Here is a 144,179-nt window from a genome sequence, read left to right on the forward strand (position 1 = left end):
TTATACAGCTGAGCAGTTGAGGGTTAAGGGTCTTGATTAAGGGCCCAGCAGAGGCAGCTTGGTGGAGCTGGGATTTGAACTCGTGACCTTCTGATCAGTAGTCCAATGTCTCAACCACTGAGCTACCACTGCGCTGTGGGTGAAGACCAGGAAATTGAACCCAGGAACCCTAGACCAGAAATTTACGCCTGGGGAAATTAAGGCTGGGAATCTAAAATCAGGAACTCATGCCCAGGAACCTAAGACTGAAAACCTAATCACAGATATGTAAGCCTGGGGCCCTAAGGTTATGTGTAGAAGTTCCTGGGCTTAACACCCAAGTTTGTACCTGAGATTGATTGAAGCTCATCTTTACAGCCTATTAAGATATTACTCAAGTTTTAGGTCACGTTTTTATTCATTTGTGAAACTTCAAATAGAAACTGACCAAGTTCAACCAAACCATGTTACTTGTTCCACACATGGTTCATTTTGCACCCAAGTTCATCTGGTCAACCCTTTTTTTCTATTTAAAAAGATAAATAAATAAATAAATAAATAAAAATAAAAAAATTAAATAAAATAAAAAATAATAAAAACCCTCCTTTTTATTAGAAGCCTTTGTTGAATAATTTTACACGGTCAAATTCAAATTGATAAACCACCACCTCACTCCATATACCGAGCAATTTCTCATTTCTAAACCTCTCTTTATTAAACAGTCACCTTACAGCTCTCTATGACAAAGATTTAGGGGCCGTTTACACAAAGTTTACTACTAAAGTTTAAAACTTTTCCGCTTTTAGTTTTCACGCGGTTTGGTTGTTCGTTTACACGACGACGTCGTTTTGGGGTCTGAAAGCCCAAAATTTTGAAAATGGGGTTTCAAAGTGCACGTTTTTGAAAACGATGCCGTTATCGTCTCTGTGTAAACATACGAAAACGAGAATCTGTGAAAACGATGACGTCATGCACATGCGTATCACGTGTTCAGTGTATAGGCATGTGCGCGAGTACTTCAAAACAATGCACAGGGCAGTCATAAGTACGGGACTGTGTTTGTGCTGCTTGAGATTTTGAGTTTATTGACACTTCTCCAGTGAAGTGTAGATTTACGACAGCATCACTACTACGACCAGCGGAGACGCGTTTATTACATACTCCACATTATTGTGCTTTTTATCCAGAAACACTCCAGATCCCCCGTTTACTCGTATTTATAGGGCCAACTACCACCAACTACTGGCCTCTCATGAGTAATACAGTGTTTTTAGTCGTTTCGTGGATCTGTGTGAACTGGGATCGTTTTGACAATGTTGTCATCTGTACGGGAAACTTTTCAAAAATGCAAAGGAAAATCTTTTCCGTTTTTAGTACATCATTGTAATGTAAACATTCCCTTAGCCTGCCACTCATAACGCCATGACCTTTGCTTTAGCCCCATGACATTTTTAGAACAGTCAAAATTAATCTGTCACTCTGGAACACCACATGACCTTCAATTAACTCATCACACAGTAAATATATATATATTGATCTTCAGTCATTCTCTAGTCAGAAATGTCGCTCTGTATGGCCTTACGCTGACCTGTCTGGTTTTTCCAGCATTGACCTCTCACAGGGCAAAGAAAGGTCATGAGACAATTCACTACAGCTGTTAAAATGTGACACAGCGGGACCACACAGGGGGTCCTATCCCTGGAGAAATCAGAAAACTGAATACTGTCAAGTATTCAGAGTTTGTGACAAGATTGAGATGCAACGCTTCATCTCAGTAAATATTGAGCTCAAGTCATAATTAAGTTTGTATCCAAGCCACAGACCAAAGTTACTGGGAAAGCATGTGACTGACAGTCCTTAACATCATTTCTTTGTTAAAAAAAAAAACAAAGCAAACCAATGTAATTCATCCAAAATCCATTTTCCACCCAACAACCACAAACCTTTTAAAGACGGGGGAGAAACACACATTCCAGTCGGTTTAGGAGGCAAACCTTTACACGCTGATACGGAACCAATATAACAATGAAAAAAGGATGCACTTAGACATCACCATACACAAGAACTCTAGACCTATTCACCAAGTTATCTGTTTTCCAAGTTAGAATCATGGAAAAAGTGACATTGTTTGGTTTGGTGGAAAACTAAACCAAGTGAGTCACCCTGGTGTGACTGCTCGATTCAAATGGACTAAACACGTTCACTACATGGGCACCCTGAGAGTTTAAGTGCTGCTTTATACTTCTGCCAACACGTCAAGGAGTCGTGGCATGAAGCTTCTTCTACGTCTTTCTTTAAAACCATTAATTTATTGTTGCAATATTGGATTCCTTTACACGTCTCAACTGAAATAAGTTGCTCAGGTCAATGTAACAAAAATAACGCCACCTCCAAGTCCCGAGTACTTCGCTCTAGAACGGCAGAACCAGGTTGTGTACTTTATTTGTGGAAAGGGACTGTCAATGAATGAACAGAAGCAAGAGAAAGATTCAGACTTTGGTGCAAACACTGAACAGCTCATTCTTTTTACCGCTCAAACACTGACGTCTGCTTATATATTATATAAATAAAAAAAATTGTAAAAGATGGAAGCCTGATTTCCTAAGGAAATGAAATACAGAGTCTTGCTGTTGCTGCCAAGTGAAGAAACATCCGAAGTTCATCTGCTTTCACTCTAAGTGACACACAGAAACCTGTTCCAATAGCTCGAGAGAAGGTTTTGACCTAAAGAAGTGTTAATAACGACTGCCTGCCCCCTAGGACTTACCTATAAATCAAGCAGCATTAAGATGAAAACACACACATACACAAGCGGGAGAGAGAAAGCAATGTGCGAGTATGGAATGTAATGTCTCTCACAGAGTCTCAAGAGAAAATCTGATCCAAAAAGAAATCGGTCTGATAGTGAGAGAGTCTATTTATATTTAAGGTCTGAAGTTGCAAGTGTCAGCAGTAGAATGACTCATAGCCATATATAAAAATTTCATAGGCAACTTTGTAATGAGAAAACAAAAAGCTGAATATTCAGGATGTGTGTAAGATGAGGGAAATTTCAGGGAATTTTTGTCCATTATCCCATGGGATATAAAAATCAATATCTGTAACCAGTCATTAAGTAAGAATGGAGAATAATCAGTGACCAAGAAGGTTTTTTTGATTTTTTTTTTTATAACAGCACGTTCTAAAGTCTTTTATTCCTTTTATACCACAGCAATTTGCCAACAACTATTTATTTATTAAAGAATGAAACATCATAATGTTTCGATACATTTATAGCTACATTTAATGTTGTGGAATGTCCATGAAACAAACTAGTTCTCATTTAGTTATAGCAGCTATAAACGGTTGTTCCTTCATCTGCCTCTCCTTTTTTCTCTCTCTTGAAGAGACAAACACAGCTTGTCATGTTACCAAGAAACCACAAGGTGCAAACTCCTCTGTCGTGAAGTTACAGCTTTGGCTCCGACACTGGAGACTCCTTCCATAAACATCTTACAGAAAACTTCACCACATCAAATATTTCACGTTTTTTTAATGCATTCATGTGCAGCCTCGCTGTACATGTCTCTGCAAATGAGCTGTTGCTAGAGAAACGATAACGTATTAGGACGGGCACATTAATATAAACGTGTGATTTGTAGCTGCGCTACTGTCAGAGCTGCTGTTCTAGAGAATTAATCAACACCTCCTGACTAAGCAGAATCCAAAATTGAACAGCGTGGTGGTGAAAATAAAAGTGCAATAAAACAAACTAACAAAAGAAATTAATTAAAACCAAAATTTTGCCATGTAAATATGAGATTTTATAAATGCCACATCTGTATTATTCAAATCCTATTCAAACCAATGCCCAGAATAATTAAAACAGCAGCCAATGCCCTTAATCTCTTGAGAAACTTGAGAAAGATGCACCACACGTGATAATGTATCTGCTCTTTTATAAGAGTCTGGGGAAGTCAATCACATATGCAAACTGTTTCATAACAGTATGATTTTAAGTCATACCTCAACCTTTATTTAAGGAAAATCAATTGCATTTTCAGTGAAGGTGTATTACACAACTTGATTAACACCAACGTGCATAAAAACAGGAGGATGGTTGGTTTCCCGAGTGTATATAAAACGTTGACCCTATCGCCAGGATATTGTGATTCTGAAGGTACCACAATCATCTGTGGCTGGAAATCCAAGAGAGCTCTCTGTATGGGCAGGCTGGTAGATCACTCTCTTCTGTTAGTCAGAGTGACACTGACCAATCGTGGGCGTCGGTGAGCTCATGTATGTGAAGGGGGTGGATAAAGCTTTCCTCAGAGTGTGTTACGCTGCCCTGTGACTCATGAGCGGCAGTTTGAGAAGATGTGGTGTTTCAATATGTAAGAGGAAGCACATGCTAACCCACACCTTTCCTGGTCGGTAGCTATTATTTGATAAGGGAGAGCTAGTTGATGGGAATAAGCAAACTGATTGAACTGGGAGAAAATGAGATTAAAAAGAAAAGAAAAAAAAGGGGAAAAAAGCATGGATGGAAACCAACCTAATATCTCCTTGTTTATGGCATTTGGCAGACGCTCTTATCCAGAGCGACTTACAGAAGTGCTTTGAAGTCTCCATCAATAAATACATCTGAATACTGGTTCACTAGGTCACGGACTAAGAATACCATCAATCTAAAAACTTGGTTGGGGAGGTAATACAGTAAGAAAAGACAACACTTTTTTAAAATGAATGTGCTAATTTAAGTGTTTCAAGAAGAGGACAGTCTTTCGACATCATTTGTACACTGCCAGTGACTCAGCTGTTCAGACATCTAGGGGAAGTTCACTCCACCACTTAGGTGCCAGAACAGAGAAGAGTCTTGATGCAGGTCTTCCGTGTAACCTGAGAGGTGGTAATCTCGGTAGTCTTAAAGCTAGTCGCTTGTTTGATGAACCGCCTTAAGCCAAATAATTTAAATAAATGCACGCGACCGGATAAATCACAACAGAGGAAATGCTTCAGAAGCCACGATCGGGCATCATGTTAAAACACCAACGGCATTTAGACCTCGACACCAATGGCGTCAATGGGGATTCCTCCACCTCCAACAAGTCTAGTCCTTCTTGTTACTAATTTGTATGCTTGAAATACTCTTAAAATATACTTCAAACATGAAGGAAGCTATTGAAGAAACACAGGGATTGTGTGGATTAATTCGACAATCGAATATCAGTTCATCTGCGAGTTACAATGTTAATTCCATATAAATACAGCAAACATTCGACCACTCGTTCTGAAGATTTCGCACCAACGAGACATGGCAGAGGCTTAAAAACTGTAAGTCACTGAATTGCGGGATAATTTTTCATATGTTTATCGGCTCTGATGCAGAATTTGTCCTGGTCGCTGAAATATTTTGCTGGGCCTGCCAGTTGACAAACCCTGATTTATTGGAAATGAAGCACAAGAGTACATATAAGTACTTTATATCCAAAATTTCATATCCAAGCAGTACATGAAACTTTTATATGTGCAAGGATTATGACATGATGAGCCAAAACTGTGTGACCCCGGGAAACTTTGACAGGCCTGCAAAATCACCAGACATCAATTCCATACAAAACGTACAGAAAGCAGAATCAAACTTCAGCTGAATTACACCAAATCAGTGTTAAAATGGGCTAAATCTAACCAGATTTAAGACACTGGTGAAACCATCACCCGACAGGATAGCTGCTGGGATTGAAGTGAAGAAATGACACCTGGGAGTAAATTTTATCCAGAGAGCTTAAATAATACTGTGAGGCTAAACAAATTAGATTAAGAAGTATAGACAGATCCATCTAGCTAGCCTGCCAGCCAGAAAGACAGATAATTGGTCCCACAAGGGAAATCGCATTACATCAGCCAAAGAAATGTACTAAAAATGTCATGAATAAAAGAATATAGTTACTGACGCAAACCTGCCAAACCTGAAGAGGAATAATGTGTCGTGCATAAAGAGGGAATGTTTTTCAGTGGCCCAAATTTTGGTGCATCCCTAATAAATACATTTAACTGATGTTAACTGTATACTTGTCATATCTGAATTAAAATCTATAAAATGTTTGATGTAGCTAACATTAATGAACACAGAACATTTCACTTGGGAAAATCTAGCCGATACTAGAGCACCAGCCACAAGATCGTTAATGTGAATTTGGGGGGGGGTTCCAAGGGTTCAGGTAATACCGGAGAGTTCAAAACACCTACGCAACCGTCAATCGTTCCATATTCATATGCCGATTGGTTTTTAATCGGGGGATTTTTAAGTGATAACTCGTAGCAGCGTACTCCGACGATAAAATGCAAACGTTCCTATGCGAAATGTGTCAAAGTTGGCAGGTCTGCTGTGTTAACAGACCGTTCTAAGACAGGGGCTACCAATATGGGTTAAAACAACCACATGTTTTTAAATTCTGCACAAAGTGCTGGTTTCTCTTTTAAGCGGGTAATGAAGTAAAATCTAAAATTTACCATCCGATAGGACTTCATAAGCTTCAGAGATCTCCTTAAATCTCCTCTCAGCCTCTTCTTTGTTGTCTGGATTTTTATCTGGATGCCATTTTAAGGCCAATTTTCTGTACCTGTAAGAGAGAGAGCAAGAGAGAGCGATAGAGAGAGAGAGAAAAAGGTACCCACCCACACACAGTATTAGCTATATTACTTGTAGGTCTTCTTTAATTAAGATCCCAGAGAAAATTGTTTAACAATTTGCAGGCACAATGCATTTGAAAGCTAGCTTTAAACGCAAAAACAAACAAACAAAAAAAATACACAATTCATCTTAGAAAACTCCTCGGCTTTAACCAGCCGTCAGGTGTCAAGGTGGGCTCGGTACCGCTGTCGCTCTGTGTGTATGTACAGAAACAGCAGAATCAGCAACGCTAATCCAACGACACAGCAAAGCATACACTCCATAATAGTGGGGGGATTTACTTATAGACCCAAAAGAAAACACCAAAAAACAAAAGAAGCGAGTTGACCACTCTGGGACGGATGAGGCCGTTTTTGAAATCCACAAAAGTTCTCTACAACACAGCACTTTCCACAGTTCTGACTGCATATGGCTAATGCAGTAGAATGAAGCATCAGTTCAGTAAAAAGTTGTTTTAACTCAGACACAACGTGCTTGACGTGGGAACAGACGATAAGCTCACCATCCAAGTGGATAAAACTGTGACAGTGTTCTTAAGCGACTCTGCGAAAACAGAAATGTGACAAAATCATCCGAAACATCAACATTTACCTCAGATATGTTGGTAAATCGCTAATATAACACTAATAGAAGTTGTTAAAGGCAATGTAAAGACACTACGATAATGAAAATGACACGAAACGGTCAAGAACAACATTTACCTCAGATACATTGGTAAATCGCTAATATAACACTAATAGAAAGTGTTAAAGGCAACGTAAAGACACTACGATAATGAAAATGACACGAAACGGTCAAGAACATCAACATTTACCTCAGATACGTTGGTAAATCGCTAATATAACACTCTTGTATGACTAAATTTAGACTGTAATGATACTTAGCATCAACCTCTAGCAAAGTTCAACAAACAAACAACGGTGCCAGAAGAATTTCACCTTCACAAGTTGTAATCGAATCGTGTTGTACACATGGTAAACACACAATTTTCTTTCTATTTTTCATCGTGCTGAATATGAGCTCTAATGGAGAAGCTTCACAGAGAAAAAGCCTAATTCTAGACTATCCTATAGTGTGGGTTTATAATTGCTCCTGATTCCTCTCTCGCTAACTATGGAAACGAAGCAGTGTGTTAGAATGGAAAACGGTTTGTAACGGACGTGTAGTGTTCTGTGGTCAAGTGGAAACGTTCCTCTCGACTATCCAGAGTTATAATTAGTCCACCGGATCCGCTCTAACGTCCACAGTGTGTAAAAATATTGGATGGGGGGACCAAAACAGTACTCACGCTTTCTTTATGTCATCCGGAGAGGCGTCTTTGCATATGCCTAAAGTCTGGTAGTACTCCATCACGGAGCTCCTGCTCGAGGTTTAACTCGGAGTAGATCTAGACAAGAGTGTGAACATGGGGAGGAGGGGGAGAGAGAGACAGAGAGAAGTGCAAATCATGTCTTTTGAAGTAAGATAAAACATTCACAATATATCACTATCATAACCTCTATTAAACTGTTCAATATGTAATGAATAAAATGCACTGTGTACTTATAAGTGAGTGTCTGGAGTGTTTTATTCCTCTTTATACCACAGCAATTAAAGAATAGCGTTTTTATCCACTTATAGTTACATGGATATTGTGGAACGTCTGCAAAACAAGTTAGTTCCTGTTATCATTTACAAAACAGTTGTTTGCTCACCGGCCTCCTATTTTCTTTCTCTTGAAACTGATAAGATGAAAAATAAACAGCAGCTTCTCATGTTACTGAAAAACCACAAAATGTAAACCCCTCTGTCCTGGAGATAGATAGATAGCTAGATAGATAGATGGATAGATAAACTTAAAGTCCACGTGAAAGTACCTTGGAACATGAAAGCATAATTCAATGTGTCAAAATAATTTCCACACGTATATCTTCCAAATGTGAATGTTGTCATTGTTTTGGAGCGCACTAGCTTATAGATAATCTTAACTCCAACATATTCATACTAAAAAAGCCACAACACGTCCATTTTGATTTCATAGGGAGCTTTACCTCTGACTGTTACAAAGCACCGACACTGGAGACTCCTTCCATAAATGTCTCCTTAAAGAAAAGTTTGCCGTATCAACTGTTACACACGATTGGTTTAATTTGTTTACGAGTAGTGTCTGCTGTACAAGTCCCTGTTACTATAGAATAAGAGAATCTGGTTTTGGGCTAAATTTTAGATTACTGGACATGAGTACCATAAGACCTTAATTCCTCATCAAGCGCTCGAACATGGTTTCTTCAGATTCAAACTGACTTATACCCTGGAGCTGGAGCACTGACGGCTTTCCACCCGAGTAGAATATTTATTAGACCAGCTAAATGTGTAGATAAAATATTAATCTTTTGACTTCAGTTCGGTGTGGAGAAAAAGCTTGATGCCACTTCCCTTGTCCTAGTTAGAGGATGTAATGTTTTTAGTCTAAAATTAGACGGGTTTTTCTCCCAACGGCGGCTCCTCTCGTCCTATTTTAAAACACTGATTGTATTTCTGGCCTCCCCTGACTACGGAATTGATTGCCTTACAAAGTTCAAGGTCGACTGTCGAGTGCTAGGATTATTCGATTCTACATTTCCTGCTCGTTATGTTGTTTAAAGTTAAAAGGCAGCCGTCTATAGGTCAGTAGGTTAGACCCATCAGAAGCGTCCAAACACCAAATGGGTCAGAAATCAAAACGGGGCAAGAATCATTAAACAGTGAATTTGACACACCAACAACTTATAGAGCATTTGCCGGACAAGGCCCTGTGAATGAGCTGTTTCTATAGAAACGATAACACGTTAGGACGAGCGCATTAAACCTAAATAAACCTATTCTGATCGAACAGATTATTAAAATTCAACAGCACTTTGATAATATCCATTATCCTGAAGTAATTATTTGTAAATCGGTAACGCTTCCTTTTTTAACTTGGTACTAACTTAAAATGATGGGTGGGTTTTGTTGTTTGAATCTACTAGATGAGTGTTTTATCTTAACAAGCAAGGAACAAAACAGAAAAGCTGGTATCCAAAAATACTTACCTGTGGCAGTACTTTGGGTTTAAGCTCAAAATTGTAAAAATATAATAAAATAAAATAAAATAAATAAATAAATAAATAAATAACAGCATACAGGCTATAATCATATTGCTAAGTGCTACTTCAAGCTCTCCTTAACGTACAAGGGTTAGACCTTTAAAGAGAGAGCGAGAGCAGCAGAGTGGAAAAAGGCAATTCAACACTGAAAGGGAAATCTGAAACAAGGACATGCCGAGAGATCCAGAGAGAGAGATAGAACGATTGTTGTTTACATACTGTATGAGCTCAGGCTGGAGACAAACCCGTTTCTTATGACCTAGACTTGACCAACTGAGACACTTTCTATTTGCTTTTACAGTCCCCCGAAACTACTGGAACGGCAAGGCCAAATCATTTGTTTTTGTTTAGAGTTTACAATTTCAGCTTTGAATTTGAATTAATTCCTGGTATTTGTATGTTGATGTGATAAACAACACGGCACATTTTGCATCAGAATTTTACAGGAACATTTTTGTCTGCCAATTTACTGAGAAACGCATCCAAATTAATTGGGAGGAACTTCATCTTGCAGAAAGACAATGACCTAAAACACACTGCCAACTCAACAAGGGACTTTATCGGGGGAGAAAAGTGGAAGGTTTTAGACTGGCCAAGTCAATCCCCAGACCTTAACCCAGTTGAGCAGCATTTCACCTCCTGATGAGGAGACTAAAGGTACAGGGTCAGTATTCTGTTAATAAATCTCGTTCATTTTTAAATACTGGAAAAAATTGAAATAGTGCAGATACAGAGACGCTGGCAGTCAGTCTGCTTTCTGCATTTTACTAGCAATAAAAGGACACAGATGTACTCCAAAACAGACAATTACACAGATAACGATAAGGTTTTGAAGACCCTTCGTCGGTGTAGATGTGGGTTAACGATGTGGCGTATGTAATAAACGCGTCTCCACTGGTCGTAGTAGTGATGCAGTAAATCTACACTTTGCTAGAGAAGCACAAACACAGTCCTGGAGTTTTTAACGTCTCATGTGTTTTGAAGTACTCGCGCACATGCCTATAGACTGAACATGTAACACGCGTACGCGTGACGTCATCGTTTTCACAGATTCTCGTTTTTGTACGTTTACAGAAACGCAAACGGCATCGTTTTCAAAAACTTGAAACCGGTTTTCAAAAGTTTGCATTTTCAGGCCCCAGAACGCCGTCGTCGTGTAAACGAACAGCCAAACCACATTAAAAACTTTTCGGTTTTAAGTTGAAAAACTTTGTCTTGTAAACGGCCCCTAAAGGGAGAAACCTCCCTGAAACAAACAATAACTGAAAGAAGCTGCATTAAAAGCCTGAAAAAGCATCACAAAAGAAGAAACCAACAGTTTGGAGATATCAGTGAGTCTCAGGATTGATGCAGTTACTGAAAGCGAGGGATATGCAACCAAATATTAAGTGTTATTTACTTTCATTTACTTCGACTTCTGTTCCTATACTTTTGCTCACCTGATGATTGGGTTGTCTGATAGACGCTTTTGTATCTTTTATCTTGGTTAACACGTCTAGACGTAAACACCAGGAAATAAAAGCTGAAATCATAAACTCTCGTCTCATCTCCGTCTTTTCATCTCAAACCCGAATGTCTTGAAACAAAACGAACTGACCTCGTCGTTCCAATAGTTTCGGAGGGGAAACTACAGGACAGGACATTTCAAAACGCTACTAAACGCCACTAATTATTTTTAGCCAATAAAAGTTTGCAGATTTTAAACAAAGGATTTAAAGTTACGGATTTCAGCTTCACGTTCAGGCTTTTTTTTAATTCCTAGTTACCCAGCTCACAAGAAGCCAACAACCAGAAAGAGAACCAAAAATAAAAACAAAACCCTACTTTATTTTTCTTTTGCAAACCGGGTGTTTTTAATAACCGGGGACACAGTGTTGATGTAGCTGTAGCGCACACGTCTGCATCCCAACGCACTACGCACCTCGACTGAGGCGAGATCCGGCTGTGGATTTATAAGAGTACATTGATCCTATCAGAGTCAGGAAAATGCAGGCTTGTGGAAAACACTAATGAAATCAGTGCAAGGCCGTCACATACGTCTCCTGCTAGCAGAACACTGCAGTCACCTTGTGCGAGACAGATTTAAATAATTTGTTTTAGGAGTGGCGTGAGGAGAGAACGCCGAACTCGGCCCAAACGCTGACCAACACCTTACTGACTTTTTGTCAAGGGCACGAGCACTACGTGCTACACGGTCATATCCGTGCAGGCTTGGTTCCCTTGGTCCTCATTAATGCTCTTGATTAATTAGCTAACTCGCTTCCCAGACTTTTTAATCTTGATATTTATGTTTGGAGCATATTGGAGCTTTTTATTTGCCTGGTGGGATTGTTAATACATTTATGATTTGTTTACTCCTGGTACAAGAACCACAGTCACAGGTTCTGCTTTCACAGTTTACTCACTTGACTTCTCATAAAGTTCACAGTAAACCATCTATTATGTAGACAAACTAAACAAAGCTATAAAAGACATGAAGGTGCCGAGTTACAAACTGCACTATCTTGTTTGACTGCTATTTATATCCATCGTGCCCTTTCCAGCTGGGATACAATCACAGTGTCGCAAAGCACCTCAACCTCCTTTATCCATCCGAGCCACCAGCTGACCTACACTACTCTCTGTCTCAGGTTCTGTCCCTTTCTCCACTCGAACACTGAGTACTTAAAGTAGTATATTACGCTGCTTCATCGCAAAACCTCATACTGTTACAAATGCAAACAAGCATATCCTTTACCCGAGTCTCTAGAACTCTACAGCTATGATCACTTACAGCAGTGTTTCTCAGCTCCAGTCATGAGGACCCACTGCCTCAAACGGTTTCAGGATTTTCCTACACACAATACACCTGATCCAGCTCACACTCAGGCCTTTCATCAAGTGGATCAGGTGTGTTAGGACTGTCAGAACCAGAGCACTGTCCTAGCAAAGACAAAAAACGCATTCAGTGTTGACAGTGTTTCAGTTACACACACACGCTTCATCTCTCCATGTCGCATCCACTGCACCTCCTCCATGCCGCCTTCCCACAGCATGTAGTATCCAGAAATCCAGTTTGGAGGGGGGGGCATTCCCTCCACATTTCGTGTTGAACTTCTTTGAGTTTTCGCAGACTAAATCAAAAGCAGGGGAAAATCAATATCACACAGGGCAAGAGTGCAGTTTCAATCAGCAACCTGCCACTGAGTCGGAGCAGATGCAGCTGGATTAATCCCATTCAGCATGTCCAGCTCTCGTCTTCCCATCTGTGCCGGGCCCGAAACACTTCAGTCCATCTGACCGCGCTGTAGCTTTATGAACGTGAATACCAGATGAAGCCCAGAACAGTGATTTGGCCAAGACTCACAGTTTATTGTGAACTTGTTTCGAGCTAGCTCCACAAAAGGAGATCAGACACAATAACAACCAGTTCACAGAAGCCCCATGTTTGATTCTAACTAGTTACTGTCAAGCGATTCTTCCCTGCCGGCTTGTAAAGACTAACATGTTCTGGATAGCATTTAATTAGACGCAAATTGGACGAGAACAAGGTGAATCGTCGGGGCAGTGGTGGCTCAACTGTTAAAGCTCTGGCAGGGGCGACGCTAGACCCTTTATACGGGTGCACGAGCCCCAGAAAAAATTTTGCGGTGCCCCAGTAAAATCTCCCTGATAAATCGTTATCTGGTGAGGTACATTACAGTAGATACATCTGAAAATAGGCTTTACTATTAATTGATCGTTATCATTCACATCATTTTAATTATTTAAAACGCAAAGGCTGATTGTGAAAATAACGCCAGCTGAAGTGAAAAGATCCTGTACATCCTCTTCAATCATACACCCCGCCCCCCTCGCTGTGCTCCTCCTCCCTTCACTTTTCCCTGTGGAAACCACAAGAGATCCTCGACTTGAGATCAGACGACAATTCATAATAATACGACATTGTAGCTGAGGAGAGGACACTACCAGGCCAACGCTCATCACTGTGTTAATGAGTAGTACTGTATGTGAATTTGTATTTAGTTTAATTAGATCATCTCATTTTCCAGATCTAATTTACTTGGCACAGATTTGATCGATAAGGTTACTGTAGTTTGTTAGCTGTTAAAAGAAAGCGTGCTTATCTCTTCTAATTCGGCTTTCTGCCACAAACGATATGATTCAGTCCTCATCTGTGAAAAATTTAAGTGATTTGTTCATTTAGGGGTCTACTTAGTTAGTTTACTCGATAAAAATGCTAAATCAAAACACACCGGCCTGTAATTCTGACGTGATGCTGAAGACTCTGGTTAGATGTTTCAGGTGTGTGTGATTAGGGATGGAGATAAACTCTGCAGGACAGTGGAGCGACCCTCAGAACCGGAACTGTCCATCCTTGGGTTAGAAGCTAATTTCATAGTTTCACTGACGTTACTCTTCCAGTATATTGTCTGGTATTTGTGTAAACGAAACATAATGAATTTGGTTTTGGGGCTCTGAGGGACTGGGATTGGAGAGGGTGGATTTTAAACGTAATGAAAATGTTTATATATTTGTTGTTTTATTAACAGGTTATTTCAGAAGTCACTTCTGTATTATTGTGATGGGATTTCATGAATCTTTGTATTTCAAGAAATGTCCCCAGACCCTCCTAAACATTTTTAGGTACTTCTGGAAAATTCTCAGAGGGCCTGTGCCCCAGTAGTGTCCAAAATCTAGAAACACCCCTGTGCTCTGGGTTACTTGTTAGAAGGTCAGGGTTCAAGCCCCAGCTCTGCCAAGCTGCCCCTGTTGGACCCTTGAGCAAGGCCCTTAACCCTCTTTACTCCAGGGGGCGCTGTATCATGGCTGACTCTGTGCTCTGACCCCAACTTCCGAACAACCTGGGATATGCGAAGAAAACAATTTCACTGCGCCGTATTGTATATGTGACCAATAAAGCCTTCTTCATGTTTCACGGGATTATTTGTTCTAAATAACAAGTGTTGGTCGTATGTGGAAAGCAGAACTAAATGCACAAGCTACAAGTACATTTTCGATATAAACACAGGTACGCAGGTAAGAACACCTCCAGGGACATTACTGCTACCACGGCAACACTTCCACTTTATTACAACACAAGGTTTTCCAGTAACAGGAGAACACTGGAATGTTGGGAATGCTGGATAGTTCCCAGTTAGGAAAGGTACCAGGTACCACGGTATGGATTATTCCACAACAGATGACCAAAACGGTCCATTTAAAAAACTATATAATGGTAATAAACAAATAAATAAAAAGAGGGACATGGCTGTGAGCTTTGTGAAAAGGTTTCTAGAAGGTTCTTCTGGCTTTAGAGATGCTCGTTAGAATATCAGGATCATAACAGACTCTCTGGAAGTCTTTTTTTTCCACTCAGACAACTTCATTTCTCTGTTACAGACTCTTTTCTAAATGATTAGTGTGAGGAAGTTTCTGGAAAAGAAAAGAAAAAAAAAAAGCCACCTGGGTATCACCTGGATGAACAGGGAACTTAATTCTCTTCACAGCAGGTACCAGCTCCACAGCTCATTTAAACATATGTAACTCCTACATGTATGTAGAAACCCATTTCTACAGGCCTACTGAACCACCAACATCCAAAGTCAACACATGTATATAAACAAATAAATAAGTAAATAAAGACATGCATGTTTATTTGAATTACAGACCTGCTGCTCAGCGCGTGCGGCTCTCCTGTCTCTGACCTCCTTCTGTTTATTCCCGCAGTAATGATGATAAAGTCGCTTTATTTATTTTTTTATGTCAGTTCTCCGTGTGATAATGCGCACCACTTGTGCTCGTAGCTCGCCTGGTATAGATTAGAAATAAACGGAGGAAAACCCCGAGAACTCCAGACTTTAATAAAACCACAAACGAGAGTTTATTCCAGAGACTTCTGTCGCCACTGCGCTGCCAAACGCGCAGAACAGCTTCTGCGCATGCGCAGCAAAGATAACGCGCGTCTACACCCCGCGCATGCGCGCTGCTGTGCAACGTTCGCGTCTCTACTCAGGGTTGCCATGTTCGCAATTTTTCCCCGACGTTTGTTCTATCGGACAAGGTTTCCTGTAGTGTATATTATGAATGCACTGTTTCTAACGCGTTATTAGCTGCGTTTACATGGACAACAATAATCCACTCTTAATCCGATTAAGACCATACTCTAATTAAGAAACTACCATGTAAACAGCAATTTGTACTTACCTTAATCTAATTAAGGTCATAATCGAAGTAAGCAATAATCTAATTAAGACAGGTGGAGTACTCCTGTTTTAGTCGCATTATGGACGTGTAGTAGTGACATGTAAACACCTTAATCACATTATGAACGTCGTGTGAGAGTTTTCACCGCATTTTGCGACAGGACACGATCACACACGGCAGTTTTACGTTTTACGGCGAACAAGATTGTTCGGCTGTGTCCCAAATCGCATACTTTCCTACTATAGGCCTGTAGTGGGGAAAAAAACGTGTATCTCGGCTACTATATAGATGGTAACTACACGATTTGGGACACACCCACCGCTTCAAGCAGTTGTCTATTAGCACGTATAGCATTTCAAATAATTAACTGCACTTAAAGCGTTTGTAAAAAAATTAAATAAAAACACCCAAAACTGTATACGGTTCCATAACGAAGACGAACTGTATGTTGATACGTGAAATTCTGGAGGGACGTAATGACGCGGGCTGTTAATCTAATTATGTTCTAAAACATGTAAAACAAGAACATAATGGGGTGCAAATGGAGGAATGGTTACACACGCAGGTTTGCACGGGGCACATTGATATATGAAAACAGAGAAAATACCTCATAACCTACAGCATTTTTGTTACTATTATGGTCTGTGCTGGGAATCATCTCAGTGCAGTAAGTTCATTCTAATACACACTAACATCAAACATTTTTATTAATAATAAAACCAGCACTATTTACTTATTTGTGTCAAAAATAACGACATAATGATGCAGAAATAATCACTTCTCATTAGCCTTGTACACACACATACACACAAAACACACGCACACACACACATACTCTCACACGCGCACACACACACACACACACACACACACACGCACACACACACACACACACACAGGGAAGTGACAGTTTCAGAGGCCTGAGAGCAGATACGAGTCAGCAGTTGTGGTTTAGCTTCTTCTTTTTTTTTTAATACAGTGTTGTGTGTTCAGCAGTAAAGAAGGGGACTGACTTGTAGTAACTTTAATTTTGATGGACAAACATAACCCCACTGTCACTTACTGAGGTGTTTTAAAGTCAACAGTTGACCAAGCTGAAAACATTTGCATGTTGCATGGATCCATGTTGATGCCAAATCCTGAGCCTACCACCTGCATCATGCAGCAAAAATCATGATAGGTGAGCCTGTGCCTACTCTAGCCTCAGATTCCTTTTCTTGACTAAGAAGAGTGATCTTCAGCTGTTGTGGTCCATCCGCCTCATGGTTCAACATTTTGTGCATTCTGAGATGCGTTTCTGCTCAAAGAGTGGCTATTTGAGACACGTTTCCTTCGACTATAGATCATAACTCATCATTTCCAACCTCTGACCAGGAAAAACCATAGAAAACATCCCCTCAACTCGAAATTCCTACTTGAGAACTCGGGGTGGTCTTCCCAAATAATAAAGTGTTATCTTTAAAGCAGAAACTGGATCCTGCAGTAGTATTACGCTGCAACTGTACTGTACTGTAAGTCTGTTATACCCGCTGTTATATTTCAGTGCTTTAAATAGTCATGAGGCCTCACATATTTCCAGTAGATCTGTATGAACACTAGGTTGTTATACCACAGAGCTAGTGTCATCATTATAACAACAATCTTCTATTACTATGTGGATAGAACACATTTCAGTTCATTCGAGAATATCTGGGATTATAACGGGTCTGGTTCTTACCTTACTGATGAAGGGGAATTGTCGCTGGCGAGTAAGGGTCCTTTCACACTGAGCACAATTAAGCGACATGAATGTTTGACCCAATGATGCTCTTAAATAGAAACAGTAGATCCCGATGGAGCTGTTCACACCAGGTGTGATCATTCGCGGTGCGACAAAGCGACACTTTTTTTTGTCCAGTGTGTCTATTTTTTTCCCCTGCAACGAAATGGACCGTCCAATTAGATTTGAGCTTAGATCACGTGTCCGGAGACACTGCTGTTGCACAAACGGGCGAGATTGGTGAGATGATATCACAGAAAGTGTTTTGAAAACCAGTGTAAACACTGATGGAGAGTATTCCGGAAGAGAGAATAGAATGGATATTGAGTTCTTGTTATCATTTGCTAAGTTTCCATCTATTTTTTGCACATTTCTGTAATCGACAAAGTGAAAGAGAGTAAAAAAGTTTGCGATATTTGCTGTTTCCTGTCTGTTTCCATCCAACTGGCCTTTTACCGATAAAATGGTGCATGCATCAGTTACTTCTGCATTAAAAAGTGTCGTTTGCTCAGTGCGGGTTCTCTCTCTTTCTCTTTCTTTCACACACACACACACACACACACACACACACACTCACAACACCTGGAGAGAAACAAACCGTCGTCACATGTCATAGTATAAGGTATATTTCTTACTGAAATACTTCATATTCGTTTGAATGAAAACAAATATTTATTTTTATAATGTTACAGTTGGACATTTTGTAGCAGAAAACAATACTCAGTATGTCATTTGTTATTTATCTTTATATTCTTGTTGAAAGATGTCAGCAGTAAACATAACAGGATAGTAAAAACTGAACTGTCACTTCATTTATCAAAGTTCTTCCACCACGAAATAAAGTGGGCTGGTCTTGGGCATTAAACTCTGGTTTTGTTATTGCATTATATTTCACATTATTTCATTCAGACTAAAACAGCTTGATGACGCTGTTCAAAAAACACAAAACAAACTTTCTGCCACCCTTTCTGGGTAGAATCCACATACAATAAGAAAAGTTAGTTTCTGTGCTTCTTAACAGTTTGTGTTGTGGTGCTATGCGCCAACATTTATGTGATTCTTCTTCTAAGTGGTCAAAGACGATAGGCCGATCAGCTGAATAGTGGGTTGCGCCACCTAGTGTGCAGGTGTAAAATGCATTCTTGGTCCTCGCCACCTATTGAGCAGGTGTGAATTAGTTGAAGGCGATCAATCGTTTCGTGTTCGGTGTGAAAGCACCATTCGTCTGCGGTTCACTTCGCTTTATCGCGTCGCGCTCAGTGTGAAAGGATCTTAAAGCTACAAATGCCTTTCTCAACATCAGCTGCCTCCGTAAAAATCTTCTAATACGACTAGCACGATTAAGTTAAAATCACTGTGCTGCATAAGCGATAAACCTATTAGGCATGCAAGATGTCCGTGTGTCACCGTGCCCCAAACGACTCCAAATAAGCCACGAAGTAAGAATTACAGTGATAGACTCCATCCTGCTGTGCGAAAGTGCTTATCTTACTGTTTTCTTTTTTTTTAAAAAAGGTGCATCGTAATGATGTAAGTGTGTTTCTAAATTTAAATCTCTTCTCTTTGTCTAGTTTAGCCTGTTTGCTCATCGCTTGACCATTGCCTGTTTTTGACCTTGACCCGGCCTTATGTTATTGGATTTGTCTGCCTGCATCTCAATAAAGAAAATACACTTAAACTGTGACTGCATCCAACTCAACCTCCATCACATGACACCAAATAAATCTTGAAAGGTGAAAAGAGAATAGAAGTTACTTATGAAGTTACACATGTCCATCCTCTCTCTCTCTCTCTCTCTCTCTCTCTCTCTCTCTCTCTCTCTCTCTCTCTCTCTCTCCCTCACTCTCTCTCTCTCTCTCTCTCTCTCTCTCTCTCTCACTCGCTCTCTCTCTCTCTCTCTCTCTCTCTCTCTCTCTCTCTCTCACTCTTTCCTGTGCACAGAAAGGATTAAAAGAAAAATATTAAATTTGCAATAAATAGACTCACTTAAAAAATGCCTTATAACCTACATTTCCATTTTTGTTATTATTATGGTCTGTGCAGGGAAACATCTCAGTACAGCAAGTTCACTCTAATACACACTAATACCAAACTGATGCACAGCACAAAAATATAATCACTAATCATTATCTTCCTATCTGTGTTAAAAAATAACGTCAGAAACAAACACTTCTCATTAGTCCTGTACTCACACAGAGCAGTGACCGTGCACTTATTCTAAGTTGCCCAAATACAATTAATTTAATATTCATGTGGCTCATTTGCATATTTTGGTGCATTAAAAAATGTATTAATGCACTTGCAACTGCATACATATACAAGTAAAATAAAAAGAAAATTCCTATTTCAGGAAAAATTATAGAAATGTTTTTTCCCATTTTAAAGCATTATTTTAAGCAGTGAGATCAGACACGACACTCTGAAATACTAATTTTGTCGAAAGTGCATTAATACATTTAGTTTAATAAGCATGTGGCTCTTTAACCTTATTTTTTCTTTTACTCATATACTTACACCTTTGGTTGGTTTTTGGTTATATGAACACTTGGTATCTGGTACTGCACATAACAAAGAATTAACATGAAAGTACTGTAGAGTTAGCTGGCATTAATATTTATTTATTTGGTTTTACAACATGCTGTCCTGGATCATTGCTGCCGTCGTCCGGCCTGTTGTTCTGCACGCGCTAACACACTCTTTATAGTTTGTTTACATTTGCATGAACATTTTTATTGTTCATGTTTACGGCTTTTGACAAACCCAGGGGAACTGTTTTCAATTTGGCTGATAAAAGAACACACTTTGAATGGAATTAGGAGGTTTGTAGGGAAGGTGGTGGATGAGCAGAGCTTTCCTGTCAGGGTAGCTGACTGTAGTAACATCAATCTGACACAAGAGAAACAGCATAAGAAGGGGAGAAACCTGATGAATTTACAGTATTTGATGAATGTACGCTGGTGTTCTTAGACATCAGCTAATCCTGATATTCACTTATAAGGGTTTGCCATGATTAAACCATGAATCAACCAATGTGAGAATATTTTAGGGTGTTTTACAGCTTGGGGGAAAAGCGAGTGGGGTCTCTGGAGGCTGAGTCCAACTGTATAAGTAGTGGATAAGTAGTGGATAAGTGGATACTAGATAAATAGTACCAAATGGGTAAGTAGATATAACCAGTTCAGAGTGTTAGCTAGTATATAAATGTCTTTACTTTTCTCTGTTCTCCTTTATGGCCAGAGTGGATAAATGGGGAAATGGCTTTGCTGCCAGGAATCACACAGAGGATTTGAAACTTCTAAGTGTCAAACTTGTAAGGATTTTACATTTCTAAGAATACGCTTCTTCCCCATTGGACTTCCTGTATGTTTGTTCATTAGGCTTACTGCACTATTATTCCAGGGGGCGCTCCTAGCTATGGCCCAGTCTATATCTGCATGATTTTCCTAATAAAATGTCCTGTGAGTTTATGTCTTAAGTAATGTTGACGTCTATAGTAATTATAAACGATTCACACAGGATTAGTGATCTCTGTCTACACAATGTACACATGGTTATAACATTAAAGATTCCATGAGTAATACACTCCCCTCATTTTACTTCATACTGATTGTTTTGACCTGTATTATAAACGCTTATTGTAGGGCTTGTGGCTGCACACACATTAATCATTAGTAGGTCACATGACCATAGCATGTATATAGGCTATACCTGTTCTAGGAACTCAGTAATCAGCGCTTCATGAGCATAGATTTTAATGGGGCAGCGTGACATTAATAATGATATAACCTCTCAACCTTTTTTGTTTGAGGCTTTCATACATGACTTTACACTATTATCTAGTGATTTTTTAGAGTAACCGCATAATAGATAATTGAGAGTCAGAAACATAAAGTCATCCAGCCTACAGTCTAGCAGCTCATTTAGAACAGCTTTTCACACACCACTGTTAATCTCCGTATGGGGTAATATCATTAACCAGGGTTTACATGCTTCCATTAACCTTCTCATGATTTTCTCATCACCTCATATTCACTTGGATGTCCTTCAGTCACATACCACTAGAGGGCAAAAAAAAAATATAATAAAATCTAGTATTACTGTGGAAAGAGGAAGGATACAGAGTCTGCATGCACTGAAATAGAAGGTAAAGATCACAGATACACCCATTCTCGTTCTTTCTTTCTTTCCGAGTAGTGCGATCTGACAGCGAGAAAACACAGGAAGTGCTGAGACATTAACACACACCACTGCTCTGTCAGTCAGTCAGTCGTTAGAGAGACAGGATGGAGTTCAGTCCACTCGCTGTGATGCTCTGTGAGTAAATGTTCTCTTTGTCTCTTCATTAGAGTGAGTGGTGGGGTATAAAGTTGTTCATCTGCAGTCTGAATGTCCTGAGTGATGAGTTTGTTGTGTGATTAGTACATGTGCAGAATGTTACAGTGTGCGGTCTGTTGGTTTTATGTCCCAGCGCTAAGTTTTTCACACTTCAATAAAGTGAAAGAAAAGAAGAAAAACACTTTAATGAGCAGAATAGTGACCTTTAAGTTATTGTAGTTTTTGTTTATTTATTATTAAGAGAGCTCAGAATGTATTTCTTACAGATGGTAGTTTAGATTTCCTGAATAAGATTTAATCTTGTGGGTTCGGTGTCTAAAATGTGCTGTTTTCATTAATACACTGAATATTTTCCATATTTACATCATGTTCTGTTTCTGTTCCCTTTTTAGTGCTGATTTCACTTATACCAGTGGCCCATGCTCAAGGTGATTTATATATAGTTTATCCTTTATACTGTGTGTATAATTTATTTGTTTTGGGGCTGAGAAGTTTGTGCACAATTGATTGTCACAGTCAAATGTGTTGATTTATGTACATTCTATTTGAAAAGCAACACAATATATCGAGTACTTACATGATGCTCTGTCTGTTTTGTTTTTTTCTTGAAAACAGTTTGTGCCCCCCTTCTGATCTCTCTTTATAGTTTATATAGTTCTAGAACAAGTTTAATGACAGCAGCACATGGTAACAACTGACATAAATAATGCTAAATAAAATGTCCCATGATGCCCCTGATTTCTTAATAGTAAGTAGGTTACACATATCAGTATCAACAAGTAATAAAAAACATGTACTCATACTCTGTCTAAATAAATGATATGTACACGTGGGATTAGTTTATGTAAGGTTTATTAACAACAGAATGTTTTATAGGGAGGCCTAAAGCTGTGGTGTCCATAGCGCCTGATACACATGTGTTCACTGGAGAGACAGTTACTCTCAGATGTGACATACAGGGAGGAGGAGACACTCAGTGGACATACAGCTGGGATAAGAATAACAGACTCACAGACATCACAGTGCAGGAGTTCAAAATCCGGTCTGTTCTATACGGTCACCATGGTGACTACACCTGCAGAGGACAGAGCAGTGACTCTCAGAGCTCAGAGATCAGTGATGCTGTTACACTGACTGTATCAGGTGAGTCTGTGGGTGTTTTTTATTTCTTATTTAATATATTAACATTATTTTTTAGGGTTTGGAATTTGATCTGTCAGTAACTGAGACGCTGTTTGTTTAATGTTGACTTTCACTTCCCTGTCTAGTACACACAGATCTCTTTCACAGGAATCATCATCATGTCTTGTGCAGGTCTTTATATTAAGTTTGCAGTATAATTGTGGTGAGTCAGTCTGATTAATAATACACAGCGAACATTAAGGAAGAAGGCAGTAAATCTCACCTTGTGTTGCCTCTGCCATTATCTGATTTACTATCTGATCATTTGAAGCATTGGATTTATAAGGTTTTATCTGAGAATTCTGTAATTTTGAGAGATTTTGATGATCAGCATCGTCCACATCAGTCTGTGTCTCATCACCTGAGGTAGAAGTCACTCACAGCATTTAAATACCAGCCTCATGATCTTCTCTTCACTTGACACTAACACCGCTGGGGAAATAATCCCTGATTCACTTCTGTTCTCTTCACTATGGTTCTAGTTATTAATGTCTTTGTATTGAGACATTTAAATATTTTATAACTTTATCTGCTGTCGTCTGTACAAAATGTGTAAGCTCTCCTCTCTGTTTTATGTTCTGAAGACATGCTCCTGATATCTTTTAAGAAAATGCATTTATGTTCAGATGGTGCTGCAGGATTTGTGCAGGATCCATAAAATAACAATCTAAAATCAGTAAATACAGTGTTTTACACTTCAATCTAATCATGCATTTTGTTACATAGAAAATATACTGAATACCAGCCGTGTAAGAAAAAGTACGAAAACATCTTGTATCAAATGTTAAATCTAAATGTTTGTTTTAGACACAAAGCATATGTTAAAGCACAGTGAATCTACTGCTTATGTTGTAAAGAGAAAAGCAGTTCTGACTCCTTCATCATTTCATACCAACAGAAAAACCCACACCGACTGTGAGAGTGAATCCTCAGAGCTCCGTCTACACTGGAGACACCATCACTCTGACCTGTGAGCTGCAGTCGACTGGATGGGAGATTCAATGGTACAAAAATAATCAGTCGTTACATCCTTTGAGCACTGAAGAAACAGACACACTCAAAGTGACAGACGATAATGATGGAGAAACAGTGTACCAGTGTCGAGCACGCAGGAGAAACTACAAGGGAGGGTACCACTCCTACTACTGCACAGAGTTCAGTGATCCTGTCAATATTACAGTGAGAGGTATGTCATGATTTTTTCCCTTTTCACCACAGGTTTGTTAGAAGGGATGAGAAAAAAAATTGCTTAATTATTGTAATTCCTTGTTATTCTAGAATGTTCAAATGATCTTTAAATATAAATGGTTTAAAAGTATTTGTCATTTGTGGCTGGTGAGATCCAATGCGAAAAAACAAAGAAAAATAAAGAGGTAAAGCTATAATTTTAAGATTTCCATCATGGGAAAGTCTTCAGGACCGAGGAGTTTATGATCTGCAGTTTTCCTGTAACATGACAAGCTGCATTTTTACATCACTCAGTATTTTTCTATAACAGTGTGAGACTGAGTGTTTTATTACTTACTTAAACTTTGTTAAAAGAAGGAAAAATACACAGAATACAGTACGTCTGAAACCAGAAACTCCAATGTGTGAGAAATGTAAGAAATTATCTTCACTTCCTTACAGTCTAAACACAACATACTATATTAAATAGAATAATAAGTAGTGACAAATACTATACATGGAAATATCTTGTAAATCATTATAACATGGTTACATGTCTGTAACTAAACACCTGAACTACACAAACTGTTGTAAAGTCTTAAGATTTAAGCACAAATTTACAGTAATTAAAAATAAAATAGTACACAAATCCTGCCCCATGCTGTGATCTTAATTACCATTGGGTTGAACAAACACCAGACACAAAGTTGTATGATTACTCACAGGTAACGCGGCTCAATATACATACACATATACATCCATATACATATACATATACATATCATTCAGCCACCGGATAATGTTGCGATCACTGAACGCCCTCTCCGCCTCCAACTCACCACAATGCATGCACCACCAGCTCCGCCCTAAAACTATATATATATATATATTAGTCTTGAGATGTTCACCTCATTACACCGTGAGCAGAGCCTCAACGTACCTGAACGGAAATGAAAACAGAAATGCCAGGGAGTGAGGAACTCCGAATCACAAAGACACATATGCGCTTGCCAAAATAAAGGTTCTTAAATAACAGGGTAGCTCCCACCTCATTGGTTTGCCGAAGCCATCCCCCGAGCAGGGCCAATGGGATAGTTAAATCACTTATACTGCCACACTCTCATGAAAAAAAAAACATCATGTGCAATTCATAAAAATCTTCTTACTGTGTATTAAATAAATGTAGATAAAATGTGTTGTATTTCCTGTGTAACAGAGAGACCAGGGGCAGTACTGAGTGTATCTCCACAGAGCTGGCTGACTGAAGGAGACTCAGTGACACTAAGCTGTGAGATTACAGACTCCTCTACAGACTGGACATTCAGCTGGTACACAACTGTTCCCTACAGAGACGGCTTAACTCAAATAAAACATAATCATGGCTATATCATGTATGTGGAGCTCCTCTCAGACAGCAGCAGAGGATCTGGAGGCAAATACACTCTCAGTCCTGCTGCTCTTAATCACACAGGAGTTTATATGTGCAGAGGAGAGAGAGGAGAACCAGCCTTTCACACACAGTACAGCAATCCACAGACACTATGGATCACTGGTGAGGAAAAATAACAGTGGGTTTAGGTTAAATAGTAAAGGTGTGGATGTGTGAATGTAAGAAGAGATTCATGCAACATTCATTTATTAATATGTATAAGGAAGTTAAAGCATGCTGAGTGCTGGTAGAATTTTCCCCTTTGTGACATTGGTGAAAAAAGCCATGTGCTGTGTTTGTGTGCTGTCTCCGTCCCTCATCTAGTCATTGGTTTATTTTCCTGGAAACAAAGAGGACTAAGGAGATGATTAAGGATTGAGGATCTATGGGCAGGAGGATTTTATTATAAAAGCCAGAAAGCCAGAACAGGTCAAAGAGACGCACAATATTCGTTGTGAACACAATACAAATATTAGTGAACACAATACAAATAGCAGAGCTGAAAAACAGGCAAGGGTCAAACACAGTAAAGTACAATATAAGAGAGCAGAGGGAAAATCCAAAAGAGTAATCAAGAGCAAAGGGGCTAAACACAGCAATGGCAATCACAAATTAAACATGGCTCTGAACTTTACATTGTGCAAATGCATGTGTGGCCTAATGTAATCTACAGTGAGGAAGAGACCTGGAGGTGGTGTGCTAGAGCTAGGCTAATACTGAGATGATGGTGATGTCTGGTGGTCATGTGATGTTGATGTGATGCTCTGATCATGTGCACCTATTCCTAGTTTCACCTCAAACTCTTTTTGTATTTATTCCCTCTGTGGTGTTCTGTGTCTTTGCTGATTTTTGTTCCTTTGCAGCAGCTGAAGGACTTTCCTGTGTTCCTAGTCCCAGTTTTCATTTTATTTCTCGGTTTTGAACTTTTCCATTTTGCAGCATTTATGATTATGGATGATCGCGTGTTAAACCTGTCTGTGTTATGACCCATGCTATGAACTGTGGCTTTGATTCCAGATTAATAAACATAATTCTGAATGCACATGCACTTGTATTCTCATTATATTCCATATTACACTTATTCTTATTTACATGACTCTCTTCTGTGTTTAAGGTGAATCTCCTCCAGTCTCTCTGATCATCAATCCCAGCAAAACCCAACACTTTACTAAAGACTCTCTCTCACAGAGCTGTGAGGACCAGATTAACTCTACTGGATGGAGAGTGAGACGATACACACACAGTGAGAGAGTGTTAGATTGTTCAAGGGGATCAGTTACAGGATCTACATGTAAAATCAGCTTCCTCTCCACATCCTACACTGGAGTTTACTGGTGTGAGTCTGAATCTGGAGAAAACAGTAATCCTGTCAACATCACAGTGCATGGTGCGTCTTCATGTAGTGTGTTTATTGTTAAAGGGAAAGGGAAAGGTTTCATTACAGAATATTCAGAACTCTGAGTTTCCAACTGGGAGAACTGTTCAACAAGACAAAGACATTATTTTCCAGACTGAGTAGAAGTACATGCTTACCGATACCCACACTGATAATGATAATGACATGAGTAACTTACTGAGTATTAATCAATCAGGGATGTCATAGAACATTTTATTTCTCTCTGTTTGTGTTGATTGCTGCTGTGTACAGATAACTCATTGTGCTTAGATTATGTTTAATATGCTATGGTATTTAAACAGTGTCTTTAATAGAGAGTGAAGGTGGAACCTGAGTTGTATCAGTGAACTTGGTCATTAAAAATGAGTGCAAAGTGCTGTGACTTTCAGCTTCACTCACAAGCAAAGTGTAGACGGTGGGGAGCGAGGGGAAAGGAAGTGCACATGGCTCAGTGCTCAGTGCTGTCATGTGTGATAGTTTCTCTGCACACTCTCTTCACTGCTCCACTCTCACAAATACCTTTGTGCACAATTAATGGCACCTTGAGTTCATTTTTAATGGCCATGTTCACTGAGACTGCTCTGTTCACTCATTTGGGTCACCCCCACACTCTATTAACTATAAAGTGTTTTATTAGGTTACTCATGTTGTAGGAAGATGCTGTAGTGTCTCCTCTTGATATTTTCACCGAGCCCAGGTTGCAGTCTGCTTTACTTTGAACATTAATCGTGAAATACTTCCAGATAACTTTCATTTTGTCATCTGTTCATTAGCAAGACAATGTACACTAGGCTTATCTAGGCTTATGTCACATGGTAGCACATCAGATGTTGGTGTCAGAGCTTGTTATTTTCTTTTTAAACAATTACCTATGATGATACCTGATACCAGTTCCAATGAATCCATAATTTGGACTGTGGAGACTCATTTATGCAGATTATATACAGATTAATTAGAGATATCATTTATTTTATTGTACGTGTGATTTTCTGTGTTCTAGATGGGGATGTGATCCTGGAGAGTCCTGTCCATCCTGTGACTGAGGGACATCCTCTGACTCTACGCTGTTTATATCGATACCCAAATTCCTCAAACCTCCGAGCTGATTTCTATAAAGATGGATCAGTTCTCCAGACTCAGACTACAGGAGAGATGATCATCCGAACTGTCTCAAAGTCAAATGAAGGTTTCTACCACTGTAAACACCCAGAGAGAGGAGAGTCACCGAAAAGCTGGGTCTCAGTCAGAGGTGAGAAATCATTTCAATATTCATTTAAATACAACTGTGACTGAAAGTGTTGAACTCAGTATCTTTACATAATGTAATCTATAGTGCTGAGTTTATGTAAGTACATGTACAGTATGGTATTTGTGCACGAGTGAACATGGATTTATTTGTACTGCAGTTTGAGTAAAACATACAAACAGTTCATCATGAATAAAGTGTTATTATAATGATTATTTTATTCACCGTCAGGTGTAGAAGCTCCATTCTCAGTGCTCATGCTGATCAGTAGTGTAGTGACGGCCTCTCCGTATCTGCTGGTGACCATCATTCTGCTGGTCAAATGTTACAGAGCTCGAGGTAAGAACTCTTTCAGTACGTTTCACATAATGAACAAACTAACTTTAATTACTGCCAGAAAAATATTTTCACTTAAAGAAAAGTAGAAATCATGTGACTCACTATTAGCATTTAAAAAAAAAAAAACATTTTGAAGTGACTGGAGACGACTGAATGAATGATGTTGATTTTCTAACACATCTGAGGCACTGGCACTTAAATGCAGTTCGGTTGCTTTTCTGTCATAAACACCTGGAGTAAAATTGTAATGAAACAAATGACCTTTTTCATTTCTTTAACAGCTCACACTGAAGACAGAATCCAGAACACAGTCATAGAGGAGTCAGCAAAGTTCATCTATAAAAAGAGGATCCGTTTAATGTAGAAATCATTTCATCATTCCTTTAGAGTCATTTTGTATATTGTAAATAATACTGATCTGTCGCTTTAACATCATGCTGTTCGTAGCTCAGCATCTTACACGCACTCGTCTTTCTGACTGGGTTTGTTTAGCTGAAGCCTGCAAACGTCCTCATGAGGTGAAAGTGAACATGTGTTTAGTCTCTAATAAAGCCTACATGTTGCTAATGCAAAAACACGTGTGAAATAAATGTATAATAAGGGTTATATATCATTTTGTTCACTGCGTTAGTTAACCTGGTTGCAATGATGTGTGAAGTACATGTAATATAATGAGAAAACTCTGAGCAAATACTCTTGTGCATTTTAAATATCGCCATTTTATTTTTAACATTTTGTATTTTTTAAAATAGAAAATAAAAGAAAATCTTAACCAAGACAATGTGTACTTTATTTCTCGCCAAGAAAAATGTGAACAAAAATACACTGTTAATGTTAAGCTGTGTACATTTTTTAAGTAAACTACTCTGGTTAATGACGTCAGTATGTGTTGAGGGACACGGTGGATAGATTAGGTAGATAAGTTAGATAACCATCTGTTAACTTAGCTAGTGATGGAAAGTGCTCTTTCAGCTCTTCTGCTGGTGATTGAGTACGCTAGTCATACTTATCATTAGTTGCTAGGGGTGTAACGATACGCGCCGGTCACGATTCAAATCAATTTACAATACTGACTTCAGGATTTCGATTCGATTCGATTTTTGTCTGTATAAAAGTAAATGAATTAAAAATGCCTATGAACAGAGGTTTAATATTGTTCAGAAAATGTACTACAGGTTCACTATATCTTAAACATAAATTAATTAATGTATAAATTCTTCCCAATATTTTGACTGAATAAACAAAGTGTCTGACCCGGGGAAAATGTTAATATCATATCGAATATCATATTGCCCTAATAACAGAGAATATCAGGTTTAGAAACCAAAATGAACTTTATTTTCCAGGCTTTTGGAGTCAGGTCCACCATTACCCGTGTTGAGGGGAAAAAGTCATAATATATGATATTACTAGAATAAAGTCTGAATTTTTCAAGAAAAAAATAATAATATGACATAATGGTGCGTATCACAGCAACAAAACTAGCCTAAAGAAAGATGTTACTTTACAAATAAAGAAATACTTCATCTTCTGCCGCATCCGCACCAGATAATTATTAGTATTATAACTTTAAAACTCACACAGTGTGGTAAGGAAAATGATTAGAGGAAATGAATGAAGACTCAGGAGAGCGCGAACTCTAGTGGTCAGTCGTAGCACTGCAGGGAGCGAGAGTGAAATCATTGCGTGAGACAAGCTCCGCCCACTACTCCCTTATTTACATATCCAATGCACACAGCACTCTAACTTTCCCTCATAGCTAATCTAATTTATATGAAACACACCCTCATTCATAAAGCTGTAAAAGCTGAGTTAGAGATGTGTCTCAAGTGTCTGCAAAAAATAATAGTTTATAATAATAAAATAATATTAACTGTACATTAAAGGCTGTCAATAATTTTTACATTTGACAATTTTATATTTATTTTGTGTTTACGGATGTGGAAGCTAACTGCACAGGCTGAAAAAAATATATATATATAATTTTGTATTTCTTAGTGCTTTGGTCTTAATTTGATGTAGAAACAACCTTCAGAACACTGAAAATGACAAAATAAAGTATACTACTTATTTCTCTAGTTATTGTGTCACGTAATGCAGGCGCAGGGCAGAAGCAAGTGCAGGTATGGAAGTTTAATGAAACAACAACAACAACAACAACAACAGCCAAAGGATAAGGCAGAAGACAATAATCATGAACACGCAGAGGTCAGGTGATCAGACAAACATCACAAGTAGGGCAGGGCAACAAGACGACATCATGAACGTAAGCAAAGTCAAAACACCAGAATAAACAGACATGATAGCAGGCTTGATAACAACAGAGACAAGACAACTGAGCGTACACTTCTCACTTGTTCAAGTGTTTGAACAGTCTCTATTATAGTGTGGTGTGATGATTGTGATCAGGAACAGGTGTGTGAGATTAGTCCTCATGAGAAGGTGACGTGTCTGTGTGTTACACTGGGAAGTGTAGTCCTCTTCCGCCATGTTTGTAGTTGTTGGTGCATTCTGGGAAATGGAGTAGCTGGTTTGCTCTGATGACATATTGCCAATAAAAATAGCTTGCATTATTAAATCTGAGCCGAATTAAAACATTTTCTTTAAAAAATATATTTTAAATGAAAATGGAGAATGTATTTGAGTAAATGTGATTTGAAGATCAGTTACAGGAGTGATGATGGATCCTGACAGGATTAGACCACTTTAGCACGGAGGATCATCACAATGAGAGCGACAGTAAAACATTTACATTTTACACATAAATAAAATGTAAACATCATTTATTTTTAAACTTAAAACAAATGTCAGATAATAACAGCACTGTTTTCATTTTTATTAAGAAATAAAAGTCAGTTTTATAAATTTATATTAGATTTGACTAAAAGGACAGATGATCAGTGGTGCTGAATTTTCACCTCCATTATTGAGACAGGGGCTGAAGAATGGATAAAGTTTCTCAGTGAAAGTCTGACCAGTGAAAGAGTAGATATGAGATTTTACATCAACATCATAGAAGGAGATCAGACCCTCCTCATAATCCACAAACACCCCCACCTTCTGAGGAGCCGGTTTCAAGGAGAGGGGAACAGAGGGAGAGTCCAGAGCCTCATATTCAGTCTCATTCCTCAGCCACACACACCAGTATCCATCTTCAGGACTGGGTGTAATCATCCCTTTCCTGTTAATGGACTCTTGGGCCACTCCTAAATCCCACTCAGTCTTCCCTCTGACCTGCACCTCATAGTAAAATCTCCCTGAGGAGAATCCCTCCTTTCCCAACGCAATGACATAATAATTAAACCTCTCTGGGTTATCAGGGAGATCCTGTTCTGTGTCTCCACATTTAACTTGTTTCCCATCATCAGACAGGATGAGATAAGGATTCGCTGTATCAGGATCCAGAGTCACATCCACTGAGAGACAGAAACACAGCGTACATCAGTTTTATCATTGCACAGTGTGTAACAGTGAAGAAATATAGATTTAGTCATGTGATCAATAAGAGCTCACAAACCTGCATATTGCTGAATTCTCTTCAGTTCTGTTTGGAAAATAATATTGGATAATTGGAGAGTTTAAAATTATGAGTTATAACAAAGTACTGTAACAATAAAACTAAAACACAAACATCATATTGATCTAAATATTTTATTACAGATTACACCACAGTGCTGTTGAGTTCTGATTGGTGTTGATTAATTTTCTAGAACAGCAGCTCGGACAGTCGTGCAGCTGCAAATCACAGGTTCATATTAATGCACTGGTTCTAATACCTTAGCGTTTCTATAGTAACAGCTCATTCACAGGGACTTGTATGCAGATGCTTTTTTATAAAAAGACATGTATAATCATTTCTGTAACCTTTATTTCTGTAACATTTATGGAAGGAGTCTCCAGTGTCGGCGCTTTGTAACAGTCAGAGGTAAAGCTGTAACTTTAAGATTTCTGATATCTTCAGGACAGAGGAGTTTACTCTTTGTAGCTTCTTGTTAATAGGACTAGGTGTGTTTTTATCTTATTAACATGAGTGAGAAAAAGAGAAGCTTGTAAGGAAATGACTGTTTATAGCTGCTATAACGGAAGTGAGAACAGAAACTAACTTGTTTCATGGATGTTTCACAACATTCAATATACTGTAACTATAAATGGATAAAAAGTGTGACATGTTATACTTCTATAAATAAAATGTTGGCATATTTCTGTGGTATAAGATGAATAAACTCTTTGGGAAAAGCTGTTATAAGAAAAAAATAATAACCTTGGGATGTAACAGTTACTGCTTCATCTTACCTCCCCTTTGTTGATTATTTTCCTAACACAGAGCTTTATAACTTACATCAGATCAAAAATCTCTAAATGCACACTGTACAATTCATGTATTTCTGTTATCAGGACATTTCTTTATACATTTCTGAATCAACATATTCTTAGAGATCATTAAACACTTACTAATCTTGTGAAGCTTCTCCATTTCCTCACTGAGAGTTTCCTGAAGCTGAGACAGAGCTCTCCTCAGAGGCTCCAGACTCAGATGAGAGTTAATTGTGACGTCAGGCCAGTCCTGGGTGTGTGGAGGGCTGCACAGTGACGGGTAAATCTACAGTACAGCAGGAGAGAGGAGAAATCCCTCAGCATGGGGACTGCTGTCCTGTCATGTGCTGCACTGCTATTGAGAAACAGAGGGACTCTGACCTGTAGGAGGTGGAGGTGATCCTCAGTGTGTGAGATCTGCTCCAGCTCAGTGTTTCTCCTCTTTAGCTCAGTGATTTCCTGCTCCAGCTCTTTAATCAACTCTTCAGCCTGCTTCTCTGCTGCTTTCTGCTTCTCCTCCATCACCTGAAGCAGCTCAGCCTGGCTTCTCTCAATGCAGCGCATCAGAGCACTGAAGATCTCCACACCGTCTGCTTTCTCCTTCTCTGTGTTTTTCCTAACAGGAGACACATCGAGCTAAATTATTTTATTTCATATGATTATATCAGGATTCTCCTAATGTGTTTTTATAAAGACGTTATTGTGTAGGTTAGTTAAGAGACTCACTTTATTGCGTTCTACAGAGTGTTTGATTTCCTCAATCTTCTTCAGTCGCTCCTGGATCATCTGCTGAACTTCTGCTCGTGTCTTCCCCAACTCAGTCTGAGAAAAATATATATTATGTATAAACTTATTAAAAATAAAGGTGATATTTGTGTTAAATATGCATCATTAATTTTCAGTCTCTCACCTTCTTCTCTCCACTCTCCTCCTCTATAGGAACAGTGTTGTGAGTTTTGTGGTCTCCCTCAGTACAGAACTGACACACACACGTCTGGTCGTCTCTACAGAACAGCTCCAGGGGTCTCTCATGTTTCTGGCAGATGTAGTCCTCCAGGTTCTCCACAGGCTCCATCAGTTTGTGCTTCTTCAATGAAGAAACTCTCTCATGAGGTTCCAGGTGAGTCTTGCAGTAAGACGTCATACAGGTCAGGCAGGACTTCACGGCTACACATTTCTCTTCAGAGCAGGCTTCACAGAGCACCAGAGATTGGGTCGGTTTTTCTGCAGCGCTGCTGGATTTCACCTGAACTGACTTCCTAAATGGAGCAGCAAGTCCAGAGATGAACGTATTCACACATAACTCAGGTCTTTTAGGGAATTCCTTCTTACACACTGGACATTGGCAGTGTGAACTGCTGTCCCAGAACTCTTTGAGACAGATCATACAGAAGTTGTGTCCACATGGAGTAGAGACTGGATCAGTGAACACATCCAGACAGATGGAGCACTGGAGCTGATCTTCACACAGGACACTGCTGGAGGAAGCCATGACTGACACAGGAGACACCATGAGAGTGGATTTAGACCACAGATAACTTTACACATTATTCATGAAAATTATCCAGAACTAAAGCTCTCAGTGTCGTGCTGTTAGAGTAAAATATAACTTTCTCTGTGTGAGTAAACACATAAAATCCACTTGAACTGTGACAAACCCAGTGCACTTTGAGCAGTTAGTAAATGACAAAACGAACAATAGTTACTGATAGGAACAGGAAGTAGTCTCACCTCTCACTCTGAAATATATATTAATACATTTATCTTATGTTTAATGTGAGCTAAAATCCTGTTCTTTAAGATGAAAGCCCTGTGTGTTTTATCCTGAAGAGGAACTGAACTGGAACAGATCCAGTGTATTTTAAACAGTGTAATAGAAATCAAGTGAAAAACAACTATACAAACAGGAAGTAGTCTCATCTGTAGCACCACTTACCAATTTCTATTTCTCTTTTCCTCCTGATTCCCCTCTTTTTCCTCTTGTTCCTGTTCTCTTAGTGTTCACCTGCAGTGGTTTTAATCCCTCGAAGAAAGAGAGAGAAGCTTCAAACTGGAGGCTGTGTCCTGCTGAAAGGATCTGGTTTTGGTCATGAAACGGTTTTGAGCTTGAGTTTCGGTTCAGCTGAGTGACGTCATAAGAGACACGCCCACTGTTTGACTTTTACTCGACTTGTAATTACAGATTCTGGTCACTAGATGGGGGAAATTCCCCCAGTGAACAACAGCGTTTTATACTGTCTCCATCTCTGTAATAAAATCTTCACTGTGTACATGTTCAGTAAGTAATTTTACTAATGATATTAATTTTCTCATAGGAGTGTGCTGGAGAAATGTGGTGTACATTAAAATGATATCAGTGTTGGGCTTCACAAGAGAAGAGGAACACGTTTATATTATATTAAAGCATTTATTAATAATAATAAAAAAATCTGTCAGGGTAAAAACAAACATCAGTTCTTCACACATATTTTACTGAAAATAATTTATAAAACAAACATCACAGTGTAGTTTATGATATCAATCATCCTTCTGTTTCCAGTTTTCTTAATCATCACTAATGCAGAATTTTGGTCTTTTTGTTTTATACACTCTCTCATGATGATCCTGACAGATGTTCAGTGAAAAATGCCAGAAAGCTGAAGCCCTTTTATTTAACTCACACCTACCATGTGTAATATGGGTGCATAAAAATGTATTTATATTCATATTTATAAACATAATACATTTTATATTCATATTAATAAATAAATTCATGCAGTTTTAATGTATTCATTCATTGTATTATTCATTGTGTGTGTGTGCTGTGTGCGTGTGTGTGTCAGAGAGAGCACCATTTTTTAACACAAACTTTGTTATAGATTTTTATTTTATTCATTCTACATTATCAAGTCAGTTCAAAAAAGTTTAAATTTCCAAACATTAGTTTTCCAGCACAAAATTAATGTTGCATAATTGTTTTTGTATGTCAGTAAAGAAAGCAGAATATTACATAATACACCACATTTCAGACCAAAAAAAACAAAAACAAAAACAAAACATAATGAAGGCTGCTGGGTTTTGCTGTAAAGCAAAGGAGCAAGTGCTCCAGAAAAACTGATTTTGTCAGAGAGATGCTCAAAAAAACTAAAATAATAAATAAATAAATAAATAAATAAATAAATAAATAAATAAACAAACAAACAAACAAACAAACAAATGAATAAATAAATAAATAAATACAACCGTTTATTTCCCTATAAAACTGCAAAAATTGAAAGTGGAATTTTTGTTTTAGTTTCTACGTGACATGAACAGTGCTAGATTCCAAATGGCATCACTCTATGTTGGCGATCTTCACCCTGATGTGACCGAGTCCATGCTCTTGGAGAAGTTCAGCTCTGTCGGACGAGTTCACTCTCTCCGCCTCTGCAGGAACAAGAGGACCGGCACATCACTCCAATACGCTTTTATCAACTTTCAGCATCGGGTCGATGGTAATACAAACATATCTAACACACCTTAACAGTATTCCCTACTCTACGTCATATATATTGTTCGTTGTCTGACCATCTGACACTAAGTAAAAATGACGACATATAAAGACTTTGGCCTGGTAACACTCCATAATTTCTTACAGCTATAGCAGCATTAACATCATTAATATCCTAAAAAATTATTTCAATATAAACATATGTACCTGATTTGAAGTAAAAGCAAAGCTCATTCATATATGCATCATAAATATGTGGAATATATTAGTCATGACAATTTTCAAACCTTAAAATACCTGAAGCATATGTCATTTTTCTGACCTGTCCCAATTTACCTGACTTCACCATTTCTACATCTCTTTGCCAAACTGGGACAGTGTTAAGTGAAATTAATTTGCAGTTAAGTACATTTCAAGGTTTATTCGATATCTAATATAATACGATGTTGTGAGCTCTATTTAAAAAGTGCTCTCTTTATAGTTTCAGATATGTTCACTTTGAGAGCGCAGAGGCTGCCGAGGCTGCCATCAAGAGGCTGAATGGCATGCTGTTCAATGACCGCAAGTCATCTGTATGTGTGTGTATTATCACTACAGTCCTGGACGTTCTACATCCGCCATGTTAGCATTGTAAAGTGACCTTGGACGTCATCATAAACACAAAAATCTTAAACAAGTAACAATTTATTCGGGTATTGTTAAACAAGTCCTGTTTAACTAAGGTTTAATACTTAAAAAGAGCCGACACTGTCTTCAGTGTTTTTTTCTGAGCTCGTCTGCAGCAATCCCATTGCATCATGGGATTGTTTGACTTGCATAGTGTGCATCTGTGGCATGCTGTAAAATCTCACCTGAAGCAGTACGCCATCCGGGTATTTCTCACCTACTGTTTCTCACATACTTAGAATTCGGACATACTCCTCTTCTGGCATACTGATTTTCACCTGCTAGATATAGTAGGTAAGTATGCGGTTTCGGACGCAGTCTCTCTCTTCAGTTCATCCATCAGTTCAGTGTACCGCTGTAGTTCAGTATCACTGTTTGTTATGCAGCGTCATGGCAGAGTGTCCAAGAAAAAAAAAGATAATACAAAAGGCACTTCACCCCAGACCACACTAAAGTGTACCCCTGTTCCATAGGGGTCAAAAATAACAACAGCTTTACAAGTTTTCAACAGTGACTTTTCGATTGTCCATGATGGGGTATATGATTGTAAAAGACATGTTGAGGTGAGTAAAACAGGTGTCATTTGTTCATTAGCATAGCTAATGTTATTTATAGTAGCTGGCTAGCTGCTAAGGAGCTACTCTATTGATGTCCTACATGATGAGGCCAAACTCCCTGTAGACTTGCTTAATTGCCTGTATTGAGTACATACAGGGCACACAGTGGCTAGTGCTTCCAGGGTCGGGGGTTCGATTCCCACTGTGACCCTGTGTGTGTTGAGTTTTGCATGTTCTCCCCGTGCTGCGGGGGTTTCCTCCAGGTATTCCGGTTTCCTCCCCCAGTCCAAAGACATGCATGATTGGCGTGTCTAAAGTGTCCGTAGTGTATGAATTTGTGCATGTGTTTGTGTGTATGTGTTTGTGTGCCCTGCGATGGATTGGCACCCTGTCCAGGGTGTACCCCGCCTTGTGCCCGATGCTCCCTGGGATAGGCTCCAGGTTCCCCGTGACCCTGAAAAGGAGTAAGCGGTATAGAAGATGGGTGGATGGATGGATATTGAGTACATATTTTAATGTCACATTGAGACTGCCAACAAAATATTTAGAAATGAGTGTAGACCTAAGCACATATGTGCTTAAAAGGCAGAAGCTGACGCAGTTTCATACCATGAACAGAACGAAACCACATTTTAGCACCTCTTGAAATACTGATATATGTGACATATTCACACTATAATTAATCTGTGTAGCGTTCATCACCAAGAGACAGATGCAAAAGTACAAAACTCTTTGTACTTCCTCTTTCTCTCTCTCTCTCTCTCTCTCTCTCTGTAAGAACACAGGAAGTTGAGACTTTAACACACTCCACTGCTCTGTCAGTCAGTCAATCGTTAGAGAGACAGGATGGAGTTCAGTCCACTCGCTGTGATGCTCTGTGAGTAAATGTTCTCTTTGTGTCTTCATTAGAATGAGTGGTGGGGTATAAAGTTGTTCATCTGCAGTCTGAATGTCCTGAGTGATGAGTTTATTGTGTGATTAGTACATGTGCAGAATGTTACAGTGTGCGGTCTGTTGGTTTTATGTCCCAGCGCTAAGTTTTTCACACTTCAATAAAGTTAAATAAAGAAGAAAAACACTTTAATGAGCAGAATAGTGACCTTTAAGTTATTGTAGTTTTTGTTTATTTATTATTAAGAGAGCTTAGAATGGATGGTGTTTGTACTTTCACCAATGGAAGTCAGGGTTGTGAATAACTGAAATGTCTTTAGCTGCTGTGGTGAGACTCTGGTGGTGTTTCCTGTGAACAGAAAGGTTTAACAAAACCATGTTAGTGTTAACTAGACTTACTGAGAAAATGCCTTATAACCTACATTTCCATTTTTGTGACTATTATGGTCTGTGCAGTGAAACATCTCAGTACAAAAAGTTAAATCTAATACAATAATATCAAACTAATGCATGTTTTATTCACCATTACTGATTATGTACTTATTTAAAGTCTTTAAAACCACAGCAAACGAATCCGTCGAATGGGAGGTACCACGGTAAGCCGCTGGATGTGGGTCTGTCAACTGAAAAATGCATGAACAAGGTGTGTAAAAAATGTGTATAGTTCAGCAGCCTCCCCCAGGTCCTAGTGCCAGCCCAGGAACACGTTCAAGATGCGACGGAAAGAACTGTTGATGAAAAAAGATATCAAAAAGAAAATATATGAGATATTTTAGATATATTGATTTGCTTGGGGGGGTCTAATGAATATTTGGGGGGTTTCCCCCTCAAAATAGGCCTAGCGACATCCCTGGCGTTATCTGTAGTAAAACTGTAACAAGAACATAATGGGGTGCAAATGGAGGAATGGTTACACACGCAGGTTTGCACGGGCACATTGATATATGAAAACAGAGAAAATACCTCATAACCTACAGCATTTTTGTTACTATTATGGTCTGTGCTGGGAATCATCTCAGTGCAGTAAGTTCATTCTAATACACACTAACATCAAACATTTTTATTAATAATAAAACCAGCACTATTTACTTATTTGTGTCAAAAATAACAGAAATAATGATGCAGAAATAATCACTTCTCATTAGCCTTGTTACACACATATACACACAAACACACACGCACACACACACATACTCTCACACGCGCACACACACACACACACACACACACACGCACACACACACACACACAGGGAAGTGACAGTTTCAGAGGCCTGAGAGCAGATACGAGTCAGCAGTTGTGGTTTAGCTTCTTTTTTTTTTAATACAGTGTTGTGTGTTCAGCAGTAAAGAAGGGGACTGACTTGTAGTAACTTTAATTTTGATGGACAAATATAACCCCACTGTCACTTACTGAGGTGTTTTAAAGTCAACAGTTGACCAAGCTGAAAACATTTGCATGTTGCATGGATCCATGTTGATGCCAAATCCTGAGCCTACCACCTGCATCGTGCAGCAAAAATCATGATAGGTGAGCCTGTGCCTACTCTACGCTCGGATTCCTTTTCTTGACTAAGAAGAGTGATCTTCAGCTGTTGTGGTCCATCCGCCTCAAGGTTCAACATTTTGTGCATTCTGAGATGCGTTTCTGCTCAAAGAGTGGCTATTTGAGACACGTTTCCTTCGACTATAGATCATAACTCATCATTTCCAACCTCTGACCAGGAAAAACCATAGAAAACATCCCCTCAACTCGAAATTCCTACTTGAGAACTCGGGGTGGTCTTCCCAAATAATAAAGTGTTATCTTTAAAGCAGAAACTGGATCCTGCAGTAGTATTACGCTGCAACTGTACTGTACTGTAAGTCTGTTATACCCGCTGTTATATTTCAGTGCTTTAAATAGTCATGAGGCCTAACATATTTCCAGTAGATCTGTATGAACACTAGGTTGTTATACCACAGAGCTAGTGTCATCATTATAACAACAATCTTCTATTACTATGTGGATAGAACACATTTCAGTTCATTCGAGAATATCTGGGATTATAACGGGTCTGGTTCTTACCTTACTGATGAAGGGGAATTGTCGCTGGCGAGTAAGGGTCCTTTCACACTGAGCACAATTAAGCGACATGAATGTTTGACCCAATGATGCTCTTAAATAGAAACAGTAGATCCCGATGGAGCTGTTCACACCAGGTGTGATCATTCGCGGTGCGACAAAGCGACACTTTTTTTTGTCCAGTGTGTCTATTTTTTTCCCCTGCAACGAAATGGACCGTCCAATTAGATTTGAGCTTTAGATCACGTGTCCGGAGACACTGCTGTTGCACAAATGGGTGAGATTGGTGAGATGATATCACAGAAAGTGTTTTGAAAACCAGTGTAAACACTGATGGAGAGTATTCCGGAAGAGAGAATAGAATGGATATTGAGTTCTTGTTATCATTTGCTAAGTTTCCATCTATTTTTTGCACATTTCTGTAATCGACAAAGTGAAAGAGAGTAAAAAAGTTTGCGATATTTGCTGTTTCCTGTCTGTTTCCATCCAACTAGCCTTTTACCGATAAAATGGTGCATGCATCAGTTACTTCTGCAATAAAAAGTGTCGTTTGCTCAGTGCGGTTTCTCTCTCTTTCTCTTTCTTTCACACACACACACACACACACACACTCACACACTCACAACACCTGGAGAGAAACAAACCGTCGTCACATGTCATAGTATAAGGTATATTTCTTACTGAAATACTTCATATTCGTTTGAATGAAAACAAATATTTATTTTTATAATGTTACAGTTGGACATTTTGTAGCAGAAAACAATACTCAGCATGTCATTTGTTATTTATCTTTATATTCTTGTTGAAAGATGTCAGCAGTAAACATAACGGGATAGTAAAAACTGAACTGTCACTTCATTTATCAAAGTTCTTCCACCACGAAATAAAGTGGGCTGGTCTTGGAAATTAAACTCTGGTTTTGTTATTGCATTATATTTCACATTATTTCATTCAGACTAAAACAGCTTGATGACGCTGTTCAAAAAACACAAAACAAAATTTCTGCCTCCCTTTCTGGGTAGAATCCACATACAATAAGAAAAGTTAGTTTCTGTGCTTCTTAACAGTTTGTGTTGTGGTGCTATGCGCCAACATTTATGTGATTCTTCTTCTAAGTGGTCAAAGACGATAGGCCGATCAGCTGAATAGTGGGTTGCGCCACCTAGTGTGCAGGTGTAAAATGCATTCTTGGTCCTCGCCACCTATTGAGCAGGTGTGAATTAGCTGAAGGCGATCAATCGTTTCGTGTTTGGTGTGAAAGCACCATTCGTCTGCGGTTCACTTCGCTTTATCGCATCGCGCTCAGTGTGAAAGGATCTTAAAGCTACAAATGCCTTTCTCAACATCAGCTGCCTCCGTAAAAATCTTCTAATACGACTAGCAGGATTAAGTTAAAATCATTGTGCTGCATAAGCGATAAACCTATTAGGCATGCAAGATGTCCGTGTGTCACCGTGCCCCGAACGACTCCAAACAAGCCACAAAGTAAGAATTACAGTGATAGACTCCATCCTGCTGTGCGAAAGTGCTTATCTTACTGTTTTCTTTTTTTAAAAAGGTGCATCGTAATGATGTAAGTGTGTTTCTAATTTTATATCTCTTGTCTTTGTCTAGTTTAGCCTGTTTGCTCATCGCTTGACCATTGCCTGTCTTTGACCTTGACCCGGCCTTATGTTATTGGATTTGTCTGCCTACATCTCAATAAAGAAAATACACTTAAACTGTGACTGCATCCAACTCAACCTCCATCACATGACACCAAATAAATCTTGAAAGGTGAAAAGAGAATAGAAGTTACATATGAAGTTACACAAGTCCATCCTCTCTCTCTCTCTCTTCTCTCTCTCTCTCTCTCTCTCTCTCTCTCTCTCTCTCTCTCCCTCACTCTCTCTCTCTCTCTCTCTCTCTCTCTCTCTCTCACTCGCTCTCTCTCTCTCTCTCCTCTCTCTCTCTCTCTCTCTCTCTCTCTCACTCTTTCCTGTGCACAGAAAGGATTAAAAGAAAAATATTAAATTTGCAATAAATAGACTCACTTAAAAAATGCCTTATAACCTACATTTCCATTTTTGTTGTTATTATGGTCTGTGCAGGGAAACATCTCAGTACAGCAAGTTCACTCTAATACACACTAATACCAAACTGATGCACAGCACAAAAATATAATCACTAATCATTATCTTCCTATCTGTGTTAAAAATAACGTCAGAAACAAACACTTCTCATTAGTCCTGTACACACACAGAGCAGTGACCGTGCACTTATTCTAAGTTGCCCAAATACAATTAATTTAATATTCATGTGGCTCATTTGCATATTTTGGTGCATTAAAAAATGTATTAATGCACTTGCAACTGCATACATATACAAGTAAAATAAAAAGAAAATTCCTATTTCAGGAAAAATTATAGAAATGTTTTTTCCCATTTTAAAGCATTATTTTAAGCAGTGAGATCAGACACGACACTCTGAAATACTAATTTTGTCGAAAGTGCATTAATACAATTTAGTTTAATAAGCATGTGGCTCTTTAACCTTATTTTTTCTTTTACTCATATACTTACACCTTTGGTTGGTTTTTGGTTATATGAACACTTGGTATCTGGTACTGCACATAACAAAGAATTGACATGAAAGTACTGTAGAGTTAGCTGGCATTAATATTTATTTATTTGGTTTTACAACATGCTGTCCTGGATCATTGCTGCCGTCGTCCGGCCTGTTGTTCTGCACGCGCTAACACACTCTTTATAGTTTGTTTACATTTGCATGAACATTTTTATTGTTCATGTTTACGGCTTTTGACAAACCCAGGGGCACTGTTTTCAATTTGGCTGATACAAGAACACACTTTGAATGGAATTAGGAGGTTTGTAGGGAAGGTGGTGGCTGAGCAGAGCTTTCCTGTCAGGGTAGCTGACTGTAGTAACATCAATCTGACACAAAAGAAACAGCATAAGAAGGAGAGAAACCTGATGAATTTACAGTATTTGATGAATGTACGCTGGTGTTCTTAGACATCAGCTAATCCTTATATTCACTTATAAGGGTTTGCCATGATTAAACCATGAATCAACCAATGTGAGAATATTTTAGGGTGTTTTACAGCTTGGGGGAAAAGCGAGTGGGGTCTCTGGAGGCTGAGTCCAACTGCATAAGTAGTGGATAAGTAGTGGATAAGTGGATACTAGATAAATAGTACCAAATGGGTAAGTAGATATAACCAGTTCAGAGTGTTAGCTAGTATATAAATGTCTTTACTTTTCTCTGTTCTCCTTTATGGCCAGAGTGGATAAATGGGGAAATGGCTTTGCTGCCAGGAATCACACAGAGGATTTGAAACTTCTAAGTGTCAAACTTGTAAGGATTTTACATTTCTAAGAATACGCTTCTTCCCCATTGGACTTCCTGCATGTTTGTTCATTAGGCTTACTGCACTATTATTCCAGGGGGCGCTCCTAGCTATGGCCCAGCCTTTATCTGCATGACTTTCCTAATAAAATGTCCTGTGAGTTTATGTCTTAAGTAATGTTGACGTCTATAGTAATTATAAACGATTCACACAGGATTAGTGATCTCTGTCTACACAATGTACACATGGTTATAACATTAAAGATTCCATGAGTAATACACTCCCCTCATTTTACTTCATACTGATTGTTTTGACCTGTATTATAAACGCTTATTGTAGGGCTTGTGGCTGCACACACATTAATCATTAGTAGGTCACATGACCATAGCATGTATGGAGTCTATACCTGTTCTAGGAACTCAGTAATCAGCGCTTCATGAGCATAGATTTTAATGGGGCAGCGTGACATTAATAATGATATAACCTCTCAACCTTTTTTGTTTGAGGCTTTCATACATGACTTTACACTATTATCTAGTGATTTTTTAGAGTAACCGCATAATAGATAATTGAGAGTCAGAAACATAAAGTCATCCAGCCTACAGTCTAGCAGCTCATTTAGAACAGCTTTAGACATACCATTGTTAATCTCCGTATGGGGTAATATCTAGTATTACTGTGGAAAGAGGAAGGAAGAGCAGATACAGAGTCTGCATGCACTGAAATAGAAGGTAAAGATCACAGATACACCCATTCTCGTTCTTTCTTTCTTTCCGAGTAGTGCGATCTGACAGCGAGAAAACACAGGAAGTGCTGAGACATTAACACACACCACTGCTCTGTCAGTCAGTCAGTCGTTAGAGAGACAGGATGGAGTTCAGTCCACTCGCTGTGATGCTCTGTGAGTAAATGTTCTCTTTGTGTCTTCATTAGAGTGAGTGGTGGGGTATAAAGTTGTTCATCTGCAGTCTGAATGTCCTGAGTGATGAGTTTGTTGTGTGATTAGTACATGTGCAGAATGTTACAGTGTGCAGTCTGTTGGTTTTATGTCCCAGCGCTAAGTTTTTCACACTTCAATAAAGTGAAAGAAAAGAAGAAAAACACTTTAATGAGCAGAATAGTGACCTTTAAGTTTTTATGTTTTTGTTTATTTATTATTAAGAGAGCTTAGAGTGTATTTCTTACAGATGGTAGTTTAGATTTCCTGAATAAGATTTAATCTTGTGGGTTCGGTGTCTAAAATGTGCTGTTTTCATTAATACACTGAATATTTTCCATTTTTACATCATGTTCTGTTTCTGTTCCCTTTTTAGTGCTGATTTCACTTATACCAGTGGCCCATGCTCAAGGTGATTTATATATAGTTTATCCTTTATACTGTGTGTATAATTTATTTGTTTTGGGGCTGAGAAGTTTGTGCACAATTGATTGTCACAGTCAAATGTGTTGATTTATGTACATTCTATTTGAAAAGCAACACAATATATCGAGTACTTACATGATGCTCTGTCTGTTTTGTTTTTTTCTTGAAAACAGTTTGTGCCCCCCTTCTGATCTCTCTTTATAGTTTATATAGTTCTAGAACAAGTTTAATGACAGCAGCACATGGTAACAACTGACATAAATAATGCTAAATAAAATGTCCCATGATGCACCTGATTTCTTAATAGTAAGTAGGTTACACATATCAGTATCAACAAGTAATAAAAAACATGTACTCATACTCTGTCTAAATAAATGATATGTACACGTGGGATTAGTTTATGTAAGGTTTATTAACAACAGAATGTTTTATAGGGAGGCGTAAAGCTGTGGTGTCCATAACGCCTGATACACATGTGTTCACTGGAGAGACAGTTACTCTCAGATGTGACGTACAGGGAGGAGGAGACACTCAGTGGACATACAGCTGGTATAAAAATAACAGACTCACAGACAGCACAGTGCAGGAGTTCAGAATGCGGTCTGTTCTATACTTTCACCATGGTGACTTCACCTGCAGAGGACAGAGCAGTGACTCTCAGAGCTCAGAGATCAGTGATGCTGTTACACTGACTGTATCAGGTGAGTCTGTGGGTGTTTTTTATTTCTTATTTAATATATTAACATTATTTTTTAGGGTTTGGAATTTGATCTGTCAGTAACTGAGACGCTGTTTGTTTAATGTTGACTTTCACTTCCCTGTCTAGTACACACAGATCTCTTTCACAGGAATCATCATCATGTCTTGTGCAGGTCTTTATATTAAGTTTGCAGTATAATTGTGGTGAGTCAGTCTGATTAATAATACACAGCGAACATTAAGGAAGAAGGCAGTAAATCTCACCTTGTGTTGCCTCTGCCATTATCTGATTTACTATCTGATCATTTGAAGCTTTGGATTTATAAGGTTTTATCTGAGAATTCTGTAATTTTGAGAGATTTTGATGATCAGCATCGTCCACATCAGTCTGTGTCTCATCACCTGAGGTAGAAGTCACTCACAGCATTTAAATACCAGCCTCATGATCTTCTCTTCACTTGACACTAACACCGCTGGGGAAATAATCCCTGATTCACTTCTGTTCTCTTCACTATGGTTCTAGTTATTAATGTCTTTGTATTGAGACATTTAAATATTTTATAACTTTATCTGCTGTCGTCTGTTCAAAATGTGTAAGCTCTCCTCTCTGTTTTATGTTCTGAAGACATGCTCCTGATAATCTTTTAAGAAAATGCATTTATGTTCAGATGGTGCTGCAGGATTTGTGCAGGATCCATAAAATAACAATCTAAAATCAGTAAATACAGTGTTTTACACTTCAATCTAATCATGCATTTTGTTACATAGAAAATATACTGAATACCAGCCGTGTAAGAAAAAGTACGAAAACATCTTGTATCAAATGTTAAATCTAAATGTTTGTTTTAGACACAAAGCATATGTTAAAGCACAGTGAATCTACTGCTTATGTTGTAAAGAGAAAAGCAGTTCTGACTCCTTCATCATTTCATACCAACAGAAAAACCCACACCGACTGTGAGAGTGAATCCTCAGAGCTCCGTCTACACTGGAGACACCATCACTCTGACCTGTGAGCTGCAGTCGACTGGATGGGAGATTCAATGGTACAAAAATAATCAGTCGTTACATCCTTTGAGCACTGAAGAAACAGACACACTCAAAGTGACAGACGATAATGATGGAGAAACAGTGTACCAGTGTCGAGCACGCAGGAGAAACTACAAGGGAGGGTACCACTCCTACTACTGCACAGAGTTCAGTGATCCTGTCAATATTACAGTGAGAGGTATGTCATGATTTTTTCCCTTTTCACCACAGGTTTGTTAGAAGGGATGAGAAAAAAAATTGCTTAATTATTGTAATTCCTTGTTATTCTAGAATGTTCAAATGATCTTTAAATATAAATGGTTTAAAAGTATTTGTCATTTGTGGCTGGTGAGATCCAATGCGAAAAAACAAAGAAAAATAAAGAGGTAAAGCTATAATTTTAAGATTTCCATCATGGGAAAGTCTTCAGGACCGAGGAGTTTATGATCTGCAGTTTTCCTGTAACATGACAAGCTGCATTTTTACATCACTCAGTATTTTTCTATAACAGTGTGAGACTGAGTGTTTTATTACTTACTTAAACTTTGTTAAAAGAAGGAAAAATACACAGAATACAGTACGTCTGAAACCAGAAACTCCAATGTGTGAGAAATGTAAGAAATTATCTTCACTTCCTTACAGTCTAAACACAACATACTATATTAAATAGAATAATAAGTAGTGACAAATACTATACATGGAAATATCTTGTAAATCATTATAACATGGTTACATGTCTGTAACTAAACACCTGAACTACACAAACTGTTGTAAAGTCTTAAGATTTAAGCACAAATTTACAGTAATTAAAAATAAAATAGTACACAAATCCTGCCCCATGCTGTGATCTTAATTACCATTGGGTTGAACAAACACCAGACACAAAGTTGTATGATTACTCACAGGTAACGCGGCTCAATATACATACACATATACATCCATATACATATACATATACATATCATTCAGCCACCGGATAATGTTGCGATCACTGAACGCCCTCTCCGCCTCCAACTCACCACAATGCATGCACCACCAGCTCCGCCCTAAAACTATATATATATATATATTAGTCTTGAGATGTTCACCTCATTACACCGTGAGCAGAGCCTCAACGTACCTGAACGGAAATGAAAACAGAAATGCCAGGGAGTGAGGAACTCCGAATCACAAAGACACATATGCGCTTGCCAAAATAAAGGTTCTTAAATAACAGGGTAGCTCCCACCTCATTGGTTTGCCGAAGCCATCCCCCGAGCAGGGCCAATGGGATAGTTAAATCACTTATACTGCCACACTCTCATGAAAAAAAAAACATCATGTGCAATTCATAAAAATCTTCTTACTGTGTATTAAATAAATGTAGATAAAATGTGTTGTATTTCCTGTGTAACAGAGAGACCAGGGGCAGTACTGAGTGTATCTCCACAGAGCTGGCTGACTGAAGGAGACTCAGTGACACTAAGCTGTGAGATTACAGACTCCTCTACAGACTGGACATTCAGCTGGTACACAACTGTTCCCTACAGAGACGGCTTAACTCAAATAAAACATAATCATGGCTATATCATGTATGTGGAGCTCCTCTCAGACAGCAGCAGAGGATCTGGAGGCAAATACACTCTCAGTCCTGCTGCTCTTAATCACACAGGAGTTTATATGTGCAGAGGAGAGAGAGGAGAACCAGCCTTTCACACACAGTACAGCAATCCACAGACACTATGGATCACTGGTGAGGAAAAATAACAGTGGGTTTAGGTTAAATAGTAAAGGTGTGGATGTGTGAATGTAAGAAGAGATTCATGCAACATTCATTTATTAATATGTATAAGGAAGTTAAAGCATGCTGAGTGCTGGTAGAATTTTCCCCTATGTGACATTGGTGAAAAAAGCCATGTGCTGTGTTTGTGTGCTGTCTCCGTCCCTCATCTAGTCATTGGTTTATTTTCCTGGAAACAAAGAGGACTAAGGAGATGATTAAGGATTGAGGATCTATGGGCAGGAGGATTTTATTATAAAAGCCAGAAAGCCAGAACAGGTCAAAGAGACGCACAATATTCGTTGTGAACACAATACAAATATTAGTGAACACAATACAAATAGCAGAGCTGAAAAACAGGCAAGGGTCAAACACAGTAAAGTACAATATAAGAGAGCAGAGGGAAAATCCAAAAGAGTAATCAAGAGCAAAGGGGCTAAACACAGCAATGGCAATCACAAATTAAACATGGCTCTGAACTTTACATTGTGCAAATGCATGTGTGGCCTAATGTAATCTACAGTGAGGAAGAGACCTGGAGGTGGTGTGCTAGAGCTAGGCTAATACTGAGATGATGGTGATGTCTGGTGGTCATGTGATGTTGATGTGATGCTCTGATCATGTGCACCTATTCCTAGTTTCACCTCAAACTCTTTTTGTATTTATTCCCTCTGTGGTGTTCTGTGTCTTTGCTGATTTTTGTTCCTTTGCAGCAGCTGAAGGACTTTCCTGTGTTCCTAGTCCCAGTTTTCATTTTATTTCTCGGTTTTGAACTTTTCCATTTTGCAGCATTTATGATTATGGATGATCGCGTGTTAAACCTGTCTGTGTTATGACCCATGCTATGAACTGTGGCTTTGATTCCAGATTAATAAACATAATTCTGAATGCACATGCACTTGTATTCTCATTATATTCCATATTACACTTATTCTTATTTACATGACTCTCTTCTGTGTTTAAGGTGAATCTCCTCCAGTCTCTCTGATCATCAATCCCAGCAAAACCCAACACTTTACTAAAGACTCTCTCTCACAGAGCTGTGAGGACCAGATTAACTCTACTGGATGGAGAGTGAGACGATACACACACAGTGAGAGAGTGTTAGATTGTTCAAGGGGATCAGTTACAGGATCTACATGTAAAATCAGCTTCCTCTCCACATCCTACACTGGAGTTTACTGGTGTGAGTCTGAATCTGGAGAAAACAGTAATCCTGTCAACATCACAGTGCATGGTGCGTCTTCATGTAGTGTGTTTATTGTTAAAGGGAAAGGGAAAGGTTTCATTACAGAATATTCAGAACTCTGAGTTTCCAACTGGGAGAACTGTTCAACAAGACAAAGACATTATTTTCCAGACTGAGTAGAAGTACATGCTTACCGATACCCACACTGATAATGATAATGACATGAGTAACTTACTGAGTATTAATCAATCAGGGATGTCATAGAACATTTTATTTCTCTCTGTTTGTGTTGATTGCTGCTGTGTACAGATAACTCATTGTGCTTAGATTATGTTTAATATGCTATGGTATTTAAACAGTGTCTTTAATAGAGAGTGAAGGTGGAACCTGAGTTGTATCAGTGAACTTGGTCATTAAAAATGAGTGCAAAGTGCTGTGACTTTCAGCTTCACTCACAAGCAAAGTGTAGACGGTGGGGAGAGAGGGGAAAGGAAGTGCACATGGCTCAGTGCTCAGTGCTGTCATGTGTGATAGTTTCTCTGCACACTCTCTTCACTGCTCCACTCTCACAAATACCTTTGTGCACAATTAATGGCACCTTGAGTTCATTTTTAATGGCCATGTTCACTGAGACTGCTCTGTTCACTCATTTGGGTCACCCCCACACTCTATTAACTATAAAGTGTTTTATTAGGTTACTCATGTTGTAGGAAGATGCTGTAGTGTCTCCTCTTGATATTTTCACCGAGCCCAGGTTGCAGTCTGCTTTACTTTGAACATTAATCGTGAAATACTTCCAGATAACTTTCATTTTGTCATCTGTTCATTAGCAAGACAATGTACACTAGGCTTATCTAGGCTTATGTCACATGGTAGCACATCAGATGTTGGTGTCAGAGCTTGTTATTTTCTTTTTAAACAATTACCTATGATGATACCTGATACCAGTTCCAATGAATCCATAATTTGGACTGTGGAGACTCATTTATGCAGATTATATACAGATTAATTAGAGATATCATTTATTTTATTGTACGTGTGATTTTCTGTGTTCTAGATGGGGATGTGATCCTGGAGAGTCCTGTCCATCCTGTGACTGAGGGACATCCTCTGACTCTACGCTGTTTATATCGATACCCAAATTCCTCAAACCTCCGAGCTGATTTCTATAAAGATGGATCAGTTCTCCAGACTCAGACTACAGGAGAGATGATCATCCGAACTGTCTCAAAGTCAAATGAAGGTTTCTACCACTGTAAACACCCAGAGAGAGGAGAGTCACCGAAAAGCTGGGTCTCAGTCAGAGGTGAGAAATCATTTCAATATTCATTTAAATACAACTGTGACTGAAAGTGTTGAACTCAGTATCTTTACATAATGTAATCTATAGTGCTGAGTTTATGTAAGTACATGTACAGTATGGTATTTGTGCACGAGTGAACATGGATTTATTTGTACTGCAGTTTGAGTAAAACATACAAACAGTTCATCATGAATAAAGTGTTATTATAATGATTATTTTATTCACCGTCAGGTGTAGAAGCTCCATTCTCAGTGCTCATGCTGATCAGTAGTGTAGTGACGGCCTCTCCGTATCTGCTGGTGACCATCATTCTGCTGGTCAAATGTTACAGAGCTCGAGGTAAGAACTCTTTCAGTACGTTTCACATAATGAACAAACTAACTTTAATTACTGCCAGAAAAATATTTTCACTTAAAGAAAAGTAGAAATCATGTGACTCACTATTAGCATTTAAAAAAAAAAAAACATTTTGAAGTGACTGGAGACGACTGAATGAATGATGTTGATTTTCTAACACATCTGAGGCACTGGCACTTAAATGCAGTTCGGTTGCTTTTCTGTCATAAACACCTGGAGTAAAATTGTAATGAAACAAATGACCTTTTTCATTTCTTTAACAGCTCACACTGAAGACAGAATCCAGAACACAGTCATAGAGGAGTCAGCAAAGTTCATCTATAAAAAGAGGATCCGTTTAATGTAGAAATCATTTCATCATTCCTTTAGAGTCATTTTGTATATTGTAAATAATACTGATCTGTCGCTTTAACATCATGCTGTTCGTAGCTCAGCATCTTACACGCACTCGTCTTTCTGACTGGATTTGTTTAGCTGAAGCCTGCAAACGTCCTCATGAGGTGAAAGTGAACATGTGTTTAGTCTCTAATAAAGCCTACATGTTGCTAATGCAAAAACACGTGTGAAATAAATGTATAATAAGGGTTATATATCATTTTGTTCACTGCGTTAGTTAACCTGGTTGCAATGATGTGTGAAGTACATGTAATATAATGAGAAAACTCTGAGCAAATACTCTTGTGCATTTTAAATATCGCCATTTTATTTTTAACATTTTGTATTTTTTAAAATAGAAAATAAAAGAAAATCTTAACCAAGACAATGTGTACTTTATTTCTCGCCAAGAAAAATGTGAACAAAAATACACTGTTAATGTTAAGCTGTGTACATTTTTTAAGTAAACTACTCTGGTTAATGACGTCAGTATGTGTTGAGGGACACGGTGGATAGATTAGGTAGATAAGTTAGATAACCATCTGTTAACTTAGCTAGTGATGGAAAGTGCTCTTTCAGCTCTTCTGCTGGTGATTGAGTACGCTAGTCATACTTATCATTAGTTGCTAGGGGTGTAACGATACGCGCCGGTCACGATTCAAATCAATTTACAATACTGACTTCAGGATTTCGATTCGATTCGATTTTTGTCTGTATAAAAGTAAATGAATTAAAAATGCCTATGAACAGAGGTTTAATATTGTTCAGAAAATGTACTACAGGTTCACTATATCTTAAACATAAATTAATTAATGTATAAATTCTTCCCAATATTTTGACTGAATAAACAAAGTGTCTGACCCGGGGAAAATGTTAATATCATATCGAATATCATATTGCCCTAATAACAGAGAATATCAGGTTTAGAAACCAAAATGAACTTTATTTTCCAGGCTTTTGGAGTCAGGTCCACCATTACCCGTGTTGAGGGGAAAAAGTCATAATATATGATATTACTAGAATAAAGTCTGAATTTTTCAAGAAAAAAATAATAATATGACATAATGGTGCGTATCACAGCAACAAAACTAGCCTAAAGAAAGATGTTACTTTACAAATAAAGAAATACTTCATCTTCTGCCGCATCCGCACCAGATAATTATTAGTATTATAACTTTAAAACTCACACAGTGTGGTAAGGAAAATGATTAGAGGAAATGAATGAAGACTCAGGAGAGCGCGAACTCTAGTGGTCAGTCGTAGCACTGCAGGGAGCGAGAGTGAAATCATTGCGTGAGACAAGCTCCGCCCACTACTCCCTTATTTACATATCCAATGCACACAGCACTCTAACTTTCCCTCATAGCTAATCTAATTTATATGAAACACACCCTCATTCATAAAGCTGTAAAAGCTGAGTTAGAGATGTGTCTCAAGTGTCTGCAAAAAATAATAGTTTATAATAATAAAATAATATTAACTGTACATTAAAGGCTGTCAATAATTTTTACATTTGACAATTTTATATTTATTTTGTGTTTACGGATGTGGAAGCTAACTGCACAGGCTGAAAAAAATATATATATATAATTTTGTATTTCTTAGTGCTTTGGTCTTAATTTGATGTAGAAACAACCTTCAGAACACTGAAAATGACAAAATAAAGTATACTACTTATTTCTCTAGTTATTGTGTCACGTAATGCAGGCGCAGGGCAGAAGCAAGTGCAGGTATGGAAGTTTAATGAAACAACAACAACAACAACAACAGCCAAAGGATAAGGCAGAAGACAATAATCATGAACATGCAGAGGTCAGGTGATCAGACAAACATCACAAGTAGGGCAGGGCAACAAGACGACATCATGAACGTAAGCAAAGTCAAAACACCAGAATAAACAGACATGATAGCAGGCTTGATAACAACAGAGACAAGACAACTGAGCGTACACTTCTCACTTGTTCAAGTGTTTGAACAGTCTCTATTATAGTGTGGTGTGATGATTGTGATCAGGAACAGGTGTGTGAGATTAGTCCTCATGAGACGGTGACGTGTCTGTGTGTTACACTGGGAAGTGTAGTCCTCTTCCGCCATGTTTGTAGTTGTTGGTGCATTCTGGGAAATGGAGTAGCTGGTTTGCTCTGATGACATATTGCCAATAAAAATAGCTTGCATTATTAAATCTGAGCCAAATTAAAACATTTTCTTTAAAAAATATATATTTTAAATGAAAATGGAGAATGTATTTGAGTAAATGTGATTTGAAGATCAGTTACAGGAGTGATGATGGATCCTGACAGGATTAGACCACTTTAGCACGGAGGATCACCACAATGAGAGCGACAGTAAAACATTTACATTTTACACATAAATAAAATGTAAACATCATTTATTTTTAACTTAAAACAAATGTCAGATAATAACAGCACTGTTTTCATTTTTATTAAGAAATACAAGTCAGTTTTATAAATTTATATTAGATTTGACTAACAGGACAGATGATCAGTGGTGCTGAATTTTCACCTCCATCATTGGGACAGGGGCTGAAGTATGGATAAAGTTTCTCAGTGAAAGTCTGACCAGTGAAAGAGTAGATATGAGATTTTACATCAACATCATAGAAGGAGATCAGACCCTCCTCATAATCCACAAACACCCCCACCTTCTGAGGAGCCGGTTTCAAGGAGAGGGAGACACGAGGAGAGTCCAGAGCATAATATTCAGTCTCATTCCTCAGCCACACACACCAGTATCCATCTTCAGGACTGAATGTAATCTTCCCTTTCCTGTTAATGGACTCCCGGGCCACTCCTAAATCCCACTCAGTCTTCCCTCTGACCTGCACCTCATAGTAAAATCTCCCTGAGGAGAATCCCTCCTTTCCCAACGCAATGACATAATAATTAAACCTCTCTGGGTTATCAGGGAGATCCTGTTCTGTGTCTCCACATTTAACTTGTTTCCCATCATCAGACAGGATGAGATAAGGATTCGCTGTATCAGGATCCAGAGTCACATCCACTGAGAGACAGAAACACAGCGTACATCAGTTTTATCATTGCACAGTGTGTAACAGTGAAGAAATATAGATTTAGTCATGTGATCAATAAGAGCTCACAAACCTGCATATTGCTGAATTCTCTTCAGTTCTGTTTGGAAAATAATATTGGATAATTGGAGAGTTTAAAATTATGAGCAATAACAAAGTACTGTAACAATAAAACTAAAACACAAACATCATATTGATCTAAATATTTTATTACAGATTACACCACAGTGCTGTTGAGTTCTGATTGGTGTTGATTAATTTTCTAGAACAGCAGCTCTGACAGTAGAGCAGCTGCAAATCACAGGTTCATATTAATGCACTGGTTCTAATACCTTAGCGTTTCTATAGTAACAGCTCATTCACAGGGACTTGTATGCAGATGCTTTTTTATAAAAAGACATGTATAATCATTTCTGTAACCTTTATTTCTGTAACATTTATGGAAGGAGTCTCCAGTGTCAGCGCTTTGTAACAGTCAGAGGTAAAGCTGTAACTTTAAGATTTCTGACATCTTCAGGACAGAGGAGTTTACACTTTGTAGCTTCTTGTTAATAGGACTAGGTGTGTTTTTATCTTATTAACATGAGTGAGAAAAAGAGAAGCTTGTAAGGAAATGACTGTTTATAGCTGCTATAACGGAAGTGAGAACAGAAACTAACTTGTTTCATGGATGTTTCACAACATTCAATATACTGTAACTATAAATGGATAAAAAGTGTGACATGTTATACTTCTATAAATAAAATGTTGGCATATTTCTGTGGTATAAGATGAATAAACTCTTTGGGAAAAGCTGTTATAAGAACAAAATAATAACCTTGGGATGTAACAGTTACTGCTTCATCTTACCTCCCCTTTGTTGATTATTTTCCTAACACAGAGCTTTATAACTTACATCAGATCAAAAATCTCTAAATGCACACTGTACAATTCATGTATTTCTGTTATCAGGACATTTCTTTATACATTTCTGAATCAACATATTCTTAGAGATCATTAAACACTTACTAATCTTGTGAAGCTTCTCCATTTCCTCACTGAGAGTTTCCTGAAGCTGAGACAGAGCTCTCCTCAGAGTCTCCAGACTCAGATGAGAGTTAATTGTGACGTCAGTCCAGTCCTGGGTGTGTGGAGGGCTGCACAGTGACGGGTAAATCTACAGTACAGCAGGAGAGAGGAGAAATCCCTCAGCATGGGGACTGCTGTCCTGTCATGTGCTGCACTGCTATTGAGAAACAGAGGGACTCTGACCTGTAGGAGGTGGAGGTGATCCTCAGTGTGTGAGATCTGCTCCAGCTCAGTGTTTCTCCTCTTTAGCTCAGTGATTTCCTGCTCCAGCTCTTTAATCAACTCTTCAGCCTGCTTCTCTGCTGCTTTCTGCTTCTCCTCCATCACCTGAAGCAGCTCAGCCTGGCTTCTCTCAATGCAGCGCATCAGAGCACTGAAGATCTCCACACCGTCTGCTTTCTCCTTCTCTGTGTTTTTCTAACAGGAGACACATCGAGCTAAATTATTTTATTTCATATGATTATATCAGGATTCTCCTAATGTGTTTTTATAAAGACGTTATTGTGTAGGTTAGTTAAGAGACTCACTTTATTGCGTTCTACAGAGTGTTTGATTTCCTCAATCTTCTTCAGTCGCTCCTGGATCATCTGCTGAACTTCTGCTCGTGTCTTCCCCAATTCAGTCTGAGAAAAATATATATTATGTATAAACTTATTAAAAATAAAGGTGATATTTGTGTTAAATATGCATCATTAATTTTCAGTCTCTCACCTTCTTCTCTCCACTCGCCTCCTCTATAGGAACAGTGTTGTGAGTTTTGTGGTCTCCCTCAGTACAGAACTGACACACACACGTCTGGTCGTCTCTGCAGAACAGCTCCAGGGGTCTCTCATGTTTCTGGCAGATGTAGTCCTCCAGGTTCTCCACAGGCTCCATCAGTTTGTGCTTCTTCAATGAAGAAACTCTCTCATGAGGTTCCAGGTGAGTCTTGCAGTAAGACGTCATACAGGTCAGGCAGGACTTCACGGCTACACATTTCTCTTCAGAGCAGGCTTCACAGAGCACCAGAGATTGGGTCGGTTTTTCTGCAGCGCTGCTGGATTTCACCTGAACTGACTTCCTAAATGGAGCAGCAAGTCCAGAGATGAACGTATTCACACGTAGTTCAGGACATTTAAGGAATTCCTCCTTACACACTGGACACTGGCAGTGTGAACTGCTGTCCCAGAACTGTTTGAGACAGATCATACAGAAGTTGTGTCCACATGGAGTAGAGACTGGATCAGTGAACACATCCAGACAGATGGAGCACTGGAGCTGATCTTCACACAGGACACTGCTGGAGGAAGCCATGACTGACACAGGAGACACCATGAGAGTGGATTTAGACCACAGATAACTTTACACATTATTCATGAAAATTATCCAGAACTAAAGCTCTCAGTGTCCTGCTGTTAGAGTAAAATATAACTTTCTCTGTGTGAGTAAACACCTAAAATCCACTTGAACTGTGACAAACCCAGTGCACTGTGAGCAGTTAGTGAATGACAAAACGAACAATAGTTACTGATAGGAACAGGAAGTAGTCTCACCTCTCACTCTGAAATATATATTAATACATTTATCTTATGTTTAATGTGAGCTAAAATCCTGTTCTTTAAGATGAAAGCCCTGTGTGTTTTATCCTGAAGAGGAACTGAACTGGAACAGATCCAGTGTATTTTAAACAGTGTAATAGAAATCAAGTGAAAACAACTATACAAACAGGAAGTAGTCTCATCTGTAGCACCACTTACCAATTTCTATTTCTCTTTTCCTCCTGATTCCCCTCTTTTTCCTCTTGTTCCTGTTCTCTTAGTGTTCACCTGCAGTGGTTTTAATCCCTCGAAGAAAGAGAGAGAAGCTTCAAACTGGAGGCTGTGTCCTGCTGAAAGGATCTGGTTTTGGTCATGAAACGGCTTCGAGCTGGAGTTTCGGTTCACCTGAGTGACATCATAAGAGACACGCCCACTGTTTGACTTTTACTCGACTTGTAATTACAGGTTCTGGTCACTAGATGGGGGAAATTCCCCCAGTGAACAACAGCGTTTTATACTGTCTCCATCTCTGTAATAAAATCTGCACTGTGTACATGTTCAGTAAGTATTTTTACTAATGATATTAATTTTCTCATAGGAGTGTGCTGGAGAAATGTGGTGTACATTAAAATGATATCAGTGTTGGGCTTCACAAGAGAAGAGGAACACGTTTATATTATATTAAAGCATTTATTAATAAAAAAAAAAAACTGTCAGGGTAAAAACAAACATCAGTTCTTCACACATATTTTACTGAAAATAATTTATAAAACAAACATCACAGTGTAGTTTATGATATCAATCATCCTTCTGTTTCCAGTTTTCTTAATCATCACTAATGCAGAATTTTGGTCTTTTTGTTTTATACACTCTCTCATGACGATCCTGACAGATGTTCAGTGAAAAATGACAGAAAGCTGAAGCCCTTTTATTTAACTCACACCTACCATGTGTAATATGGGTGCATAAAAATGTATTTATATTCATAGTTATAAACATAATACATTTTATATTCATATTAATAAATAAATTCATGCAGTTTTAATGTATTCATTCATTGTATTATTCATTGTGTGTGTGTGTTGTGTGCGTGTGTGTGTCAGAGAGAGCACCATTTTTTAACACAAACTTTGTTATAGATTTTTATTTTATGTCTTTATTATACATTATCAAGTCAGTTCAAAAAAGTTTAGATTTCCAAACATTAGTTTTCCAGCACGTCATGTATCAAGAAACTCTGGACTCCAGTTCCTATCAGCCACTGCACTGCACTAGCTGTCACATGACCACCTGCACCTGATTCACGTTTTGTTAATGAGCACGTGTGTGTGTGTGTGTGTGTGTGTGTGTGTGTGTGTGTGTGTGTGTGTGTGTGTGTGTGTGGTCATTGTCTGCACTGTTTGCTTGTCTTTCGTTGTCCTAGACTCTTGTTGTTTATGTCTCGGTGTTTTGTTTCATGCCACAGTGTTATACCAAGTTGTCTTAGTGTCTGTTTCATAGTACGTTTGTTTAAATAAATGTCATTATCTGCACTTGCTTCTGCCTCAACCTCGATACGTGACAGCACAAAATTAAATGTTGCATAATTATTTTTGTATGTCAGTAAAGAAAGCAGAATATTACATAATACACCACATTTCAGACCAAAAAAAAACATAATGAAGGCTGCTGGGTTTTGCTGTAAAACAAAGGAGCAAGTGCTCCAGAAAAACAGATTTTGTCAGAGAGATGCTCAAAGAAACTAAAATAATAAACAAATAAACAAACAAATAAATAAATACAACCATTTATTTCCTATAAAACTGCAAAAATTTAACTCAGACTACTAATTCTTATTTTTTTGAAGCAAAGAGTCATCACACCAAATACGGACTTTGTTTAATTTACTGCTGTTTACTGCTCTTTATTGTTTTTTTGTTTTTTTAAATGTAGAAACATTTAATTTCATTATTTTTGAAGGCAGCATTTCTTTGCATGTGCCTAAGACTTCTGCACAGTACTGTATACATAAAATGGTAAGCAATAGTAATATATGTAATAAGACCTGTGTGTGATTTATGAAGAATAACAATAAGTGTGGGAACTATTGCGAAAAAAAAAAAAATCACACACGTCTTCAACAGTAAAACCAGTAAAAAAAAAATAAAAAAAAAATCTTTATTTCTAAAAGGGAACTTTGATAATGACCTGGATAAATACGTACTGCATGACTGTTTGACTGAAAATAGGATTAATGTACTGTACATTTTCCCATCATTGTTGTTTGCCACAATAAACACTGAATGGTCATTTGATTGAAACAGAAGGGTGGGGTCAGTCTTTTCCACAGTGCTGTACATGCATAAAGCTTTCACAGCGCAGCACAAATGCAGTCTTCTGGGTTCCTCCGAATCAAACATTAGAGGATAGAAGGACAGCTGCTCAAACACCACTGAACTGCAGTTCATGTTGGAACCTTACACAGGCCACATTAGGTTACAGCTTTACATTACTTGCATTATAGTGCACAGACATGGTGTGGAGATCACCCACAATGCTTTTCTGATGGTTGATAATTTAGATTTTGCTGCAAGGAGAAGTGATGTTTTGTAAGAGAGAACTGATGTCCACTGACTCTATTGGGTCAAATAGTGAACCACATGGTGCCAGGAGTTAATCCAATGAGGAGGCCATCGCTTTGCAGTAAGCCTCAGATGATACACACATTTTATTATGCATGAGGATGAGCTCTTTATTGCATTATTATTATTATTATTATTATTATTATTATTATTATTATTATTATTATCTGCACATTCTGAAGAGAAAACTCATCATTTGGAAATTTGCTCAACGATCAGTATTTCAGTGGTTCAGTGATAAGTATCCTTACAATATTTTATTGATTTCTAATTGAATGATTTCATTTTTAAATTGCTAGCCTATTACACAAACTAATAATGTGACTGCTCGGTGTTAAACGATAAGTTTATGATCATACTGCTAGGCTTAAGTGCTATAGGTCTATGCTTTTCTTACTTAGACTTAAAGGGTGAAAGTAATTGTTAGTTTTACATTTTACTTAAATTTGTCAGGTTATAATAGCAGGTTTCAGTAACTTTTTAATATGTTCATGGCTTCATACCAGAAACTTTAACCATCTGAAGAAACCTTGATCAACTCTTTTGGAAAGAAAGTAGGCGAGTCGTGTTGGACGAAATATTCAGCGTGCAGTTCAGTGGGTTTGTTGCTTTTGTCTGGCACTGAAAGTGGAATTTTTGTTTTAGTTTCTACGTGACATGAACAGTGCTAGATTCCAAATGGCATCACTCTGTGTTGGCGATCTTCACCCTGATGTGACCAAGTCCATGCTCTTGGAGAAGTTCAGCTCTGTCGGACGAGTTCACTCTCTCCGCCTCTGCAGGAACAAGAGGACCGGCACATCACTCCAATACGCTTTTATCAACTTTCAGCATCGGGTCGATGGTAATACAAACATATCTAACACACCTTAACAGTATTCCCTACTCTACATCATATATATTGTTCGTTGTCTGACCATCTGACACTAAGTAAAAATGACGACATATAAAGACTTTGGCCTGGTAACACTCCATAATTTCTTACAGCTATAGCAGCATTAACATCATTAATATCCTAAAAAATTATTTCAATATAAACATATGTACCTGATTTGAAGTAAAAGCAAAGCTCATTCATATATGCATCATAAATATGTGGAATATATTAGTCATGACAATTTTCAAACCTTAAAATACCTGAAGCATATGTCATTTTTCTGACCTGTCCCAATTTACCTGAATTCACCATTTCTACATCTCTTTGCCAAACTGGGACAGTGTTAAGTGAAATTAATTTGCAGTTAAGTACACTTCAAGGTTTATTCGATATCTAATATAATACGATGTTGTGAGCTCTATTTAAAAAGTGCTCTCTTTATAGTTTCAGATATGTTCACTTTGAGAGCGCAGAGGCTGCCGAGGCTGCCACCAAGAGGCTGAATGGCATGCTGTTCAATGACCGCAAGTCATCTGTATGTGTGTGTATTATCACTACAGTCCTGGACGTTCTACATCCGCCATGTTAGCATTGTAAAGTGACCTTGGACGTCATCATAAACACAAAAATCTTAAACAAGTAACAATTTATTCGGGTATTGTTAAACAAGTCCTGTTTAACTAAGGTTTAATACTTAAAAAGAGCCGACACTGTCTTCAGTGTTTTTTTCTGAGCTCGTCTGCAGCAATCCCATTGCATCATGGGATTGTTTGACTTGCATAGTGTGCATCTGTGGCATGCTGTAAAATCTCACCTGAAGCAGTACGCCATCCGGGTATTTCTCACCTACTGTTTCTCACATACTTAGAATTCGGACATACTCCTCTTCTGGCATACTGATTTTCACCTGCTAGATATAGTAGGTAAGTATGCGGTTTCGGACGCAGTCTCTCTCTTCAGTTCATCCATCAGTTCAGTGTACCGCTGTAGTTCAGTATCACTGTTTGTTATGCAGCGTCATGGCAGAGTGTCCAAGAAAAAAAAAGATAATACAGAAGGCACTTCACCCCAGACCACACTAAAGTGTACCCCTGTTCCATAGGGGTCAAAAATAACAACAGCTTTACAAGTTTTCAACAGTGACTTTTCGATTGTCCATGATGGGGTATATGATTGTAAAAGACATGTTGAGGTGAGTAAAACAGGTGTCATTTGTTCATTAGCATAGCTAATGTTATTTATAGTAGCTGGCTAGCTGCTAAGGAGCTACTCTATTGCTGTCCTACATGATGAGGCCAAACTCCCTGTAGACTTGCTTAATTGTCTGTATTGAGTACATACAGGGCACACAGTGGCTAGTGCTTCCAGGGTCGGGGGTTCGATTCCCACTGTGACCCTGTGTGTGTTGAGTTTTGCATGTTCTCCCCGTGCTGCGGGGGTTTCCTCCAGGTATTCCGGTTTCCTCCCCCAGTCCAAAGACATGCATGATTGGCGTGTCTAAAGTGTCCGTAGTGTATGAATTTGTGCATGTGTTTGTGTGTATGTGTTTGTGTGCCCTACGATGGATTGGCACCCTGTCCAGGGTGTACCCCGCCTTGTGCCCGATGCTCCCTGGGATAGGCTCCAGGTTCCCCGTGACCCTGAAAAGGAGTAAGCGGTATAGAAGATGGGTGGATGGATGGATATTGAGTACATATTTTAATGTCACATTGAGACTGCCAACAAAATATTTAGAAATGAGTGTAGACCTAAGCACATATGTGCTTAAAAGGCAGAAGCTGACGCAGTTTCATACCATGAACAGAACGAAACCACATTTTAGCACCTCTTGAAATACTGATATATGTGACATATTCACACTATAATTAATCTGTGTAGCGTTCATCACCAAGAGACAGATGCAAAAGTACAAAACTCTTTGTACTTCCTCTTTCTCTCTCTCTCTCTCTCTCTCTCTCTGTAAGAACACAGGAAGTTGAGACTTTAACACACTCCACTGCTCTGTCAGTCAGTCAGTCGTTAGAGAGACAGGATGGAGTTCAGTCCACTCGCTGTGATGCTCTGTGAGTAAATGTCCTCTTTGTGTCTTCATTAGAGTGAGTGGTGGGGTATAAAGTTGTTCATCTGCAGTCTGAATGTCCTGAGTGATGAGTTTATTGTGTGATTAGTACATGTGCAGAATGTTACAGTGTGCGGTCTGTTGGTTTTATGTCCCAGCGCTAAGTTTTTCACACTTCAATAAAGTTAAATAAAGAAGAAAAACACTTTAATGAGCAGAATAGTGACCTTTAAGTTATTGTAGTTTTTGTTTATTTATTATTAAGAGAGCTTAGAATGGATGGTGTTTGTACTTTCACCAATGGAAGTCAGGGTTGTGAATAACTGAAATGTCTTTAGCTGCTGTGGTGAGACTCTGGTGGTGTTTCCTGTGCACAGAAAGGTTTAACAAAACCATGTTAGTGTTAACTAGACTTACTGAGAAAATGCCTTATAACCTACATTTCCATTTTTGTGACTATTATGGTCTGTGCAGTGAAACATCTCAGTACAACAAGTTAAATCTAATACAGTAATATCAAACTAATGCATGTTTTATTCACCATTACTGATTATGTACTTATTTAAAGTCTTTAAAACCACAGCAAACGAATCCGTCGATGGGAGGTACCACGGTAAGCCGCTGGATGTGGGTCTGTCAACTGAAAAATGCATGAACAAGGTGTGTAAAAAATGTGTATAGTTCAGCAGCCTCCCCCAGGTCCTAGTGCCAGCCCAGGAACACGTTCAAGATGCGACGGAAAGAACTGTTGATGAAAAAAGATATCAAAAAGAAAATATATGAGATATTTTAGATATATTGATTTGCTTGGGGGGGTCTAATGAATATTTGGGGGGTTTTCCCCCTTAAAATAGGCCTAGCGACATCCCTGGCGTTATCTGTAGTAAAATTGTAACAAGAACATAATGGGGTGCAAATGGAGGAATGGTTACACACGCAGGTTTGCACGGGCACATTGATATATGAAAACAGAGAAAATACCTCATAACCTACAGCATTTTTGTTACTATTATGGTCTGTGCTGGGAATCATCTCAGTGCAGTAAGTTCATTCTAATACACACTAACATCAAACATTTTTATTAATAATAAAACCAGCACTATTTACTTATTTGTGTCAAAAATAACGACATAATGATGCAGAAATAATCACTTCTCATTAGCCTTGTACACACACACATACACACAAACACACGCACACACACACATACTCTCACACGCGCACACACACACACACACACACACACACACACACACACACACACACACACAGACACAGGGAAGTGACAGTTTCAGAGGCCTGAGAGCAGATACGAGTCAGCAGTTGTGGTTTAGCTTCTTCTTTTTTTTTTAATACAGTGTTGTGTGTTCAGCAGTAAAGAAGGGGACTGACTTGTAGTAACTTTAATTTTGATGGACAAACATAACCCCACTGTCACTTACTGAGGTGTTTTAAAGTCAACAGTTGACCAAGCTGAAAACATTTGCATGTTGCATGGATCCATGTTGATGCCAAATCCTGAGCCTACCACCTGCATCGTGCAGCAAAAATCATGATAGGTGAGCCTGTGCCTACTCTAGCCTCAGATTCCTTTTCTTGACTAAGAAGAGTGATCTTCAGCTGTTGTGGTCCATCCGCCTCAAGGTTCAACATTTTGTGCATTCTGAGATGCGTTTCTGCTCAAAGAGTGGCTATTTGAGACACGTTTCCTTCGACTATAGGTCATAACTTATCATTTCCAACCTCTGACCAGGAAAAACCATAGAAAACATCCCCTCAACTCGAAATTCCTACTTGAGAACTCGGGGTGGTCTTCCCAAATAATAAAGTGTTATCTTTAAAGCAGAAACTGGATCCTGCAGTAGTATTACACTGCAACTGTACTGTACTGTAAGTCTGTTATACCCGCTGTTATATTTCAGTGCTTTAAATAGTCATGAGGCCTCACATATTTCCAGTAGATCTGTATGAACACTAGGTTGTTATACCACAGAGCTAGTGTCATCATTATAACAACAATCTTCTATTACTATGTGGATAGAACACATTTCAGTTCATTCGAGAATATCTGGGATTATAACGGGTCTGGTTCTTACCTTACTGATGAAGGGGAATTGTCGCTGGCGAGTAAGGGTCCTTTCACACTGAGCACAATTAAGCGACATGAATGTTTGACCCAATGATGCTCTTAAATAGAAACAGTAGATCCCGATGGAGCTGTTCAAACCAGGTGTGATCATTCGCGGTGCGACAAAGCGACACTTTTTTTTGTCCAGTGTGTCTATTTTTTTCCCCTGCAACGAAATGGACCGTCCAATTAGATTTGAGCTTTAGATCACGTGTCCGGAGACACTGCTGTTGCACAAATGGGCGAGATTGGTGAGATGATATCACAGAAAGTGTTTTGAAAACCAGTGTAAACACTGATGGAGAGTATTCCGGAAGAGAGAATAGAATGGATATTGAGTTCTTGTTATCATTTGCTAAGTTTCCATCTATTTTTTGCACATTTCTGTAATCGACAAAGTGAAAGAGAGTAAAAAAGTTTGCGATATTTGCTGTTTCCTGTCTGTTTCCATCCAACTGGCCTTTTACCGATAAAATGGTGCATGCATCAGTTACTTCTGCATTAAAAAGTGTCGTTTGCTCAGTGCGGGTTCTCTCTCTTTCTCTTTCTTTCACACACACACACACACACACACACACACACACACACTCACAACACCTGGAGAGAAACAAACCGTCGTCACATGTCATAGTATAAGGTATATTTCTTACTGAAATACTTCATATTCGTTTGAATGAAAACAAATATGTATTTTTATAATGTTACAGTTGGACATTTTGTAGCAGAAAACAATACTCAGTATGTCATTTGTTATTTATCTTTATATTCTTGTTGAAAGATGTCAGCAGTAAACATAACAGGATAGTAAAAACTGAACTGTCACTTCATTTATCAAAGTTCTTCCACCACGAAATAAAGTGGGCTGGTCTTGGAAATTAAACTCTGGTTTTGTTATTGCATTATATTTCACATTATTTCATTCAGACTAAAACAGCTTGATGGCGCTGTTCAAAAAACACAAAACAAAATTTCTGCCTCCCTTTCTGGGTAGAATCCACATACAATAAGAAAAGTTAGTTTCTGTGCTTCTTAACAGTTTGTGTTGTGGTGCTATGCGCCAACATTTATGTGATTCTTCTTCTAAGTGGTCAAAGACGATAGGCCGATCAGCTGAATAATGGGTTGCGCCACCTAGTGTGCAGGTGTAAAATGCATTCTTGGTCCTCGCCACCTATTGAGTAGGCGTGAATTAGCTGAAGGCGATCAATCGTTTCGTGTTCGGTGTGAAAGCACCATTCGTCTGCGGTTCACTTCGCTTTATCGCGTCGCGCTCAGTGTGAAAGGATCTTAAAGCTACAAATGCCTTTCTCAACATCAGCTGCCTCCGTAAAAATCTTCTAATACGACTAGCACGATTAAGTTAAAATCACTGTGCTGCATAAGCGATAAACCTATTAGGCATGCAAGATGTCCGTGTGTCACCGTGCCCCAAACGACTTGAAATAAGCCACAAAGTAAGAATTACAGTGATAGACTCCATCCTGCTGTGCGAAAGTGCTTATCTTACTGTTTTCTTTTTTTTTAAAAAAGGTGCATCGTAATGATGTAAGTGTGTTTCTAAATTTAAATCTCTTCTCTTTGTCTAGTTTAGCCTGTTTGCTCATCGCTTGACCATTGCCTGTCTTTGACCTTGACCCGGCCTTATGTTATTGGATTTGTCTGCCTGCATCTCAATAAAGAAAATACACTTAAACTGTGACTGCATCCAACTCAACCTCCATCACATGACACCAAATAAATCTTGAAAGGTGAAAAGAGAATAGAAGTTACATATGAAGTTACACAAGTCCATCCTCTCTCTCTCTCTCTTTCTCTCTCTCTCTCTCTCTCTCTCTGTCTCTCTCTCTCTCTCTCTCTCTGTCTCTCTCTCTCTCTCTCCCTCACTCTCTCTCTCTCTCTCTCTCTCTCTCACTCTCTCTCTCTCTCTCTCACTCGCTCTCTCTCTCTCTCTCTCGCTCTCTCTCTCTCTCTCTCTCTCTCTCTCTCTCTCTCTCTCACTCTTTCCTGTGCACAGAAAGGATTAAAAGAAAAATATTAAATTTGCAATAAATAGACTCACTTAAAAAATGCCTTATAACCTACATTTCCATTTTTGTTATTATTATGGTCTGTGCAGGGAAACATCTCAGTACAGCAAGTTCACTCTAATATACACTAATACCAAGCTGATGCACAGCACAAAAATATAATCACTAATCATTATCTTCCTATCTGTGTTAAAAATAACGTCAGAAACAAACACTTCTCATTAGTCCTGTACACACACAGAGCAGTGACCGTGCACTTATTCTAAGTTGCCCAAATACAATTAATTTAATATTCATGTGGCTCATTTGCATATTTTGGTGCATTAAAAAATGTATTAATGCACTTGCAACTGCATACATATACAAGTAAAATAAAAAGAAAATTCCTATTTCAGGAAAAATTATAGAAATGTTTTTTCCCATTTTAAAGCATTATTTTAAGCAGTGAGATCAGACACGACACTCTGAAATACTAATTTTGTCGAAAGTGCATTAATACAATTAGTTTAATAAGCATGTGGCTCTTTAACCTTATTTTTTCTTTTACTCATATTCTTACACCTTTGGTTGGTTTTTGGTTATATGAACACTTGGTATCTGGTACTGCACATAACAAAGAATTAACATGAAAGTACTGTAGAGTTAGCTGGCATTAATATTTATTTATTTGGTTTTACAACATGCTGTCCTGGATCATTGCTGCCGTCGTCCGGCCTGTTGTTCTGCACGCGCTAACACACTCTTTATAGTTTGTTTACATTTGCATGAACATTTTTATTGTTCATGTTTACGGCTTTTGACAAACCCAGGGGAACTGTTTTCAATTTGGCTGATACAAGAACACACTTTGAATGGAATTAGGAGGTTTGTGGGGAAGGTTGTGGATGAGCAGAGCTTTCCTGTCAGGGTAGCTGACTGTAGTAACATCAATCTGACACAAGAGAAACAGCATAAGAAGGGGAGAAACCTGATGAATTTACAGTATTTGATGAATGTACACTGGTGTTCTTAGACATCAGCTAATCCTTATATTCACTTATAAGGGTTTGCCATGATTAAACCATGAATCAACCAATGTGAGAATATTTTAGGGTGTTTTACAGCTTGGGGGAAAAGCGAGTGGGGTCTCTGGAGGCTGAGTCCAACTGCATAAGTAGTGGATAAGTAGTGGATAAGTGGATACTAGATAAATAGTATCAAATGGGTAAGTAGATATAACCAGTTCAGAGTGTTAGCTAGTATATAAATGTCTTTACTTTTCTCTGTTCTCCTTTATGGCCAGAGTAGATAAATGGGGAAATGGCTTTGCTGCCAGGAATCACACAGAGGATTTGAAACTTCTAAGTGTCAAACTTGTAAGGATTTTACATTTCTAAGAATACGCTTCTTCCCCATTGGACTTCCTGCATGTTTGTTCATTAGGCTTACTGCACTATTATTCCAGGGGGCGCTCCTAGCTATGGCCCAGTCTATATCTGCATGATTTTCCTAATAAAATGTCCTGTGAGTTTATGTCTTAAGTAATGTTGACGTCTATAGTAATTATAAACGATTCACACAGGATTAGTGATCTCTGTCTACACAATGTACACATGGTTATAACATTAAAGATTCCATGAGTAATACACTCCCCTCATTTTACTTCATACTGATTGTTTTGACCTGTATTATAAACGCTTATTGTAGGGCTTGTGGCTGCACACACATTAATCATCAGTAGGTCACATGACCATAGCATGTATATAGGCTATACCTGTTCTAGGAACTCAGTAATCAGCGCTTCATGAGCATAGATTTTAAAGGGGCAGTGTGACATTAATAATGATATAACCTCTCAACTTTTTTTGTTTGAGGCTTTCATACATGACTTTACACTATTATCTAGTGATTTTTTAGAGTAACCGCATAATAGATAATTGAGAGTCAGAAACATAAAGTCATCCAGCCTACAGTCTAGCAGCTCATTTAGAACAGCTTTTCACACACCACTGTTAATCTCCGTATGGGGTAATATCATTAACCAGGGTTTACATCTTTCCATTAACCTTCTCATGATTTTCTCATCACCTCATATTCACTTGGATGTCCTTCAGTCACATACCACTAGAGGGCAAACAAAAAATAATATCTAGTATTACTGTGGAAAGAGGAAGGAAGAGCAGATACAGAGTCTGCATGCACTGATATAGAAGGTAAAGATCACAGATACACCCATTCTCGTTCTTTCTTTCTTTCCAAGTAGTGCGATCTGACAGCGAGAAAACACAGGAAGTGCTGAGACATTAACACACACCACTGCTCTGTCAGTCAGTCAGTCATTAGAGAGACAGGATGGAGTTCAGTCCACTCGCTGTGATGCTCTGTGAGTAAATGTTCTCTTTGTGTCTTCATTAGAGTGAGTGGTGGGGTATAAAGTTGTTCATCTGCAGTCTGAATGTCCTGAGTGATGAGTTTATTGTGTGATTAGTACATGTGCAGAATGTTACAGTGTGCGGTCTGTTGGTTTTATGTCCCAGCACTAAGTTTTTCACACTTCAATAAAGTTAAATAAAGGGAAAACACTTTAATGAGCAGAATAGTGACCTTTAAGTTATTGTAGTTTTTGTTTATTTATTATTAAGAGAGCTTAGAATGTATTTCTTACAGATAGTAGTTTAGATTTCCTGAATAAGATTTAATCTTGTGGGTTCGGTGTCTAAAATGTGCTGTTTTCATTAATACACTGAATATTTTCCATATTTACATCATATTCTGTTTCTGTTCCCTTTTTAGTGCTGATTTCACTTATACCAGTGGCCCATGCTCAAGGTGATTTATATATAGTTTATCCTTTATACTGTGTGTATAATTTATTTGTTTTGGGGCTGAGAAGTTTGTGCACAATTGATTGTCACAGTCAAATGTGTTGATTTATGTACATTCTATTTGAAAAGCAATAAAATATATCGAGTACCTACACGACGCTCTGTCTGTTTTTTTTTTTTTTTTGAAAACAGTTTGTGCCCCCCTTCTGATCTCTCTTTATAGTTTTACGCTGATTAAATACCTTAACATACTGAATATAAAACAGAACAAGTTTAATGACAGCAGCACATGGTAACAACTGACATAAATAGTGCTAAATAAAATGTCCCATGATGCCCCTGATTTCTTAATAGTAAGTAGGTTACACATATCAGTATCAACCAGTAATAAAAAACATGTACTCATACTCTGTCTAAATAAATGATATGTACATGTGGGATTAGTTTATGTAAGGGTTATTAACAACAGAATGTTTTATAGGGAGTCCTAAAGTTGTGGTGTCCATAGCGCCTGATACACATGTGTTCACTGGAGAGACAGTTACTCTCAGATGTGACGTACAGGGAGGAGGAGACACTCAGTGGACATACAGCTGGTATAAGAATAATAACAGACTCACAGACCGCACAACGCAGGAGTTCAGAATCTGGTCTGTTCTATACGTTCACCATGGTGTCTACACCTGCAGAGGACAGAGCAGTGACTCTCAGAGCTCAGAGATCAGTGATGCTGTTACACTGACTGTATCAGGTGAGTCTGTGGGTGTTTTTTATTTCTTATTTAATATATTAACATTATTTTTTAGGGTTTGGAATTTGATCTGTCAGTAACTGAGACGCTGTTTGTTTAATGTTGACTTTCACTTCCCTGTCTAGTACACACAGATCTCTTTCACAGGAATCATCATCATGTCTTGTGCAGGTCTTTATATTAAGTTTGCAGTATAATTGTGGTGAGTCAGTCTGATTAATAATACACAGCGAACATTAAGGAAGAAGGCAGTAAATCTCACCTTGTGTTGCCTCTGCCATTATCTGATTTACTATCTGATCATTTGAAGCATTGGATTTATAAGGTTTTATCTGAGAATTCTGTAATTTTGAGAGATTTTGATGATCAGCATCGTCCACATCAGTCTGTGTCTCATCACCTGAGGTAGAAGTCACTCACAGCATTTAAATACCAGCCTCATGATCTTCTCTTCACTTGACACTAACACCGCTGGGGAAATGATCCCTGATTCACTTCTGTTCTCTTCAATATGGTTCTAGTTATTAATGTCTTTGTATTGAGACATTTAAATATTTTATAACTTTATCTGCTGTCGTCTGTACAAAATGTGTAAGCTCTCCTCTCTGTTTTATGTTCTGAAGTCATGCTCCTGATAATTTTTTAAGAAAATGCATTTATGTTCAGATGGTGCTGCAGGATTTGTGCAGGATCCATAAAATAACAATCTAAAATCAGTAAATACAGTGTTTTACACTTCAATCTAATCATGCATTTTGTTACATAGAAAATATACTGAATACCAGCCGTGTAAGAAAAAGTACGAAAACATCTTGTATCAAATGTTAAATCTAAATGTTTGTTTTAGACACAAAGCATATGTTAAAGCACAGTGAATCTACTGCTTATGTTGTAAAGAGAAAAGCAGTTCTGACTCCTTCATCATTTCATACCAACAGAAAAACCCACACCGACTGTGAGAGTGAATCCTCAGAGCTCCGTCTACACTGGAGACACCATCACTCTGACCTGTGAGCTGCAGTCGACTGGATGGGAGATTCAATGGTACAAAAATAATCAGTCGTTACATCCTTTGAGCACTGAAGAAACAGACACACTCAAAGTGACAGACGATAATGATGGAGAAACAGTGTACCAGTGTCGAGCACGCAGGAGAAACTACAAGGGAGGGTACCACTCCTACTACTGCACAGAGTTCAGTGATCCTGTCAATATTACAGTGAGAGGTATGTCATGATTTTTTCTCTTTTCACCACAGGTTTGTTAGAAGGGATGAGAAAAAAAATTGCTTAATTATTGTAATTCCTTGTTATTCTAGAATGTTCAAATGATCTTTAAATATAAATGGTTTAAAAGTATTTGTCATTTGTGGCTGGTGAGATCCAGTGCGAAAAAACAAAGAAAAATAAAGAGGTAAAGTTATAACTATAATTTAAAATTATAATCATTGGCAAATTGCTGTGGTTTAAAAGGAATAAAACATGAGGACAATAAAATAATCTGTACTTCAGGGTGGAAACAGTAACTCGGCTTCATAACACCTCCACATCACTCAGTATTTTTCTATAACAGTGTGAGACTGAGTGTTTTATTACTTACTTAAACTTTGTTAAAAGAAGGAAAAATACACAGAATACAGTACGTCTGAAACCAGAAACTCCAATGTGTGAGAAATGTAAGAAATTATATTCACTTCCTTCCAGTCTAAACACAACATACTATATTAAATAGAAAAATAAGTAGTGACAAATACTATACATGGAATTATCTTTTAAATAATTATAACATGGTTACATGTGTGTAATTAAACACCTGAACTACACAAACTGTTGTAAAGTCTTAAGATTTAAGCACAAATTTACAGTAATTAAAAATATAATATAGTACACAAATCCTGCCCCATGCTTTAATCTTAATTATAATTTTTTATTTTTCAGACCATGAGAGCTGACAAATTATTTTGGAAATCACACAAAACATCACATTGCTTTTTTTTTTGTTTGGTTGTTTTTTTTTTGTTGTTGTTTTTTTTTTTTTTTGCACAACACTGTTTCTTTCTTCTACCAGTGACAGAATCACAAATGTGGAAGTGCAATGATAATCATTAGTCCCATATATGTGGTGTTTAAATTAAAAACAATAATTTAAGAGTTAATATTAACAGATCTCACAGATTGTAAAAAATAAACAATTTATTTGTAAATTAGTTAATAGAGTTGATAAAAGCAAACTGCTGCATTCTCTATTCCACTATTCCTACATCATCATTATACACTTGTGGCATTCCCAAGTGGAAGGAAACGTTTATCCAAGTTTAGTAAATCCAACTACGCCATCCTGGGGGAGAACCAGGGAAATACTCCCAAATAAAGACACACATGAGTTTTACCAATCGAGTCAAAGAACATGAGTGTGAGACATGAGTATCAATATAAAAATTATATTTTATTATAACATTAAGCATCATTAAAACGTAACCTATAAATATAAAATCACCCTCCCATGAAGCACAATAAGACTTTTAAAACTAAGCACTTCTCCAGGCTCAGGCTTGGTGGGAACAAGGCAGGCCAGCTACAGCTCGGGAGGTCATCCAAACCCACCTCAAGTCACACCAAAATCATCAAACACTACCTACACCATGAGGGAGTTGTTGTGTTGGCACACTGAGCATGCTGTGAAGCACACACCACTCACTGAAGGCAGCTAGCCTCCCCTGTCCCACCAAGACTCACTGGCTCCTGGAGAGAAAGAAGACACCCGTTAACCCAAAATTACACAAAAACACTTAACAATAACCAAAGAAAGAAAAACTAAAATATTACAGACGCCGTGGTGAGGTGGCTATAACACTCAGTCCCATTGACACCACCACATGCAATAGAGGCAGTTAACAGCACCTAAGCAGAACCAGCATTATGGTTAACAATAAATGGAAAAGTATAGCCACTATAGCATGGAGACAACAGGACATAGTATACACCACATCAATAGTAAGGTGATTGTGTAGGAAAACAAACCTGAAAGAACAGCTTTGAGGCTGGAAAACACTAATTTACCAATTAGTCTATAGTAAATATATATAAATATATATATATAGTCTTGAGATGTTCATTACATTTACCTCATTACACCGTGAGCAGAGCCTCAACGTACCTGAACGGAAATGAAAACAGAAATGCCAGGGAGTGAGGAACTCCGAATCACAAAGACACATATGCGCTTGCCAAAATAAAGGTTCTTAAATAACAGGGTAGCTCCCACCTCATTGGTCTGCCGAAGCCATCCCTCGAGCAGGGCCAATGGGATAGTTAAATCACTTATACTGCCACACTCTCATGAAAAAAAAAAACATCATGTGCAATTAGACATTCATAAAAATCTTCTTACTGTGTATTAAATAAATGTAGATAAAATGTTTTGTATTTCCTGTGTAACAGAGAGACCAGGGGCAGTACTGAGTGTATCTCCACAGAACTGGCTGACTGAAGGAGACTCAGTGACTCTAAGCTGTGAGATTACAGACTCCTCTACAGACTGGACATTCAGCTGGTACACAACTGTTCCCTACAGAGACGGCTTAACTCAAATAAAACATAATCATGGCTATATCATGTATGTGGAGCTCCTCTCAGACAGCAGCAGAGGATCTGGAGGCAAATACACTCTCAGTCCTGCTGCTCTTCATCACACAGGAGTTTATATGTGCAGAGGAGAGAGAGGAGAACCAGCCTTTCACACACAGTACAGCAATCCACAGACACTATGGATCACTGGTGAGGAAAAATAACAGTGGGTTTAGGTTAAATAGTAAAGGTGTGGATGTGTGAATGTAAGAAGAGATTCATGCAACATTCATTTATTAATATGTATAAGGAAGTTAAAGCATACTGAGTGCTGGTAGAATTTTCCCCTATGTGACATTGGTGAAAAAAGCCATGTGCTGTGTTTGTGTGCTGTCTCCGTCCCTCATCTAGTCATTGGTTTATTTTCCTGGAAACAAAGAGGACTAAGGAGATGATTAAGGATTGAGGATCTATGGGCAGGAGGATTTTATTATAAAAGCCAGAAATCCAGAACAGGTCAAAGAGACGCACAATATTCGTTGTGAACACAATACAAATATTAGTGAACACAAGACAAATAGCAGAGCTGTAAAACAGGCAAGGGCCAAACACAGTAAAGTACAATATAAGAGAGCAGAGGGAAAAACCAAAAGAGTAATCAAGAGCAAAGGGTCTAAACACAGCAATGGCAATCACAAATTAAACATGGCTCTGAACTTTACATTGTGCAAATGCATGTGTGGCCTAATGTAATCTACAGTGAGGAAGAGACCTGGAGGTGGTGTGCTAGAGCTAGGCTAATACTGAGATGATGGTGATGTCTGGTGGTCATGTGATGTTGATGTGATGCCCTGACCATGTGCACCTATTCCTAGTTTCACCTCAAACTCTTTTTGTATTTATTCCCTCTGTGTTGTTCTGTGTCTTTGCTGATTTTTGTGCCTTTGCAGCAGCTGAAGGACTTTCCTGTGTTCCTAGTCCCAGTTTTCATTTTATTTCTCGGTTTTGACCTTTGCCTTTTTGTAGCATTTATGAGTATGGATTATCCCGTGTTAAACCTGTCTGTGTTTTGACCCATGCTATGGACTGTGGCTTTGATTCCAGATTAATAAACATAATTCTGAATGCACATGCACTTGTATTCTCATTATATTCCATATTACACTTATTCTTATTTACATGACTCTCTTCTGTGTTTAAGGTGAATCTCCTCCAGTCTCTCTGATCATCAATCCCAGCAAAACTCAACACTTTACTAATGACTCTCTCTCACAGAGCTGTGAGGACCAGATTAACTCTACTAGATGGAGAGTGAGACGATACACACACAGTGAGAGAGTGTTAGATTGTTCAAGGGGATCAGTTACAGGATCTACATGTGAAATCAGCTTCCTCTCCACATCCTACACTGGAGTTTACTGGTGTGAGTCTGAATCTGGAGAAAACAGTAATCCTGTCAACATCACAGTGCATGGTGCGTCTTCATGTAGTGTGTTTATTGTTAAAGGAAAAGGGAAATGTTTCATTACAGAATATTCAGAACTCTGAGTTTCCAACTGGGAGAACTGTTCAACAAGACACAGACATTATTTTCCAGACTGAGTAGAAGTACATGCTTACCGATACCCACACTGATAATGATAATGACATGAGTAACTTACTGAGTATTAATCAATCAGGGATGTCATAGAACATTTTATTTCTCTCTGTTTATGTTGATTGCTGCTGTGTACAGATAACTCATTGTGCTTAGATGATGTTTAATATGCTATGGTATTTAAACAGTGTCTTTAATAGAGAGTGAAGGTGGAACCTGAGTTGTATCAGTGAACTTGGTCATTAAAAATGAGTGCAAAGTGCTGTGACTTTCAGCTTCACTCACAAGCAAAGTGTAGATGGTGGGGAGAGAGGGGAAAGGAAGTGCACATGGCTCAGTGCTCAGTGCTGTCATGTGTGATAGTTTCTCTGCACACTCTCTTCAATGCTTCTCTCTCACAAATACCTTTGTGCACAATTAATGGCACCTTGATTTCATTTTTAATGGCCATGTTCACTGAGACTGCTCTGTTCACTCATTTGGGTCACCCCCACACTCTATTAACTATAAAGTGTTTTATTAGGTTACTCATGTTGTAGGAAGATGCTGTAGTGTCTCCTCTTGATATTTTCACCGAGCCCAGGTTGTAGTCTGTTTTACTTTGAACATTAATCGTGAAATACTTCCAGATAACTTTCATTTTGTCATCTGTTCATTAGCAAGACAATGTACACTAGGCTTATCTAGGCTTATATCACATGGTAGCACATCAGATGTTGGTGTCAGAGCTTGTTATTTTCTTTTTAAACAATTACCTATGATGATACCTGATACCAGTTCCAATGAATCCATAATTTGGACTGTGGAGACTCATTTATGCAGATTATATACAGATTAATTAGAGATATCATTTATTTTATTGTACATGTGATTTTCTGTGTTCTAGATGGGGATGTGATCCTGGAGAGTCCTGTCCATCCTGTGACTGAGGGACATCCTCTGACTCTACGCTGTTTATATCGATACCCAAATTCCTCAAACCTCCGAGCTGATTTCTATAAAGATGGATCAGTTCTCCAGACACAGACTACAGGAGAGATGATCATCCGAACTGTCTCAGAGTCAGATGAAGGTTTCTACCACTGTAAACACCCAGAGAGAGGAGAGTCACCGAAAAGCTGGGTCTCAGTCAGAGGTGTGAAACCTTGCGAGAATTTCTTTTTATTCTATTCTCTTTTAAATAACACAGTTTATATGCACAGTGTTTAAATGTTTAAATTCTGGTCTCTTTCTAGCTTCAGTCTCAGATTCTAGAGCCAGTGGTGGAACAGTAGGAGTGGCTGTGGGTTTGGGATTTTTGTTCATCGCTTTACTGATCTTAATGATCCTGCTGTGGTCCTACAAAAGAAAAAAAGGTCTGATAAAGGTTTTAGCTATTTTATGTAGAACATAATCAGAATTTCTAAAGAATAAAGCTAATTTTGATCTATCACATAATTGTGGAAAAATAACTAAAGGTTACTTGGTGTAACGAAACAGGACAGTGGGCAGGAAGTAGGCGCAGGCGCGCTGTCTTTATTCATAAACAAACAAACAAACAAACAAACAAACAAAACCAAACACGGGTAACGCGGTCTTTACAGAAATAGATACGAGTAAACATGAGACTAAAGTCGAGGCAGGAAGCAGGACATGGAAATGAGACCGCTAGCATGCTAAACCGACATGCTACACCGTTAACACCGATATCTATCACACTGGCATCTACGTTACTAATAACGTCATCCACCAGAGGGGTTTAAATACCCAACATAATTAATACTAAACATGGACACCTGGGGCAAATTAACGACAACGCAAACATGAAGGGAACAAACCAAAACAAACGTCACGTGTCCACTTCACCCAGTTCAGTCTCTAGTAAGCAGCGCTACAGTGCCATCTGCTGGCCGTGGCGTAACAACTTGGTGAATGAATAACTGAAAGTGTTGATGAAAAGATCTTGACATTATTTTGGTCCGTGTAAGAAAAAGTTTAAATACAATGTAGATTATAAAATAAATAAAAAGTACTTGCCCATATTAAATATAGAATACTAACTGTAATGTGGTAAATTACATATTCATATAATTTATAGTATTATATTATTATTATAAACCCACAACCTTTTATAAAGTCACATTTACAGCTAAATAACCCAATTTCATAAAATATGGTAGAAGAGCTGATGAGTTTTAAGAAAATTCACTGTGATGAGAATATATGTAAATTCTTTTAAATAAAATTACTATACAAAACCTGCTACTAGCTTTATTGTACTTATCTTAATTGTAAGTTGTTGTTGTTGTTGTTGTGGTTATTTTTTGTTTTTTATTTCGTTAACTTATGCAAATTCTTACAAATTATTTTGGGTGGGAATTACACTGAACCTGGTTTATTAATGAACTCTGCATTTTTATCATGTTATTAAGTTGTAAATATGTCTTTATTACAGGTTGTGCAGTTCAGACATGTAGTTACACTCATCTACCTGCATATTGTTATTAGAATTATATCATAATTAATATTTGTATCTATTCCTACTGTATAATTGATCTTCTGTAGTCACTATGTTTATTACACTGTAATCAGCGCTGTGTAAAATAAAGTGTTTCCGTTACCATTTACACCCTGTTCAGATGTAGAATCTGTCTCCATCTATAGAAAATCAGACATCAGAGCAGAATCAGATCCGGTCAGGAGCTGAAGACTCTCAGTCAGGACACACACCACTTCAGGCTGGTCAGACACTCTGTCAATCACTGTTTATTTCTACATTTATTAATCATCTCTGTAATAAATATAATTCAGTAAATTCATTTGATTTGTTTGAAATCTGTTATGTTTTGTAATCTACAGTCACATTTACAAGAAGTTCAGTTCATCTTCATTCTGTTTTCTGCAGGAAGTGAAAACATTTATGCCGCTGTAGATCAGACAGATACGAGTGGAACAGGTAGCTTTATTTCATTTCAGACATTTCCTCTTGCATTAGGAGAATTAATTATAGATTAACTCTATACAGTAAAGTACAGCAGTGTCTTGTAGTGATTAACACACTGCACTGTGTTCAGGTGAAGCTGCAGCTGAGATCAGAGAAGCCACTTACGCACAGGTCACGAAGAAAAAGAAGACAAACAGGAACAATGGTAGAGTATTTTTAATGCTACAGCATTTCATGGATTTATTAAAAACAAAATCAGCAAATAACTCTTGAAGTCTTCAGAACATTCAATCATTTAATACATAAACATCCAAGCACCTGAGGTCATGGCCTACAAGTTTCCTCCAGATCAGACGAGTCAGTTCCATCACAGGCTCCATTAAAAAGCAGGCATGTGTTCTACATAGCACTAATCATAAAGTTATCACACATTGAAAAGATGCCACATGCTGAATGATAAAGGAAGCTAAATGAAGTAAACTCTAGAGATCTAATCTAAAAAACAGCTAGGGTTCAGTGTGGTTTTGGCAGGAGACTGATAATGACTTATGTTATGTCTATGAGTTATGGTTGATGTATTACACGGCTAAAGATCATTGGGATGGTTTTGTTGTCTGCTGCTGCAGGTGCTGATGCTGAACCCGGTGTTGATGATGTGACTTATGCTAAGCTGGAAATAAAACCAATGATAAAAGCAAAGAGAATGAAAGGTAGAGCAAAATGAAGACATTTTATTTCGTGTCATAGATCACCTGACCCTACTCTTGTTCTATGTAATGAATAAAACACTCTGCTGTGCTGTTATAGGAAAATAATCAATGACAGTGTGATGTGATGAAGCAGAGTTACTGTTTCAGAGTTCCTACCCTGAAGGTGATGATTTTCCTGTTACAGCACATCCCAAAGTGTTTTACCACAGCAACGTCCCTATTTAATTCATTAAACAATGACACGTCAGACTTTTCGTCCATTTATTGTTGTGGGACGTCTGCAAAAATAGTGTAACAGCACGTATAAACTGCCGTTCCTTTACCAGCTTCTCTTTTTTCTCTTAAACTGAATAATAATAATAATAATAAAAAACATCTGTTATGTTAAAAGCATAAAGTCCTCTGTCTTGAAGACTTTCAGAAAATGTCAGAAAATTTCCTGACTGTTACACAGTGCTGACACTGGAGACTCCTTACATAAATGTTAAACTTCTTACAGGAAAGTCCATATTACCAATTACATGCTGGTGCGTTTTGTTAAATCTGTTTATTCATGTAATTTGTTACTATAGAAATGATAACGTATTAGAATAAAGGCATTATTATAAACCTTTGATTTTCAGTTGCACTATTGTCAGAGCTGCTGTTATAGAAAATTAATCAACGCCTTCTGACCAATCAGAATCCAGAATTCAACACTGCTGTGGTCTAATGTATTTTAAATGTGTATGATTTAATATCCAGATCATTTACCATTTAGATGAGTTGTAATGTTTCAGGAAATTAATTCAGGATATCTTTATTCCAACTAGAAAAGGCCAGTGTGGGTGATGATACTGTCTACTCAGAGCTGAAGCACAGCATGGAGGTAAGACTCATGACATTTACAGTATAAAGCTTAAAAGACAAACCAAACACCATGAAGTAATAAATATATTTAAAGGTGTATTGGGTAGAATTTGTCATCTAGCAGTGACAGTATCCATGTACACAAAACCCCGCCTCACAGAATCTGAAAGAGTTCGTCCATGTTAGTTTGGTAGCTGTCTAGATAACTTTCCGTCATCTCATTCTACTTGGACAGTTATGACATAGTTAACTATGAACATGCAAAATACTGACACGCCAAATAACGTACTGATTTCTTGCTGCGGTCACTGATTCAGAAAGTTAACTAGTTTGTAATATCATTGATGGCAATATCAGGAGAAATGTATTTATAAACGTATTTATTACAATCTCTTTCTTTCTCTCTGCAGTGAGACATGTGTCTGTGTACACTGATGAAGCTACAGTTATCACACAGACCGCTGGAAAACTGGGATTTGTGTTTGTCTTCTGTTTTTCCTAAAATGCTCAGAAAGTAAAATCTGCTCATCCACTTCCTGAACACAGGAACATTATACTTATACATTTTTCTTTTACTGCTTTTCTTTTTCTACTCATTCTGTTTAGAGTGCACAAATACAATTAATTAATACATGTGTCTCATTTGCACATTAAAAAAGAAAAACAAATCATAATACGGTTAATTTGTATTAATGTACTTTCAAATGGATACATATAGAAGTAAAAGAAAAATAAAATATGTATTTTAGGGTGCAAAACATTTGTATAAAATTATAAAAAAGGTTTCTTCCAATTTAAAGCATTATTTAAGGTGAAACACGACACTCTAAAATACTTATTTTTCTGTTCCTCATATACTAATTCCACTGAGCGTACATTAATAATTAATTTAATACACATGTGGCTCATTATATTTATTTTTCTTTTACTCATAAACTTACACGTCAGTGCTTTTGGTTGGTTTTTGGTTGGATACGAACACTTGGTATCTGGTTCTGCACATACCAAAGAAGAAGAAACCTGAGTGAAGTGTGTAAGGCTTGTCACTGTTTTCTTACACAAAGTAAGTTATTCTTGTTCATGTACAAAACTTCACGGAGGAAATAATGAATTAAGATGAAAGTAAAGTTGGCCGGGACGAATATTTATATTTTTGGTTCTGCAAAATGCTGTCCTGCAACATTGCTGCCACACACACACACACACACACACACACACACACACACACACACCTTTTTAAATACATGTTGCTTTAGAATTTTTTCTCTTTATAGTTGACATTTTTGTAAACATTTATTAATTGTTCATATTTACACCATTACAAATGACCTGATGCTTTGTAAGTCGTTTCACCTCGTTCATAAATGTCACCTGAAATGACTTTGTTTGTGGTTTAAACAAACTAACTTTAATTACTGCCAGAAAAATATTTTCACTTAAAGAAAAGTAGAAATCATTTGACTCACTATTGGCATTTAACAAAAATAAAAACATTTTGAAGTGACTGAAGACGACTGAATGAATGATGTTTTTTTCTAACACATCTGAGGCACTGGCACTTAAATGCAGTTCGGTTGCTTTTCTGTCATAAACACCTGGAGTAAAATTGTAATGAAACAAATGACCTTTTTCATTTCTTTAACAGCTCACACTGGTGAATACAGAATCCAGAACGCAGTCATAGAGGACTCAGCAAAGTTCATCTATAAAAAGAGGATCCGTTTAATGTAGAAATCATTTCATAATTCCTTTAGAGTCATTTTGTGGATTGTAAATAATACTGATCTGTCGCTTTAACATCATGCTGTTTGTAGCTCAGCATCTTACACGCACTCGTCTTTCTGACTGGATTTGTTTAGCTGAAGCCTGCAAACCTGCAAAAAAAAATCTTTACCAAGACAATGTGTACTTTATTTCTCGCCAAGAAAAATGATGAAGATGTGAGAAATGTGAACAAAAATACACTGTTAATGTTAAGCTGTGTACATTTTTTAAGTAAACTACTCTGGTTAATGACGTCAGTATGTGTTGAGGGACACGGTGGATAGATTAGGTAGATAAGTTAGATAACCATCTGTTAACTTAGCTAGTGATGGAAAGTGCTCTTTCAGCTCTTCTGCTGGTGATTGAGTACGCTAGTCATACTTATCATTAGTTACTAGGGGTGTAACGATATGCTCCGGTCACGATTCGATTCAATTTACAATACTGACTTCAGGATTTCGATTCGATTCGATTTTTGTCTGTATAAAAGTAAATAAATTAAAAATGCCTGTGAACAGAGGTTTAATATTGTTCAGAAAATGTACTACAGGTTCACTATATCTTAAACATAAATTAATAAATGTATAAAATCTTCCCAAGATTTTGACTGAATAAACAAAGTGTCTGACCCGGGGAAAATGTTAATATCATATCGAATATCATATTGCTCTAATAACAGAGAATATCAGGTTTAGAGACCAAAATGAACTTCATTTTCCAGGCTTTTGGGGTCAGGTCCACCATTACCTGTTTTGAGGGGGAAAAGTCATAATATATGATATTACTAGAATAAAGTCTGAATTTTTCAAGAAAAAAATAATAATATGACATAATGGTGCGTATCACAGCAACAAAACTAGCCTAAAGAAAGATGTTACTTTACAAATAAAGAAATACTTCATCTTCTGCCGCATCCGCACCAGATAATTATTAGTATTATAACTTTAAAACTCACACAGTGTGGTAAGGAAAATGATTAGAGGAAATGAAATGAAGACTCAGGAGAGCGCGACCTCTGGTGGTCAGTCGTAGCACTGCAGGGAGCGAGAGTGACATCATTGCGTGAGACAAGCTCCGCCCACTAGTCCCTTATTTACATATCCAATGCACACAGCACTCTAACTTTCCCTCATAGCTAATCTAATTTATATGAAACACACCCTCATTTATAAAGCTGTAAAATCTGAGTTAGAGATTTTTCTCAAGTGTCTGCAAAAAATAATAGTTTATAATAATAAAATAATATTAACTGTACATTAAAGGCTATCAATAATTTTTATATTTGACAATTTTATATTTATTTTGTGCTTACGGATGTGGAAGCTAACTGCACAGGCTGAAAAAAATATATATATATAATTTTGTATTTCTTAGTGTTTTGGTCTTAATTTGATGTAGAAACAACCTTCAGAACACTGAAAATGACAAAATAAAGTATACTACTTATTTCTCTAGTTATTGTGTCACGTAATGCAGGCGCAGGGCAGAAGCAAGTGCAGGTATGGAAGTTTAATGAAACAACAACAACAACAACAACAGCCAAAGGATAAGGCAGAAGACAATAATCATGAACATGCAGAGGTCAGGTGATCAGACAAACAGCACAAGTAGGGCAGGGCAACAAGACGACATCATGAACGTAAGCAAAGTCAAAACACCAGAATAAACAGACATGATAGCAGGCTTGATAACAACAGAGACAAGACAACTGAGCGTACACTTCTCACTTGTTCAAGTGTTTGAACAGTCTCTATTATAGTGTGGTGTGATGATTGTGATCAGGAACAGGTGTGTGAGATTAGTCCTCATGAGAAGGTGACGTGTCTGTGTGTTACATTGGGAAGTGTAGTCCTCTTCGGCCATGTTTGTAGTTGTTGGTGCATTCTGGGAAATGGAGTAGCTGGTTTGCCGTGATGACATATTGCCAATAAAAATAGCTTGCATTATTAAATCTGAGCCGAATTAAAACATGTTCTTTAAAAAATATATTTTAAATTAAAATTGAGAATGTATTTGAGTAAATGTGATTTGAAGATCAGTTACAGGAGTGATGATGGATCCTGACAGGATTAGACCACTTTAGCACGGAGGATCATCACAATGAGAGCGACAGTAAAACATTTACATTTTACACATAAATAAAATGTAAACATCATTTATTTTTAACTTAAAACAAATGTCAGATAATAACAGCACTGTTTTCATTTTTATTAAGAAATACAAGTCAGTTTTATAAATTTATATTAGATTTGACTAACAGGACAGATGATCAGTGCTGCTGAATTTTCACCTCCATTATTGAGACAGGGGCTGAAGTATGGATAAAGTTTCTCAGTGAAAGTCTGACCAGTGAAAGAGTAGATATGAGATTTTACATCAACATCATAGAAGGAGATCAGACCCTCCTCATAATCCACAAACACCCCCACCTTCTGAGGAGCCGGTTTCAAGGAGAGGGAGACAGGGGGAGAGTCCAGAGCATAATATTCAGTCTCATTCCTCAGCCACACACACCAGTATCCATCTTCAGGACTGGGTGTAATCATCCCTTTCCTGTTAATGGACTCTTGGGCCACTCCTAAATCCCACTGAGTCTTCCCTCTGACCTGCACCTCATAGTAAAATCTCCCTGAGGAGAATCCCTCCTTTCCCAACACACAGACACAACGATTAAACCTCTCTGGGTTATCAGGGAGATCCTGTCTCTTGTCTCCACATGTAACTTGTTTCCCATCATCAGAAAGGATGAGATAAGGATGAGCTGTATCAGGATCCAGAGTCACATCCACTGAGAGACAGAAACACAGCGTACATCAGTTTTATCATTGCACAGTGTGTAACAGTGAAGAAATATACATTTAGTCATGTGATCAATAAGAGCTCACAAACCTGCATATTGCTGAATTCTCTTCAGTTCTGTTTGGAAAATAATATTGGATAATTGGAGAGTTTAAAATTATGAGCAATAACAAAGTACTGTAACAATAAAACTAAAACACAAACATCATATTGATCTAAATATTTTATTACAGATTACACCACAGTGCTGTTGAGTTCTGATTGGTGTTGATTAATTTTCTAGAACAGCAGCTCTGACAGTAGAGCAGCTGCAAATCACAGGTTCATATTAATGCACTCGTTCTAATACCTTATCGTTTCTATAGTAACAGCTCATTCACAGGGACTTGTATGCAGATGCTTTTTTATAAAAAGACATGTATAATCATTTCTGTAACCTTTATTTCTGTAACATTTATGGAAGGAGTCTCCAGTGTCAGCGCTTTGTAACAGTCAGAGGTAAAGCTGTAACTTTAAGATTTCTGACATCTTCAGGACAGAGGAGTTTACTCTTTGTAGCTTCTTGTTAATAGGACTAGGTGTGTTTTTATCTTATTAACATGAGTGAGAAAAAGAGAAGCTTGTAAGGAAATGACTGTTTATAGCTGCTATAACGGAAGTGAGAACAGAAACTAACTTGTTTCATGGATCATTCACAGCATTCAATATACTGTAACTATAAATGGATAAAAAGTGTGACATGTTATACTTCTATAAATAAAATGTTGGCATATTTCTGTGGTATAAGATGAATAAACTCTTTGGGAAAAGCTGTTATAAGAACAAAATAATAACTTTGGGATGTAACAGTTACTGCTTCATCTTACCTCCCCTTTGTTGATTATTTTCCTAACACAGAGCTTTATAACTTACATCAGATCAAAAATCTCTAAATGCACACTGTACAATTCATGTATTTCTGTTATCAGGACATTTCTTCATATATTTCTGAATCAACATATTCTTAGTGATCATTAAACACTTACCAGTCCAATCAAGCTTCTCCATTTCCTCACTGAGAGTTTCCTGAAGCTGAGACAGAGCTCTCCTCAGAGGCTCCAGACTCAGATGAGAGTTAATTGTGACGTCAGTCCAGTCCTGGGTGTGTGGAGGGCTGCACAGTGTCGGGTAAATCTACAGTACAGCAGGAGAGAGGAGAAATCCCTCAGCATGGGGACTGCTGTCCTGTCATGTGCTGCACTGCTATTGAGAAACAGAGGGACTCTGACCTGTAGGAGGTGGAGGTGATCCTCAGTGTGTGAGATCTGCTCCAGCTCAGTGTTTCTCCTCTTTAGCTCAGTGATTTCCTGCTCCAGCTCTTTAATCAACTCTTCAGCCTGCTTCTCTGCTGCTTTCTGCTTCTCCTCCATCACCTGAAGCAGCTCAGCCTGGCTTCTCTCAATGCAGCGCATCAGAGCACTGAAGATCTCCACACCGTCTGCTTTCTCCTTCTCTGTGTTTTCCTAACAGGAGACACATCGAGCTAAATTATTTTATTTCATATGATTATATCAGGATTCTCCTAATGTGTTTTTATAAAGACGTTATTGTGTAGGTTAGTTAAGAGACTCACTTTATTGCGTTCTACAGAGTGTTTGATTTCCTCAATCTTCTTCAGTCGCTCCTGGATCATCTGCTGAACTTCTGCTCGTGTCTTCCCCAACTCAGTCTGAGAAAAATATATATTATGTATAAACTTATTAAAAATAAAGGTGATATTTGTGTTAAATATGCATCATTAATTTTCAGTCTCTCACCTTCTTCTCTCCACTCGCCTCCTCTATAGGAACAGTGTTGTGAGTTTTGTGGTCTCCCTCAGTACAGAACTGACACACACACGTCTGGTCGTCTCTACAGAACAGCTCCAGGGGTCTCTCATGTTTCTGGCAGATGTAGTCCTCCAGGTTCTCCACAGGCTCCATCAGTTTGTGCTTCTTCAATGAAGAAACTCTCTCATGAGGTTCCAGGTGAGTCTTGCAGTAAGAGGCCATACAGGTCAGGCAGGACTTCACGGCTACACATTTCTCTTCAGAGCAGGCTTCACAGAGCACCAGAGATTGGATCGGTTTTTCTGCAGCGCTGCTGGATTTCTCCTGAACTGACTTCTTAAACGGAGCAGCAAGTCCAGAGATGAACGTATTCACACGTAGTTCAGGACATTTAAGGAATTCCTCCTTACACACTGGACACTGGCAGTGTGAACTGCTGTCCCAGAACTGTTTGAGACAGATCATACAGAAGTTGTGTCCACATGGAGTAGAGACTGGATCAGTGAACACATCCAGACAGATGGAGCACTGGAGCTCATCTTCACACAGGACACTGCTGGAGGAAGCCATGACTGACACAGGAGACACCATGAGAGTGGATTTAGACCACAGATAACTTTACACATTATTCATGAAAATTATCCAGAACTAAAGCTCTCAGTGTCGTGCTGTTAGAGTAAAATATAACTTTCTCTGTGTGAGTAAACACATAAAATCCACTTGAACTGTGACAAACCCAGTGCACTTTGAGCAGTTAGTAAATGACAAAACGAACAATAGTTACTGATAGAAACAAGAAGTAGTCCCACCTCTCACTCTGAAATATATATTAATACATTTATCTTATGTTTAATGTGAGCTAAAATCCTGTTCTTTAAGATGAAAGCCCTGTGTGTTTTATCCTGAAGAGGAACTGAACTGGAACAGATCCAGTGTATTTTAAACAGCTTCATAGAAATCAAGTGAAAAACAACTATACAAACAGGAAGTAGTCTCATCTGTAGCACTACTTACCAATTTCTATTTCTCTTTTCCTCCTGATTCCCCTCTTTTTCCTCTTGTTCCTGTTCTCTTAGTGTTCACCTGCAGTGGTTTTAATCCCTCGAAGAAAGAGAGAGAAGCTTCAAACTGGAGGCTGTGTCCTGCTGAAAGGATCTGGTTTTGGTCATGAAACGGTTTTGAGCTTGAGTTTCGGTTCACCTGGGTGACGTCTCAAGATACATGCCCACTTTTTTGTGCTTTTTCTCACGATATAATTACAAGTTTTTGCCTCTAGATGGAGGAAATTCCCCCAGTGAACTACAGCGTCTGGATATTGTGTTTTGCTGCAAAATCTTCAAAGCTGTCTCCATCTCTGCAAATATCTGGTTGTTTTTTGTTTGTTTGTTTTGTTTTGAAAGTTTCTTAATTTAACATTTGTATGTGTATGAAGACTGGTCGTTGTGTTAGTGTTGTCAATTTAAATAAGGTCCTCTAAAAATGTTTATGCAAATACACCTTCAAATGTCATTTCATGTGTTAGACCTGCAGTCTGAGTATTTAAAGTCAAATAATCTGAGGCTCATCAGCAAATGAAGGAATTTGTGGGAAATGAAACAAATTACTTAATTTACGAGTGCACAGAGAACCTAAAACTAAAGGACATAAACATGTGTGTACATTACTGAAACGTGTACACTTCGTCTGTTATTTTATCTGGATATATTTTATTTTCCACACTCTCTCATACCAAACCTCACAGATGTTCAGTGAGATCTCAGCTAACTGCACAACATGGACCCTTTATTTTTCCTTTATTTTATTGATCATTGTTCTCTTTTCATATAGATTTTATATAGTTAAATTAGTCCAGGTAAACACTCTGTTTGTGGAAAAAAACGTAACTTAAAACTTAACATGGCTTAATGTACAAAATAACTAAACAAACAATGGACAACAAATCTCTCACACAATCATAAACACAATCCTCTGCCCAAAAGACAGAAACCGGTAATCAAAAATGAACACAATGATTTTCATGTCTGGCTTTTAGAAACCCATCATAAGGAAACATAAGTTTCATGTGGCCTCAAGGAACAGAACATTTTTCTGAGTTATTCTTCATCATAGCCACTGCATTGTATTCTACCCAAAGAATGGCACCATAAACGAAATATAAAGCAGAGTTTCATGTTATGCATGTTCTAATAGTTTTTGATAGTAAACAGTAGTTAAACTCAGTACCATGTGAGAGAAATCAAATATTTCTTGGTCACAGTTTTAACACATTAAACCACCTTAAACTGTTTCCTTATAATGAGTTTCTAAAGAGACAAAAATGTGTCTCATGAAAAGTTCTTTTTAAAGTTACTGTTTTCTGCTTTGAGCAGAAAACCGTGTTTATGGCGAGGTATATGTGGAAGAGATTTGGTATCAATCCGTCGTCTTTCAGGTACACTAAGCCACGTTAAGCCGCATTTTTCACCTGAAACATTTTAAAATATCCCAAAAAAGGAAGAACAAATGCAGCAGCTGGTAAAGAAGAGAAAGAAGAGCGCAGGAATTATTAATAGTAATAAATGTAAAAAGGCTGAAATGCTGAAACAGTGAGAATCTTCCAGTAATAAACTCTCAATCAGGAACGATGTACTAATCATGTATAAATCATGTAGTTACGGTGTGAGTGTGTGATGTGCCTCTAATCCTCACCTTTTTAATGACGTTACAGTAATGTTTCATCGTTTTATTTTCATCATTTTACAATAAAACCTGAGATCTTAAAGGCAAAATGTGAAGTTTACTACCTGCAAAGCGCTGTACTGTTGTAGGCATTGACAAATATGATATAAAATACAGTTAAAGGGTGCATAAACAGGTTTATCTCACTGGATCGGGTTATTAGTGACGTGTAAATAAGTGTGTGTACGTCTACATTAGTGTCTGTAATGAACTACTACTGTATCTGGCTCAAATATGAAATAATATCATAGAATCGTAACAGTAATTCCAAACAAAACTCCTAATTCAGGAGGTTTACCTACAGTAGAAAGCATTTTAGTTTATGACTGCTGATCTAGGATTTTATAAAGATTTACACTAACATTTAAAAAATGTAAAACTGTTTGTATTCGGCACACTGGATCTCAGATTGTGTCTATTATACAGTCTGTAGTGTATAGAGATCTGATATAGGGTCTTGTGTAAAGTCTGTCCAGATGTAAGAAATGTGCTGATGGTTAACTCATCATGCAAATTACATTTGATACAAAGTGTTTCTGACCCCGTCATGAATTCCAGCTTTCAGAAGTTCACAACATACTAATTATATTAAAAGGTGGTCATTCAGTTCTATGGTTCATTTTTGCAGCTGCACCTCAAGGAAATTATCAGCTATCCTGTAAAGTGGCTGTCTATCCCTGTCAGTGAACTTTGACCTATGGCCAGGTTTCCTGCTTGCTGATGCTCTTTGTCCATGTTTGACGCTGCCATGACTTTTGAGACTGTTCCCCTTAAACAATGAAATAGTGTTACAGTTTTCATCACTGATCCCCCTGTAATTCGTGTTCCCGCTGTTTGATGCATGTCGCTTCATAATCTCACACATCAAAGTGTTCATGTTTAGACCTCTCTTACAGCTGATATCTGCAGTGAGCTGTAAATCAACCTATTATAACTATCCTGTGCAGCTGTTTATATAATCTCCACTAAGGCATTTCAAAGTAAATGACCTTTACACGTCTGCATAAAGTACATGATCTTGTGTAAAGGTGATATCTATCTTAATAAAGGTGATACACTATCAAATCACACATAAAATTAATATTTCGTAGCAATTTTCACAATTTAATTAATAGAAAATACAAACAAGATCAGTCACATGGAAAAATTAAGAATACCCCTACATTTATCACACCTTTAAATCCATAAAACTAGAATCGGGTATTGAAGATTGGATGCCAGTGATTAGAACCTGCTTAGGGAGTGCAGGTGGAACCTGTCTTATTTAAATCCCTCTTATATCCAATGTCTGGTGTTCCCTTTGTTATTAAGGTGTGGTGTCATCATGCCAAGATCTAAAGAGTTCTGTAAGGCCTTCAGAAAAAGGTTGTGGATGCCTATGAGTCTGACTAGAGATTTAAAAAGATCTCCAAATTACTTGAGATACATCATTCCACTGTGAGGAAAATAGTCTACAGATGGCCAATCAAATGCACCAAAGAATGGCTCAAAAAGAAGAAATGGAGGGTTATGGAATGGCCTAGTCAAAGCCCAGATTTGAATTCCATTGAAATGTTGTGTGGAGATTTGAAACAGGCAGTACACGTAAGAAAACTCCCAAAACATCTTGCAGCTGAAAGAATATTGCACTGAGGAGTGGTCAAAATTTCCAGTAAGCCTGGTGGACAATTATGCAAAATGCCTACAAGATGTTATTTCTGCTAAAGGGGGGAAAACTAGCTTCTGAGGCCAAGGGTGTACTTACTTTTTCCACAGATGAATATTGCCTCTATTGATATTTCTGGTGAATAAATGATTGATATTTTTTCCTTGTGGTTTTGTTTCAACGATGATCAAATGTTTGCTTGTCCAAATATGTTTAAAAAAGCCAACAATTTCCATGGGGTGTACTTGTTATTATTATTATTATTATTATTATTATTATTATTATTATTATTATTTTTACATGACTGTATATATAGCTCGTAAACTAATTCATATTAAACTTGCATTAAAGCATGAACCATGCTTCATGAACATGAACTTCAGGTGATGCTGACAAGATATAAAGAATATAAAAGTTAATTTTAGAAATGTATATTATTCACCTGCAGTGGTTTTAATCCCTCGAAGAAAGAGAGAGAAGCTTCAAACTGGAGACTGTCCTGCTGAAAGGATCTGGTTGTGGTCATGAAAAGGCTTTGAGCTTGAATTTCGGTTCACCTGAGTGACGTCATAAGAGACACGCCCACATATCTGATTTTTCTCGTGTTGTAATTACAGGTTTTAGCCACTAGATGGGGAAATTCCCCTGTGAACTGCAGCGTTTTATTCTGTCTCCATCTCTGTAATAAAATCTGCACTATGTACATTTTTCAGTAAGTATTTTTAATAATGATATTAATTTTGTCATAGGAATGTGCTAGAGAAATGTGGTGTACATTAAAATAATATCAGTGTTGGGCTTCACAAGAGAAGAGAAACATGTTTATATTATATTAAAGCATTTATTAGTAAAATCTTTTCTAAAATGCACAGAGCCCTTGAGAGAGAGAGAGAGTTGTATCAACTCTGTTCACTCCAATGGACCAGTTTTTTACAGCAATGGTGGCTCGTGGAGACTCTCAATAGTTCCTGGAAGTTAGCACCAAATGCTAACAGTGCAGTAGAGTTGCAGCAGACCAGACCGTTTGTGATGCACTTTTAAAAGGTCAGACGTTTAAACAATAAAATCGCATATTGTCAGTACATCTTAATCAAATTAAATTGTACATTAAAGCATGCTAATATGCTAAATTAGTAGTTTTAGGGTTTGTTATCAGATAACAGAATAGTCTAGGATATGCTACTGGAAGTTAGCAACATACCAAACCACAAACAGCCAATTAAATTAATTGTAAAATCCGTTCTCTTAATGCAGTTTCATCCATGGTTGTGGAATTAGAGGAAAACGCTTCTAAACATGATTTTTTGCAGGTTGGGTGTGTGATAGTGGCCGGTGGAAGTGGTGAAATGAGGAAATCATTTTTATTCCTCATTATACGTGTAATAAATAATAAAATTACTTGTTGTAGGAAGAGAGCTATTTTTTTACGACTCATCCTACTGATGTATCTTTCAGTGTCCTCATCCCTTCTTTCCTCAATCTTTGAAACGGATATAGGCAGAAGACATGGAACTGCTCAATTTTAAATAGTGAAAATAGATCACTTCAGAATAAGAAATATTACTACAGTTAGTAGGAGCTCATAAATATTATACCTGTGTCACCTGTAACACTACAGCTGTGATCAGCAGCAATGTGCTTTAGGTTTATAGGTCCAGATGTGCATTGTAGTGCAGGGGTCCTCCTCTTTATGACCACAGGGCGATGCACAGAGATGGTGTGAATAACATCTGGTCTCAGACTAGTCTTGGCCTTTTCGATCCTGACAAACTGGTCTGCCTCAAAATGTGCCTTCAGAGTGACATGAGTTTATTTCCCACACACAAGTCCTTTTTGTCTACCCACATACTGTACATGTCCCATAGTGGTTAAATCCACAGTATTAGGGAACACTTTCTACATAGTTAAAAGACAACTAAGAACACGAGACAACGGCCTGAAGACTCTCTGCAGTGAGACAGCACCCTCGCCAGGAGTCTCAGCTCCTGGTCTTTTGTTGTTCCTTATTTTTAATAAACATTAAACTTTCCCATGTTGTGTTCTTTGTGAAAAAGTGCAAATTTACTTAAGTATGATTACCTCACAATTTTTTTCTTGTTGTAATGTTTTGTTATATTTCGATTGCTCCTGCTGATTTGAGCCACTCATTTTTTCCTCCACTCCGTGTCAGTGGGGAAACCGTCCATTCATATTCCTTTCTCTGAGCGACTGGAGCTTCCCCATGCAGCACATCAAACCATGGTGGACACGATACAAGGGCAACATGGAGGAAAGGACACAGACAAAATGCTGGACATGCTTTAGAGTTTATTAGAAATTTATTTATAAATATATTGCTGTAAAGAAGTGCATAGCAAAAGTTAAAATACATTATATATATATACAATATATGTATATATATATAAATATACATTATATATGGTCTTTTGCTTGTATCTTTCTCATTTGTAAGTTGCTTTGGATAAAAGCGTCTGCTCAGTGAATAAATGTAAATGTAAATATATATATATATATATATATATATATATATATATATATATATATATATATATATGATTGTGTATGAACATGTTTCAAGTTGTTTTTAATTTGAATATATTATGTATTCATGTATATTTAAATAAGTGCAGGGCTGCTTAAGAATTGTAAACATCAAGATTCATTGAATTTTACATTTCACTTATTTGCAATGGATTTTCTAAGACAACAAACATAACAACATGCTTCTGCAGCTGCTGCTAGTCCACTGACCCAGCGCGTTGACCATCACTGATAGTCACGTGTCAGTCTCCTGTCTCTTGTCCTGTCTGAAAGGCATAAAGATGACATTCGTGATTGCCTTTGACGCACTTACAAGTTTAAGAAAATAAAGATATTCATTCAAAACAAGAGCAACACGGTCTTTAACCATGGTGTGTTAACAAGGCAGGTAATGCTAATTGACCGCACCTATCCTCAAGTATTAGAGGATTTTATTATTTTTTTAAAAACATTGATGTAACTATATATACATAGTACATACACATGTTGGTGTGTAATATAAATATTTTTAAATCAGTGCATTTATTGGATAATAATTACCAAAAATTACACAGTTCTGTCTCTCTAACTCTATGGATTCAAACAGCTCGCAAATAACTTCCTGGAATGACCTGAAGTCTACATGAATCACATGACGATCAAGTGTTTTGAACTTCCGTTGATGCAGCTCTCTCTATCAAGGGCTCTGGTTATACCAAAATCAGCACTAGACTACATTACCCATCAGCCTTAGCACATCACATGACCCTGTGACATGCCTCTCCCTCATTAGCATACCTTATACAAGCAGTGTTTCTGCACCTCACGAGCGTTTGTTGTTGTTGGTGTGTGTGTGTGTGTGTGTGTGTGTGTGTGTGTGTGTGTGTGAGTGCGCGCGTGTGTTTGTCTGTGTGTGTGTGTGTGTGTGTGTGTGTGTGTGTGTGTAGCCTTTGTGTATTTTTGCCTAGAATCTGTTGTTTCTGTTCATATCCTTGTTTTCGTGATTTTACTGTTTACTTTACATTTTATTTTAATAAATCTGCACTTGCATCCACCGCCTCCTGCATTACATGACAGACCCCATTATAATAAAACAAAATACAATGCTTAAAGTGTGGTGTTGTAACATTATTTCCAGTAAATTAGCTAAAAATTGGAGGTACATGAACTAATTAAAATACAACAACTGAACAATTCATATGTTTAGAAAGACAGTAATATGAGCTAAATAGGTATAGGGTAAGAACTGATTAAATTAGAACAATTTGGTATATCAGAGTTTTCTTTTCCACTTTATTTGGCCCCGAGGGGTATTTGGTTTTACAGTAAGACATACGTACATACATACAGCATAATAACATACAAAACACTAAAATAATACAATAAAAAAAACCTTACAAACATACTCGCCATCATTGTCACTGTTATCATCACTGACGAGAAAAACATCATTACTTCTAAACAAACTAACCTAATCCACCTCCTTGCCTGAATTAAGAAGGGAAATGGCAGTAGGAATAAAAGAGTATCTATATCTATTGCTCTTCTTATTGGGTTCTCTCTCTTTCTCTTTCTTTCACACACACACACACACACACACACACACACATACACACACACTCACAACACCTGGAGAGAAGCAAACCGTCGTCACATGTCATAGTATAAGGTATATTTCTTACTGAAATACTTCATATTCGTTTGAATGAAAACAAATATTTATTTTTATAATGTTACAGTTGGACATTTTGTAGCAGAAAACAATACTCAGTATGTCATTTGTTATTTATCTTTATATTCTTGTTGAAAGATGTCAGCAGTAAACATAACAGGATAGTAAAAACTGAACTGTCACTTCATTTATCAAAGTTCTTTCACCACGAAATAAAGTGGGCTGGTCTTGGGCATTAAACTCTGGTTTTGTTATTGCATTATATTTCACATTATTTCATTCAGACTAAAACAGCTTGATGGCGCTGTTCAAAAAACACAAAACAAACTTTCTGCCACCCTTTCTGGGTAGAATCCACATACAATAAGAAAAGTTAGTTTCTGTGCTTCTTAACAGTTTGTGTTGTGGTGCTATGCGCCAACATTTATGCGATTCTTCTTCTAAGTGTTCAAAACGATATGCCGATCAGCTGAATAATGGGTTGCGCCACCTAGTGTGCAGGTGTAAAATGCATTCTTGGTCCTCGCCACCTATTGAGCAGGTGTGAATTAGTTGAAGGCGATCAATCGTTTCGTGTTCGGTGTGAAAGCACCATTCGTCTGCGGTTCACTTCGCTTTATCGCATCGCGCTCAGTGTGAAAGGATCTTAAAGCTACAAATGCCTTTCTCAACATCAGCTGCCTCCGTAAAAATCTTCTAATACGACTAGCACGAATAAGTTAAAGTCACTGTGCTGCATAAGCGATAAACCTATTAGGCATGCAAGATGTCCGTGTGTCACCGTGCCCCAAACGACTCCAAACAAACCACAAAGTAAGAATTACAGTGATAGACTCCATCCTGCTGTGCGAAAGTGCTTATCTTACTGTTTTCTATTTTTAAAAAGGTGCATCGTAATGATGTAAGTGTGTTTCTAAATTTAAATCTCTTCTCTTTGTCTAGTTTAGCCTGTTTGCTCATCACTTGACCATTGCTGTCTTTGACCTTGACCCGGCCTTATGTTATTGGATTTGTCTGCCTGCATCTCAATAAAGAAAATACACTTAAACTGCTATTACATCCATCTCAACCTCCATCTCATGACACCAAATAAATCTTGAAAGGTGAAAAGAGAATAGAAGTTACTTATGAAGTTACACATGTCCATCCTCTCTCTCTCTCTCTCTCTCTCTCTCTCTCTCTCTCTCTCTCTCTCTGTCTCTCGCTCTCACTCTCTCCCTCACTCTCTCACTCTCTCTGTCTCTCTCTCTCTGTCTCTCTCTCTCACTCTCTCTCGCTCTCGCTCTCTCTCTCTCACTCACTCTCTCTCTCTCTCTCTCTCTCTCTCTCTCTCTCTCTCTCTCTCTCTCTCTCTCTCTCGCTCGCTCGCTCTCTCGCTCTTTCCTGTACACAGAAAGGATTAAAAGAAAAATATTAAATTTGCAATAAATAGACTCACTAAAAAAATGCCTTATAACCTACATTTCCATTTTTGTTACTATTATGGTCTGTGCAGGGAAACATCTCAGTACAGCAAGTTCACTCTAATACACACTAATACCAAGCTGATGCACAGCACAAAAATATAATCACTAATCATTATCTTCCTATCTGTGTTAATAAATAACGTCAGAAACAAACACTTCTCATTAGTCCTGTACACACACAGAGCAGTGACCGTGCACTTATTCTAAGGTGCCCAAATACAATTAATTTAATATTCATGTGGCTCATTTGCATATTTTGGTGCATTAAAAAATGTGTTAATGCACTTGCAACTGCATACATATACAAGTAAAATAAAAAGAAAATTCCTATCTTAGGAAAAATTATAGAAATGTTTTTTTTTCCCATTTTAAAGCATTATTTTAAGCAGTGAGATCAGACATGACACTCTGAAATACTAATTTTGTTGAAAGTGCATTAATACATTTAGTTTAATAAGCATGTGGCTCTTTAACCTTATTTTTTCTTTTACTCATATTCTTACACCTTTGGTTGGTTTTTGGTTATATGAACACTTGGTATCTGGTACCGCACATAACAAAGAATTAACATGAAAGTACTGTAGAGTTAGCTGGGATTAATATTTATTTATTTGATTTTACAACATGCTGTCCTGGATCATTGCTGCCGTCGTCCGGCCTGTTGTTCTGCACGCGCTAACACACTCTTTATAGTTTGTTTACATTTGCATGAACATTTTTATTGTTCATGTTTACGGCTTTTGACAAACCCAGGGGCACTGTTTTCAATTTGGCTGATAAAAGAACACACTTTGAATGGAATTAGGAGGTTTGTGGGGAAGGTTGTGGATGAGCAGAGCTTTCCTGTCAGGGTGGCTGACTGTAGTAACATCAATCTGACACAAAAGAAACAGCATAAGAAGGGGAGAAACCTGATGAATTTACAGTATTTGATGAATGTACGCTGGTGTTCTTAGACATCAGCTAATCCTTATATTCACTTATAAGGGTTTGCCATGATTAAACCATGAATCAACCAATGTGAGAATATTTTAGGGTGTTTTACTGCTTGGGGGAAAAGCAAGTGGGGTCTCTGGAGGCTGAGTCCAACTGCATAAGTAGTGGATAAGTAGTGGATAAGTGGATACTAGATAAATAGTATCAAATGGGTAAGTAGATATAACCAGTTCAGAGTGTTAGCTAGTATATAAATGTCTTTACTTTTCTCTGTTCTCCTTTATGGCCAGAGTGGATAAATGGGGAAATGGCTTTGCTGCCAGGAATCACACAGAGGATTTGAAACTTCTAAGTGTCAAACTTGTAAGGATTTTACATTTCTAAGAATACGCTTCTTCCCCATTGGACTTGCCTGTATGTTTGTTCATTAGGCTTACTGCACTATTATTCCAGGGGGCCCATTATTCCAGGGGGCACTATTATTCCAGGGGGCACTATTATTCCTAGCTATGGCCCAGCCTTTATCTGCATGATTTTATACACTGTGCTACTGTCACATGATTGTATAATTGATAATTCCATGCATAAGCATTTGTACAAGTGTTCCTAATAAAATGTTCTGTGAGTTTATGTCTTAAGTAATGTTGACGTCTATAGTAATTATAAACGATTCACACAGGATTAGTGATCTCTGTCTACACAATGTACACATGGTTATAACATTAAAGATTCCATGAGTAATACACTCCCCTCATTTTACTTCAAACTGATTGTTTTGACCTGTATTATAAATACTTATTGTAGGGCTTGTGGCTGCACACACATTAATCATTAGTAGATCACATGACCATAGCATGTATGTAGCCTATACCTGTTCTAGGAACTCAGTAATCAGCGCTTCATGAGCATAGATTTTAATGGGGCGGGAAGACATTAATAATGATATAACCTCTCAACTTTTTTTGTTTGAGGCTTTCATACATGATTTACACTATTATCTAGTGATTTTTTCTAGAGTAACCGCATAATAGATAATTGAGAGTCAGAAACATAAAGTCATCCAGCCTACAGTCTAGCAGCTCATTTAGAACAGCTTTAGACACACCATTGTTAATCTCCGTATGGGGTAATATCATTAACCAGGGTTTACATGTTTCCATTATCCTTCTCATGATTTTCTCATCATCACCTCATATTCACTTGGATGTCCTTCAGTCACATACCACTAGAGGGCAAAAAAAAAATATCTAGTATTACTGTGGAAAGAGGAAGGAAGAGCAGATACAGAGTCTGCATGCACTGAAATAGAAGGTAAAGATCACAGATACACCCATTCTCGTTCTTTCTTTCTTTCCAAGTAGTGCGATCTGACAGCGAGAAAACACAGGAAGTGCTGAGACGTTAACACACACCACTGCTCTGTCAGTCAGTCAGTCATTAGAGAGACAGGATGGAGTTCAGTCCACTCGCTGTGATGCTCTGTGAGTAAATGTTCTCTTTGTGTCTTCATTAGAGTGAGTGGTGGGGTATAAAGTTGTTCATCTGCAGTCTGAATGTCCTGAGTGATGAGCTTATTGTGTGATTAGGACATTGTGTGTACTTCAGCATGACTGCTCAGGTGGATCAGTGTATCCATATCTGTTATGAGAAGGGTTTAGTTTGATGTGTAACTACTCTCAGTAACTATGATAGTTCAACAGGTAAGAGTACAAGTAGAGCAAGTTTAAAACACAGGGTTTAAATAATCTAATGAGTGTAAACAAGTCTGTATTGTTGGAATCTGCAGCTGATCTTCTGTGTCCTGATGTCATCTGCTGCTCAGTGACAACCTCTCATGATCATTTGATCTCCTAAAAGAAAATGACCGGATGTTATTTGTACTTTCAACAATGGAAGTCAGGGTTGTGAATAACTGAAATATCTTTAGCTACTGTGGTGAGGCCATACAGGAATGTTATTCCTATGCAAGTATGTGTTCCTGTGCTACAACCTTTTCTAAGATCTTGGAGATAAAGGGGAAATTGGGCTGAGAAGGGTTGTGAATAACTGAAATGTCTTTAGGTTCTGTGGTGAGACTCTGGTGGTGTCTCGTGTTAACAGAAAGGTTTAACAAAACAATGTTACTGTTAACTAGACTTACTGAGAAAATGCCTAATAACCTATAGGAAACTTTTTGTTACGTTTATCACACACACACACACACACACACACACACACACACACACACACACACGTGACACTGTTAGAGGCCTGGGTTGGCTCTTGTGGTTTTACTTATTTTTTAATTCAGTGATGTAAGCTCAGCAGTGTTAAAGGGGAGGAGGTGTGAAGGGAGATGTGTGAGAGATATTTTACTAATACAGTCGTGCTCATAAATTTACATACCCCTTGCAGAATCTGCAAAATGTTATTAATAAAAAACAAACAGGGCTCGTAAAAATTGCATTCAGGTTATTTATTTATTACTGCCCTGAATAAGCTACAGTGGGAGACATAAGTATTGAACGTGTCAACATTTTTTTCAGTAAATATGTTACCCATGAGGCTATTCACATGAAATTTTTGACTGGTACCATCCTCAGTATTCTCAATGATCTTTAGGCTGCACTATGTGGGGCATCCTCAGCAGGAGCATGTCACTTCCGACTGATCAGAACTCCAACCAGAAGTAGGGCATCAGGATGGATCAGGCAAGTCTGGAGAGCAGATGGTGTCAGGATCACTGGTATCTCAGGAGTACCATGTGTAGCTCGACAGAAAGAGAGAGGGAAAGAGATGGAGAGATTATTAGGTATGCTTATCATCCCATAATAGTTAAGGAAATTGTACGTTGCGTGAGTGCAAGCAGGGACTCCGGCAAGACTAGCTATGACAGCATAAATAAAGGGGACAAACAGAAGGCAACATAGACATGAGGGTGCACTGGGAAATAAGGTGGCCAGCCATCCCACCATCAACAAACCTGGGTGAACGTGTGAAAGTATTGGGGGGGGTGCAGCATTCAAATATCTCAGTTCACCACAACACTCTATACCTGTGAGCCTCTAGATCTGCTCCTTTACCTAAGAGAAAAACTATTCACAAAAAGCTTGACTAAACAAATATGTTTTCAGCCTGGACTTAAACACTGAGACTGTGTCTGAGTCCTGAACACTAATTGGAAGGCTGTTCCATAACTGCCCGGCTTTGTAAGAGAAAGCTTTTCTCCCTGCTGTAGCCTTCACTATTAGAGGTACCAACAAATAGCCTGCACCTTTTTGATGGAAGTAGGCATGGCGGATCATAAAAGACCAAAAGTTCTGTCAGGTTCTGTGGCACGAGACCATTCAGTGCTTTATAGGTTAATAATAGTATTTTATAATCAATGTGAAATTTAACTGGGAGCCAATGCAGTGTGGATAAGATCGGGGTGATGTGGTCATATCTCCTGATTCTAGTAAGGACTCTTGAAGCTGGATTCTGGACTAACTGGAGTTTGTTTGTGCTCCTACTGGAACATCCAGACAGTAAGGCATTACAATAATCCAACCTAGAAGTGACGGAAGCATGAACTAATATTTCTGCATCGTGCAGTGACATTATATTTCTTAGTTTAGCAATATTTGTGATATGAAATTAGTCTATCCTAGTAATATTATTTACATGAGCATGAAATGATAGGCTGGAGTCAATAATCACACCAAGGTCTTTTACTGCTGCGCATGATGAAACAGAAAGGCCTCCAGGAATGTTATTCCTATGTAGGTATGAGCATAGCTGCTGTGCTACAACCTTTTCTAAGATCTTGGAGATAAAGGGGAGATTTGATATTGGCCTATAGCGGGACAGTTGACAGGGGTCGAGATCAATTTTATTTAAATCAGGGGTTTGATAACTGCTAGTTTAAATGATTTAGGTACATAACCAGTGCTAAGGGAAGAATTGATTATTTTTAGAAGGGCTTTGATTTTTCTGGAGTAATGTGTTTAAAGAGACATGTAGGTAAGGGATCTAGTGTAGAAGTTGGTGCTTTTGATGAAGAAATTAATAAAATTAGTTCAGTCTCTTGAAGGGAAGTACAACATTGTTATTGTTGATCTGATATTGCTATATTATTACCTACAGGGCTTAATGTACTAAAGTTGGTCAAAGTAAAAATCAACAACTTCATGTTTGTAGCCAAAGTGTGTGTAGTAGTGACTGTTGGAGACAAAGTGTGCATAGTATTAACTATTGGAGACAAAGTCTATAGAATTAACTATTGGAGAAGTAGGGTGTAGTGTGTAGTAGGGTGATGGTGGTGTGTAGTAGGGACTGTTGGAGACAGTGTGTAGTAGTGACTTTTGAAGACAAAGTGTGTGTAGTAGTGACTGTTGGAGACAAAGTGTGTGTAGTAGTGACTTTTGGAGATAAAGTGTGTGTAGTAGTGACTGTTGGAGACAGTGTGTAGTAGTGACTGTTGGATTCAGTGTGTAGTAGTGACTGTTGGAGACAAATTGTGTGTAGTAGTGACTCTTGGAGAAAGTGTGTAATAGTGACTGATGGAGACAAAGTCTGTCTGATCTACCAGGCGACGATGTGTATGAGGCCTACGAACCAGACCCAAGTGCGCCAATGCCAGCTGTCATCCCGGTGGCTTGGATTACAAGCAAACGCCGCCACGTCACGCCTGAGGAAGAGGAGGGTGAGAGCAGCTAAATGGTCACATGAAGGTATGATGGTCCTGTTTGTACAAGGTAGTGGACACTTGGGGCCTATCTGAGAAGAACAGGACCTACAGATATCAAGGACTATTACTGAGCCCCTCCTGGAAATTGCAAGGATGAGAAGATGATGTGAAGAGCCATGCCCTGGTTGTAAGTGCTAGCCTAACCTCTCCCCAAGGGTGGCCCTCTACGTTATGTAAAGTGCCTGGGCTGAAGACAACCAGCAGACTGAACGACACTGCCGAGGGGAGAAAGATGGACATTAACTTGAATCAAAGACTGGTTAATTGGAATGTTACATAATGATATATAATGTTTGTGATGAGACATGTAATGTGCAAAGAAGTGTGAATGCAATCAGGCACAAGAAAAGTGTAAAGGGTGCTGTCAAGCACATAGTGCTGGCAGGGTAGGAATTTTTCTTCCTTAGAGGTTTTTTCACCCACCCCTGATTGGGAGATTTGATTTTTGGGGAGAAGCAGCACACTGCGTGGTCCCGACAAATACAAGAAAGATAGGGACATATAAATCCAATCAAGTATTTACTCATTACTCATATTTATTTCTCATATTTACTCAGTATTTAGCCACTCATACTAAGGACAGTAGTAGTAATAATCACTATTCAGGGGGTACAAAGTTAATCAACGTGTAATCAAAGTAGTTAGGGTTTAAAGCAATATATATGCGTAGTAATTGAGAAGCATAAAAAAAAGGGGAGAAGGAGATAAGGGGATCTATGACTAGGTTTAGCTACATGGGTCCAGCGCAGAGCAGACGATGAGGGGCCTTAAGGCCCGTTCTCCAGCTGCCAATCTACTTTGAGGCCCCTGGGCGCACGACGCTAGCACATCTCCCACCAAGTCTACAAACCCTCCTCAGCTCCTACCCTAATCAGTGTAGTGTGGAAGTAGTTACAGTCAGAGACCCATGTGATGACACATATGACTGCCATAATTATGGCTTCATTAGAGTAATCCTCCGACAGTTAACGGGGGACGGCCAAGGGGTGCGGCTGAACAAATTTCTCCACAGATACCCGCTTAATTGAGGCAGTTTGTGAGGCTTTATAGCCTCAGAGGGGGAAATGTTGTATATAAAACAGACATGAAATAAACACGAGGGAGACCAAGTATGAGTAGTATGTAATTTTATTGAGAATCCACTGGGCTGGTGGGATGGTAATCCGTGGGCGAGGTAGAACAAAAGGGGGAAAACAGGTGGTAAAAAGGGATACGTGCTGGGGACATGGGATAGCCAGCTGATGTGTACGGAGGGGAATATTCAGGGCTGGCAGGTGAAAAAGGGGGAGAGAGGTCAGAGCCAGGATCAGAGAAGGCTGTGTCATCATCAGTCTGATAGTTGGACAGTGAGTAGAGGGTCTGTCTGAGTAGAAGCATAAACTCACACATTTGCTGGGCAGATTCTATATCTAAGAGGTGGGGGGAACCCTGCATTCCCAGAGGGGGTACAAAGAACTTCGATCAGCATAGTGATGTCAGCAGTGAGATGCACAAGCTGATAGTAAGTGTTCAGATCCAAATTCAGCCCCTCCAGTAAAGGAGATAAGAAAGACTGATGCTCACCTGAGACACATAGGAGAGAATGAACTCTATAAGGGATGTGTCACTGATGATTTAGAATTAACATTTAGATTTATTTACACTGAAACCTAGAACTGCTATTTGACATAATGGAGAAAAAGGGGGGAGTACAGGCAAAGAAACACACAGAGGCCTGGTGTGTATGCAGAAAACAGAGATAAACTATTATAGGGTAATGTACATGTAAGCATTATAAAACAGAAATGCAGAACAAACATAAAAACTTACTCATAATGTGTGTGAAGGTGTGGAGAATCCTTTTTCATGAAAACCCAGTCAGGAGTGTGTGAAGGTGTGGAGAAATCCTTTCTCACGATAAACCAGTCAGGAGGGACATAGACGAAGGTCAGGTTATTTTTTTTAAAGAGTAAAACAAGATGGGCTGGAGATAAGGGTATTGGGGCTGGATTGCACCTGTGAGATAAGGGTCTCTGGGAACAGCAAACTCCGTGAGATAAGGGTCTCTGGGAACAGCGAACTCCATGAGATAAGGGCTCTGGGAATGGCTTTGTCTCGCAGGTGTAATGGTGTTTGGGGACAGCAAACTCTAACCATATTGGTGTCTGGGTCATCCTGACCCTAAGAAAACCGTATAAATAGGAGAGCTTCAGCTCTGGTTTTTTAGATCACTTTTTGGGACGTCTCAAACTGTGTGGATCTCGTGTGGTGGAGCAATAAACTTGGACCTTTGCTTATCCTCACTCTCTGGTTCCGTGTGGTACTTTACTCTTCATCTGGGCAATTGGTTGTAAGTACACTTAATTTTGTAACAAAGTATAATTGTAACTGTGTAGTGGACAGAATATTTATCCACAGTATCAGTGCCCCCAGCAGAGATATTCAAGCTGAAAGGAGGTTTTTGTAAACAGCTGTATAACCAAAATTTCTTGTGTGCCATGACACAAAGATGGCTGTCTTTGTGTAAAAAAAAAACAAAAAAACAACTGGTGATTTTGCAATGACAATACCTAGATATAATCATTCAAAAAAAGGCAAACTAAAATGGTAGAGCAACCAACTTTGCAATTATTGGACCACCTGAGATGGACTGACCCTATTGCTCTTTTGGTTTTGACATGTGATTCTAGTTTTGTCTACCCCGTGCTGTTTACTTATTGCCTGAACATAGCCTGTTTCTTGACTCTGCTTTTGCCTGACACTTGCAACCTTATTTAGATATTCTGCTCTTATGAATAAAAAGAACATTTTTGGAACCAGATCCGCTCCTAGGCCTGAGACAAAGTACCACATATTTTTATGTTTAAATTGTCTATCCGGCCATCCATTTTCTATACCTGTTATGAAACAGGACTCAAGACAGGAAGTAAGCCCAGGAGTGATGTCTTTATTTAGACTTTAAGCTAAAGACTTGCAACAGAAAACCTATCCCTCAACTCGTGATGAGACATGAAGCACCAAACATAGAACAGGACTGTGCCTAGAAACACTAGCTTAACTCAGGTATGACACATTCATTAAACTTTGGCAAGAACACTCATTAAACAAAGACACTTAACTCCAGCTTGGCATGAACACTATTCACTATGACAAGGCATGAACACTCTTAACTATGGTGAGGCAGAAGCACTCTTAACTATGGAATGGCATAAACATTCTTAACAAGGCATAGCATAACCACTCTTAACTATGGCATGGCATAAACACGCTTAACTAGGCATAGCACAAACATTCTTAACTATGGCATGGCATAAGCACTTCTTAACTATGACATAACGTAAACACTCTTTACTAAGGCATGGCATAAACACTCTCAACTAGGCATAGCATAAACACTCTTAACTCTGGCATAGCATGAACACTCCTAACTAGGACATGGCATAAACTAAGGAACAGGAAAACACACACAGCATGGCAACGTCACAACCTGGCACCATTATTCATTCTGTCTTCTTCTCCGTTAGTCCTTCTCCGTTAGTCCTTTCTCCGTTACTCCTTTCTCCATTAGTCCTTTCTCCATTAGTCCTTTCTCTGCTTTATTTCAACACAAGGGGTTTAAATATCCAGTCAGCATTCTCTTAATTGCCGACAGCTGGCAACACTTGACACAGTTTTAATGTCCATGCGCAATTCAAGCACGTGCACATGTGCGCTCTGAAGCTGCTCGTGCACGTTGTCGCCACAACGCCATCTGCCGGCGAGATCGAGACAATACTACTTATCCTTATTGGGTAATGGGGGACCTGAAGCCTATCCCAGGCAGCACGGGGCACAAGGCAGGGGACACACTGGAAGGGGTGCCAATTCATCGCAGGACACAATCACACACACATTCACACACTATGGACACTTTGTTAATGCCAATCAGCCTATAATTCATGTCTTGGGACTTGGGGAGGAAACCGGAGTACCCGGAGGAAACCCCCGAAGCACGGGGAGAACATGCAAGCTCTGCATACACAGGGCAGTGACGGGAATTGACCCCTCAACCCTGGAGGTGTGAGGCGAATGCACGAATCACTAAGCCACTGTACCACCATGTTATATTTATACTTTTTTCAAATTAACATTAACCTATCACATTCGGCATTGATGTTTGTTGTTTTTGTGTAATAGCGAGGACACTGAGATAGCATGCTGCAGTGTGATTTTTCATTTCGTATTAATTATATAATATTTTTTCTGTGTAAGGTCTAATTGAAACGGCAACCTTCACCACAATCACTTTTCCACAACCTTCCAAAGTCCACTTTAATCCCTTAATAAACTCTGGATAGGACACAAGTCCATGGTAGTGCACCGTACACACACACACACACACACACACACACACACACACACACACACACATACACACATATACACACACACACACACACACACACATACATACACACACACACACACACACACACACACACATATATATACATACACACATGCATTCACACTCATTCACACCTAGGGGAAATTTAGCGTAGCCAATCAGATGGGAAGAAACTGGAGAAATCAGATGAAACCCTCTGGGAGGAAATGTCTCTCTTCTGCATGTGTCTCAACCACAATTAACATTCTAGCATGTTAAAGACCTGGGTGAAAAGGTTTTGTGATTAGGACATGTGCAGAAAAAAGTGTTACAGTCCATTGGTTTTATATCCTACTGTTCAGATTAATGTGTGCACTGAGTCCAAATTTCAGTAATAATATCTGAGGAAACATATTTGTTTATTTACTGAAACACACACAGAACAGGATTGAGCTCATTGTTGTACTTTAGTTTTATACTTTACTTATTATCGAAACAGCTCAACATATTGTATTTCTTTCAGATGGTCAGATTTATCCTATAATTTAATGTTTTGAGATCCGTGTGTCTAAAATGTGCTGTTTTCAATCACACACTGAATCTTTTCCATGTTTTCATTATGTTCTGTTTCTTTTCTCTTTTTAGTGCTGATTTCACTTATACCAGTGCCACATGCTCAAGGTGATTTATATATTTATATTTTCTCTATATTCTGTGTACATGTTTGATATTTAATTGGGGCTGAGAAGGTTGTGTTTGTACTGTACCATGCAGGATTTGTCAATTTGTTAAGATTTTTATCAATACCATTTTATTTAGCAGAAAGGAAGTCCTTTTAACCTTTACTCTGATATCAGTTTATTTCATGTTTAGTTTCACTTTGTGCTCTTGGTGCATTCACACACTCTTTATTTACTGTTTTTTTTTGTAAATAATTACTTTTACTTGTGATGAATAGTGTGATAAAAATAGAAAAGACTGAGCAACAATATGTGTTAAATGACCCTGTTCACCTCTGTACACTTGGGGTTTACTTTATATATAATTTATTAACACTAGAATGTTTTTACAGGGAGTCCTAAAGCTGTGGTGTCCATAAAGCCTGATACACATGTGAACAGAGGAGAGACTGTTATATTCAGATGTGACGTACAGGGAGGACGAGACACTGAGTGGACATACAGCTGGTATTGGAATAATGACACATTCTATAAAGACAGCACAGTGCAGGAGATCAGTATCTGGTCTGTTAGAGACTCTCTCAGTGGTGACTTCACCTGCAGAGGACAGAGCAATGGCTCACAGAGCTCAGAGATCAGTGATGCTGTTACTCTGACTGTATCAGGTGAGTCTGTTGCAGTAACATCTGGATTTGATAGTTTTACATTTACAGTATAATTGTGGTGAGTATTGATGCACAATATGGAGAAAAAATGTGATGTGTGATAAACATTTAGGATGATGCAATAATTATATGTAATGCAATAAATTGAAGATTAACATCTGCAATATCAAATTTTCCAATTTATTTAAAAAAACATGTTTAAATCTCCAAGCCAGTCACCAGGAGCTGTAGTTTAATTGTTTTCAGTGTTGTACCAAATTTCTACTCCCTGGCAGAATCTGACTCCTTCCTGTGCATACATAGTAGGAATAATGATGCTATGCACATGAAACTGATATTTAAAGTATTTTTTTGTAATGGGCCACATTACACATTAGTCCAATGTCAAGTGTTTACAGTGTTTTTACCTTGTTGATAAACAATTACATCGTTAACACATTTTTTTTTCAGCAGCTAAGTTCAAGGCACCACGTTTATTGCTCTATTTCACACTTTAGTGAAATAACAGAGATTAGCTCTTCTTTCCCCCAATCTTTCAATTCACTTGTGGTCCTTAATATGATTTTATTTAGTTGGAAATATGATGTAAAAATAGTTCAATTTTGTATCCATACTGTATTCAGTAACCAGTTGATCTGCATTACACATTCATAAGATTGTTATTGTGTATAAAGTAAATGTACAGATTTATAACTGTGTGTTTCCTGTGTAACAGAGGGCCCACAGGTAGTACTGAGTGTATCTCCACAGAGCTGGCTGACTGAAGGAGACTCAGTGACTCTAAGCTGTGAGGTTACAGACTCCTCTACAAACTGGACATTCAGCTGGGACACATTTGTTCCATACAGACACAATGAAGATATTTTCTGGTATAGAGCGGTGTCCCTCTCAGACATCATCAGAGAATCTGGAGACTCCTACACTATCAGTCCTGCTGCTCTTAATCACACAGGAGTTTATGTGTGCAGTGCAGAGAGATTAGAACGAGTTTATCGCACATATGACAGCAACGAACAGCCACTATGGATCACTGGTGAGGAAAAATAACAACAATAGTGTAATGTTGGAGTGTTGAATATAGTGTATGTGTAAATGAAATAGTTGAATAGCCCTAAGCACTGGTAGAGGATTATTCTCATTCAAATAGCACTGTTTAATTAAACAAGGTGTAAATGTGTTCAGTGTAAGTTATGTCATGAAAACACAATCATAATAACACATGTGAATTGTTTTGTGTTTAAGGTGAATCTCCTCCAGTCTCTCTGATCATCAATCACAACAGAACTCAACACTTTACTAAAGACTTTCTCTCACTGAGCTGTGAGGACCAGAGTAACTCTACTGGATGGAGAGTGAGTCGATACACACACAGTGAGGGAGGGTCAGATTGTTCATGGTGGGGATCAGTTACAGGATCTACATGTAATATCAGCTTCCTCTCCACATCCTACACTGGGGTTTACTGGTGTGAGTCTGAATCTGGAGAAAACAGTAATCCTGTCAACATCACAGTGCATGGTGAGTCTTCATGTAGTGTGTTTATTGTTAAAGGAAAAGGGAAATGTCTCATTACAGAATATTCAGAACTCTGAGTTTCCAACTGGGAGAACTGTTCAACAAGACACACTGAACTGGTTTATCTCAGTAATGTTTTGAAAGTTCTGAATGTTTTGTCATTTTAATATTACCTGAAGACAGCAACAGAACGGCACAGTGGAGTTTCTCTCATGAGCTGAATCAGCTACGGTAGAGCAGGTAAAACACTGAATGAGGCTGTAATGTGACTCTACACAACTCTAGTTTTACACTCCTAAAGAGTTTTCATCCAATTCAACACCACAAACACAATAACACTAATGAGATTCACACTGAAATCAAGTAGTGTTGATCAGAGTTTGCTTAAATAACTGCAGTCTCTGTAACTTTCAGTCAGTATTGGCTTAATATTATATTACAGATAAATTATTTTATTATAGAATTACACACCTTCAACTAAAGATAACTTGTCAGTGTCTGTATAAAGAAATATTCATGTTATAATTTTTTGCTGTGCATGTGATTTTCTGTTTTCTAGATGGTGATGTGATCCTGGAGAGTCCTGTCCATCCTGTGACTGAGGGACATCCTCTGACTCTACGCTGTTTAAATCGATACCCAAAGTCCTCAAACCTCCGAGCTGATTTCTATAAAGATGGATCAGTTCTCCAGACACAGACAACAGGAGAGATGATCATCCATACTGTCTCAAAGTCAGATGAAGGTTTCTACCACTGTAAACACCCAGAGAGAGGAGGGTCACCGAAAAGCTGGGTCTCAGTCAGAGGTGAGAAATCATTTCAATATTTAATTACAACTGTGACTGAATGGGTTGAACTCAGTATCTTCATGAATGAATGAATGCCTTTTTATTGTCACTATACACATGTACAGTGAAATTAAGAGCCACTCCTTTTTGGTCCGTGCCAACATGTACATAAAATAAACAAGATAGAGTAAAATAAAATAAAATAAAAAAAATATATATAACAACACGAAATAAGTAAATAATAAATAAGTTCTGAGACACTATATACCTATACTGTGAAATCAGTACATGTATGTGTTTAGAATGGTTATAGCTTTGGGGAAAAAACTATTCTTAAATCTATTAGTCCTTGTTCTGATGCACCTGTAACGTCTCCCTGAGGGCAACAGATTAAACAGATCAGAGCCAGGGTGAGAGCTGTCCTTAATGATGGTTTTTCCTCTGCTGAGGCAACGGGAGGTGTAAATATCCATCCGGGAGGGGAAAGGGCAGCCAATGATCTTCTGTGCTGCTCTTATTACTCTCTGAAGCCTCTCCCTGTCTGCCGCGGTGCAGCTACCATACCACACAGTGATACAGTATGGCAGCAGGCTCTCTACGGACGAGCGGTAGAAGGTCAGCAGCTGATTGGGGTCCAGATTGTACTTCCTGAGAACCCTCAGGAAGTGTAGCCGCGTTTGAGCCTTCTTGATAACCGCTGTGATGTTGTCCGTCCAGGAGATGTCTGCAGAGGTAAGGACACCAAGAAACCGGAAGGTGTGGACCCTCTCCACACACTCACCATTGATGAAAAGGGGGGCTAGCTCAGTGTTGTGCTTCCTGAAGTCCACAGTGATCTCCTTGGTTTTCTTAGTGTTTAGAGCCAGATTGTTCTCTGAACACCAGGCTGCCAAGTTCAGGACCTCCTCTCTATAGGCTACCTCATCTCCCTTTGAGATGAGTCCGACCACTGTGGTGTCGTCAGCAAACTTGATGATAAGATTATTATTGTGGACCGGACTACAGTCGGACGTGTAGAGACAGTACAGGAGGGGGCTCAGCACACAGCCCTGTGGAGAACCGGTGCTCAACATGCGACTGGAGGAGAGGTGGGGTCCAAGTCTCACTGTCTGAGACCGGTTAGTGAGAAAGTCCTTTATCCAGGCACATGTGAGGGGGGAGGCCAAGAGTGACCAATTGGGTGATGAGAATATCCGGAATGATTGTATTAAAAGCCGAACTATAATCCACAAAAAGCATCCGGACGTAGCTCTGTTGCTGCTCTAGATGTCTCAACACGGAGTGGAGAGCTACGGCGATAGCATCCTCTGTGGATCTGTTTGCGTGATATACAAACTGATAAGGATCGAAGTCTGGGGGGAGGTAGTCCTTGATGTGCTGAAGAACCAATCTCTCAAAGCACTTCATGATAACTGGAGTGAGGGCCACAGGACGATAATCATTTAGGCTAGTGGTGGGAGACTTCTTTGGCACTGGAATGATTGTGGCTGATTTTAGGCAGGGTGGGATGACTGCTTGGGCCAGGGAGAGATTGAAGATTCTGGTAAAGATATGGGCAAGCTGGTGAGCACACGATCTGAGCACCTTACCAGGTACTCCATCTGGGCCAGCTGCCTTCCTGGGGTTCACTGCCAGAAACATCCGTCTAACATCATGTTCCCTCACAGTAAGTAGAGTGGTGCAGGAACCAGGACGGGATGGAGGCAGGGCTGGACTGGTGCGGGAGCCAGATGAGGGTGGAGGTAAGGCTGGAGCAGATGAGTGTTGTTGTTGTGATGTTTCAAAGCGAGCAAAGAAGCAGTTTAGCTCTTCTGTCAGAATCGCACTCAGGTCTCCTGTTGTCGCATTGCGGCCTCTGTAGTTTGTGATGTCTTGTATGCCCTGCCACACCTCCCGTTTATTTTTACTGGCCAGGTGGGACTCTATGCTCCTTTTATGGTCCGCCTTAGCTTCCTTAATACCACCTTTTAGGTTGGCACGAGCGGCTCTATACAGAGCTCTATTACCAGACCTGAAGGCAGCGTCACGGGCTCTGAGGAGTGTGCGGACCTGTTTGGTCATCCAAGGTTTCTGGTTTGGGAAAACCCGAATGTTTTTGTCCACAGTCACATTTCCAATACAGAACTTGATATAGTCCAGTACCATTCCTGTTAATGTTTCTAGCTCCTGATGTTCAAATAAATCCCAGTCTGTCTGTTCGAAGCAGTCCTGAAGTTTGGAGAATGCATCGTCAGGCCAGGTGGTAACAGTCTTTGTAGTGGGCGTGACCCTGCGTCTGAGGGGGGTGTAGGCAGGGGAGAGCAGGAGGGAGAGATGGTCTGATTGGCCGAGGTGGGGGAGTGGTATGGCTCTATACGCATGCTTAATGTTGGAGTAAACATGATCCAGAGTGTTCGCCCCTCTAGTAAAACACTTAACATGTTGATAAAATTTCGGGAGTACAGTCTTCAAGTTCGCCTTATTAAAATCTCCTGCAATTATGTGAACACCTTCGGGGTAAGCCCGCTGCTGTTCGTTTATGATGCTCAACAGGAGAGAGAGCGCCGTGTTCACATTGGCGTCGGGTGGAATATACACAGCCGTGATAATCACTACTGTTAGCTCTCTCGGTAGAAAAAAGGGCCAACATCTTACAGACATGTACTCGAGGTCAGGGGAACAATGTTTATCTATCATTGTTCCGTTATTACACCAGTTCTCATGCACATACATACAGAGGCCCCCCCCCCCTTACCGGAGTCCTCAGTCCTGTCCCAGCGGAGCAAAGTACGACCTGCTAGCTGCATGCTAACATCAGGTATCCTCGGATGAAGCCAGGTTTCAGTAATAATCAAAACACAACAATCACGAATGTAGCGATTTCCAGCTAGTTGTAATTCCAAATAGACCATTTTATGCACCAGGGATCTGGCATTGGAGAGAAACAGGCTCGGTAAAGGTGGCTTGTGTGGTTGTTTTCTTAACCTTAACATAACACGAGACCTGCATCCCCTCTTCTGCTTCCTCTCCCTCCTCCATCTGTGCCTCCTTCTGGACCCGACAACAATCCACGGAGAGCCCGGCAATCTCGCTATGTCGTCTGGGATGTCGTGCGTGTGATGAAAGACTCTCGAAATAGGTATTTGGTGTTGGTCCCCAATATCCATAAGGTTCTTGCTTGTATAGCAAATGTTCACAGAACCAATAATACACAAACAAGTAATAAAGAAATAATACAAAAACAACAAAAAAGAGCACTGAAAAGGAGAGCCGTGAGTCGCTGCAACTGTGCGCGCCGCCATCTTGCCAATCTTATAATGTGATTGTCACGAAATCCATGTAAAGAAGGTTTAGGACGGATGCAATCGCAGTTAAGAGCTTTATAGAAGAGTGGCAGGCAGATAAATCCAGATCGTGAGACAATAGCGTGGTCGAAATAACAGGCAAGGTGTCAGGTGACCAACATACAGGCATAAACGAGGCAAGGCAACAATCAAAAATGAGGTATAAACCAAGGCTTGGATAACGACAGAGACTAGGCAGCTGAACATTTACTTCGCAAAATCTTCAACCATTGACAGGAACTTGGCTTGAGAGGTCGTCTCTTCAAACTCTGACAGGAACTGGGCTTGAGAGGTCGCCTCTTTGACCTCGGACAGGAACTGGGCTTGGGAGGTCACCTCTTCGACCTCGGACAGGAACTGGGCTTGAGAGGTCGCCTCTTCGACCCTTGACAGGAACTTGGCTTGAGAGGTCGCCTCCTCGACTCTTGACAGGAACTTGGCTTGAAAAGTCGCCACTTCGACCTCGAACAGGAATTTGGCTTGGGAGGTCACCTCGCTGACCTCTAGCAGGAACTTGACTTTATGCTGGAGCTCAGCAGGTGAGACCTCCTCATGGGTCTCAAGCTAGAGCTATGAGGTCACCACATGGACCTTTGGCTGGAGCACAGCAGGTGATACCTCCTCGTGGGTCTCAAGCTGGAGCTCTGAGGTCACCACGTTGATCTTCTGATAATATGTAGTAAACGGCACGTCCAGTTCATCTCTGAGGCATGGCATCCCCACAAGATCCTCAAAGATCGCCCAGGATTCTGGGCTGCCAGATTGACACTCTCCAGTCCCCAGGATCCCATGGCTGCTAAGCGCTGTGCCCACTGGCGTGCTGGTCCACAAAACCAGGACAACAGGAACCCTAGCCATTGCTTCTCGCCAGGCTTGGGGTCCATTAGGCTGGAAAAGTATATCTGGCAGTCCCCAAGAAAAAATTCAGGATCACCTGACAAACCATCAAACAGCTCCGGGAGATCGGTTCTCCTCCACTGCGGAAACTGGATTGAATTCACAGCTGGGATGGTTTGCTTGGTTTTCTTTGGGTGACATCTCCTCCGTCTTCCTGCTGCATCCAGGTAGGTGAAGTAATCTGTCACGAAATCCACGTAAAGAAAGTTTAGGACAGATGCAATCGCAGTTAAGAGCTTTATAGAAGAAAGGCAGGCAGATAAATCCAAATCATGAGTCTAAATAACAGGCAAGGGGTCAGGCGATCAACATACAGGTATGAACGAGGCAAGGCAAGAATCGAAAACGAGGCGTAAACAAAGGTCAAAACTCAGCAAGGCAAAACACAAAAACAAGGCTTGGATAACGACAGAGACTAGGTAGCTGAACGTTTACTTCACAAAGTCTGAGTGTTCACAAAGTCTCTTATATAGTTTGGTGTGATTGTGAGTTTGATTGGGACCAGGTGTGTCTGCATAGTGTTATGGAGAAGTTGAACACGTGTGTGTGGGAAGTATAGTCCATGGCGGCCATGTTTGTAGGCCTCTGTGCAGGATGGGAAATGTAGTCACTGGTTTGCTGTGACATGACAGTAATCTATAGTGCTTAGTTTATGTAAGTACATGTACAGTATGGTATTTGAGCACGAGTGAACATGGATTTATTTGTACTGCCGTTTGAGTAAAACATACAAACAGTTCATCATGAATAAAGTGTTATTATAATGATTATTTTATTCAGCGTCAGGTCCATCAGGTGTAGAAGCTCCATTCTCAGTGCTCATGCTGATCAGTAGTGTAGTGATGGCCTCTCTGCTGGTGACCATCATTCTGCTGTTCAAATGTTACAGAGCTCGAGGTAACAACTCTTTCAGTATGTTTTACATAATGAACAAACTAACTTTAATTACTGCCAGAAAAATATTTTCTCTTAAAGAAAAGTAGAAATCATTTGACTCACTATTAGCATTTAACAAAAGTAAAAACATTTTGAAGTGACTGAAGACGACTGAATGAATGATGTTGATTTTCTAACACATCTGAGGCACTGGCACTTAAATGCAGTTCGGTTGCTTTTCTGTCATAAACACCTGGAGTAAAATTGTAATGAAACAAATGACCTTTTTCATTTCTTTAACAGCTCACAATGGTGAATACAGAATCCAGAACGCAGTCATAGAGGACTCAGCAAAGTTCATCAATAAAAAGAGGATCCGTTTAATGTAGAAATCATTTCATAATTGCTTTAGAGTCATTTTGTGGATTGTAAATAATACTGATCTGTCGCTTTAACATCATGCTGTTTGTAGCTCAGCATCTTACACGCACTCGTCTTTCTGACTGGGTTTGTTTAGCTGAAGCCTGCAAACCTCCTCATGAGGTGAAAGTGAACATGTGTTTAGTCTCTAATAAAGCCTACATGTTGCTAATGCAAAAACACGTGTGAAATAAATGTGTCTGCTATTGGAGTGAGTTTCATCCCAACATGGTGACCTGCACATTACAACCTCAAAACGTTTCATGTTACATTACTGATGAACATTTTGGTGTGCGTTATTGAGAGCAGACTCGAGGTGTGTATTTTATATTTGGTTTGACTTTTCTTTTCAGCTGTGTGAACTTTAATTGAAGTTGTGTGAGGAGATGTGTGGTTGGAATGTTTTGTTCAATAAAAACCTTCAAATAAATGCACCAGTATCGATGAAGACTATGTGCACAATATATAATAAGGGTTATATATCATTTTGTTCACTCCGTTAGTTAACCTGGTTGCAATGATGTGTGAAGTACATGTAATATAATGAGAAAACTCTGAGCAAATACTCTTGTGCCTTTTAAATATCACCATTTTATTTTTAACATTTTGTATTTTTTCAAATAGGAAATAAAAAGAATCTTTACCAAGACAATGTGTACTTTATTTCTCGACAAGAAAAATGATGAAGATGTAAGAAATGTGAACAAAAATACATGGTTAATGTTAAGCTGTGTACATTTTTTAAGTAAACTACTCTGGTTAATGACGTCAGTATGTGTTGAGGGACACGGTGGATAGATTAGGTAGATAAGTTAGATAACCATCTGTTAACTTAGCTAGTGATGGAAAGTGCTCTTTCAGCTCTTCTGCTGGTGATTGAGTACGCTAGTCGTACTTGTCATTAGTTACTATGGGTGTAACGATACGCTCCGGTCACGATTCAAATCAATTTACAATACTGACTTCAGGATTTCGATTCGATTCGATTTTTGTCTGTATAAAAGTAAATAAATTAAAAATGCCTATGAACAGAGGTTTAATATTGTTCACAAAATGTACTACAGGTTCACTATATCTTAAACATAAATTATAAATACTTTCCAATATTTTGACTGAATAAACAAAGTGTCTGACCCAGGGAAAATGTTAATATCATATAGAACATCATATTGCTCTAATAATAGAGAATATCAGATTTAGAAACCAAAATGAACTTTTGGAGGCTTGGAGGCTTTTTGGTCAGGTCCACCATTACCAGTTTTGAGGGGGAAGAAGTCATAATATATGATATTACTAGAATAAAGTCTGAATCTTTTGATAAAAAAATAATAATATGACATAATGGTGCATATCACAGCAACAAAACTAGCCTAAAGAAAGATGTTACTTTACAAATAAAGAAATACTTCATCTTCTGCCGCATCCGCACCAGAAAATTATTACTATTATAACTTTAAAACTCACACAGTGTGGTAAGGAAAATGATTAGAGGAAATGAAATGAAGACACAGGAGAGAGCGACCTCTGGTGGTCAGTCGTGGCATTGCGGGGAGCGACAGTGACGTTGCGTGAATACAAGCTCCGCCCATTATTCCCTTATTCACATATCCTATGCACACACCACTCTAATTTACCCTCATAACTAATCTAATTTACATGAAACACACCCTCATTTATAAAGCTGTAAAAATAGAGAGCCAATAAAAGGAAAGAATTTACAGACTACAGATTTCCAAGATCTGAGGAAGTAAATATTTATTTCAGTGAAGCTGAGTTAGAGATGTGTCTCAAGTGTCTGCAAAAAAATAATAGTTTATAATAATAAAATAATATTAACTGTACATTAAAATCTGTACAGAATGTCAGTCATTTTTACATTTTACATAATTTTACATTTTGCATTTATTTCGTGTGTACGGATGTGGATGTCACGAGTTCCCCTTCAAGCAGCGCGCTGTGGAGCATGTGAGCGCGCGTTAGCTTTTCCCTTGTTGACAATCGTGACATTTTGACACGTGCATTTGTTATGTTTCTGTTATGTCTCCTCCCTGTTCTGACGTTGGCTATGGTTTCACGTGTCTGAATTGCCCTCAGCCGTCAGCCATTATGAGGCTGATTAGGTTTGTATATATACCGCGCGCCTCCCAGCACACAGCGTGGAATATTAGAGTAGATTAGATTAAATATAGATAGTCATAGTCATAGTCATGCTGGTTTCTCCGCTCCCAGTCCCTCGCTATCGTTTATGTTTCATGTTTGGTATATTGACACTGTTGTCCGTGACCACAACCTTGATTCCTGCCTAGCCCTGTGTATGCCTGTTTGCTGATCACCTGACCTCTTGCATGTTTGTGGATTATGTTTTGGATCACGTATTGGATTTACCTGCCTGTGTCTCTACAATAAAACTGTTTAACCTGCGATTGCATCCTACCTTATCTCCGTTGCGTCACGATACATGACAGTGGAAGCTAACTGCACAGGCTGAAAATAAAACAAACCAGATAAACAATGTATAGATTTTATTTCTTAGCGCTTTATTCATAATATACATTTGATGTAGAAACAACCTTCAGAACACTGAAAATTACAGAAAATAATGTATTCTACTTATTTCTCTAGTTATTGCCAATAAAAATAGCTTGCATTATTAAATCTGAGCCGAATTAAAACATGTTCTTTAAAAAATATATTTTAAATTAAAATTGAGAATGTATTTGAGTAAATGTGATTTGAAGATCAGTTACAGGAGTGATGATGGATCCTGACAGGATTAGACCACTTTAGCACGGAGGATCATCACAATGAGAGCGACAGTAAAACATTTACATTTTACACATAAATAAAATGTAAACATCATTTATTTTTAACTTAAAACAAATGTCAGATAATAACAGCACTGTTTTCATTTTTATTAAGAAATAAAATTCAGTTTTATAAATTTATATTAGATTTGACTAACAGGACAGATGATCAGTGGTGCTGAATTTTCACCTCCATCATTAGTGCAGGGACTGAAGTATGGATAAAGTTTCTCAGTGAAAGTCTGACCAGTGAAAGAGTAGATATGAGATTTTACATCAACATCATAGAAGGAGATCAGACCCTCCTCATAATCCACAAACACCCCCACCTTCTGAGGAGCCGCGTTCAAGGAGAGGGAGACACGAGCAGAGTCCAGAGCATAATATTCAGTCTTATTCCTCATCCTCACACACCAGTATCCATCTTCAGTATAGGCTGTAATCTTCCCTTTCCTGTTAATGGACTCCCGGGCCACTCCTAAATCCCACTCAGTCTTCCCTCTGACCTGCACCTCATAGTAAAATCTCCCTGAGGAGAATCCCTCCTTTCCCAACGCAATGACATAATAATTAAACCTCTCTGGGTTATCAGGGAGATCCTGTCTCTTGTCTCCACATGTAACTTGTTTCCCATCATCAGACAGGATGAGATAAGGATTCGCTGTATCAGGATCCAGAGTCACATCCACTGAGAGACAGAAACACAGCGTACATCAGTTTTATCATTGCACAGTGTGTAACAGTGAAGAAATATAGATTTAGTCATGTGATCAATAAGAGCTCACAAACCTGCATATTCCTGAATTCTCTTCATTTCTGTTTGGAAAATAATATACAATATTATTTGCTATTACATTTTTATTTTTACTTAAATTCTTGATTATTATAAATTACAGTGAGGGGAAAAAAGTATTTGATCCCATGCTGATTTTGTACGTTTGCCCACTGACAAATAAATTATCAGTCTATAATTTTAATGGTAGATTTATTTGAACAGTGAGAGACAGAATAACAACAAGAAAATCCAGAAAAACGCATGTCAAAAATGTTATAAATTGATTTGCATTTTAATGGGGGAAATAAGTATTTGACCCCCTCTCAATCAGAAAGATTTCTGGCTCCCAGGTGTCTTTTATACAGGTAACGAGCTGAGATTAGGAGCACACTCTTAAAGGGAGTGCTCCTAATCTCAGCCTGTTACCTGTATAAAAGACATCTGTCCACAGAAGCAATCAATCAATCAGATTCCAAACTCTCCACCATGGCCAAGACCAAAGAGCTCTCCAAGGATGTCAGGGACAAGATTGTAGACCTACACAAGTCTGGAATGGGCTACAAGACCATTGCCAAGCAGCTTGGTGAGAAGGTGACAACAGTTGGTGTGATTATTCGCAGATGGAAGAAACACAAAAGAACTGTCAATCTCCCTCGGTCTGGGGCTCCATGCAAGATCTCACCTCGTGGAGTTGTAACGATCATGAGAACAGTGAGGAATCAGCCCAGAACTACACGGGAGGATCTTGTCGATGATCTCAAGGCAGCTGGGACCATAGTCACCAAGAGAACAATTGGTAACACACTACGCCGTGAAGGACTGAAATCCTGCAGCGCGCACAAGGTCCGCTGCTCAAGAAAACACATATACATGCCCGTCTGAAGTTTGCCAATGAACATCTGAATGATTCAGAGGACAACTGGGTGGAAGTGTTGTGGTCAGATGAGACCAAAATGGAGCTCTTTGGCATCAACTCAACTCGCCGTGTTTGGAGGAGGAGGAATGCTGCCTATGACCCCAAGAACACCATCCCCACCGTCAAACATGGAGGTGGAAACATTATGCTTTGGGGGTGTTTTTCTGCTAAGGGGACAGGACAACTTCACCGCATCAAAGGGACGATGGACGGGGCCATGTACCGTCAAATCTTGGGTGAGAACCTCCTTCCCTCAGCCAGGGCATTGAAAATGGGTCGTGGATGGGTATTCCAGCATGATGATGACCCAAAACACATGGCCAAGGCAACAAAGGAGTGGCTCAAGAAGAAGCATATTAAGGTCCTGGAGTGGCCTAGCCAGTCTCCAGACCTTAATCCCATAGAAAATCTGTGGAGGGAGCTGAAGGTTCGAGTTGCCAAACGTCAGCCTCGAAACCTTAATGACTTGGAGAAGATCTGCAAAGAGGAGTGGGACAAAATCCCTCCTGAGATGTGTGCAAACCTGGTGGCCAACTACAAGAAACATCTGACCTCTGTGATTGCCAACAAGCGTTTTGCCACCAAGTACTAAGTCATGTTTTGCAGAGGGGTCAAATACATATTTCCCTCATTAAAATGCAAATCAATTTACCGTAATTTTCGGACTATTGAGCGCACCTGAATATAAGCCGCACCAACTAACTTTAAAAAGAAAAAAAAAATTGGACATATATAGGCCGCACTTGTCTATAAGCCGCAGGTGTCCACGTTGTAACATGAGATATTTACATAGAAAGATGTTACACAGAAAGCTTTTTTTAAACTTTTAATTAAATACGTACCGTAAATGCATTTTTCTGAACAGTACCTGTAACACGGCTGGTTGAAAAAATAAAATACAGTTGCCTACCAGGAAAAGTCATTGATCGCTATCTTCATCTTCCTCCTGTGCACTAAAACCACTAAAGTCGTCATCTTCAGTGTCGGAATTGAACAGCCTCAGAATTAGCGGTATTTCGTCACACACTTCCTCAGTCTCTCTTTCGTTGTCGCTCTCGATGTCACTTACGTCTCGAGGCAAATTCACCCTTGAGCTTGTGCTGTCCTCTTCATCACGCAGCAGTCCAGCCTTTCGAAACCCGTTGGTGATAGTAGATTTTTTGACACTGCTCCACGCTGTTAGGATCCACTGGCAGACTTGTGCAAAAGTTGCTCTTCGCATGCTATTTCCTTCTTCGACAGCCAGATCAATTGCCTTTAGCTTGAAAGTTGCATCATATGCATTTCTTCGTGTGTTTTCCATGATGAGGGGGTGTGCATGAAGCGCAAAATGACTGATCTGAAGAATTTAGTGAGAGTGCGTTTGATTTAATTCGAACAGTTTCATTGGTCCACTGTGACCTGTTCGGTAATTTCATTGGTCTGATGTGACGAGGCTAAATGTTTTGGCGGCATGAAGCTCGTTAGCCCGTAAAAATCCATAAATTAGCCGCATCATTGTTTAAGCCGCAGTGTTCAAAGCGTGTGAAAAAAGTAGCGGCTTATAGTCCGGAAATTACGGTATAACATTTTTGACATGCATTTTTCTGGATTTTCTTGTTGTTATTCTGTCTCTCACTGTTCAAATAAATCTACCATTAAAATTATAGAATGATCATTTCTTTGTCAGTGGGCAAACATACAAAATCATCAGGGGATCAAATACTTTTTTCCCTCACTGTACATGTAAATAAAAAATACTGTAATAATAAAACCAAAACACAAAAAAAGTAGTGTTAAAAAAACATGTATTTCTGTTACCAGGATCTTTAGAAATTTCACCAAAATGAATTTATTCTTAGACTGAATTGTCTCTGACCAAATACTGACCAGTTTCATCAAGCTTCTCCATTTCCTCACTGAGAGTTTCCTGAAGCTGAGACCGAGCTCTCCTCAGAGGCTCCAGACTCAGATGAGAGTTAATTGTGACGTCAGTCCAGTCCTGGGTGTGTGGAGGGCTGCACAGTGACGGGTAAATCTACAGTACAGCAGGAGAGAGGAGAAATCCCTCAGCATGGGGACTGCTGTCCTGTCATGTGCTGCACTGCTATTGAGAAACAGAGGGACTCTGACCTGTAGGAGGTGGAGGTGATCCTCAGTGTGTGAGATCTGCTCCAGCTCAGTGTTTCTCCTCTTTAGCTCAGTGATTTCCTGCTCCAGCTCTTTAATCAACTCTTCAGCCTGCTTCTCTGCTGCTTTCTGCTTCTCCTCCATCACCTGAAGCAGCTCAGCCTGGCTTCTCTCAATGCAGCGCATCAGAGCACTGAAGATCTCCACACCGTCTGCTTTCTCCTTCTCTGTGTTTTTCTAACAGGAGACACATCGAGCTAAATGATTTTATTTCATATGATTATATCAGGATTCTCCTAATGTGTTTTTATAAAGACGTTATTGTGTAGGTTAGTTAAGAGACTCACTTTATTGCGTTCTACAGAGTGTTTGATTTCCTCAATCTTCTTCAGTCGCTCCTGGATCATCTGCTGAACTTCTGCTCGTGTCTTCCCCAACTCAGTCTGAGAAAAATATATATTATGTATAAACTTATTAAAAATAAAGGTGACATTTGGGTTAAATATGCATCATTAATTTTCAGTCTCTCACCTTCTTCTCTCCACTCGCCTCCTCTATAGGAACAGTGTTGTGAGTTTTGTGGTCTCCCTCAGTACAGAACTGACACACACACGTCTGGTCGTCTCTACAGAACAGCTCCAGGGGTCTCTCATGTTTCTGGCAGATGTAGTCCTCCAGGTTCTCCACAGGCTCCATCAGTTTGTGCTTCTTCAATGAAGAAACTCTCTCATGAGGTTCCAGGTGAGTCTTGCAGTAAGAGGTCATACAGGTCAGGCAGGACTTCACAGCTACACGTTTCTTTTCACAGCAGATGTCACAGAGCACCAGAGATTGGGTCGGTTTTTCTGCAGCGCTGCTGGATTTCACCTGAACTGACTTCTTAAATGGAGCAGCAAGTCCAGAGATGAACGTATTAACACATAACTCAGGTCTTTTAAGGAATTCCTCCTTACACATTGGACACTGGCAGTGTGAACTGCTGTCCCAGAACTCTTTGAGACAGATCATACAGAAGTTGTGTCCACATGGAGTAGAGACTGGATCAGTGAACACATCCAGACAGATGGAGCACTGGAGCTGATCTTCACACAGGACACTGCTGGAGGAAGCCATGACTGACACAGGAGACACCATGAGAGTGGATTTAGACCACAGATAACTTTACACATTATTCATGAAAATTATCCAGAACTAAAGCTCTCAGTATCGTGCTGTTAGAGTAAAATATAACTTTCTCTGTGTGAGTAAACACATAAAATCCACTTGAACTGTGACAAACCCAGTGCACTTTGAGCAGTTAGTAAATGACAAAATGAACAATAGTTACTGATAGGAACAGGAAGTAGTATCTGAAATATGCATTATAGTCATTCTGAAATATATATTAAAACCCTTTATATTATTTTTTAAAATTGTACATTTGCATTTCCGGTATTTCAGGGTTGAGGGTTATTATGCAGTATGTAAAGTCTGATTAAACCATGTAGAGTCTGATTAATCACCTACAGATATAAAATAACTAACTAACCAACTGTAATTTACTGGGAGGTTTGGAGTGGTTTTGCTTCTTTTAACAAGTTTATTATAAAAATATTGAGGTGAAATTTAGATAACATTTTCCCTTTTATAATGTAAGTGTTTATTTTTTCCAGAAACAGATCCTGTTTATAAAACTCACAATGAATCTCCTGTTATATTTACAGTTATATCATTACTCAGGAACAGCACAATAACAGACAGAGCCACTAAACTTACACTAAAAAACTTACTGTAATTTCTGTGCTTTTATCATAATCAATCATGTACTTCACTGAACTACAATATTCATTTTATTTATTTTAATTAAGAATTAAAAGGCATTAGTGTCCCACTTTGTATTAAATGTCCTTAAGCATTATGTGTGTCATTATTCATCAAAGTGAGGTGGAAATGGATGCAAATGCAGAGAGTTTATAATGAAGAATCAGGCAGACAAATCCAAATCTTTAAGTAGGGGTGTAATCACAGTACAGGCAAGGTCAGACAAATCATTTTCCCAACAGCCTTCTGGCTCGTCCACTTGATCTTTAGCAAACTGCAGAAGGTCAACAATGTTCTTAATGGAGAGCAGTGGCTTTCCCTTTGCAGTCCTGCCATGCACCATTGTTGTTCAGTGTTCTCCTGATGGTGGACTCATGAACATGAACATTAGACAATGTGAGAGAGGTTTTTAGTTGCTCAGAAGTTACCCTGGGTTCCTTTGTGGCCTCGCAATCTACTGTATTACAATACACGTTCACATACTTTTGCCACTCAATAAATAAATGACCGAGTATAATATTCATTTGTCTTATTTGTTTAAATGGGTTCTCTTTGTCTACATTTAGGACTTGTGTGAAGATCTGATGATGTTTTAGGTCGTATTCATGCAGATTGATAGAAAATTCTAAAGGCTTCACAAACTTTCAAGTTCTCTTTTTCTTCTTTTCTTACTTTATTTCATAATGTGCTCTGACACACTGTCTTGTTAAAATTACAAGTAAAACCATATTTAATACACAGATAGTTTGGGTTGTTACAAATATAATACACACAGTGATGTAGTAATTCTGTAGTAAATAGAAATGTAGAGTTATTTAGTATACTATTTAGTACGAGCGCAGTGTAGAATATTAATATCATATATATGTTTATGACAAAAGCCCCGTATGTGCCAAACAGCCCCACCCATATCAGGACACAACTCTGTAGTTACTTCATCACGTATCTTTGGCTTTAAATCATTTATCACAATATAGCTGACTGTCATGTCTGTGAAGTAAAATTGATATTAAATATGTCTTTATAAAACATGTCTATGAAGAATTTACACACACACACACACACACACACACACACACACACACACACACAGAGAGAGAGAGAGAGAGACACAATTTCTCGTGTGAATGTTGTTCAAGACTCCCCATTTTGCCAACCAAGCCCCTATTTGCTCTCTCTCTCTCTCTCTCTCTCTCTCTCTCTGTCTCTCTCTGTGTGTGTGTGTGTTATGAAAGAGACAGGATGGAGTTCAGTCCACTCGCTGTGATGCTCTGTGAGTAAATGTTCTCTTTGTGTCTTCATTAGAGTGAGTGGTGGGGTATAAAGTTGTTCATCTGCAGTCTGAATGTCTTGAGAGTCATTTAGGAAATTATCCATGAGCACAAATACATCTGATCGCGCGCGACGTCTCTGAACAGTTATGTTCGGTGGATCTCTCAGTGGTGATGTAAGTCTGATCTATATGGAGTTACTTTTGTAACACTCTCGTTATGCTGTCTTTTTTTCTATTCGCGAACTTTTCTGATGCACTTTTTTTCCGCGTCTGGACTCTTTCTTTCTTTCTTTCTTTCTTTCTATCTATCTTTCTTTCTTTCGTTTGCTTCTGACATCTGGCACATTTTTACGGGGCGTGTTGGGGGGCGGGGTTGGTGGATGGTATGGGCGAGTCTTACAAGAATGTCTGTTAGTCAACTGATTTTTGGAGAGGGAGGTGCTCAGATAGTTAACCACGCCCACCCGAGTGCTCATCAGCAGGGTAACAGTTGTAGTTGCAACAGCTGACAAAAATAAGAGTAATGTGAGGGAAATTACTCATTTTTACTTTGTAATAAGTTTGTTCTGTTCATGTTCATTTGAGGATAACGCCTAAGAAGGCCATGTCATGTCACTGACGTTTACATGGACAGCAGTAATCTAATTATTGACCTTACTCTGATTAAGATAATATTGTGATTAAGGTGTTTACATGTCTGTAATACATGTCCATAATGCGACTAAAACAGGAATACTCCACCTGTCTTAATTCGATTAGAGCTTAATTCGATTATGACCTTAATTAGATTAAGGTAAGTAAAAATTGCTGTTTACATGGTAGTTTCTTAATTAGAGTATGGTCTTAATCGGATTAAGAGTGGATTATTGTTGTCCATATAAACGCAGCTACTGAGATCAGTACAGAATGTTTATCTGCTTACGGAGACACAAACATCTTCTTCTGTTCAAGGTTCGTCTGTCCAAGACCCTAAAACAAAGCCTGTTTGAACTGCCTCAAACTGCTTCTAATCGGTACACAGAATTATGTCATGCTCTGCGTTTCATATCTATAGTAGTGGTTTAGTGCAAGGGCTTCAGAGCGCTCTCATTATTCTCTCCAGCTTTCTTCTATCCTGTATTAACCATCTTTCTGTAATAAACCTTTTTTACCTTCAGAGGACGAGTCTGTGAGGGTTGTCTAATTTCCACGACAATTTGAAGTCTCCTGGCTGGGCTGCACGAGTCTTTCAGATTTTCTGGACAACAAGCAAACCGGAGGACGCCCATGGAAAAGTTTCACCCTGAAGGCCGTGTTAACACGCAGGCAGTTTCCCCTGTGTTGTGCAGAGTGAAAGACTTATGCAGCCTTACCACTGACTAGTAGGAATCATCAAGAATTTAGAATTAGAATTAGAATTAGAAGTTTTACGAAGGCATAGTGTATTGCTGTCTCTATGGAAGGGAGTCAATGATATAAGAAATGCGTGTATTACATTGAGAGAAGTATTACATGGAGGCGATTTCTTATAAGAAGTTCGAGGAACTTTGCCTCTGTGAGAGCAGAGATATTCGTGTTTCATAGATTACAGCTTCAAAAGCTGTAATACTGACGGGTATATATATATATATATATATATATATAGAGAGAGAGAGAGAGAGAGAGAGAGAGAGAGAGAGAGAGAGATAATAAAGGTAAAAATATTTGCTAATGGAAAGAGTCCATTTCGAGGAATAAATAAGTAAAGAGAGTACTTATTAAGAAGTGCAAGTGTAATGGGTATGGAAAACATTCCATAAATTTATGTAGAATTACACAAAAAGGAGATGTGTACCTGGTGTGACTGTCTGTTTGTGTGAGTGCTTTTCCTTTGGTTGTCGTGATGTCATTGGTTTGTGTAATTTCCTGTTTTGGATCCTCCTCTTCCCTTTCGTGTTATGGTTGAATGGGAGAGGTAGGATTTTATTTAGCTCTGATTAATCTAATTTCATCTTTTAATTAAATCATCATTTATATACTTATATACTCATTTTAATTTGTGTGTATAATTTTATTTTATTTATCTGTGTGATTATTTTTGTTGTTTTACCCTCCTTTCGAGTGATTTTTTGTGTTTTGTTTCAACATGTGCTCCGCCCTTTCTTGTTATGGTTGAATGGGAGAGAGAGGAAAGAATAAATGAAGAGTAGACCCAGTTGCCGTACGCCTTCATTTTTTTGTTTAAATAGGTTCTCTTTGTCTACATTTAGGACTTGTGTGAAGATCTGATGATGTTTTAGGTCGTATTTATGCAGATCGATAGAAAATTCTAAAGGCTTCACAAACTTTCAAATTCTCTTTTTCTTCTTTTCTTACTTTATTTCATAAGGTGCTCTGACACACTGTCTTGTTAAAATTATAAGTTAAACCATATTTAATACACAGATAGTTTGGGTTGTTACAAATATAATACACACAGTGATGTAGTAATTCTGTAGTAAATAGAAATGTAGAGTTATTTAGTATACTATTTAGTACGAGTGCAGTGTAGAATATTAATATAATATATGCTTATGACAAAAGCCCCGTATGTGCCAAACAGCCCCACCCATATCAGGACACAACTCTGTAGTTACTTCATCACGTATCTTTGGCTTTAAATCATTTATCAAAATATAGCTGACTGTCATGTCTGTGAAGTAAAATTGATATTAAATATGTCTTTATAAAACATGTCTATGAAGAATTTACACACACACACACACACACAATTTCTCATGTGAACGTTGGTCAAGAGGGGGATCATTTATGTCATATGTTGTTTTTGTAAAAACTCCATCCATCCATCCTCAATCGCTTATCTGTAGTCGGGTCGCGGGGGCAGAAGCTCCAGCAGGGGACCCCAAACTTCCCTTTCCCGAGCCACATTAACCAGCTCTGACTGGGGGATCCGAGGCGTTCCCAGGCCACTGTGGAGATATAATCTCTCCATCTAGTCCTGGGTCTTCCCCGAGGTCTTCTCCCAGCTGGACGTGCCTGGAACACCTCCCTAGGGAGGCGCCCTGGGGGCATCCTTACCAGGTGCCCGAACCACCTCAATTGACTCCTTTCAATGCAAAGGAGCAGCGGCTCTACTCTAAGTTCCTCTTGGATAGCCAAGCTTCTCACCCTATCTCTAAGGGAGAAGCCATCCACCCTCCTGAGAAAACCTATTTCGGCTGCTTGTACCTGCAATCTAGTTCTTTCGGTCACTACCCAGCCTTCATGACCATAGGTGAGGGTAGGAACCAAAATTGCCCGGTAGATCGAGAGCTTTGCCTTCCAGCTCAACTCTCTTTTCATCACAACGGTGTAGTAAAGTGATTGCAATACCACTCCCACTGCTCTGATTCTCTGGCCAATCTCCCGCTCCAATGTCCCCTCACCTCTCCGGGAACCATCACCGTATCGTGGTGGAGAGGTTTGTGTGTCACTATGAACCTGAGGGTTGTGTTGTCTGGAGCCATGGGGGTCGGGTGCGCTGCTACACGGGTGGCAGTGAAGGTCAAGGGTCTTGACGGACCAGACTCGGGCGGCAGAAGCTGGTTCTGGGGACATGGAATGTCACCTCTCTGTGGGGGAAGGAACTGGAACGTGTGCAGGAGGTGAAGCGCTACCAGTTAGATCTGGTGGGGCTTTCCTCTATGCGCAGTCTCGGTTCTGGAACCGTACTCCTGGATAGGGGATGGACTCTATTCTAATCTGGAGTTAACCAGGTTGTGAGGCGCCGGGCAAGTGTGGGAATACTCACAAGTCCCCGGTTGAGTGCCGTTGCATTGGAGTTTACCCTGGTGGACGAGAGGGTCGCCTCCTTATGGCTACGGGTTGTTGGGGGAAAACTCTGACTGTTGTCTGTGTACATGCACCGAACACCAGGTCAGAGTATTCAGCCTTCTTGGAGACCCTGAACGGAGTGCTGTATGGGTGACTTCAATGCGCACGTGGGCAATGATGGAGATACCTGGAGAGGCGTGATTGGGAGGAACGGCCTCCCTGATCTAAACCCAAGCGAGCGTTTGTTATTGGACTTCTGTGTTAGTCATGGACTGTCTATAACAAATACCATGTTCAAACATAAGGAGGCTCGTAAGCGTGCGTGGTACCAGAGCACCCTAGGCCGAAGGTCGATGATCAATTTTGTAATCGCATCTGATCTGAGGCCGCATGTTCTGGACACTTGGGTGAAGAGAGGGGCAGAGCTGTCAACAGATCACCATCTCGTGGTGAATTGCGTCAAGGGGTGGGGGAAGACTCTGGACAGACTTGGAAAGCCCAAACGGGTAGTGCGGGTGAACTGGGAACGTCTGGAGGAGGCCCCTATCCGTGAGATCTTCAACTCACACCTCCAGCAGAGTTTTTCTGGCACCCCTGTGGAGGTTGGGGGCATTGAGCCTGAGTGGGCAATGTTCCAAGCCTCCATTGCTGAAGCTGCGGTGGAGAGCTGTGGTCTCAAGGTCTTAAGTGCCTCAAGGGGCAGTAACCCTCGAACATCATGGTGGACACTGGTGGTCAGGGAAGCCGTCCAGACTGAAGAAGGAGGCCTTCCAGGATGTGTTATCCCGGAGGGTGTTTTTGACCCGGAAGGTTGATGACGTCAGGACGTGATTACGTTATTACGCCGGCATTACGATGAAGATCCAAGCGTGAATATTGGTGTAATAGTAGAAGTTAACTAAAAATGCCAAAGTGAAAAAAAAATTTGATCTGTTTTTTTTTTTACAAACATTCGCGACTAGCTTGCGACTAGCTTGTAGCCCGTAGCCCGCTAGCATCACCTACCGCTAGCCTTGTTTACGTTTCACATTTCTCATTTACCGCTGTTCCGTTTAAAAAACAAATATGTCTGCTGTCTCTCCGGTTTTGAGTGCAGATGAGGACTCGCTCGAGCTTCACATGGTGCGGCTGGAACTGGAGGATGTGGAGAAGCAGATCCGCGGCCTACTCGACAAGCAGGCCCAGCTGCTGGAGCGACAAACTGCGCTGGAAACAGCTTGTGCCTCTGCCCACATATCCAAGGTAAGCACACAGCGTGGTATTTCCACTCCCAGCCCCTCTATGCCGTGTGTTTCTCTGTGCAGGGACCGTGCACCTAGGACTTTCCCAGCCGTGGTCTCCGTCACGCCGGCGCCAACACACCTCGGGCCTTGGGTGAACCAGCGGCGGAAGGCGCGGGCTGGACCCTCTCCACCTCCGGTGTTCGAGATTCCAACCAGGAACTGCTTCGCCCCTCTCCGTCAGACCAGACCCAACGCTGTGATTGTCGGGGACTCCATTGTGCGGAACGTCCGTGTAGTCTCATCTAAAGGTAAGGTGCGCACACACTGTTTTTCTGGTGCTTGTGTCCTTGATGTTGCTGCGCAGGTATCCGGGATCCTGAAGAAGGACGAGCGCATTGGAGCGGTTGTGCTGCACGCGGGGACGAACGACACCAGGCTGCGGCAGACGGAGGTTCTGAAGAGGGACTTGTCCAGCCTGATCGAGACGGTACGAGGCAGATCACCCACCGCGAAGATCATCGTCTCTGGACCTCTTCCCACATACAGACGTGGAGCAGAAAAGTTCAGTAGACTTCTAGCATTAAATGATTGGTTAGTCTCTTGGTGTAATGAGCAGAATCTGGTGTTTGTCAATAACTGGAATCTGTTCTGGGAGCGTCCTAGGTTGTTTCGTCCTGATGGCCTGCACCCCAGCAGCCTTGGAGCGGAACTGCTGTCAGACAACATCTCCAAGGCGCTATACTCCAAGTGACTGCCTACCGTAAGTACATCTTCCAATAATAACAACATTCAGTATTATCAATGTTCAATTAAAAATCTGGCACCGGTAATACATACTATAGAGACTGTGTCTGTTCCCCGAGCTATACAAATATATAGAAAATCTCGGAAAGTCTATCTTCGTAACCTAATTAACATAAAATTAAATCATATTGAATGCACAGCCAGCACTTTTGATCTGAGGCTAGGACTATTAAACATTAGATCTCTTGCGTCTAAGGCTCTTATTGTTAACGAAATCATTACTGATCAGGAATGTAATTTAATGTGTTTAACAGAAACTTGGATTAAACCAAACGAGTACATAGCATTAAATGAAGCCAGTCCTCCTGGATACAGTTATGTACATCAGCCTCGTTCAACTGGTAGAGGAGGAGGTGTTGGTCTCATCCATAGTAAAAATCTAGGCGTCACACAAAAACCTAAGCATAAATTTAATTCTTTTAAAATTCTTTATACCAGTATGTTATGTAGCCACAAAAAATAAGTCAATTCCTCTAATTATTATTTACAGACCCCCAGGGCCATATACTGAATATCTTAGTGAATTTGCAGACTTTGTCTCAAACCTGGTTGTGTCTGTAGATAAAGCATTAATCGTCGGAGACTTTAATATTCATTTTGATAATCTGGAAGACCCTCTACGATTAGCGGTTGTGTCCATCTTAGATGCAGTAGAGATTAATCAGAACGTAATCGGGCCTACTCATAATGGTGGTCACACTCTTGACCTCATACTAACATACGGACTAAATATAGAAAATATTATAATTTTTCCTCAGTCTGAAGTTGTCTCAGACCATTATCTTGTCTCGTTCATAATACGTATTGATCATAATATTTCCACCTTGCCTTGCTACCGCGTAAAACATACGTACACATCAGCTATTGCACCGAGCTTCATAAATAACCTCGCAGAAACATCAATTAGCTTTGGATCACCGTCAGATCCCATAGAACTCGATCAGGCGACTGAATGCTTGGAGTCAACACTCCGCTACACGCTAGATAGAGTGGCTCCACTCAAAAGAAAAATAATTAGAGAAAAAAAATTAGCACCCTAGTATAACGATCAAACGCGAACCTTAAAACAGACCACTCGACAATTAGAACGTAAATGGCGTCAAATCAAACTGGTGATATTTCAAACAGCGTGGAAGGAGAGCCTACTGAAATATAGGAAATCTCTTGGCGATGCTAGAAAAATCTATTTCTGCACCTTAATAGGAGACAACAAAAACAATTCTAGATTCCTTTTCAACACAGTAGCAAAATTAACTAGGAATAAAACCACTACAGAGAGAAACACTCAGTCATTACATAGCAGTGAAGATTTCATGAAATTTTTCATTGATAAGGTTGAAAATATTAGACGTGAAATACAGGCCATTAAATTAAAACCGGACAGTACTGTAACAAACCCATTACATGACAATGTAGCAATATCAGATCAATGTTTAGAGTGTTTTGCTCCGCTTAGAGAGACCGAACTAGCTACATTAATCTCTTCAGCCAATTCATCAACTTGCATACTAGATCCCGTACCTACATGTTTGTTTAAACAGATTTGTCCAGGAGTAATTGAACCACTTTTAAATATAATCAATTCTTCCCTAAGCACTGGCTATGTACCTAAATCACTTAAATTAGCAGTTATTAAACCCCTGATTAAAAAACCTGATCTTGACCCGTCTCAATTGTCCAGCTATAGACCAATATCAAATCTCCCCTTCACCTCTAAGATCTTAGAAAAGCTTGTAGCAAAGCAGTTATGCTTGTACTTAGATAGGAATAACATTCATGAAATGTATCAGTCAGGATTTAGACCTCATCATAGCACAGAGGCAGCGTTAGTTAAAGTGGTAAATGACCTTCTACTGACCTCTGATCAGGGTTGTGTCTCGCTGCTTGTGTTACTCGACCTTAGTGCAGCTTTTGATACTATAGATCACACTATTCTCCTTGATAGATTAGAAAATGTTGTTGGTATTAAGGGAACAGTCCTCTCCTGGCTCAGGTCTTATCTGACCGATCGTTATCAGTTCGTAGATGTAAATGGTGAATTCTCCATGCGTACTGAGGTTACTTTTGGAGTTCCACAGGGTTCTGTTTTAGGCCCACTGCTCTTTACTTTATATATGCTACCCTAGGTCAAATTATTCGTAAACATGGAATTAGCTTCCACTGTTATGCTGATGATACACAGTTGTATGTTTCAGCGAAGCCAGAGGACAGACAGAAGCTTAGTAAAGTTGAGGATTGTGTAAAGGACATTAGACATTGGATGTTAACTAACTTCCTTCTACTTAATTCTGATAAAACAGAAATACTTTTATTAGGCCCACGTGTAGCTAGAAGTAATCTTTCTGATCACATGGTTACTCTGGATGGTCTTTCTGTTTCATCATGTGCAGCAGTTAAAGACCTTGGAGTGATTATTGACTCCAGCCTATCATCTGATGCTCATGTAGATAATATTACTAGGATAGTCTTCTTTCATCTCAGAAATATTTCTAAAATGAGAAACATATTGTCACTACATGATGCGGAAATACTAGTTCATGCATTCGTCACCTCTAGATTAGATTACTGTAATGCCTTACTGTCTGGATGTTCCAGTAGGAATATAAATAAGCTCCAGTTAGTCCAGAATGCAGCTGCTAGAGTCCTAATTAGAACTAGAAGATACGACCATATCACACCGATATTATCAATACTGCATTGGCTCCCAGTAAAATCTCGCATTAACTATAAAATACTTTTATTAACCTATAAAGCACTAAACGGTCTCGCGCCACAATATCTAAGTGACCTTTTGGTTTTCTATGATCCGCCACGCCTACTTAGATCAAAAGATGCAGGCTATTTGATGGTACCTTGAATAGTGAAGGCTACAGCAGGGGGGAGAGCTTTCGCTTATAGAGCCCCACAGTTATGGAACAGTCTTCCTATTAGTGTCCGGGACTCAGACAAGTCTAGGATTAAAACGTATTTGTTTACTCAAGCCTACCCTGACTAGATTCTGTTCTACTACTTCGCAGTCATAACAATCTTTTTTCTCCCTCTCTCCTTTCGCCGAGCCCCACACGAATTTATGGAGATACTAGAGATCCAAATCCTTTCTGCCTCTGGATGGAGCTCAAATCTTCTCTAATTCCAGACTGCTGGGACTACGGCTGCTCCTAAGGCCATACAGACTTCATATAAATCCATAATGAAGTTTTTCACACTATCTATTGTTACCCAGATGAGGATGGGTTCCCTTCTGAGTCGGGTTCCGCTCAAGGTTTCTTCCTCTTAAAACATCTTAGGGAGTTTTTCCTCACCACCGTCGCCACTCAGTGGCTTGCTCAGTTGGGATAAATTCACACCTTTAATATCTGTATACCGTGTTGATATTTCTGTAAAGCTGCTTTGAGACAATGTCTACTGTAAAAAGCGCTATACAAATAAAATTGAATTGAATTGAATTTAATTGAAAAGCTAATCTGATACTCGTATGGTACTTCTAAATTAGTAGAAGGATTTTAGCGAGCATTTTTTCGTAATTTCTCTAGCTAAGAATTGTGCTCTAAGTTTAGTAAAAAACACTGAGCTGCTTCATTTTCAAAGTAATATTACACAAATACATTATTATAAGTTGTTTCAAGGCCTAAAAATGTTAAAATTAAAATGTTGATTTTGGCCCAGGAACTCAGGGTTGGCGTGCTGTTTCTCTGGGGAATATAGGGTTATGGGACATAATACTGTGGGAACTTTGGGGTAAGAGGGTTAAAGACGGTTAACTTTTCTAAGTGTCTAAATACAGAGTCGTATTCAGAGATGAGTTAAGCATACAGTGAGGATTTAATATTGAAGTTGCTCATGTTGGTATTCAGACCTCAGACAAGACTACAGACTTCAGCCTTATTCAGAAGTTTGGTCAGCGTCACATGATTCTAATCTTGAACTTGATCTTGAAGGAGCAGTGTTAAGTCCAGCACCACTGTCTGACAGTTTGATGCAACTACATTATGTTACACTGAAATTTGCTGTATGTTTTAGCTGTAAGGACACTTAAATCACTATGGAATGTCATTCGAGATCAATATTAAATATATAAACGTGAAACGATGGAGGACATTGGATGAGATGCATCTTAATGAAGGAACTTAAAGTCTGCAAGCGTAGCACATGAGCGCCCGGTCAGATTGTCCTTCAAACTGTGGTGATATTTTGAATTATCAAAAAAAAAAAAAAAAAGAAAAAAAAGAAAGAAAGATTTTTTTCCATTAATTAATACAAATCAATATAGTGAATTAAAGGCATGATAAACTTGGCTACATCTTGTGAACACATTAATGAATGAATGAATGAATGAATGCCTTTATTGTCACTATACACATGTACAATGAAATTAAGAGCCACTCCTTTTTTTTTCTGTGCCAACATGTACATAAAATAAATACTAAATACTATAGACACTATATAAATACTATAGACACTATATACCTATACTGTGAAACCAGTACATGTGTGTGTTTAAAATGGTTATAGCTTTTGGGAAAAAAAAAATATTCTTGAATCTATTAGTCCTCGTTCTGATGCACCTGTAATGTCTCCCTGAGGGCAACAGATTAAACAGAACAGAGCCAGGGTGAGAGCTGTCCTTAATGATAGTTTTTCCTCTGCTGAGGCAACGAGAGGTGTAAATATCCATCCTGGAGGGGAAAGGGCAGCCAATGATCTTCTGTGCTGCTCTTATTACTCTCTGAAGCCTCTCCCTGTCTGACACGGTGCAGCTGCCGTACCATACCGTGATACAGTATGTCAGCAGGCTCTCGATGGACGAGCGGTAGAAGGTCAGCAGCAGATTCCAATTTCACCTTGATTTAGTGTCTTGTGACTTTATTACATGTCGACATATAATATAATATAATATAATATAATATAGTATGATGTAATATAATATAGTTATAAAAAACTGAATATGGCTCCAGGTCTCTTAGGATACAATTTAAATCAACTAGTACATGTCATGCACATGCTGTGTAGCTGGCGCTCCCTTTAGGAGCTCCCTTTCATTCGATGTGGCTGTATATTTACAGTTGAGGTCATAACTTTATGTACGTCTTGCAGAATTTACAAAATTAAAAAAAATAAATAAAATAATAACAATTTACACCGATCATCCTGTTCAAAAGTTTACACGCCCCTGTATCCTGCTACCTTCTTGTACATCAGTGAACGTTTGCACCTTTTGTAATAGTCGTGTACGAGTCCCTCAGTCGTCCTCAGTGCGAAAAGACGGATCTCGACATCATATAGCTGCTGTTGGAAAAGGGATCAAATATGTAGAAGATGCTGGAAAACAAAAGAATGTGCAGGACCTGGAGGATTTTTTCTGAAGAACAGTGGGCAGTTTAACTGCTCAGGACAAACAAGGGACTCAGGAACAACTCTCACAACACATCAAGTCGTGGATCATCCAGGTAACAACACACAGTATTAAGAATCAAGGGTATGTAAACTTTTAAACGGGTTAATTTGTGTAAATTCAGGTATTAATGTGTCTTGTGGACTATATGTAAAAATCTGTAATGTGAAATAGTGAATTCAGGACAGAACTAAATAAAGAACAACATGGGATTTTTATGATCCATCTTATTTTGTTAACAGTATTAAGATTTAGCAGATTCAACAGGTGGTATACAAACATATGACCTCAACTGTACTCAGTGTAAGCTTTAAGGGATTCTCACATTTTGACACTTATGTGGGCATATACTAAGTGATCCGTCTCAGTATTTGCCACTGCATTATTTTTAGTTACAGTAGTTATTGTAGTAAAAAAATATGTACAATGGAGTTCAATTTCAGGTGTTGAAGCACCCAAGCTGTCAGTTTTCAAAACCGCAGGCAAACACTACAGAAATACAGATCAAAAGTAGTGTTTCAGTAGTCCAGAGGTGTGGCAGACGTGCCCGCAAATAAATAAATAAATACAGTACATCTGGAAAGTATTCACAGCGCTTCACTTTCCCCACATTTTGTTATGTTACAGCCTTATTCCAAAATGGATTCAATTCATTATTGTCCTCAAAATTCTACAAACAATACCCCATAATGACAACGTGAAAGAAGTTTGTTTGAAATCTTTACAAATTTATTAAAAAAAAAAAAAAGAAAGAAAAAAAGCACATGTACATAAGTATTCACAGCCTTTGCCATGACACTCGAAATTGAGCTCAGGTGCATCCTGTTTCCACTGATCATCCTTCAGATGTTTCTACAACTCGATTGGAGTCCACCTGTGGTAAATTCAGTTGATTGGACATGATTTGGAAAGGCACACACCTGTCTATATAAGGTCCCACAGTTAACAATGCATGTCAGAGCACAAACCAAGCCATGAAGTCCAAGGAATTGTCTGTAGACCTCTGAGACAGGATTGTATCGAGTCACAGATCTGGGGAAGGGTACAGAAACATTTCTGCAGCATTGAAGGTCCCAATGAGCACAGTGGCCTCCATCATCCGTAAATGGAAGAAGTCTGGAACCAGCAGGACTCTTCCTAGAGCTGGCCGCCTGGCCAAACTGAGCGATCGGGGGAGAAGGGCCTTAGTTGGGGAGGTGACCAAAAACCTGATGGTCACTCTGACAGAGCTCCAGCGTGTCTCTGTAGAGAGAGGAGAACCTTCCAGAAGAACAACCATCTCTGCAGAACTCCACCAATCAGGCCTGAATGGTAGAGTGGCCAGATGGAAGCCACACCTCAGTAAAAGGCACATGACAGCCCACCTGGAGTTTGCCAAAAGGCACCTGAAGGACTCTCAGACCAAAGATTGAACAAAGATTGAACTCTTTGGCCTGAATGGCAAGCGTCATGTCTGGAGGAAACCAGGCACCACTCATCACCTGCGCAATACCATCCCTACAGTGAAGCATGGTGGTGGCAGCATCATGCTGTGGCGATGTTTTTCAGCGGCAGGAACTGGGAGACTAGTCAGGATCCAGGAAAAGATGAATGCAGCAATGTACAGAGACATCCTTGATGAAAACCTGCTCCAGAGCGCTCTGGACCTCAGACTGGGGCGAAGGTTCATCTTCCAACAGGACAACGACCGTAAACACACAGCCAAGATAACAAAGGAGTGGCTACAGGACAACTCTGTGAATGTCCTTGAGTGTTCCAGCCAGAGCCCAGACTTGAACCCGATTGAACATCTCTGGAGAGATCTGAAAATGGCTGTGCACCGACGCTCCCCATCCAACCTGATGGAGCTTGAGAGGTCCTGCAAAGAAGAATGGGAGAAACTGCCCAAAAATAGGTGTGCCAAGCTTGTAGCATCATTCTCAAAAAGACTTGAGGCTGTAATTGGTGCTTCAACAAAGTATTGAGCAAAGGCTGTGAATACTTATGTACATGTGCTTTTTTTTTTTAAATAAATTTGCAAAGATTTTAAACAAACTTCTTTCACGTTGTCATTATGGGGTATTGTTTGTAGAATTTTGAGGAAAATAATTAATTGAATCCATTTTGGAATAAGGCTGTAACACAGGGGTCGGGAACCTTTTTGGCTGAGAGAGCCATGAACGCCACATATTTTAAAATGTAATTCCGTGAGAGCCATACAATATGTTTAAAACTAAATACAAGTAAATGTGTGCATTTTATGTAAGACCAACACTTTTAAAGTACAATACATCTCTGAATTCTTTTTAATAACGTTGTTATGCTGTTGCTAACCAATGATGAATAAAGTACTTCTTAGCATTAATGTGACTTCTGGTGCTGCATGCTTTTGCTGATGGCTTTGTAGTCTGGTTGATACGTGGTGAGGTTAAGCTTCATGCAGGCGTTGAGACTTCCATCCGTTAAACGTGATCGTAGGTTGGTCTTAATGTTCTTTAGATGTGAGAAAGACTGCTCACATGCATACGTAGAGCCAAACATTGTCAGTACAGCAATACTCACACGCTGCAGTGTGTGGTATGTGACGGGAAGCGCGTTCCAAGTTTTGACAATCAGCTGGTCCGCGGGTTGAAGTTTTTTCATTTCTCCCCACTTGTGTTTGCTCGCCAACTCTGCTTGCTGTCGTGCAGGTCTTTCCAAATCTTCATTCAGTGACTTGAACTTATTCACCCACATGTCTGAGGCCTTCAGGTCAGCAGCTTGTAGCTCAGAATCTCTGACTGAGACACCGGGGATGTAACTCAGGTCGGCGCTGTCCACTGCACACTCGTGTGGATGGGTGATGAACTTAAAAAGACGAGTGCGCTCACGAAATTCTCCAAAGCGCGCTTTGAATGACTGCAGGAGATTAGATGTGAAGCCGCTATGTAGTATGGCGTGTGTCGAAGTGCCGCTTTATATTTGACCGTTTCATCGATGCAATTTTATCATTGCATATTAGACACACTGCAGAACCTGCTCTCTCCACAAAGGCGAATACCTCTGTCCATTCCTGCTGAAAAGTACGATACTCATCTTTTTTTCTTTTAGCCATCTTCTTCGATAAAAGGGTTTCTGCAATTAGCTAGCCGACTACTTGATTAAAAGGAGGGAAGTTTACTTCCTGACCTGACAACGACCCGTGTACGTTACGCATTATCCAATAAAAATTTGGTGTTGTCCCGGAGGACAGCTGTGATTGGCTCCAGCCACCCGCAACCATGAACATGAGCGGTAGGAAATGAATGGATTGAAATACATGAGAATGTTTTATATTTTTAACGTTATTATTTTTTTTTTATTAAAGATTTGTCTGCGAGCCAGATGCAGCCATTAAAAGAGCCACATCTGGCTCGCGAGCCATAGGTTCCCGACCCCTGCTGTAACATAAATCCCAGTAGCATCTCTATATTATGAGAAAAGCATCCGTATCATCTCGTTCTCGTTACACTGAGATGTTTTCTGGTTACAACGAGATGCTGATGGGGATTTTCTTTCTCGCTGGCAACACTGCACTGTACTGTAGAGATACAGACAAGAGCATTTTTGATTATTATTATTATTATTATTATTATGTTTTATTGAACAGATCCAACCATTAGAACAAACCTATACAGTAATACATGTGTGTGTGTGATTTCAGCCACACAGGTTAAGTGCAGTTTGACTTCTGCATTTCAAGTCATTTACACACAAACAAATAAACAAAAGCATATTAAGGAAAATCCAGGATTGCTAAAACTGTGCAGTCAGGTTTCAAAATGTAACTCTTGTGTGGCTCTGGAACTTTCTGGAAGTTTTAAAAAACCCAGTCTTCCTTCCCCTTTAAGGATGAAAACACTGATGAAAAACCGCCGATTTTAACAAAGCCTCTCCTCCACCGAGATCCAGTCAGAGTCGTCCCTTATTCCGTTTACGTCCCACTATAAAAGTGTGAGGAAAATAAACGCCACATGACTACCTACTTATCTATAAACTACTTTTAAGCCAAATATGTGCATATAGAGGTACAAAAACATTCTTCCCTCAAAAATATTTCAAAATTCTCCTTTCCTAGTATCACATCGGGGCCAAAATTAAAACAAAGACAGGATAAATTCAAGGTTAGACTTTTAGGAGGAAAGCAATCTAAGCAATTCAGAACGACAGTCTGGTGAAGGAAAGGCAGACCCAGTTCTCATTTTTATTCAAATGGAGTTGTTCTGAACTTTAGGGAAACCCAGGAGGAAAAAAACAAACAAACAAAACATTTAGTGCAAGTCAAGTTACAAGCACTTACACAAAGACACACCTTTAAGTTCATCAAATCTATTTGCATAAATTCCCCCAAAAGAAATGCCATCGACGGTTATTGTTGAACAAATGAATAAAATAATAGGACATCACATACGTAGTGGAACGATGCGGCGTTTCACACAAAGCTCCGTTTACTGTGCGAACGTTTTGGATGTATTGAGACGAAGAGGAACATGATCTAGATTAGACAAGAGACAAAGATGAGCAACGAGCAATGATTTTGAGAATTCAAACTGTGTTAGCCCTAGGGAACATCACAAAGCTCTTCCCCTCCCCAGTGAACGAAGGCGCTCAGGAAACTGTGCATGTTTTGGTCTTTAGTGCGAAATCTGTAGTCGTGAAAGGGACTATGTACAACTGAACGTTTTCTGTACACACACACACCTATATACACGAGCCAAATGAAAGGGGAACTCTCGATACATTTAGCCTAATATAGGCTTTGCACGTACAAAAGCACACCTGCAAAACTCTAAGTGCTAAATCACCTAATAAATAACGGACCGCGCCGTGGTTCGTAACATTGGTAAGGTTTAGTTTGGATAACGCATTGCTTCTGTCTTATTTCACCTCACTTCTCATCATTCAATTTTTCCTAGCATTGTCACAATAATATGAGTAAAATTATTTTAAATGAATATATATATATATATATATATATATATATATATATATATATATATATATATATACACACAGTGGCAAGAAAAATTATGTGAACCTTTTGGAATTTCATGGTTTTCTGAATAAATTTTTCATAAAATGTGATCTGATCTTCATCTAAGTCACGGGTATTCACAAATATAATGTGTCTAAAATAATAATACAAAATAAATTCTAATCTTTCATGTCTTTATTGAGAACAACCAAAAAAACCTCATAGTGCTTGTGGAAAAAGTATGTAAACCCTCGAGTTAATGCCCTCAAAAAAGCTCACTGGAGTCAGGTTTTAGCACACCCGGAGCCTCCTTAAGAAAATGAGTTTGGAGGTGTGGACTACAGCTACTTTGACTGATAAAAACTACTCAAATTTTTTGAGTTTGCTCTACACAAGAAGCACATGCTTATGTAAGCCATGCCTCGCCAAAAAGAGCTTTCAGAAGATCTACGATCAAGAATTGTTGATTTACATAAAGCTGGCAAGGGTCACAAAGTGATTTCAAAGACTTTAGAAATTCACCAGTCTACAGTTAGGCAAACATTCTACAAATGGAGACACTTTGGGACTGTTGCTACTCTACCAAGAAGTGGGCGCCCAGTCCAAATGACACCAAGAGCACAACGAAGACTCATCAATGAGGTAAAGAAACAACCCCGAACGACAGCCGAAGATTTGAAGGCATCACTGGAACTGGCGAACATCTCTGTTCATGAGTGGACAATATGTAAAACATTGAACAAGCAGGGTATCTACGGCAGGACACCACGAAGGAAGCCACTGCTTACTAAAAAGAACATTGCTGCATGCCTGAAGTTTCCAAAAGAGCACATTCACACTCCACAGCGGTATTGGCAAAATGTTTTGTGGACTGATGAAACTAAGATTGAAGTATTTGGGAAAACCACACAGCACTACATCTGGTATAGAAAGGACACGGCATATCATCATGAAAACATCATCCCAACCGTACAGTACGGTGGGGGAAACATCATGATTTGGGCCTGCTCTGCTGCATCAGGGCCTGGCCAGCTTGCAGTCACTGATGTAAGATGAATTCCCAAGTATATCAGACAATTCTTCAGGATAATGTGAGAAAGTCTGTGCATCAGCTGAAACTGTGTAGAAGTTGGGTGATGCAGCAGGACAACGACCCAAAACACTGGAGCAAGTCCACAACAGAATGGCTTCAGAAAAACAAAATCCGCCTTTTGGAGGGGCGGAGTCAGAGCCCAGACCTCAACCCAATACAGATGCTATGGAATGACTTGAAGAGAGCCATACACATGAGACGTCCGAAGAATATGACCGAGCTAAAGCAGTTCTGCAGGAAGAATGGGCTTAAATTCCTCCTGAACGATGTGCAGGTCTGATCCACAGCTACAGGAAGCGCCTGGTTGAGGTTATTGCTGCCGCGGGGGGCCAACCAGTTATTAATTCTAAGGGTTCCCTTACTTTTTCCACTGCCATTTTGCATGGTGAATGAGTGTGTTCAATGAAGAAATGAGGGATCAGAATTTTTTTTGTGTTATTATTTTAGGCACATTATATTTGTCAATACCCTTGACTTGGATGAAGATCAGATCACATTTTATGACAAATTTATGCAGAAAACCATGAGATTCCAAAAGGTTCACATACTTTTTCTTGCCACTGTGTGTGTGTGTGTGTGTGTGTGTGTGTGTGTATATATATATATATATATATATATATATATATATATATATATATATATATATATATATATATATTAGTGTGTGTGTGTCTTTTTGTTATAGTTAACAAGAAAAAAAAACAGCAGCAGACAAAAAGCAAAACAAACAAACAAAAGCTAATATGTCTCGTGAAGGCTTTTTGTTCGTGTTACAAAGCAAAAACAAACAAACAAGCATACAAATATGTCTTGTGAGGTTTTTTTTGTTGTTGCTGTTCCCATAAAGAAAGACCACCAACAAGAACAACAACCAAACAAAACACAAACTAAACAAATAAACATCAATAAAAAGTCTATGTCTTAGGCAGGCTTTTTGTTTTAATGTTGTAAAGCAAAACAAACAAATGTTTTGTG

The 144,179-nt window shown here is 38.9% G+C and overlaps 9 protein-coding genes and 1 long non-coding RNA gene across 12 annotated transcripts in view; 4 read left to right on the forward strand and 6 right to left on the reverse strand.

The window, feature by feature from the left end:
- Positions 1–15,686, reverse strand: part of dnajb6b (DnaJ heat shock protein family (Hsp40) member B6b) — a 47,676-nt gene extending 31,990 nt beyond the window's left edge. The window contains exons 1-3 of one of the 2 annotated variants that reach the window (XM_053629872.1): positions 15,408–15,686; positions 7,941–8,039; positions 6,472–6,581 (exon numbers count right to left, since the gene is read on the reverse strand). In XM_053629872.1, the coding sequence (XP_053485847.1) occupies positions 6,472–6,581; positions 7,941–8,002 (172 nt within the window). In that variant the 5' untranslated portion in view covers positions 8,003–8,039; positions 15,408–15,686. The remainder of the gene's footprint in view (positions 1–6,471; positions 6,582–7,940; positions 8,040–15,407) is intronic. The other variant, XM_053629873.1, reaches the window with a different exon arrangement.
- A 4,568-nt stretch (positions 15,687–20,254) lies between these two features.
- LOC128610750 (obscurin) lies at positions 20,255–83,843 on the forward strand. Its single transcript, XM_053630168.1, has 18 exons — positions 20,255–21,011; positions 21,896–22,015; positions 22,429–22,464; positions 22,913–23,179; positions 24,117–24,404; positions 25,602–25,937; positions 26,929–27,201; positions 28,211–28,459; positions 28,688–28,877; positions 37,060–37,150; positions 45,403–45,454; positions 45,903–46,169; positions 47,108–47,395; positions 48,593–48,928; positions 49,920–50,192; positions 51,202–51,450; positions 51,679–51,786; positions 82,371–83,843. Exons 2-18 carry the CDS (start codon positions 21,985–21,987, stop codon positions 82,454–82,456), a joined length of 3,420 nt encoding a protein of 1,139 aa, XP_053486143.1. The 5' UTR covers positions 20,255–21,011; positions 21,896–21,984; the 3' UTR covers positions 82,457–83,843.
- Positions 30,432–35,249, reverse strand: LOC128610510 (E3 ubiquitin-protein ligase TRIM39-like). The gene is made up of 7 exons (XM_053629877.1): positions 35,046–35,249; positions 34,020–34,603; positions 33,836–33,931; positions 33,491–33,745; positions 33,248–33,395; positions 32,313–32,339; positions 30,432–32,211 (listed from the first exon to the last, which is right to left on the reverse strand). Exons 2-7 carry the CDS (start codon positions 34,599–34,601, stop codon positions 31,667–31,669), a joined length of 1,653 nt encoding a protein of 550 aa, XP_053485852.1. The 5' UTR covers positions 34,602–34,603; positions 35,046–35,249; the 3' UTR covers positions 30,432–31,666.
- On the forward strand, positions 38,592–45,166 carry LOC128610516 (uncharacterized). The gene is made up of 3 exons (XR_008386360.1): positions 38,592–42,532; positions 44,041–44,113; positions 44,887–45,166. It is a non-coding gene; the product is annotated as an uncharacterized LOC128610516 (long non-coding RNA).
- LOC128610512 (E3 ubiquitin-protein ligase TRIM21) lies at positions 53,423–58,251 on the reverse strand. The gene is made up of 7 exons (XM_053629879.1): positions 58,033–58,251; positions 57,008–57,591; positions 56,824–56,919; positions 56,480–56,713; positions 56,237–56,384; positions 55,302–55,328; positions 53,423–55,200 (listed from the first exon to the last, which is right to left on the reverse strand). Exons 2-7 carry the CDS (start codon positions 57,587–57,589, stop codon positions 54,656–54,658), a joined length of 1,632 nt encoding a protein of 543 aa, XP_053485854.1. The 5' UTR covers positions 57,590–57,591; positions 58,033–58,251; the 3' UTR covers positions 53,423–54,655.
- Positions 69,768–82,338, forward strand: LOC128610509 (carcinoembryonic antigen-related cell adhesion molecule 5-like). 2 transcript variants are annotated; one of them, XM_053629874.1, is made up of 14 exons: positions 69,768–69,887; positions 70,298–70,333; positions 70,811–71,080; positions 72,019–72,306; positions 74,521–74,856; positions 75,848–76,120; positions 77,130–77,378; positions 77,479–77,598; positions 78,887–78,964; positions 79,128–79,178; positions 79,297–79,371; positions 79,793–79,876; positions 80,689–80,744; positions 81,136–82,338. In XM_053629874.1, the coding sequence occupies exons 1-14, from the start codon at positions 69,857–69,859 to the stop codon at positions 81,136–81,138; spliced, it is 1,950 nt and encodes a 649-aa protein (XP_053485849.1). In that variant the 5' UTR covers positions 69,768–69,856; the 3' UTR covers positions 81,139–82,338. The 2 variants fall into 2 exon arrangements, with proteins under 2 accessions (XP_053485849.1, XP_053485851.1); XM_053629876.1 differs by lacking the exon at positions 70,811–71,080 and having other exon boundaries at positions 69,779–69,887; positions 81,136–82,241.
- Positions 83,844–83,980: 137 nt separating the features above from the next.
- On the reverse strand, positions 83,981–88,278 carry LOC128610514 (nuclear factor 7, ovary-like). Its single transcript, XM_053629880.1, has 7 exons — positions 88,111–88,278; positions 87,085–87,668; positions 86,901–86,996; positions 86,557–86,790; positions 86,314–86,461; positions 85,379–85,405; positions 83,981–85,277 (listed from the first exon to the last, which is right to left on the reverse strand). Exons 2-7 carry the CDS (start codon positions 87,664–87,666, stop codon positions 84,733–84,735), a joined length of 1,632 nt encoding a protein of 543 aa, XP_053485855.1. The 5' UTR covers positions 87,667–87,668; positions 88,111–88,278; the 3' UTR covers positions 83,981–84,732.
- Positions 88,279–107,645: 19,367 nt separating this feature from the next.
- Positions 107,646–117,398, forward strand: LOC128610515 (Fc receptor-like protein 5). The gene is made up of 7 exons (XM_053629881.1): positions 107,646–107,787; positions 108,179–108,451; positions 109,167–109,484; positions 109,694–109,969; positions 110,526–110,774; positions 115,757–115,873; positions 116,156–117,398. Exons 1-7 carry the CDS (start codon positions 107,715–107,717, stop codon positions 116,239–116,241), a joined length of 1,392 nt encoding a protein of 463 aa, XP_053485856.1. The 5' UTR covers positions 107,646–107,714; the 3' UTR covers positions 116,242–117,398.
- A 1,390-nt stretch (positions 117,399–118,788) lies between these two features.
- LOC128610511 (E3 ubiquitin-protein ligase TRIM39-like) lies at positions 118,789–127,239 on the reverse strand. The gene is made up of 7 exons (XM_053629878.1): positions 127,101–127,239; positions 123,408–123,991; positions 123,224–123,319; positions 122,880–123,113; positions 122,637–122,784; positions 119,866–119,892; positions 118,789–119,764 (listed from the first exon to the last, which is right to left on the reverse strand). The coding sequence occupies exons 2-7, from the start codon at positions 123,987–123,989 to the stop codon at positions 119,220–119,222; spliced, it is 1,632 nt and encodes a 543-aa protein (XP_053485853.1). The 5' UTR covers positions 123,990–123,991; positions 127,101–127,239; the 3' UTR covers positions 118,789–119,219.
- A 16,667-nt stretch (positions 127,240–143,906) lies between these two features.
- The window catches only part of LOC128610517 (VPS10 domain-containing receptor SorCS2-like), a 210,631-nt gene continuing 210,358 nt past the window's right edge, over positions 143,907–144,179 (reverse strand). Inside the window, exon 27 of the mRNA XM_053629883.1 lies at positions 143,907–144,179. This exon is cut by the window's right edge and continues 1,401 nt beyond it. The gene's annotated coding sequence lies outside the window, so the exon portion shown is untranslated.

Source organism: Ictalurus furcatus, chromosome 7 (genome assembly GCF_023375685.1).
Source record: "Ictalurus furcatus strain D&B chromosome 7, Billie_1.0, whole genome shotgun sequence".
In the NCBI taxonomy this organism is placed as follows: domain Eukaryota; kingdom Metazoa; phylum Chordata; class Actinopteri; order Siluriformes; family Ictaluridae; genus Ictalurus; species Ictalurus furcatus.

Coding starts and splice junctions, on each gene's coding strand:
- LOC128610515 (XM_053629881.1), top strand. CDS start 107,715: ATGTTTTCATTATGTTCTGTTTCTTTTCTCTTTTTAGTGCTGATTTCA. Junction 109,485..109,693: donor ACAGCCACTATGGATCACTG/GTGAGGAAAAAT, acceptor TTTGTGTTTAAG/GTGAATCTCCTCCAGTCTCT. Junction 109,970..110,525: donor TGTCAACATCACAGTGCATG/GTGAGTCTTCAT, acceptor TCTGTTTTCTAG/ATGGTGATGTGATCCTGGAG.
- LOC128610512 (XM_053629879.1), bottom strand. CDS start 57,589: ATGGCTTCCTCCAGCAGTGTCCTGTGTGAAGATCAGCTCCAGTGCTCC. Junction 55,329..56,236: donor GGAGAAGCTTCACAAGATTA/GTAAGTGTTTAA, acceptor TTTTCCAAACAG/AACTGAAGAGAATTCAGCAA. Junction 55,201..55,301: donor GAGAATTCAGCAATATGCAG/GTTTGTGAGCTC, acceptor TCTGTCTCTCAG/TGGATGTGACTCTGGATCCT.
- LOC128610514 (XM_053629880.1), bottom strand. CDS start 87,666: ATGGCTTCCTCCAGCAGTGTCCTGTGTGAAGATGAGCTCCAGTGCTCC. Junction 86,791..86,900: donor ACTCTGTAGAACGCAATAAA/GTGAGTCTCTTA, acceptor GTCTCCTGTTAG/GAAAACACAGAGAAGGAGAA. Junction 85,278..85,378: donor GAGAATTCAGCAATATGCAG/GTTTGTGAGCTC, acceptor TCTGTCTCTCAG/TGGATGTGACTCTGGATCCT.
- LOC128610511 (XM_053629878.1), bottom strand. CDS start 123,989: ATGGCTTCCTCCAGCAGTGTCCTGTGTGAAGATCAGCTCCAGTGCTCC. Junction 123,320..123,407: donor AGGCGAGTGGAGAGAAGAAG/GTGAGAGACTGA, acceptor TATTTTTCTCAG/ACTGAGTTGGGGAAGACACG. Junction 119,765..119,865: donor GAGAATTCAGGAATATGCAG/GTTTGTGAGCTC, acceptor TCTGTCTCTCAG/TGGATGTGACTCTGGATCCT.
- LOC128610509 (XM_053629874.1), top strand. CDS start 69,857: ATGGAGTTCAGTCCACTCGCTGTGATGCTCT. Junction 72,307..74,520: donor TGTCAATATTACAGTGAGAG/GTATGTCATGAT, acceptor CCTGTGTAACAG/AGAGACCAGGGGCAGTACTG. Junction 79,179..79,296: donor GACAGATACGAGTGGAACAG/GTAGCTTTATTT, acceptor CACTGTGTTCAG/GTGAAGCTGCAGCTGAGATC.
- LOC128610750 (XM_053630168.1), top strand. CDS start 21,985: ATGGAGTTCAGTCCACTCGCTGTGATGCTCT. Junction 28,460..28,687: donor AAGCTGGGTCTCAGTCAGAG/GTGAGAAATCAT, acceptor ATTCACCGTCAG/GTGTAGAAGCTCCATTCTCA. Junction 28,878..37,059: donor ATATTTTCACTTAAAGAAAA/GTAGAAATCATG, acceptor CTCTCTTTATAG/TTTCAGATATGTTCACTTTG.
- LOC128610510 (XM_053629877.1), bottom strand. CDS start 34,601: ATGGCTTCCTCCAGCAGTGTCCTGTGTGAAGATCAGCTCCAGTGCTCC. Junction 32,340..33,247: donor GGAGAAGCTTCACAAGATTA/GTAAGTGTTTAA, acceptor TTTTCCAAACAG/AACTGAAGAGAATTCAGCAA. Junction 32,212..32,312: donor GAGAATTCAGCAATATGCAG/GTTTGTGAGCTC, acceptor TCTGTCTCTCAG/TGGATGTGACTCTGGATCCT.